Raw genomic sequence first — 144,179 nt, 5'->3', positions numbered from 1 at the left:
AGCATTGACATTATGACTCGACTTTCTGCTAAGGGCATCTGCAACAACATTCGCCTTTCCCTCGTGATACTGGATGTGGACATGGTAGTCTATGAGGAACTCTAGCCATCTATGTTGCCGCATATTCAAGTGATCTTGGGTGAAGATGTACTTCAGACTCTTATGGTCCGTGAAGATCTTACAAGAGACACCATAGAGGCAGTGTCTCCAAATCTTCAAGGCAAACACAATAACTGCAAGTTCCAAGTCGTGCGTAGGGTAATTGAACTCATGTGACTTCAGTTGTCTCAATGCATACGCGATCACCCTTCCATTCTGTTGCAAGACACATCCCAAACCATGCTTCGAGGCATCACTATATACTTCGAATCCATCTCTCCCATTAGGTAATACTAACACTGGTGCAGTGGTCAATCGCTCTTTGAGGGTTTGAAAAGCTGATTCAAAACTCTCGTTCCACTTAAACTTGCTCTGCTTCTTCATAAGGGTAGTCATGGGTCTGGCTATCTTCGAAAAGTCTTTAACAAACCTCCTATAATACCCAGCTAATCCCAAGAAACTACGAACATCAGTCACATTCTTAGGTGTAGGCCATTCACTAACCGCTTTAATCTTCGCAGGATCCACAGATACACCCTTCTTCGAAATGTAATGCCTTAAAAATGCAACTTTCTCCAACCAAAACTCACACTTAGAAAACTTAGCATACAGCTTGTTCTTCCTAAGAGTTTCAAGGGTAGTTCTCAAGTGCTGAGCGTGTTCTTCTTCATTCCTCGAATACACCAATATGTCATCAATGAACACAACTACAAATTTATCCAAGTACTCATGAAACACCCGGTTCATCAAGTCCATGAATATGGAAGGTGCATTGGTTAACCCAAAAGGCATGACTGTAAACTCGTAATGCCCATAACGAGTCCTAAAGGCTGTCTTTGGGATGTCTTTGTCTGCAACTTTCAACTGATGGTACCCCGACCTCAAATCGATCTTTGAAAACACACTTGCCCCTTTCAGCTGATCAAACAAGTCATCTATCCTAGGTAAAGGGTATTTATTCTTCACAGTCACATTATTCAACTCTCTGTAATCAATACATAGCCTCAAACTCCCATCCTTCTTTTTCACAAATAAGACAGGTGCTCCCCAAGGTGATGCACTAGGCCTAATGAACCCCTTGTCCAACAACTCCTGCAATTGAGCCTTCAGCTCGCTCATCTCGGCTGGTGCCATTCTATAAGGTGCTTTCGAGATAGGTGCAGCTCCTGGAACTAAGTCAATGGTAAACTCAACTTCTCTCTTGGGTGGCATTCCTGAGATCTCTTCTGGAAAGACATCTAAGAACTTATTTACAATGGGTACATCCTCCATCCGCCTACTCTCACTCATATTCAAATCTTGAACACAACAAAAGTACAACGGACACCCCTTAATCACTAGCTTCTTGAACTTCAACGCAGAAATAATCCCAAAACCCTTAGGCTTCCCTAAATGTCTATAAGACACCGTCTTCCCCAAAGGATCACTCAGGTGCACCCTCTGTATCTCACAGTCTATCTTGGCCTTGTATAAACTTAGCCAATCCATCCCCAGAATGACATCTAAATCCCCCAAATTAAACTCAATAAGATTCGATGGAAAGATAGCTTCCCCTATTTTCAAAGGCAAGCCTTTGAATATTTTATTACAATGAACAAGTTCGCCCGTAGGCTGACTAACTGACACATCAACATGACTCGATTTAGTTAAGTTTAACTTGCGCACAACAGAAGTAGAAATTAAAGAGTAAGCTGCTCTAGAGTCAAACAAAGTGTTGACAGAGACAGAATGAATAGAAAAAGTACCAGTGACTACATCCGAGGACCTCTCAGCTTCTCCCTTGCTCATCACAGACAAGCGCCCGGGAGTGTTGCTTCTTCCTTGGTAACCATTGTTGTTTCCTGAGTTGTTGTTGCCGTTACCAGATCTGTTGTTGTTGTTGTTGTTGTTTTTACTATTACCACACTTCCCATTCTAACCGTTTCCCTTATTCCCCTGGTTGTTGTAATTATTAGGCCTCTGTTGGGTATTCCCACCATTTCCCTGTTGTTTCTGTTTGGATTAACACTCATATTCCCTGTGCCCCTTTTTGTTGCAGAACCGGCAAGTCACCAAATTCCCATCACAGTCTCTCCCAGGGTGGTTTCTCCTACACCTCTTACAATGGTAGCTCCTCTCTCCATTGTTAGCATTAGAAGAATTGCTAACATTTTGGTTACCTCTATCAAACGAGTTCCCATTCCTAGGCTCTTAAAGTTACTCTAGTTCTCAGATTTCCTAAAGTCTTTCCTTTTCTCCCCAGCCTTAGCACTCTCACCCGTATCCTTAGAGTTCAGATGGTACAGGTGTGCAACCCTCTCGTATACCTTATCTAGGGTCTTAAAAACCTTCCTAGCTAGATCTCTCTGTAACTGCTTGGTTAACCCCTGCTCAAACCTCTGAGCCTTTAGTTCCTCAGTCGGCACAACTTCAGGAGCAAACCTAGTAAGGGTCATGAACTTATTATAATACTCAGAGATTGACATTTCTCCCATTTCCAGGCTTATAACTCCTAAGCCTTCTGTTTCTTCAGAAATGGAGGGTAAAACTTGTCCTTCAAGGAGGTCTTAAACACTTCCCATCCAAAGTTGGGTTTGGCTCTAATGATCACAACATTGTCCCTCCACCATATATCGGCCTCCTCCTTAAGGTACATAGCGGCCTGGTCCACTTTCATACCCTTAGGACAGTTGAGGGCCACGAACAGTTTGTCGAACTCTCGAATCCATTTTTCTAGGAAGGTAGGGTCAGCACCTCCCTCAAAAACTGGTGGCCTAACTTGGGCCAGCTTCTTAAACATCTCTGCTTGAGGGTCGACTTGGTCTCCCCGGTTTTGGTTCAGATTTTCAGCCAACAAACGAATAGCATCAACTAAGGCAGCGTTTTCAGCCATTCTAGTTCTACGCCTGAAAGAGAATAAATATGCACTCCATTTTAAATGAAATTCAAATATTATTCACACATATTCATTCAATCACAATATTACATTTTGCCACATAAATTGGTTCAAAAGGGTACCTTAGGTTTACACCCTCATGTCCCAAGCAAAATCATATAATACAAGCACGATTCATACGCAGGATTAAATAAAGTTAAGAAAACAATTCCCACCCCGCGTCACTCTTACTAAACTTAATCATAGACAAAGAAATTATCCCAATATTATACGTTCATGAAAATTTAACTTGTTCTCACCTACGAATAAAAGTAAAATGGAGCTCTTAAAATAAAATAACAACTCTTATTATAACTTAAATAAAGGTATTTATCCCAAATAATAAATCTGTAGCTCTGGCTACTTATTAAAACTCAATAATCTAAATCAAACTATAATGAGGTTCTAATAACCATTATTAATGGAAAATGCTTTATTCATACTAACTCCATCCTAACAAATATAATCCTCAAGGAATCACATTGCAGTTTTTATCTTTCTTCTCACTATAAGTATTAACATCAAAATCAGGATCATTTTCATCATCTGAGTCCTCAATAATTATTGCCTTGTAAAGCGGGTTCGGGTTTCTAGTAGCTCTCCTCCCAGCATTTGGATCCAAGTGGTGGTTGTAGCCATTCAAGATCATCTTCATTTGGAAATTCAATAAGAGTATACTTGTGGAAAATTCTATTATAGGTTTTTATCTTATGCTTTTTATTCTTTGTTGTCTTAAACTCATATAAGCTCTGGTAATCTTCCTCATCAGGTTGAGATATTGCTGGTGTAAGAATCCTTTCCATAGTTTCCAGAGTACCTTCACTTTGAGTATTATTCTCGTCCTCAGACACGACTATGGGGTCGCTCATAGTATCATTCTTGCTCTCAGGCGTGACTACTGAGTCGTTCATCTCCTTTCTACGTCAACCCAACGCAACGAGCACTCAAAAAGCATAGCACAAGCACATCACAAAAATAAATCAATTAGAATACCAATTACAACATGTTAAATAATATTAAAAATAAACACTTTATGTGATAATTAAATGGAAAGAAATGTATGAAATATGCATGCATTCCCTTCTTAAGTCTACGCAAAGCTCACCAAGTAGACAAAACAAACTTCGAAATTATTTTAAATAAAACGGTTTAAAACATACTTAGTTTCAAAAAAAAATATTTTAGCCTTTGAATTCAAAATCTTCACCCTTAATTAGGCGCCTAAGACATACTAAGCTAATTGGCTTTAGTGGTAGTTAAATCTAACCTAAGCTCCCAGATACCACTTTGTAACACCCTAATAATTCTCTCTTTAAACCTGTGAGTACCCTGAACAATATTCAAGAGAAATACTGGCGTGGTACCGCCACGTGTTCAAACGTTAAGGCTATATCAGAAATTAGCAGCGGAAAAACTAAATCAGTTATAAATAAGTTTCAAAACCAACAAACAAAACCAAACTAAGTCTTACAACTTGGAACCATTAAGGCCCTTATTCAAAATTCAAACCAATAGAAGTAGTATAAAAATGAAATCGAGTTTAAGTAACTTCAAAAGTAAATAGCAACTAAAATGAGAAAAGCAACCAACACTCCATTCAAGATTCCACCACCTATATACGAATGCTGCATGTGTAAGAACCTGTGGTTAATCTGCTCCCCAATATTACAAGTGTAAAAATTGGATCGTCACAGGGTCATTGAAAAGCGAAGGCCATGACCAAAGAAAGACACACAAAGCACGCAATCAGCAAAGCTGAGTACATACAAGCTGCGAAACGTAATAAGAAATCCCTAGCATGCTACTAATAATCAATCATCACACATTATTAAATTGTAGACTCAACACACGACTCAACTATCAGTTTACTAAGACTTCACCATTTAAAAGCAGTTAACTCATCATTTTTATTCATTGGATTAAGCAATAGACAAGGTTGTCCAACCTATGCTCCATTTGGAATATCAATAAAAGAAAAACCCCATGCCTCCTTTCGGAAACATCAATAAAACATCCAACGACCACGGGCGCGACTCCGTGACCGTAGCTAGTATGAAATCTCATCTAACTCCTAGTTTTTTAAAAGTATTTGAAATAAGAGACTCGTAGATCAGCCGACCTCAAGAAAAGTGCACGGCTAATACCCCGTGTACCCCAACCCCTGATTGTCATTACTCCAGATGTGCACAAATCCAGAGTTTTATTGCTAATCCATCTTGCACTTTACGTGATTTACAAGTTTAGACTTGGTGATGACTCATTTGCAAAACAATACAATCAATCCAATATCAATTCAATCAAGTAAAGCAAGCTTCCAATTTCAATTCTTGATTTATTAGTGACAAGTAATATTTATTGTTTATTCCTTTAACTACCTCGGTGTATAAACACCTTGAGTGCATAAAGCACCCCACAATCTTAACCTCGTCATATAAGACTTAAATTTCCTCCTTTACTCATTTTATCTCCATGATCATGAACGAGTAATAAATGAATCATCTCACCAAATCACATACCTTTGCCTCTAAGCATAAACAATACTTGCAATATAGAATAGTGCACAACATACGAAAATCAAAATGTATAACCAAACAATTTAGCCCAGTCTTCTCTATACATGATACTAAGTTCTCGATCCGTCCCTAAACATGCATTTAAAAGCAAGGTTTCGTAACTTGTACGTACCTTGTGTAAACGATTCGGTTGGCCACTTAGGAACTAGAAGTCGCCTTCTACAAAGTCCTCTCCTAAACCAAACAACAAGAATTAAATCAACACCCAAGAAAATAAATTTACAGCAATACCAAACTACTTTAAAACCTCTTAAACCATCAAAATAAAGCTTTTAAATTGTTCCCATCAGTCAAATTTAATAATATAACTTTCCAACTATAAGTTTATATGCTAAAATCATGAAAATATAGCGTTTAATACAAAATTACAGCAACTTTAAAGTCAGTGAATAATCTGAAATTTTGGTTTAAACATATAAAATAACCCCATAAACATAATTACTTGAAATAATCATTATTTAGTAAGTTAGTAGTGTTAAAAACCTAAAAATATACCAATTCAATGCAATTAGAGGCTTCAAAATAAAAAGTATAAAATCTGAAAATTTATTCTTGAGGTTATAATTTAAAGTTCAAAGCTTTTAATCATAAAATACCCACAATAATTATTTTATAAGATTAGAAGCATAAAAATAGTAAATTAACACAACTTGTTCATAAAAAATTGAAACTATAATAATCTGAAATTTTATACATAATCAAAATAATTATACTTTAATGTAATTTAAACATAATATGATTAGATAACTTGGTTAACACGTTTTCAAGCCCTAAAACATGAAAAATCAATACTTTAACCCTTATTTTCTCAATTATACTAATATGAAATTTTGTATTATAATTAAACATATTAAACTTCATAAATTTATAGTCTTTTATAACCCATGTATAATATCAACCCATAATAATAATAATTTAGAATCAAAATTAACTAAGATTGAAACTTTAAACCAATTTAATTAAATAAAAAGAAGTAAAGAAAAGGGAGGAAGGAAGAGGTGCGAAATGCAGGCTCGTGGTGGTGGCCGGAGGTCGGCGGCGCGGCTGGGCAGCAGCGAAGGAAGTTTGAAGTTTTTTTTTTCTTCTGAATGTCGTGAAAGAGGAGAAGAGGAATAGAGGGTTTTCCCTTCTTTTTTTTTTTAACGTGAAAGAGAGGAAGGATAATGCGAGGGTTTTATTTGGGTTTTAGTTCTCTAATTTCATTAGGAGTAGGATTTGTGTAATTTGGGCTTGAGTTGGAATCAAACGTTGGGCCACTAAGTTAAGTGAGACTTATAAACTAAATTAAAACTTAGTAGTTTTAGCATACTAATAATGAAAATATTGTTACTCTTTCATCAAAATAATTCATACTATAAAATTAAAATAAAAATATCTGTATAAATAATAAATTAATATAATTTAATTAGGTTGAAAATATGGGAGATTACAGTGATCACCCTTAACTACACTTACACGGGCGGTAATACTATATTTAGTCAAAGACAATGTTACTTATGTTAGTAATCTTAATATGGTAACTAGTTATTGGCTCAGGGATGTCCCAGATCATTTTAAATTATAAAGTTTGATCAACATTAAATTTAGAAGGTTAATATTTAACTATATTTATAAGTGAATGAGTGAATTTTTGATGAATATAAGTGTGCATAAGATGACATGTATAATTCAAGTGGCGCCAAATTATCTTGAGGTAAGGAGTGACATATGTTTGTTGTTCCTTTGAGTTTTAATAATATTATAAATGTTGCCGACCTTACCGTAATTTAGAAAAATTCAACAAAAGGCAATAAAGCCAATAATACCGACCCCAACCTTACCCAACAATAAGACAAAATATTAAACCTCTTGAGTGGTTACAAACTAACAAATTTATAATTGGAAAATTTGTTAATTACTACCTTAAAAATGGGTCTTTGGGAATTACTACCCCTAAAAAAGAAAAGGTGTTAATTACTACCCCTAAAATTGATTAATTCTAGCAACTACTACCTTTTTCACTAGTCAACCTACTTAATTTCTTAATGACATTGTTATTCATCTAAATTGTAATTAATAGCTTTTAAACCTTAATTAATAGTTAAATCCTTGCACCACCTACCCACCACCTCTGGCAACCCCCTTACATCCCCCAATAGCTCCCCCACCATGAAATTCGCCCCCATCTTGGTCACCCACCACAAAACTCACCCCCACCCGTTCCCCCACCGCAAAAACTGTAACACCCTAAAAATTTCTTTCGTTTAAAATACCTGTTTTGCACTTTTTAAAACTCAAAATAGGAAAATCTAAGACATTACCGCCACCGTGAAAACGGCTGTAGACACCCATTTGTGTCTCCCCAAAACCAAACCCAGTGATGAATACCTTTTGCGTCGAATGATAATCGAATAAAGTGAAAGTGTGAAAGGTCAGGTGTTGCGGTTAGTTTTTGGCGACTCCACTGGGGAGGATTTTTATTTTAATTCCTAAAAGTTATTTTGGCAATGATTTAGAATGAGCAGATGAGACTCGAAAAGTTCTAAGTATTTCACGTGCGTAATTTTGATTAGCATTATTGTCATATGTATAAAAAAGGTCCTCATTGGATAGACCATCCGAAATGAGTCAAAAACATTGGATTTTTACACGTAGGAAACTTGAGAAATATCTTTCACAACTAGAATTGAAATAATACTGCGAAATCTGGAAAATTCTAAGAACGTAGATACCTGCTGAGGCATGTAGGAACTAGCGTCTAGAAAATAGGGCTTGTCGCCTGTAAAGTGCTTCTGTCGCCTGGCGACAGTTCTGTCGCTTGGCGACAGGGGTACTTTTGCGGCGACAGTCCCTGTAGTCTGGCGCCAAGTTCTTCCAATACCGAGCCAGAACTCTGCCTTCTTGTTTTGACCATTTCTAGCACTGTTGGCTCGATTCTACTTCCTGATTGAGTGTTTCTCTCTTTTTTGAAACCCATATGTGTTCTACATATGGACATAACCCTCTGGGGATTCACGCTCCATCTACCCAATCGAACGCTCCTGGCAACGACGGGTACATCCGAGTTTGTGAATTCACCAAACCGTGGAAACAAGTATTTAACTTGCGGGGTCCCATCCATACGCGCCAACCCTTCCAAAGGTAATGCTTCCGCGCGGTGCATCCGGACTCATAACCATGGACCGTCTTTGACTAACCCATATCCTAGAACTTTAGAGAACTAGAGCCATGGTTAGGTTGCAAACTCATTGCATCATATTGTGACTATTTGAACTATTTGTGCATTCTTTCCTTGTGCATACCCTGTATGTGCTAACCGTTTGTTTAACTTGTGTTTAAGTCTAAATAAACTAATTAATGAATAAAAAGGACTTTGTCTAACTAATTAATTAATTAATTTGACTAATTAAAGACTAATAAAGTAATCAATCTAACTTCGTACGACTGTAGGCATGTCCCCTTAGAGTAAACTTACTGGAAACAGTCCCAGATTAATATTCCAGCAATGGCGCAGAAGTTTGGGCTGTGGCGCCGCAGTTTACTGTTTGTTGCCTGGCGACAAATTTGTCGTTTGGAGACAAGCTTCAAACTGTGGCGACAGTTCTGTTGTTCCGGCGACAGTCCAGATTCTTACTCGAGTCATCACGACGAGTCTAATTAAACAGTTTGCTAATCAGTTCGATTATTTTATTAATAAACAGTACCTTTGTTAAGTCCTTAATTCAGTCTAGTCACATAGTCTAGCCGCATGGTCTTACAAAAGAGCCTTAACATGTCACATACACTCACTAGTGTTAGCACACACTTTATATAGTCACCATGACCATGTCTTAGGTTCATCCATGAGTCGGTTTTTTCCGTCATTTGAGTTGGGGGTACATTCTATTCCTAATTTTTTCATATCTCTCCATCTACATCATCTTTCCATTCTCTACATGCTTTCCCCATCTCACAATATTCATTCTTCCTACCTTCTTCCATGCATTGCATATTGAATAGAGTTGAGTCAAATAATCAACAACGAATATCCCTTAATTTCCCTTTCCACAGTACTTGGTCAAGGAGAGAAGGATGATTAATCAAAGACAACACCTTTATTCAAGTTCAACTTTTTGATAAGCCAATCGGCCGAAAAAGGAAAGCTAAGAAGATAATGGCAAGTTAGGAAGAAGTCAACTAACTCGAGGGACAAGTGGCTAACATGGCTGAAATGTTGAAGAATCTGACTCTCCAAATCAATGACCCTGTGAGACAACAACAAATGGAGCTCATGCAAGAAAGTTTGAGCAGATTATCTAATGACTATAGATTCCAGGGCATTAGCTCACAAGGGGTCTCGGTGGACAAGGATCTTCTTCTGCAGAAGTTCAATGCCAACGACATCCCGAAATTCAAGGCAATGGATAACCCAGCCTTTGAAACTGTAATGAATATTAAGGGAATAGATAAGAAAGTTTTTCATTCTGTGTTTTCTCTGTCTTTAGAAACCGTTTGTCAGCAATGGTACTTTTCTCTTGATAAAGAGAAAACCTCTACTTGGGATGCTATTGTAAACGCTTTCATTGATAGATATAAATGTAACATTCAAGTCGAAACCAGTTATAGACAACTTGAGATGCTAAGACAAAAAGAGAATGAAGGCTTTACTTCTTTCTTTAATAAGTGGAGGGAAACTTCCGCTAAGATGATTGAGGTGCCCTCCGAAAAAGAATCTGTGAGGATGTTTATCAAGAACCTCCAAGAGAAGTAATCAAAACATTTAAAGTATCAACATAATTTGAATACTTTCAAGGTCGTCTATGATATCGGTATTGAAATCGAAGTGACCTCGCAAAGCAAAAAGCTACTAACAATAGTAACCACAGTGGCTGGAAAGGAAAGAAGAACGACAATCCTTCTTCTTCTGGAAACGCCCACTCAAGTAACAATGTTAGCACCTTTGACAATAACGGTGTCTTAGCTATGGATAATCAAGGATATAAAAAGAAACCCAGGAGAGAGTTCACACCCATTGGAATGACCTACGATGTTGCTTTCGATCGTCTCTACGATCGAGGATTAATCAAACCCATTGGCCCTACCGAGGATCCAACGCCAGAAAAGCGATCTTCAAGATGGGATCCCAATTCCTATTGCAAGTACCATCAAGGAAATGGTCATACCACCGATGAATGCTACAGGTTTCAAAATCTCATTCAAGATCTCATAGAAGCAAACAAGATCCCATTGCCTCTAGCTAGCAAGAAGACTGGGTGATGTTGAAGCAAACGACACAAGACAAAAGGCGAACGTCAACGACAAGATTTCATGACCTCTTTTTCTATTTCTTTTTCATTTCCCCAATAAGTCTGGCATAGGCACCTTTCTTAGATTTACTTTGTAGATTTTTTCTATTTCCCTTTTAATAAAATGAGCATTTATTTTCTTGCATATGATCATTGCATCACATTTAAAAAAAATAAAAAAAAAATTGTCGAACTGAGCACAAGGTATACCAATGATTTGAGGCACCCCTTGTAGCCACATCATATCACCTTTCACCCTTTAAATATGCAATCCTTTTTTGATAAACCACTTTGAGCCTCGTCTAATGATAGACCTTTCATTTTTCAACCCATATCTACCTAACCTTGGGATGGGATGGTGTGCAACTTATGCAATTTTCAATTTCATAAAAATACTTGAGTGACTTCAAAAGATTAAAATGGCAAAATAGAAACAATAAAAGTGTACAAAAGGGCAAGTGTTCCAATGTCTTTGACATGAACATGTCTTTGATATGAACACGTGTCATATTGCGTTTCTTATCGAGTGTTCGATACCGTGCCTGAGAAACATGAATGCCAAGTGAGTGATAGACCACATGATCGGGATTCCCCACACTTATAAAAATAAATAAAAAATGCAAAAACAAAAAAAAGAAAAAAAGAGTTAAAACACTCAAGCATAAAAATACAAAAATTCAAAAGCAAGGTTGCACACCTTGGGGGCTTACCTAGGGTGTTGAGCCTTTATCCCTTTCTTCTTCAAACCTTTAGCCTAACCACTTTACAACCCTTAAAAGACCTTTTTGAGGTATACACACTTGTGCGAGGTTCGGCTAGAGCTACGTTTGGCCTGATTCCTAACGGATACGTAGGAAACTTCACATTGGGGTGCGGCCGTAATAAAAATGCATTCACATTTACGTTCATAATTGATCATATTTAGGAATTTCCAATGCTCATCCTTTTCCACTTAGACCTAGACTTGGGGGCTTGATACTCACATCATTAGCTTACCTAGCTTAAGAGACACCATCATTTGACTCTTTTCAATATATTTTTCCACACACTTAGCCCTTGCGGCCTAACTTTAGTGTCACTTTCACACACTACACAGATACATGACCAAATAGTCATTCCCTTAGGAACCATTTGTCATGAAATCTTAACACAACATTGGAGCATATTTTGTCATAACAAAATCACTCATCACTCATCATTGCATCACAAAGTATGAAGTACTTAGCCTCTGCGCCTAAGTTACCTAAATACTTTCATTATCGAGTCAACCAGGATAGTCTAAGATGTTACAATCCTTGTACTGTGAGAGACAACGTTAACGGAATAAGCTCATTCAACATGCACCTTCAAAAAAAAAAACTTCGCTTCTTTCTTTTTTTCGCGTCTTTCTTTTTCGGGAGAAAGTCAGTACCCTCCACAAAAATGATGGAAATTTTTGCTTTTTTTTGCATTTTCGAGTCGCACGATCACATTACAATGCACACACGAGTCATGTACACATTGAGGCATGTCGTGTTATCACATCGAGTTAAGTCTACGCACACGAGTCGATTTGAGTACATCAAGTTACACGTCGAGTCAAGCAACACTAAGTCTTAAGTCAACCCTAATTACATGAGCAAAGTCCTATAGTCAAAAATATAAATGCAGGTACATTTCAGTGAGCAAGAACATTCTCGGATTTTTTCGAAAAACCGCGAATGAAAACCTGACTCCAGCGTCAGACGACAAGGCTTTCGCCTGGCGACAGAAGAAAAGCGCGGCGCCAGAGTCTTTTAGCAGGCGCCAGTGCGGCGACGCAATGCATGGACCCATGTTAAATTATGCAGACATACAGCAATTTCGGGTTCCTTGGTACGCTAGTTAGCCCCTATAAGCAAATTGACATGATTAGTAGTCGGCTCGATTACAATCGCTTTAAGTGATTGACCTGACGACAATCGTCTCACTTAGCTTAAGCGCCTAAGCATTGGCTCATTACAAGAACCAAGGCATCAGTTCAAAAGCGAGCACTTATACGACAATTTTTCCAAGATTGGATTGTCATACACATAGTTCCCTATGGCAAAATTTCCCAAAGAATTGTCGTAGGTCTCTACTCATCATAAATTTCGGCAAAGGTTCCTCAACGTGGATTGTCATTCATTTCATTTTCCCAAAGTGGATTGTCGGTTAACTCTTTTTTTTTGCAAATGTTCCAAGACGCGATTTGTTAATAGTGGCAATATTTTCCTAAAAGGATTGTCGCATAACGTTGGCAAATTTCCAAGGTGGATTGCTTTTAAGAGTTATATTCCAAGATGTGGATTGTCGATCGTAGAAAAGTTCTTATGATAGATTATTACGAAGCATTGGCAACTTTTCCCAAAATTGGATTTTGGCAAATTTTCCGAGATACGGATTGTCGCTTCATCGTAGCAACATTTCCAAGGATGGATTGTTAAGTGGCATTGACAACTTTCCCTAAATCGGATTGTCATACATCATACAAGAGTCGTGTTGACAACTGTTCCTGAAGAAAACAGGATTGTCATCACCCAAAGCATCAACAGCAAAATTCAAGCAGATCGACAGGCGTTGATCTTCGATAATTTTCTTCGGAATATTATCACGACAACTGAAGATGATTTTAAGCGGAGTTATCTTGGATCGTGTTCCCTAAGATGTGGAAGATGGTCACAAAGCGGAAGAGGATCGTTTCAAGCGAAACAATCTTCGATAGTGTTCCCTGGCTTGCGGAAGATTATCACAGCGAAAATTGGAGGCAGTTACAAGCGTAGTAGTCTTCAGGCGGGATGGAGTTCTCTAGCTTGTGGAAGGTTGTCAAAACAAAACACAACAAATCGGTTATCTTCAGAGACGTGTGCTCGACGGTGCAAGATACGCGTTTCTTAACTCTTTTATCTGTTTTAACTAACGCTAGTTTGTAGGTATCGGTGTTACAAGAATGATTTGGGATCGCAGAACGTTCTGAATCATTCTCCGTCCCTATCGCTACTTTGACTTTCGTTTTCGAAACATGCGTTTCTCCAAACTCAGTCAAAGTGGGGGCTTCTGTAGACACCCATTTGTGTCTCCCCAAAACCAAACCCAGTGATGAATACCTTTTGCGTTGAATGATAATCGAATAAAGTGAAAGTGTGAAAGGTCAGGTGTTGCGGTTAGTTTTAAAAATTCTTTCTTTCTGTTTTCGAAAAAACAACTCTATTTTATGAAAATAGTCAATCCAGTTTACTTTGGTCCACAACAAGGGTCCAATAATAGTGTAATTGGATGGGGCTTGCAAAGAGCTTTCCAACGATATATTATAAGCCCAATTCCTATGAATAATGAGGAAGTTATGGCCAAAATACTAAAATGGGCCCGGTTTGATCTTTACATGCGGCCCGATGATCTAGGGGAGGGCCCAATGTTAATTATTATTCCTAAATTATTAGAATTAATTGTAGTTTTCTAGAATTCTCTATAAGGTTCTTTTAAGTTCTAATAAAATTAGAATTAATAATTATATTTTGATGAGTTTTACTTGGAATAAAATATTATTTTATGAAAAATACGATTTCAGTTTTTATACGGACTTTACAAGTCAATTTTGGTTGATAAATGGACTCCGTGTTTGAAAACGCGTAGGAATCCAGGCTGTCGCCAAACGACAGGCCTGTCGCCACGCGACAGATCTTGTCGCCAAGCGACAAGTTTGGTTTTGCGGCGACAGCGTGGAGTTTTGATCCTTATCAAATTCTACCTATTTCCGGACTATTTTCTTATAAATAGGGTCCTGAACCTCCGTTTTCATTCAACAATCATCAATTCTCATCATCAATCATTCTATTCTCTAAATTCTCTCTAGCTTTTCAAAAACACAATTCCGCATACACAAGATCTAGAAACACCTAGCCAAGTTCGAAGTTGCCTTCGCCCTAGACGTGAAAGGTTATAATTTCTGAGGGTTTGGTCCCTAATCTCTATTTCAATTATTTGATTTGATTGTTTGATTTTATATTTTCCTTGAAGTTACTAACGCGTGTATTTTGTTATTAGAAAGAGGTACGAGGCATCAAAGTATGTAGTCTTATTGCTCTATTCTTGTAGAAAGCATGTTTCAATTTGTTTAATTCCTAGTATCATGTTAGGATGTTAATATTGCTTTCTAGTATCATGTTTAGGGTGCCTTTTACTCTTTTCTAATATCATGTTAGTATCATGCTAGGGCTAAAGCTTTGATTTTTATTGTTTAGTGACATGCTAGGGTTTGTTATTAATCTTGTTAGTATCATGCCTAGGATCTTGCTATTATTATGCTTTAGCGTTGATATGATTATTTTAATTATAATTGTTATTATTATGATTTTAGTTATTATGATTATTATGTTTCTTGATGCTTATTTATTGTTATTGTTTGATCACGTCTTTTATGCATGTTTAAAGGGAGTTGGTACTTGTAATCACGCTTAATAAGATAATTAATAATCTTGTTTAGGGCTAATATGATTATAATTCAAGTGATCGCCAATAATAGTTTTATTTGTGCATTAAATTCAACCAACGTAGATAAACAGGTTTAGGGTTAATCTGTTGATTGCATGTTAGTTAGAAAGCGCACATGAATACGAGAAGAATGAAGTAGAGGCCTATTTTTAGGGCAGGTTCAATCTCTTTTAGGTTGAATTTGTACCTTCATCCCCGAACCCTATTTGGTTCAAGACCTTTTGGAGTTGACGATCTCCTGGATCGTTAAGGGGTGTAATCTTCACCTTGTGAACGGTTTACAAGTTCCTAAAACTTGTTGGCGACTCTTTTGCTCTAGCTTCCTTCCCTTTGGACGCCACCATGCTTAAGTGTATGATCACAGTGGGGCTCAAGTTTGGGGTAATGCTTGAAATACTCCCTACAACGGCTAAGGCAACTATTAAAGACACACAGCGGAAGACTATCTTTAAAAATATTTAAAAACCATTCAACTAAAATTCAACCAAACGAAAGTAAAGTCAAACCAAAGTAAAACGAATTCAACCTACAACTTGGAACCATTTTAGGCCTTTAACAAAACCGAACCAACTAAAAACCTTTGCGTTAGTCTCACATGCATAATATAATAAAATAATTAAAGCAATAAACACATCATAAACTTATGGAAACTAGCATGATTCGCTCTTCACTCATGCCCATCATGAATATGCTTCATCACCTGAAAAGCTTCTCTTTACTTGTTTCCACTACTCTCCATTAGAAATGGGTCATCATAGGGCCAAAGTAAAGACAAGGCCAAACAAACATACTAACACACAATCACCAATGCTGAATACATAAGCGTAATTAAACACACTAACATGACATCACCTATCAACACACAACTTACATCGTTGCACCTGCTTATAAGCATACAACATACAACATAACTCTCAATTAAAATAACTAATTGATCCTTTTAGCATTGATTACGGATCGAACGGGTTTCCCCCTAACCTACCCCAATAAAGGGGTACTAACACGGGAGCTAACTGTGCCAGTATAAAATAACCACTCGTAAGTGGCGGAATTCCTACGCATAATAATAAAAGGAAAATACAGCATCATGTACTCCCAATAGAAGTTATGGTCAAATATAAAGTCGCATAACTCCCCCCATATGTTCATACTCAATGTATTTACGTTCCAAGAGTTTTGGTGCGTAATCTCTTTCACTTTACGTTATTTACATATTATTAAACTTAGTGATGACTCTCAAACCATAACACAATCAAACATTATAATTATCCAAACAATTAAATATTCCAATTTAATTCTTGAATAATTAGTGACCACATAATATTTAATGTTGAACCCTTTTTAAATCTACCTCGGTGTCAAAGACACCTTAAACGCATAATGCACCAAAATTCCTATCCCTCGGTGTTAGAAACACCGTAAGTGTACTAAGGCACCAATACATAATTTATTCCTCGTGTACATATACACTTAAATAGCTCTTTCCTCATGCTTATAGCATTAATAAAAATTATATGAACCATAACAAAATTCCTTTTTAATATTCCAAACCAAATTAAACATTTAGTTTAATTAAACATGCTCTCTATCATACCAATAATAAAAGTGTGGTTCATATTCAATATGCCAAAATAATTATTTCCACTCAATAATCCATCACAAACAATCCATGCTTCATAATTCAATCACCAACATCAACCAAATAATAAATTCCAATCAAAATCTATCATGATACTATTTGGAATCAATTATTCAAAGCCTAGCATGTTCTTACAACACCAAATAAATACCAAGTATGCGAACGTACCTCAAATTGTCTTTTCAACTAGCCAAAATGCTAGAATTTACTCAACTTAAAGTCTCTTACAATACCAAATACATAAACTTAATTAATCCCTTGATTTCACAAATTTCCAGCAACTTTTAAACATCTTAAAACCTCTCTAACAAGCTGAAATTTTGGTTTAAAACCTTTAAAACTCTTTCTTTAAGTGGGTAATTAAAACCACAAAGTAAAAACATAAATATAGTGCTTATATAAAAATTCCAGCACACCTTTTTAAGGTCTAAACCCCTCAAATAAATCTGAAAATTATATTAAAACCAAATAAAACCTTCTCTATTTATGGGCAATCAACCCCTTTTTATTAAAACACAAAAGTAGCACTTTATAATAAAATTCCAGCAATTTATTCTTAATGAAAACTCATTAAATCTCCATAAAGATACAATCTTTAAGCTTTATTAACACTTCCAATCAATGGGTATATAAAACCCCCAAATTAATTTTAAGTTAGAACCCTAAAAATCAACACTTTAATAATTAAAACCCTAACTTTTAATACTTTATAAAATCTGAAAATAAAACACTTTATAATCTAAAATTTACAATCTTTAATCATTAAAACACAATTATAAAATATATTAATCATATTTAAACAATTAAAATCAATACCCAAAATATAAAGTATAGGAATAATAATTAAAACAAGATAAAAGAGGAGAGAGAGAGAACCACCGAGGGGTGGTGGCCGACCGGCTGGCCGACGGTGTTCTGGTGGGCAGAAGGTGGCGTGAGGTGGCTGCACATGCGTGAGGTGGGATTTGTTTCCCAAATTCCTCACGTAGCAAGAAACAAACAAAAAAAAAAGAAATAAAGGAAAAAGAAAAAGAAAAGAAAAGAAAACTTACATTGTACAAATCTGATTTTTAGCCTCTTTGTGTGGGAAAATTTTGGGATTTTGAGAGGTATTTATAGAGTAGAGAATAGGGTTTAAGTTTGGGCTCAATAAATAAGTGTGCTTGGATTATAAAACATTTGACCCACAAGGGTTCAAATAAAGGGTTGGACTTATTTAAATGAAATGGGTTATTCCAATAAGAGTATGTAGGATTAGTTTACATACGATATTTTAAATGAGCCCAAATAATTAATAAACATTTATCCCAAAATATAATTTACTTTTATAAAACTTTATAATTAAAATACTTTAGCCTTTTAAAATATTTAATTAAATTACTTGAACCCTTAAAAATATATTCTATAAATACTTAAATACTTTATAAAAATACATAAAAAATACGAAGTATTACAAAAACCCACCACAATTTCTGCACCTCCCCTTTTCCCAATCCTTAAAACCCATCCGCACCCCTTTCCCCAACCCCGATTACCACCCCTCTCATCCCCAAGCCCCTCGAAAACAACCCAGCCAAGTGATAGGGCTGTGTTTTATTGCGGGGAAGGAGAGATGGATGGGTTTCGTGGTGGGGGAAGAGGAGGAGGTGGGAATTGCATCGGGGAAATGGGAGGGAGGTGTAAATCGTGCTGGGGGAACGGGAAGGGGTGGAATGGTGGATTTTATGGTGGGGGAACGAGAGGAGTGGGTTTCACAGTGGGGGGGTTGTCGGAGGTGGTAAGGGGAGTCGCCGGAGGTTGTGTAATGGTAGTTGGGAGCTGGTGCAATGGTTTATATAATTAATTAAAGTTTAAAATGTACTAATTATAGCTTAGACGAATAATGATGTTATTAAGAGATTAAGTAGATTGATTAAGGAAAAAGGTAGTAGTTTTTAGAATTAATCAGTTTTAGTGGTGATAATTAACAACTTTTAGGGGTAGTGATTCACACAGGCCCCTTTTGAAATAGTTTTTTTTTACATATTTTCCTTTACAATTCTTAAAAAAAATAAATAAATAAATAATTAAAAATAAATAAATAATCACAAATTTACAATGTTTCTCTAATAATTGAGTTAGTTGAGTTTTTTATTTATTTTTTAAAAAAGAAAAGTTTAGGAGGAGTAATTTTGAAAAGTGAAATTTATCACCACCCCTTTTCACTTTATATATACAAGCTAAAAGATGCACACAATGCGTGCGTGTGCAATATAAGTAATCTATCAAGCTCGATTTTTTTTTTCACAATATTATCTCCTTAATTCTAATTAAAAATATATTAGTGGGTTTAAAAATTATTGATAAAATATAATTAAAAAAAAATATTACTTAAAAAATATGATGATGATGTTAGGTAAGCTAAATATAAAATTTAACTTTCCTAAAAAAAAAATTTAAAATGAAAAGATAGCAGTTTTTTTTTTTTTTTAGAGGATGGTAGTTCTTTTATATTTTTTTTTTCTAAAAAAAGAAAAGGCTATAAGGGGTAATTTGGAAAAGTGAAATTTATCACCGAAAACCCCCCTTTCACTTTAAAAATACAAGCTACGAGACATACGCTACGCGTGTACACTATAGGAAATTTATTATTTTACTCATAATATTGTTATTGTGCATTTTTTCGAAAATCAATACTTACATAAACTTTAAATTTAAGAACGAAAAAAAATTGTCAATAGGATATCTACTCCACTTCGTGTACCTCAATTAATTTAAAAAATATTGTTGATCGTTAAATTTTTATATAAAAGATTGAAAACTGTAGAGTAAACATCTACAGTAATAGTACGTATATAAATTAGATAGATGTATAATTTTTCCTTTTATTTTTTTTAATAAATTTTAAGGTTTTTTTTTCTTTGTAACGTAGATTTTTTTTAGGGAACTATATTGGTATTAATTTTCCTTTTTTTTTAATAAAATCATGATATAGTTATCTTTCAACAAAGTTTAACGTGGTTTTTTTTTTAATAAAAATAAAAAGTAAATGTGGTTTGTGGTTTGTTACATTTTATTTTATTTTATTTTATTTTATTTTTATGAAAAGTAGATAATTTTTGTTTGTTTTTAGTGATAATAATTGTGGTTTGTGGGTAGTTAGTTTTTAGTTTTGTTTTTTTTTTTATTTGAAAGAATAGATTTTTTTTTTTTGGAGCAGTTATGAATGAATTTTTTTCATTTTTTAAACAAAAAAATAAAAATTTAATTAATGAATAAGTAATTTTTGTAAATTGAGAATGGCATTTTGAGAAAAGACAAATTTCTTGTCAAAAAAAGAGAAAAGACAAATTTATCACCCAAAAGACCCTTTCTCTTTATATAGTAGTATAGATAGGATTAGATTATGTTATCATGTGACTATTACCACCAAAAACAAAAAACAAACCTTGTGAAAAAAAATACTTCTTCATGGAGAGTGAGGGGGGCAGGGGAACAAAGCAGAAGAAGATAAAGGCCAAGGCAAAGAGTGTGAAGACGAACAATGACAGTGACAGTGACATGGATCTATGGTTAACCTTTCTTGTCCGATCTTTTTTTTTCTTTTTTAATGTTTATTTGTTGAATTAATATTGCTAATTTTTTTTTGTTGTTATTTTAATATAGGGATGAAATTGATCTTCCAGGGTATCAACTTCCTGTCCAACCCCGTTCTTGTTCTTCTCCATCTTCTGCAAGGTGAGTCCTTCAATTTTTGGATCCTAAACAAATCAAATATGCCGCATTCTTTTTCTGATTATAATTGTATCAACCATAATTCAATATATTGATTTGGTGAAATTATAATTGAGGGAATGTTTGGTGTCCAAGGGAAAATTTATACTGTATTCCTGAAGATCACCACCACTAGCAAGAACAATTGAGGGAATATATATCATTAAAATTGAGTCAGTCAGTAGTTTTTTTTTTTTTTTTTTTTATAACCAGTCGGTAGCTTTTACTTTAACCTTTTAACCTTATACACTAATTACGTGTTTTGTTTGATAAATCAAGAATAAAACCTTGACAAACTTAAGGAGTTAACGGGAAAGAGTTAATAGTATGCCTTCCTTAATAATCCGTAGTGTACAGTACAATTGTAGCTATTGTAATTAGTTTTTTTTCAGAAAGTATTGTAATTAGTTTTAATCTTGGCTCTATATTTTAAAGATGTATTAAAATCTAAAGTTTTATTTATCAAATAATATCTTTACCATAAATAATCTTTAAAATATTTTTACCTAATATATTCACATATATTTTTATTGGTTGTTAATTTTGGAGTCTTTGGTACTTTCAGATGGACACGCAAAGGCGCTTCTAATGCCCCTTTGTTGAAGCCACATCGTTCTTAGGAAACCAAAGTGTGAGTTTTTTCTTCTATCAATTTAATCTCTTATAATTTTATTACTTGTTATGTTACTATTACTTGCATAAATTTATTGTTTACTTGGCAAATAGTCCGATTATAATGATAGTTTTTAGTGATCAAAACATTTTCATGAGAGTAGAAATTAATACTCTTAAAAAATACTCTTATGTACCGCATTAGAAAATGGGAGGGTGTCTAGAATTTCAAACTACACTAAAAAAAATAAAAATAAAAATAAAAAAATAAATAATCAATGTACCTATTAACTTAAAATTCAAACTAAATTTAAGCTAATAATAGCACATTTAGTTAACAGATAAACATAGTAACAATGTGTTGTGTACTTTTGTAGTTGTGTTATTGTATATGAAGTATAAAGTAACCATTAAATTTTAACTAATTTAACCGCACAGTAGTACAGTACATTTAGCTAGCCTTAGCATTGAAGATGCATGTAACATGTTCAGGTAAGATGGTTCCATTTTCCAACATATGATTTTATTAAATTCCTTGCTTTTTATTTAATTCATTATTGATTTCATTAAATCTTTTTTTTTCTTTCCCAAACCAGTACTACAGGAACACCAACGGATGACAATAACTTTGTTAACTTATGTTTGGCATATTACAAAGAAAAGAAGGTATAGTCTCATTTATTTTATTGAAGAATTTTTTTTTTTTTTTTCTGAAACCATTTTATTGAAGTATTTTACTCTCTTATTTATTCCTCTATTTTATAGTGTACAGTATTGATTTATAACTAACTAATCTGTTGTAATTGGATTTCTTTTTCTTTTGCTCCAAATAATATTAGGGCGTTGATTATGAGTTAGTCCATCTTGTTGGACAAACCGTTATTAACAGATCAGTTGGTTGGGGTACTCATATCAACTTTTTTGCTCGGCCCAAGGGAACTAATTCCTCTCCAGAATTCTTTTTTGGTGATATAAAATATGCACCAAATGAAGTTTTACACTTTCGTAAACTAACTCCAGCGCCCTATAATTTTGGTATGTTATTCAAATAGTTTCGTTCTTTTAACTATTACGGTGGATCTTTCAAACCTTTTTCTAATATTTTTGTGTATTTTTTTATAGGCGAAACTCATCCTCCGGATGTTTTTATCTTTCAGTGTCCGCATGTTGAGTGCTTGCAATGTGATGCGTTTCTCAACTATTTCTACCATGACGACAGTGAAGAAGATATAATCGATATCTAAATATGTACCTGATTAATGTTGTACGTAGACTTATTATTATTGCTAGAATTAGGACGATTATCACTTAATTTGGCAATAAATACATGTTATGTATTGAATTGTAGGACAATTTTGCAATGATTAAATCTAGACCGTATATGTGTCACTATAAATTTTATGTCTTTGATTTAAGCTGAGTTAGAATAAAATTTTTTTATTTTTAAAAAAAAGTACTCCGTAGTAAAACTGTGGATTTCTCTATCTCTAAACCTAACAATTGCAATATTGATTCCCTTCCTCTCTAGACTCTCTAATCTTCGTAAATATACTCCAAATTTAGAACTTGTTGCCAAAATCCCGTCAATCGTCTCCTCTGCACCTTTTTATTTTATTTTTCTATTTTTTATTTTTTTTTATTTTTTTTTTTGTAATGTAATGCTACCATGTATATTTTTGATGCTATTTGAATATATAATTAATTTGATCCATCGAACTCTGATCCTAACGTTATATTTGTGTAAATTAATTCTCAATTTCCTATCAAAACCACCTATGAAATTTTTAAGGTTGTAAGTATTGGCAAGTCTATTCATCAATGGAGAAGCGGTTACGGAGTATATATCAATTGAGAATTAGTTTTATTTTTGTTCTTTTTAATGCTAAAGGCAGTTTTTATTTGATTAATTTTGCTTTGGAAACAAAATCATGGTCAAACAGATGAATTGATAAGATCTCCTCTTTTATGTAGCCATTGAATACTCTTCCTTAAATCGAAATGATAGGTCATAAAAAGTTAAGTATTCATCAAAATGGCTATTTATAAATTTTAATTTCAAAATTAGTTATACTATTAACAAAATATTGACTTGGAAGGAATTTTTTTTTTTTCTTCTTCAATGTCACCATGTGAACCGGTTTGGTTTGATTAATTATTTTTTTGTTGGTTTAATTTTTGGTTTATGCCAAATTTTGATAGAATAGGTTTTTCTTATTATATTTACACCCTGAAAATGAACCAAACGAGGAATTGTAATTGCAGTGTCTTTCTTAATTGCAAAATGTAATAACAATATTGCATTCCTTGAGGAAATAATTGGTATAGTGGTACCTCATGCAGCCAAAGGTCGAGGCTTCATGCATATAAGGGCAGTTTATAACTTGTTTGGCTTATAAAAAATGATTAGAAGAAAGGAAACAAAAGAGTGATTAAGGCCTTGTTTAGTTCATCACCTTATTTTTACTTGTTTCAGAAAAAAATAAGTTCAGATCAGATCAGAAAAAATAAGTTCAAATCAGAAAAAATAAGTTCACATCAGAAAAAATAAGTTCAAATCATTATCGTTTTATGTGCAGTTTTTCTATCGCTAAATATCTTTAATTTTGTAATGGAAAAAATTTATAAAAATCACATATTTGTTATGAAATATTTGTGGATATCCATTATCCACCTTGTATCATTCCGAAATATTCTAGATGTAGGGTTTATATTCTTACCAATTGAGCAAGCCGACTATGAAAACAAACAAAAGAAATCAATAGCACGTTACGTTTGTTTTGCTAAAATTGTACAATTACATAGTACAAAGATCTATCATTAAAGCGTAATTTCCGATATGATTACATGTTAGGTTCATTTATTTTATTGTTCTTGAATAAATTCCGAATGTAACTTTCTGTTTGATTTTAAATTTTTTCCAATAATTAAATTAGCTATGTTTGTGTCGAATTGGATGAATTTATGCTTTCATTAAGCTACTGGTTAATCTATATTGAGCAAATTATTTGCATGAAATAGTATAATTAATTAAACAAATTAAAGAAAATAGAATATTAATATTCGATTATTGATGAACGTTTTAAGCATCGAGGCATTAGTGCATCAACAATAATCCATTAGATGCTATAAAGTTGAATCATGAATTATTTGCAAGTTTCGTAGTAAATGTTTGAAGCAATTCAAGAAAGGTCATGAAGTTCTTTATAATTCTAATAGACTTTATGGAGTGTTCTATCTCGATGTTTCGTCAAGCTAAGATCCCCATTATTCAGCTATTATTGTGTGTTGTGTCAGTACTAATTTGTATAGTTAATATTATTAATTTGTTTGAATTGCTTTGATTAAATTCATATGCTTACATGGCTAATGATTTGCATAATTGTCCTATATGGGGAAGTATTGATCTGATTCTGTATTGCGACGCGGCATATATTATTGAATTCATTGTCTTTGATCAAATGATTATTATGTATGATTTATGAGATACATTATTAATATAATGAAACCATGATGTAAGCCTAAGCTAATAGGATGATTAGTGATTTACTCATCAGATTGCATATGTATTTGATACACTTATTTTGTTAGTTCTTAGCTGTGAGGTCACACTAGTAATATCTATGGGAATTTTACTCCTAATAAGTCTAAGAGCTATAATATATCATTGTGTGCTAAGATTGTACTTCCTCTGTTCTTTTTTTATTGCACCATAGGAGGTTGGCACAAGATTTTTGGTAGTGGAAAAAGGATGAGAGAGAAAGGTAAAAATATAAGATTGCTCATGTGATGGTATACATAAACTAAAAAATCATGTGTTGAAAATTAAGGGTATATTTGGTATTTGTAGTGTGAAAACAAGTATTTTTTTTCCTAATAGAAATAGTGCAATATTTGTGATACTTCCTTAAAAGGCAAGTGGTGTGCAATATTAAAAAAACGGAGGAAATATAAATTTTTCTATTTGGCTTGACTTATTATATCAAAGTATAAAATATATTTGTTTGATTTGATTGATGGATAGAATATACTGATGTTATAAAGAGATAATATTTTCATATATTCTCGTATATTTGATGAACTATCGTTTTGGTAGGATATCTTTTATTCGGAAACGAACAGCCTTGGTGAGCAAGGCTTTTGTTTTCTTCCAATCCTTGTATAATTATTGTGCCTGGTACATCGATATTCAATAAACTCATAACATTGTGCGTATTATTGTGCTTGTGTTTTACTTGACTCCAATAATTTCTTCTATAGTAGTTTCTTCATGACTTCATAGCATAAATTTATATTTTAGCAATTGTTTCATAGGATAAATTCCTTTGTAGCATAAATTCCTATTTTGAATTAATGGATAGTAAAACTTCTCAATTTTTGTTGTTGTTGTATGGTAATGAGTAATTGAATCAAACCAAAAAGGCTTGTTAAACTACGGCAACTTTCGTTGATTTATAACTAGAAGATCATAATTGAGGATATATGAGTTACTATTGCGAGACTAATTGTTACTTCGTATTATTTCTAACTATTTCTCCGTAGGAGTTTTTCTTTGTATAGCATTATACCTTGAGTGAATGAAGATGTAAATGAGGAATAATTACTTCCATACTAGTTAACATATGCTTTTGTTACATAATTATGACATATGCCAAGTTATATTATTATGTTATCTATTTCACCAAAAAAAAAAAAATATTATTATGTTATCTTGCCTTATTTTTAAGGCATGATTTATGATTATCATTGCTACCTTATTATAAAGTATTACTGTGAGATGTTTGATTTTATTCTTTTGATTGCATATAGAGTATTTATATTTGGTCATTGCCTCACATAATATCTAATCTTAATCATAATTTTAAGATATTTTATTTATCCAGATATCTGTATACCGAGATTTCCTATTGATTAGTATGTTACAAGTTCTAACAAACTAGTAAAGATAAGATTGACTTTATCAATTCGTAGCTCTATTAACCAAATATCTATATTTATTATGATTATCTATAATTTTTATTTATCTTTATTTGTTTTGTCGTGGAATTGCTTAATAGTTGATAACTTGATACTAGTCAGATGCATGTCTGTACAATTGTATTTTTAAACTATAAAATCAATGATTAGTTGCAAGCTAATCATATAATAACTAATATATAAAGCTAAACTTTTAGCCAGGTCACAAGGCAGTGACACTTGGCGTTCCAACTTTTTTCCAAGTGTCGCGCCACGTTGGATAGATTTAAATAGACTTAATAAGATAAAAAAAGTTAGTTTAGACTTCTATTTGGATAGAATATTAGGATAAAATTGTTAGTTTACAGTTTTATTTTCGATAAAATACCAATACTTCAGATGTACCAATTGAATTATAGTTTTATTAAAAAAAAATTAATAGATTATCATATAAATTTATTTTTTATATCATAATATTTTTTGGATCGAAGGTTGTGGTTCAAAGTGTAAAACATACATTTATAATAATACTAATCGGTTAAAATAACATACTTCACAATCTAATAGAATTTAATTACTATGTAGACCTGTCAATTAGAGTCGGGTCACGAGTCATCTCGGATTGGGTCACTTCAAGTTACGAGTCAAGAAATGTTCAACCCTTGCCCAAAGCTTTGGGTTTGAGTCAACCCAACTTGATTTAAACATTTATTTTATTTAATTTATTTTTTGCTAATTTTTTATTTTTTTAATGTATTAAATCGAACATTTTCACCAGAATTATTATTAGTCATTACATGTCTACTAGATAGCAAATCGTCACAAAAGCACTACCAATTCTTAACTAATTTTGTATCAATGATATATTTTAAAATTTGATATATAGATTAAAAGTTAATCTTAAAATTCAATAAAGAACCCGAGCATCGCACGGAGCACAAAACTAGTACTCTATAATTGCATAATCCTTTTCAATTTAAGACTTGAAGTTCCAAATTTTGTTCTTTTAATATATATGTTAAAATATCTCATGTACATGCATTAAAATTGACATTAACTTAGTAACCTTATAAGAGGGTACTATTATGATACATACACGATAGTATAAGTATTGTTTGATGTGTGATTGAATTTGATTATATAGCTATATACATGATGTTGAATTATAGGAATGATGAATAAATTGAAAGTGAAGTATTCATATGTAGCGACTTGAAGTTCCTTAAATTAATGAATTGAAGGGTCAGATATACCGTATACGTTTCCTGAATATTTTCACCAGTCACAGGACTAAAGTGATTTTATAAGCACAATGTCATAAGAGAATATACAAAAGATATTGTATAATATTCTATCTGCATACCGAGCTCAAGGTGAGAATTGATACTTCATATATTACTTTATTTACTTACCCCCAGAAGTGAATAGCAATTTGTGGGATTAATAGGATAACAAGTATGTTTGCATGATAATTTCTTGATTATATAAAAAGTTTTTAAGAATATCTATTTGAGCAAGAAATAGTGTTAACATAAATTAAAGAAATTAAGCATGACATTATGAGTTTCTTAGTTGAAAAATGTATTCATTATGCCCATAATTTAATTTTGAGAATTTTCAATTTAAAGATTCGTATAATTGGCCGAGCAAGAGTAATAATTTTGCTTTGTTTGAAACATGCATTGCTAAAAGAATTCACGGCTTAAAAGGACCAAGAGATATAAGATTGTTGGATTATTTTTATACCCCCATATGCAAGGATTAGGGGGAGATAGTGTTTATTCCATTGTTTTTATGTAATCCTTGCACATGAATAATTAAATATGTTGATGGTCAGTTTGGTACATACACTAGCCTAAATATCAATGATTTATTTCTTAATAGAGGTGGCCACATGATAATCAAATATTTAGAATGATACTGTAGGGAATATTTCAAGCCATTAACCCCAAGCTTGAACCCCACTGTGATCATACACTTAAGCATGGTGGCGTCCAAAGGGAAGGAAGCTAGAGCAAAAGAGTCGCCAACAAGTTTTAGGAACTTGTAAACCATTCACAAGGTGAAGATTACACCCCTTAACGATACAGGAGATCGTCAACTCCAAAAGGTCTTGAACCAAATAGGGTTCGGGGATGAAGGTACAAATCCAACCTAAAAGAGATTGAACCTGCCCTAAATAGGCCTCTACTTCATTCTTCTCGTATTCATGTGCGCTTTCTGACTAACATGCAAACAATAGGTTAACCCTAAACCTGTTTATCTATGTTGGTTGATTATTAATGCACAAATAAAACTATTGTTGGTGATCACTTGAATTATAATCATATTAGCCCTAAACAAGATTATTAATTATCTTATTAAGCGTGATTACAAGTACAAATTCCCTTTAGGCATGCATAAAAGGCGTGATAAGCAATAACAATAATAATCATCAAGCAACATAATAACAATCATAATTATAATCATAATCATAATAACAATCATAATAATCATAATTATCATAATCATGTTAAAGCATAATATTAATAGCAAGATCCTAGGCATGATACTAACAAGATTAATAATAAACCCTAGCATGTCACTAAACAAAAAAAAAAAATCAAAGCTTTAGCCCTAACATGATATTGATATGATATTAGAAAGCATAGGAAGCACCCTAAACATGATACTAGAAAGCAATAAAGACATCCTAACATGATACTAGGAATTAATAAATAACAAACATGCTTTCTACAAGAATAAAGCAATAAGATTACATACTTTGATGCCTCGTATCTCTTTCTAATAACAAAATACACGCGTTAGTAACTTCAAGGAAAATATAAAATCAAAACAATTAAATTAAATAATTAAAATAGATATTAGGGACCAAACCCTCAGAAATTATAAACCTTTCACGTCTAGGGCGAAGACAACTTCGAACTTGGCTAGGTGTGTCTAGTGCTAATGTATGAGGAATTGTGTTTGAGGGAAGGTTTAGAAAAAGAATAGAGAGAAGGAAAGCTTCTAGCTTTAGAGAGAGATGATGATTGATGATTGATTGTTGATGATAATTGATTGTAGATGAATAAAAACGGAGGTTCAGGACCCTATTTATAAGAAAACAGTCCGGAAATAAGTAGAATTTGATAAGGAATAAAACTCCACGCTGTCGCTGCAAAACCGACCTTGTCGCCAGGCGACAGGGTCTGTCGCGTGGCGACAGGCCTGTCATCTGGTGACAGCCTGGATTTCTACGCGCTTTCAAACACGGAGTCCACATCAAAATCGATTTGTAAAATCCGTATGAAAATCGAAATCGTATTTTTCATAAAATAATATTTTATTCCAAATAAAACTTTATCAAAATATAATTATTAATTCTAATTCTATTAGGATTAAAGAGAACCTTCTAGAGAATTCTAGAAGACTATAATCAATTCTAATAACTTTAGGAATAATAATTAATATTGGGCCCTCCCCTAGATCATTGGGCCGCATGTAAAGATCAAACCGAGCCCAGTTTAGTATTTTGGCCATAACTTCCTAATTATTCATCGGAATTGGGCTTATAATATATCGTTGGAAAGCTCTTTTCAAGACCCATCCAACTACACTATTATTGGACCCTTGTCGTGGACCAAACTAAACTGGATTGGCTGTTTTCATAAAATAGAGTTGTTTTCGAAAACAGAAAGAAAGAATTCAATAAAAACCTACCGCAACACTTGACCTTTCACACTTTCACCTCGTTCGATAATCATTCGACGCAAAAGGTATTCATCACTGGGTTTGGTTTTTGAGGAGACACATTTGGGTGTCTACAGATACCATCCTGAAGATGGATATGAATAAATGTCATTACCCATATACTAGCTATATATATATATATATATATATATATATATATATATATATATATATATATATATATATATATATATAAGTTGATGTCCTAGAAGGACAAGATCAGTGGCTATTGAAACTAGCACACCTGAAGTGTGGTAATCCAAAGGATTACAACGATAAGAATCCTTGGAAGAGGAAAAGAGTAATAATTGACAATGACAAATTTGAGAAAACGACACATTTTGATGGATCTCCTAAAGAGATCATTTCTAGTACATTAAAATGCGTTATGATTATATAAAGTACTCTAGAAGAGTATAAAATGTTGTCCAACAAGATTAGCATGTATCAATATTACAATCAATGCTCAGCGGAGTATGAGTATTAGTTAATTGTCTTGCCAGTTGTAGAAAGAAACACATTGGTGTACTTATATCACATCATACTCATGACCATGCATAAAGTATCTATAATAAGGTGATCACCAAATATTATAAAATTGACCATAATTTATATACTTACTAAAGGAAAAGTGATTGGATGTGATAATTAAAAAATGAGGCTATCCGGGGTTTAATAAATTCCCGTTATAGAAACCTGAAGTTTCATTTGATAATGTGTTGACACTCTCTCAATGTTAGGTATATGAATTGAATTGAATGGTAAGACAGAACATTGAGATTGATCTATAATAATTTGTATTGATGAACATTTCAAGAGTTAGTAGGTTTTGATTTCTAACATAAAAGAGTAATGGGTGACTAGAAGCTTACAAAACACACTATTTAAGTCTTTAAAGATCCAAAAGATCACCACCTAGTAGAATTACAAGCAAGTGATTTATGCTTGTATAACAATTCTTTTGATCGGGGATATTATATGTCAGCACATAAGAAATTGGAAAAGAAGGGAAAAACATACAACTGCACAACACATGTCTCCCCATTGATATTGTTTTCTAGAAGATATTATGAAAAAGGTAATAATAAATACACATGCAATGTAAAGTTAATGAAGAAATGATTCTTCATTGAAGTTGTTCTCCAGAAGAGATGAAACTTGTTTAATACAAATCTTCTGAAAAATAAATTTTGATTGTGATCCTTCTAATGAAGTGAATTTGTCTACTAAGTTGGTATATACACCCCTATAAATGAGATATTTTACCAACTTAGGGAGAGAAGAACGAATTGGCAAAAGTTGGAAAAATTAAATAAATAAATAATAATTATGACCCCTATAAATGGTAGTTTGAAAAGTTATATGCCAACTTTGTATATATATTATCAAGATATGTTGCACATTTATGATTTGATTTGTATTCTGTTATGACTCATGTTGCATAGCATTGAAAATACATTTTGGTCATATTAATTATGTGTATACATTGAGATAAAATCTTGTCAATTATACTTGAATCATTACACCTGAAGTGTAGGTTGTATGATCGGTTCCAAAATAAAGATATGTCTAATAGATATGATATTTGGCAAGATAGTGCAATTAACACTAATAGTGTAATAGTATATAAACACCATAGTGTATGAAATACCCTAAAAGTGGTATAAATATCTGAATTATTATAACAGATGGCTTATGATGTAAGAAAAATTATGATGGTACCAATGAAAAATGTATTCAGATATCATTGTCAAAATAGCATGCAAATAAAATTGTACCTTGATGATACCGGTATATGATGGAACCGATAAATAATGCATATGCGTGATAGAATGGACTCGTGAATAAGGGATCTGAAATATATGTCCATTTTGATGTCGACATAATGACAATCATGATAAGTTTATCACGGACCAGAAGTCCAATGAAATATGGATTTGTAAATCCACATTGTACAGTGTCTTGCATTATTTTGAGTCTTATGTATATGTTCATATGCATATGTGAGTCTAGGTTAATGTATTATTCATTGCATATATCGAAAGTTGTTAGATGCATTACTCTATGTATTTTTCGGTTTCTATATCTCATATTGTTGCATTAGCTTCTATACCATAATTGTGGTATATGTGAATGTTTGTTTAAAATAAAGTAAATAAAGTAAGACTTATTTGTAACTTTGATGGAAAATTACAAAGAAATATTTATATTCCAATGGGCTTATAGTTTGATGAAATTATTAAGGACGTCGATTTTATAGCATGTTATGAATCATGTAAGTAGAATTCCTGAAGAACTTATGTACGACGTATTTATATATCCAGCACTACAAATTTTATATTTTGAATATTGTAATAATATCAAACTTTTGGTATATGTGACTATATTATTGACATCTCAACCTGAAGTTTGAGCATATGAGAATTAGTGAGATCGAGAATTACTATTTGTACTTGCATGAGAATTTATCGTGTCATTTATGAAACTTCTAAAGAATATCAACGGGATATTTATGCGTGAGACTGTTTTCTTATGGTCCAGAAGAACCATGATCAATGTATATTATTATTATTACATACAAGATTGGAAAACAACATTAATAATATCATGTGTTACCATATAATTATTAAGGAATGCTTGATCAAATAATGATCATCAATTTCTATTATTCACAGCATCCAGAAGAAGGTATAAGTACAATGGTTAAGACAATTGTAAACAGAGATTTTGAATGAAATGTAGACATGCAAACACATGTATTATTATTATAGGTATGGTGATATGAAGACTCACTTGTTCGCGTGAAGATTTGAAGATTTGGGAGGATCGAAATTCAAGAAATGATATTATTCTGCGTGAGAAAACACTCAACTATATTGGATTCACTGCATTGGAAGATCTCAAGTTATGTATTGATTAGGGGGAGAAATTACGCGCTGCACTCTTTTTCCCTTAACCATGGTTTTGTCCCACATTGGTTTTTCCCGGTAAGGTTTTTAACGAGGCAGCATTTCGAGCGTATTACGAAGAATGTTGTACTTTTTTTCCTTCATTAGATTTTTATTCCATAGGGTTTTTCCTAATAAGGTTTTAATAAGGCACAATTTTCGATAATGGACATCCAAGAGGGAGTGTTATGAAATATTTGTGGATATCCATTATCCTCCTTGTATCATTCCGGAATATTCTAGATGTAGGGTTTATATTCTTATCCAACCAAACCCTAATTATATTGTATGTATATATGTATATATCATCTTATGGAATGAAGATAGACAGATTAATTCTCTCTCCATCTCTCATATTTTTCCTATTTTCATAATAATATTAATAAAATACACATTATTACGAATCTAACAAGACCCACTTGATATATTTTTTCCGTATAGATTATCGTATATTTAAAGTCAAAGTTTGGTCAAATCTAACATTCAGATCAGACCAGACCAGATCAGATTAGTTCAGACAAGCGAAAATAAGGTGAACCAAACAAGCCCTAAGTGTTACCTTTTCTCCCATGTTCATCAATGTGTTTCAATAAATTTCTTCTAGTAGTTGAGCTTGGAACAACCTCACTGACTTGTTTTCTAGTTTATTGGAAGCTATTAAGCTACTGTGTTTGTATATACTACTAACATATGATTAATATGCTGTATATTGTTAATGAATATGAATATTATTGAAGTGGTTAGTGTTTCGACAATTGGTAAGAGTGAATGTAATATCTAATGTAACAATAAACCAAGCTCATGCATAAAAGAGTGTCCAACAGTTTAGCAGCTTTAGCTAGTTAATTAGAGTGAATCATCATTAATCTTGTAACTATTTTGACCAATAATTAGAATGATATTACCTCAATAAAATCATATTACCAAAATTTTAGCCCCCTTAAAAAGTACTTAAGCTTGAAAGTCTCCGTAAGATTTTCTTAGCTAATTAACTAATTGGATGATTACATTGTAATTGATTTATCATTTTTAAAGGTTGAATTTTACTTTTATCTAATAAATTAAATCATATTAGATCAAATTCGATTTTATAAGACCTAATAAAATCACATATATAATCTAATAGGAAAATTTGCCAAAAATGTCCTTTTAAATGGGCTGCTTTGTGGTAAAGGTCATTTTTTTTAAAAAAAAAAAAAGGTGGCACCAAAGGTCTCTTTATCACATTTAGGTTGTGGCAAGAGTCCTTTAATTGAATTCCGGCTATTGTTTTTTTTTTCCGGCCAAAAGAAGTCACGTGAATTGTACGTGACTACGGGCCTATTTACATTTACTAAATTGAAATGAACTGAACTGATTGGAGCTGAACTGAACTGAACTAAACTGAGCTGAAATGAATATTTTATGAGAGAAGGAAATTAGAAATTGAATTGAACTGAACTGATTGGAGCTGAACTGAACTGAAATTAAGTTGAAGTGAACAGGCCCAACGTAAAATAGTTTTCCCCTCTTTTTCCCCCTAATTCGGCCAAAATCTTTATTTAAAATCTCCTTCCTGGGTTTTCATGGGTCTACAAAGTTCTTGCTTAGTATAAATATGCTTTTTTTAAGTGAGATTAGGACGTCATTCATTAATTAGCTTAATTCCATATTTTTGAGTTTAAGATTTTCTAGCAAATTGTTCTCTCAAGTTTATTACTCTTTGGTTTTATGCAATTCATTATATTTTCCCTTTATTTCGGTAATGATTTTCTTTCCTTTTATTTCTAGTAATTTTTTATTGCTTTGATTTAGCTATGTCTTCTTTAATTGCTTTGCTTAGTTTTTAGATTTAATAATGTGTGAGTAGTTTATATCTAGGGTTCTTGGGGATCCGTAAAATAATATATATGAAGGGATGATTTATTATTGTTGATTGTTAATGTTTTAGATTAATTCCTATTAATTAATTTAATGCTATGCAATTATATTAGGTCTAGTTTATTTGATTGTATGAGTTGTGCAATATTAATTTGAGATTTGATAGATGAGAATTGATGTTAAGACTTAGTTTCAATAGGCTGATTAATTTATAAATGGTTAAGTCAAGATTCGAGAGATGCAAATTAATACAGCTAGATTAATTTTGTGATTGTAATACGTAGTGAAAGCCCTTTATAATCTGGTTACTTTATACATTGATAATTGATTGTTGTCATTCATCTCGAAATATTATTTATTGGTGAATCTATGCCTTAGGCTTTATTTTATTGTTATTCTCTTAATTTTAATTGCTTAGCTTAGCTATATCCCTTAGATTAATTCATACTTGTTACTTGGTAATTTAGACTATAATAATTAATTAGGTGTAAAGAGCATTGTTTTCATGTGGATTCGACCCTACTTCCCTATTTGCTTTAGTTAAAGGAGTTAGGTAATTCTTTTAATTATGTGATATGACTGGATCATGTCAAATGTAACAATAGCCAAAATTAAGGTTAGTACCCCATTGATACTCTATCCATCTCGATTTTAGTAGCCAAAATCCTTACAATAATTTTTATGAAATATTTAATGAAGTTGTGACTTGCTTAACTAGTAAGTTCAATGTATTATATATATATATATATATATATATATATATATATATATATATATATATATATATATATATATATATATATATATATATATATATATATATATATATTGAGCAATGTAAACTTAATTAGTAAAGCGCCTTAAGCTTAATTTGATCATGCCTTTACCCAGCAGTGTATTGGGCTATTATAAAAATCTGAACATTCAACTTAGATAACCATCTAACAAGCCCACAACGCAAGCCCAAATAGCAACTACAGTTTCACGGGCATTAATACTATTTTCAGCAAACACAATGTTAGGCCCTGTTCTTTTGAGCTTCTGGGCAGAGCAGAGCAGATTTCAGCAGAGCAGAGCAAAGCAGAGCAGAGCAGAGCAGATTTCAGCAGAGCAGAGCAGATTGAAGCAGAGCAGAGCAGAGCAAAGCAGAGCCGAGCAGAGCAGAGCAGAACAGATTTCATTAATATTAATATTATTATTATTACTAATATTATTATAATTACTAATATTATTATTACTATTATTATTATTATTACTATTATTATTATTATTTTTACTATTATTATTATTATTATTATTACTACAATTATTATTATTACTACTGCTGCTGCTACTACTACTACTACTACTACTATTATAATCATTAAATTTTATTATTATATATTAATTATAATTAATAATATTTATATTATTAAATATTAATTATATTATTATTATTAATATTATTATTATCAAATATTAATTATGTTATTATTAATATTATTATTATTAAATATTAATTATATTATTATTAAATATTAATTATATTATTATTAATATTATTATTATTAAATATTAATTATTATTATTACTAAATATTAATATTTAATAATATTATTATTATTAAATATTATATATTATTATTATTAAATATTAATTATATATTATTATTAAATATTAATTATATATTATTATTATTATTAAATATTAATTATATATTATTATTATTAAATATTATTTATATATTATTATTATTAAATATTAATTATATATTATTATTATTAAATATTTATTATTATTATTAAATATTATTTATATATTATTATTATTAAATATTAATTATATATTATTATTATTAAATATTTATTATTATTATTAAATATTAATTATATATTATTATTATTAAATATTTATTATTATTATTAAATATTATTTATATATTATTATTATTAAATATACATTATTATTATAATAATTCAATATTAAGTATTAATTTTAAGCAGAGCAGAGCAGGGCAGAGCAGAGCAGAGCAGAGCAGATTGAAGCAGAGCAGAGCAGATTTCAGCAGAGCAGAGAAAAGCAGAGCAGATTTCAGCAGAGCAAAGCAGAGCAGAGCAGCTCTAAAGAACGGGGCCTTAGTAAGCTTAGTATTTTAATTAGACCTGGAAATCCTGACCCATACCTGATAACCCGACCCGAATGACCCGACTCATAACCCAAAATTAACCCGAAAACAGTGACCTGGAATTGACTTGAAACCCGAAATCAACCTGACCCGACCTATACCCGACCTGAAGTGGAATTGACCCAACTTTGACTCGAAACCCGAAGTTGACCTGACCCGAAGTAACCCGACTCGAAATTGACCCGATCTCGAAGCGACCTGATCTGAATTTAACTTGAATTAATTGACCCAAACAAACACGAAACCCGAATTGACCCAAACTAAATTACTTTGTACTTGAAATGACAGCAACCAATTTAAGCCAAATACTTGACCCGAGCATGCAAACCCAAATAGAAAATAACCGCAATTAGGTATGACAACGTATCAGATTTGGGTCGGATATGGCTAAGTCCGAATATGATCTGCTTAATATTCGAATCGTGGATTTGAGACTGAATTCGGATCCGAATCCAATTGACCCAATTATTATTTGTATAAAAAAATAAATCTAATAATAAAGCTTGACTCAAAGTATCGACCCGAAATGACCTGGCCTGATCTTAACTCGAAAATTGACCCAACCCGAATTGACCTGACCCAAAACGACCCAACCCAAAGCTGACCCGAGGTGTTGACCCAAAATGACTCGAACCGACCCGACCTAGATCCGACCCGAATATCTTTAATTCGAATTCGACTTGATATGAAATGACCAAACCCATATCTGACCCAAATAACCCATTTGCCAGGTCAGGTAATGTTACCGACCTTACTTAAAGTTAGAAATATTCAACAAAAGGCAGTAAAGCCAGTAAGCCAGCAATAAGACAAAATAAACCTCTTGAGTGGTTACAAACTTACTCCATTCATCTCATAATACTTAGGACATTGGAGGGAGTACGTAGTTTAATAAAAATGTAAGTGGGTCCTTTTAATATATTTGTTTATTATAGAAAAGATGATTTTTTTTTGTATTATTTTATTGCTAAAAAACTAAGTGGGGCTAGGTGTTAGGAAAGGGGGAGGGGAAACTTAAAATTTTTATTATTTCTTAAAAAGCAGTGGGCCCATAGAGTTTAAAGAAAAATAATTTTATAATAGTGATCTCTTTCCAAAATTGATAATGTGTTAAGTATTGTGGGACGGTAAAAAATAGAAAGTGTGTCAAGTATTATTGGACGGAGGGAGTACAAAATTACAATGTTTCCCTAATTGAGTTACTATTTTTTATTTAATTTTAAAACACCTAACTAGTGAGTAGCTCGGGCGTTGCCCCAGGTTGCTACTGTTGTAGATGTGTAATCGATAAATTTTGTTAAAGGCTTTTCAAAACTGAAATTTTAATTAAATTTGAGTTTTTATTTATTTTTTTATTTATTTTTTATTTTTTTTATAAATAAAATTAAACCTTGTGATTTTCATTTATATATTTTTTTGTACATATTAATAACATATGGAGTAGTTGATTATTGACTTAGATGGTCAAGTAGCTATCGTTCTTATAAGAGGTGGAAAAAAAAAAGGATTACGTGACACATCAACCTTTTTAGAAATGTTCTTTTAATAGATTAGTATAGATTGAGTTACTTGAGTTATTTACTACATCACAAAGTTTCATATGTGGCTGGCCACACTGTGCGGCCAACCACAATTTAAAAAAAAATCATTTTCTTCTCTTATCTCCCTTCTCTTTCTTTCTCCTCTTTTCTTCTTCTAAGTTGGGGTTACTTCTTTCTCTCTCTTCTCTCTCACTTCTCTTTCTCTCTCCTCTTTTCTTTTTCTCCAGATTTTGAATTTTTTGATTAAGAGATAATCGTTGATGAGAAGTTGAGTTCGAGTTTTCATGCTCGGAGTTCCTCGTTATTGTCGCCGGAAAACAATTTAAAGGTTTTTAAGGCTAAATTCGGTCATAAAAACTCTAGATCTAGAGTTTTGATGGTCAAATTTGGCCTTTTTAGCCATATTTGAAGTGAAATTCGAAGCCATTGTTAATTTTAAAGATATTTGTTTGATTTAATTTTTCTTTTTTTACAATTTGGTTATGGGTTCGGTTGGATCTATGTTTGTTTGTGGGTTCGATGTATGGTGGTGGTGGCATGGTGTATTGTGGGTGGGGCTAGTGGCGTATTGGGGGTGGTGGTGAGTCAAGGGTTACTAGGTCGGGGGTTATTTAAGGGGTTACTAGATGGGTGGGTTACTTAAGGGGTTACTAGATGGGTAGGTCGGGGGTTACTTAAGGGGTTACTAGATGGGTTACTTAAGTGAGGTTACTTGAAGGGGTTACTGAGGGATTACTTAAGTGGGGTTACTGGAGGGGTTATTTAAGTGCGGTTATTTAAGGGGTTACTTTAGGGATTACTGACGTGGCACCTTGCCGTACCGTTCGACTGGCCGTACCAAAAATGCTCTGTTACTACATTATATTTTTATTTTTAAAAAGGAAAGTTTAAGAGGAGTAATTTAGGAAAGTGAATTTTATCACCTTCCTTGTTCACTTTATATACTAGTATTAGATAATTTAGGAAACTTATTTACTACAAAGTAGTATTAGATTCTTTTATCATGTGACCATCATCAGTCTATTACCACCAAAAACAAAAAACAAACCTTGTGAAAAAAAAAATACTTCTTCATGGAGAGTTAGGGGAGCAGGGGAACAAAGCAGAAGAAGATGATGATGGTCAAGGCAAAGAGTGTGAAGATGAACAGTGACAGTGACATGGATCTACTGTTAACCTTTCTTGTCCAATTTATTTATTTATTTATTTATTATTTTTTTAATGTTTGTTTGTTGAATTAATATTGCTAATTTTTTTTTGTTGTTATTTTAATATAGGGATGAAATTGATCTTCCAGGGTATCAACTTCCTGTCCAACCCCGTTCTTGTTCTTCTCCATCTTCTGCAAGGTGAGTCCTTCAATTTTTGGATCATAACAAATCAAATTATGCCGCTTTTTTTTTTTTCTAAGTACTTTATATTGTATCAACCTTAATTCAATATATTGATTTGGCGAAATTAAAATTGAGGGAATATTTTGTGACCAAGGGTAAATTTATACTGTATTCCTTAAGATCACCACCACTAACAACAAGAACTGAGAGAATCTATCCATAAACACAAACTTTAAAAAACACCTGGTTATAAACTCACTGTAAATCGGTCCATATAGCATGTGTGGGTGTCTAAGTTGGGCTAATACGAGTGAGTAATAATACATCAGCTTATTTCTCCATATTATGAAAATATTTCCATTTTCCCTCTCCTTTCTTTCTCTCATAAGTCATATCCCTCCCAAAATTAAACTCATACTTCTCTTTCCTTATTTTCCCACTTTTAAAAACTCTCTTTTCTGATTTTTTTTTTTATCTCTCCTCTGATCTCCGATCCATTGCTGAACTATATAGCATTCTTTGTCTTCCATTTGCAATATCATCTTGATTTCCAACTTTAAATTTGTTGTTTCAATTTTTTGTGTTTTTCTAAAACCAAATTTGATATTTGTACTTTGTTCATTTTTTTTTTTCAATTAATATTTTTTTTTTCATATTTTTTAATTAGTTTCATTAATTTTTCAGTGTTTTACTCAAAAACAAACTATGAGTATTTTCTGATGAATTTTTTGAGCAATGAGTGGAGAGAGAAGATTTGAAGTCGGAAGAAGGTAAAGTGAGCTCTAACTCGAAGAAAGAGTTGTCGTCATCGTCGTCGCTTTGCTCGGTGAGATGGTCAGAAATGGTGAAATCGGCGATGGTTTCAGCGCTATCGGCGTCGCTAGCGGTGGTTCCAGCGGCGACTTTTGATTTGTTTGAGTGATTGTACTGTTTTTCATGACTATTGTTAATTTTGTGCTTATTTTTGTTGATTTTGATACTCTGTTTTGCATATGTAGCTTAATTACTTTTATGAATAAAAAGGGTTACTTTTGTGGAAAAAATATCACTTTTGTGAAAAAAAAAGATCACTTTTGTGGAAAAAAAGGGTTACTTTTGTAAAAAAAAAAAAAAAAAAAAAAAAGGGTCACTTTTGTGAAAATATGGGTCACTTTTGTAAAAGAAAAAGGGTCACTTTTCGCAAAATGTTTGATGTACAATAAAATTATTGTAAAATGGGGGCATGCAAAAGTTTTTGATCTATAATAAATATACTAAAATAACAACCGCCGACATCATCACTTTTTAAAATTGTACACATGTCAAGTCGTTAAAATTTTTCCCGCCTAAATCAATTGCTGACATCATATTTTTATTTATTTTTTTACCTTAAATTATTACAATATTTTTTTTAAAGACAATTATTATTATTATTATTATTATTATTATTATTATTATTATACTCCATATTTTATATTAAATTATGAATTTATGAGTGACTATCTGACTTCAAAATATAATTACTCTCGGTTAAAGAGTACTCCGTAATACATAATTTGCTTAAGTTTTTACTCTTCTTCAAAATTAATAAAATCTAAATATCATTACAAATGGCAATTAATGGTTATGTTTCTATAATTTATTTCATATGAGGGACATATATAAAATATATATTTATTTCAATAAATTTTTTTATGTCATGCATTGCACGGGACTTATCTAGTTCATTAATAAATTTGAGTCAGTCGGTAGCTTTTACTTTGAAAATACGTGTTTTGTGTAAAGGATAATGATATCATCAATATCATTATCCCATGATTAACTCCTTGATTTACACAATTAGGTTAATGTCAAAGATTTCCCTAACTATTGTCTAATGTACCTAGACATATACTCTAATGTATCTAGTCCTAAATTCCTAATGCTTACTTAGGTAGCTAAAATACTCTTGTATATTTTGTATATTCGCGAATATAATCTACCTTTTCAACATTCAAATTCTAAAAATATATCTTTAACATAAATAATCTTGAACATATTTTTTTACCTAATATATTCACTTTTTTTTAAGTGGATTGTAAAAATCGCCAACAAAAATGATCATCACCGCCAACATTTGGTGTGAATGGACAATCGTACCCTTACTACTTCTGTTTTGGGCATTTTTGTCCCTCAGGAGAGTTACAGCTCGAAGACTGGTCCAGTGCGGCCTGTACCTGCAAGACAAACGGAGACACCAGTTGGTAGGTGCTCCGCCTCCGACGATCAAGTTAGTAACTTGAAAGGAGAGAAAAAGGTGCGGAAATTTAGGTGGGGATCTGCTCGGGTTCCAAGCTCAGTTGTCTCTATCAAAGGGACAGTTTGTAATAAATGGTAGAACGTGCCCTCCAAAAGAGGGGAATCTCCCTATTTATAGGGTCCTTGGGAATTGTGCCCCTGATTAGGTCACAGAACCCTAATCAGTGGTGGGCTGCGCCGTTTTACGGCTTTCTCGGGATTTGGGCCTGAAGGCCGTCATCCTCCAAATATCTGGGATGACACGTGTCAAGAAGGGATAGGTCCACTTTGGACCACCCTGGGGCTGACACGTGTCACCCTCTGGTTGGTCCACATGGCGGGGTAAAATTACCCTAAACATTTGCCCCTCACAGATGTGACGTGGCACGCCACGTGGCATCTGTGACACGCGTCACTCTTTGATTGGTGGTAATTTTACCGCCAAAATTTTACTGTTCACCATCTGAGTAAATTACAGGAATACCCCTTAATTTACCCTCCTTATATAGCCGTTTACCCTCATTATTTTTGTACGTTTCACAAAAATTTTCAGAGAGAATCTTGAAAGAGAGAGCAGAAGTCATCCGTCTGAGTCAAGCGCAAGTTTTAATAAAACTCATTCTTCTCAACACAGGCGGACCCGTCTACCTTCAGATCTCAAATCTAAAGGTACCGTCTCTAACACTCTCAGCTCTTTTTCATTTTACCGCTTGTACATATTTCTTGCAATAAATGGATTCATCACCAACACACACGGCACAACCTAGGTTAGAATCCAACCGTTCACCAGGAACGGCTGAGTCTAGGACTGGTAGTGCCGTCTTAGGGTGTTGGGACCACCCTCATGCTTGGATTCCGACCATTTGCGCGTCTGTGCAGGACACAATGGCTCGGACTATGCAGACGGCACATGATCCGAATTATAGGAGCGAAGGCTCAGGCGGCCAAACGCCTGAGGGAGAGACGTCAGGCTCAGAACACCAGACGGCTCCGGAGAGATCCCCTCCGCGTGGCCCCCCAACTCCTCCAGACTCGTTTTTGGACGAGTGCGACCAAGGCGGTGAGGAGGCCGCCTCAACTTCTGTCTCTCAATCTGGGGAGGAGACGGGGAGCGGATTTACTGTCTCCTCTTCTGAGAGCAGTGATGATCTTCCCCCGCTTGAGAATAGCGAGGAAAAAGAGAGGAAGAAGTGGAATGAGAAGGACGATCCCTACAAGATCCACGTCTCCAACAAAGACAGGGACCTCATGGAAAGAGGCCTTGAAATTTTTTTTAAAGTGCACCCGTTAGGAGACGGGTACAAAATAAGGGTGCCTCCTGCAGACGGCACCATTTCTTGGGAAGACACTGAACGAAACGCCAACGGCTACTTCGGCTGTTACGAGGCGGCGTTCAAGGCTGGTCTGCGCTTCCCCCTTCACCAGGCGGTGAAGGCAATCTTGAGAGGCTACGGCCTCGGAATCTGGCAACTTACCCCCAATTCTTGGGCAAACATTCTGGGGTATGTTGCCGCCTGTGAGTTCCAAGGAATTCACCCCGGCTGGGAAGCTTTTGCTAAGATGCACTATCTTAGCCGCAGCCCAGGAGGGTACAGAGCGTGGTATACTTTGACCACGTTTCCTCAATATATGATGACCTTGGATAAGGTCTCCAAATTTGATGGCTGGAAGCACAGGTTCTACCTGCTGACGGCCCCAACCAGGCGGGAGAATTGCGAGCACCGCCAATACAATAAAAAGCCCGACCTTCTGGGTCGGAAATGCTGTTTGCCCCGGATCCCGGATGAGGACTTCGATAAAATAATTGAGGCTGACTTCTTCGGCCTCACAGACGCCACACTGTCAACCGGGGAGACAATAAAAGTCCCCAGAAACTGGATCCCTAAGAGCGCCTGGCTCATGGACGAATGCTTCCTAGCCGCCTGCGGGCTAGGGCACATGTTCACCAGACGTATCCGCCTGAATCAATATCCGTCTGTAGTACTTTTGTATCGGAATCGTTTTTAATGATGTACTAACCAATTCCTTTTTGTTTTTTGCAGAATAAGCGTTGAACATGTTGCCAGACGAGAAGACTCCCAGGCGGTCCTCTGCTCAAATTCGCAGAGACCTGGCCGAGGCTCAGGCGTGGGAACTCAGGGCCAAGGTAAACGTCTGACTCTTTTCTTGAGTTTGCTTTCAAAGTTTGCTTTCTTCGACTGCTAACATTAACTTGTTTATTTTCTTAGGGGGGAGAGGTGGATAAGACGTTTGAGAAAAAACTCAAACGGGCAAGGGAGGAGACCACTGCCTCTAACCCCAGCAAGTCCTCGAAAAAGGCAGCCTCCACCGCAACTCCCAACGCCCCAGGCGGGAAGACTCAGATGCGGATAGGGGGAAGAACGGAGAAGGTGAGTGGCTCCCTAGGCCTCGACCTGGCCAACCCCCTACCTGCAACCGGGGAGTTCACCGCACCTGCCAGCGGCTCTCGTCTGGCCGGCTCTGCAGGTAAGAACCCTTTTGAATCCCCGCCTGAGCTGGGGTGGCCATTGCGAGTGAAATCACATTCCCAGCAGACGTCATCCTCAGACGGTCGGAACCAGATTGGTGCTGCTTTAGTTTCACACTCTGACGCTGATTGTGGTGCAGATCAATCACCTCGCTGGCCAGACGTCCAGAAGCGCGCCAAGGCCATGCTGGAGGCTGTGAGCAAGCGGGATAAGGATGTTATCCCAGGGATTGAGACGTTCAATCTTGAACGTATCTTGTCCCTTCTGGCTGAGGTAAGACACTTGAATAATTTTGAATCATTTTTTCTCCAAGTTTTTCTCCTCCTGCAGTTTTAACCCTGTTTGCTTTTGCAGGCTCTTCTGCGGGTAGACGGGCTCAAGCGTCCTTACACCCGCAAGTGGGATGAGGTAAGACGGGCCAAGCAGTCCACCTCAGACGCCAATAATGTTGCTTTATACTCGTGTATCATTGACGATCTTGAAACTAAAGCAACCCAAATGACACAGTCGGCCAAGATCCAAGAGCTGGAGGCGGACTTGCGGGCGGCCAAGCAGAAGGCGACGGATGCAGAGACGGCCCAGAAACAGGTGGAGGAGGACCTCCCCAAGCTCAGGGAGGACCTCCAGAAGGCTCAGGAGGACCTTGAGAAGCTTCAGGGTGTCTCGAAAGAGAACACTGATCTGAAGGGCAAGGTTGCCAAGCTGGAGAAGGAGGCGGCCAAAGCTCAGGATAACTTCCGAGCGACTCTGCAGGCGGATCAAAACCGCCATGTAGCTGAGATGGCCGCCGACAGCGAGGCCATGATGAAGATCGCCTGGGCTGCCTTGTATCCAAACAAGGATTATGGCGTCTGGGCTCTGGCTTACAAATATGCTTAAGAGGTGATATACCTGAGAGAGAAGGGTGCGCCAGAGCCTGAGTCTTTCCTCGCCTGGGAAAACACTGAGCACCCCGAGCCTGAAGCCCCCGAGACTGAAGAAGAAGGGGAGAAGGGCCAGGAGGGACCGTCTGCGGGGCAATGAATTCAGCGGCTGTGTGCCAATTTCTTTCTTTTTTTTTATTTATCTGTGGCAGTATGCCACCAAACTTGCTTTTCCGGCCTGTGTGCCGAGTATATTTGTATCTTTACCGGCTGTAGGGCCGTGTTGTCAAACAATTTCCTTTACCCGGACGGGGTCCGGTTAACATTTAATCCATCACAGCCGTTTGGCTGGGTGGAAATTCAATGAATGCACCGACTGAGTCGGTTTTTATTACTTTGCGCTTGTGTTTGCACTTTAATTTCATTTCAATTTTTTGCCTTTTCAATATTTTCCTAACTTATCAAAAGCATGCGGCGATCTCTGCCTAACTTATCAAAAGTATACGGCTGTCCTTGCCCCTGGACGGCTGTGTGGTTGGTTTCAAGTGGAGTTAGTTGATTGACTTGGGAACGTCTAATGCTGCATAGAGCATGATACGTTTGTAAGTCAATCAATCACAGTAGTGATTGCCCCAAACCAAGTGCACAGCCGTACATTAACAGGCGTTCCAGTCACTATCTAGACGGTGTTGACCGTCTAGGTAGAGATTGTATAGCCATTGCACAACTCTTTTGCCCCAAACGAAGATGTATGCAATTTAAAACGAAAAAATGCTAAGTAAGAACTTCAGTCGGTCGCCGACTGATGTCATTGGACATCCGGGTTCCGAAACTTGGTCGTTCCTTAGACTGTTCAGGTCAGACGGCTATGGATGGCTGATTCAGCCGTCCAATCGTGGCCGCTTGCATTGGTACGTAGAGTAAGCAGGTTGGCTTCTCTCTGCGACGATTGCACCCGGAGGGGTGTCGCCGGACGCCTTTGTCCATGTTGGGATAGGCGAATTTATGGGAAAAGCAGCCATCCGGCCATTGGCCTTCTAGTCTTGTTTGAGACCGGCTGTATAGCCACTAAGCGGTTTTGTGCTTAGCTTAATTATCTGGCCATTGGCCTCTCGTCAATCAGACGTTAATTCAATTTTCAAGTGACAAACTCAGAGAAATGAACAGGTGAAAACAAAAAGCAATTTCTCATTAATTTACTTCTTGTTCACAAACATTACAAATCTCAGAAGTAGTACTTTTTCAAATTGTCTACATTCCAAGTTCTAGGCAGGCGCCTGCCGTCTGGAGTTTCCAGACGGTAGGTGCCGTCTCTTACTTCTTTATAAATCCGGTAGGGGCCTTCCCAATTTTGAGTTAGCTTTCCAAGCTCATTGGCCCTACCAGTTGCCTCCATTTTCCATAACACTAGGTCGTCCACTTTCAAAGGACACTTGTGTAATTTCTTGTTGTAGGCTCTTGTCATTCTCAGACGGTAAATCTCATGACGCAAGGCGGCATTGCCCCTGCTTTCTGGGAGTGAGTCCAATGCCAGGCGCATTGCCTCCCAGTTTGCCTCTTCATCATAAAGCATGACTCTAAGAGTCGGCTCATAGTGTTCAATGGGCAAGACGGCTTCAGCACCGTAAACCATGAGAAATGGGGTTTCACCGGTTGCCCCCTTTGCTGTTGTCCGGATGGCCCATAGGACATGGATTAATTCCTCAGCCCATAAGCCACCGGCTCTTTCAATTTTCTTCTTAATGCCGTCTGAGATCAGTTTGTTGAAGGCTTCAACTTGGCCGTTTGCTTGGGGACGGCCGACTGATGCAAAACAACTTGAGATCCCTTGATCTCCCAACCAAGTTTTTAGTTGAGGCGTCTCAAACTGAGGACCATTATCAAACACCATGGACATAGGAACCCCATACCGGGTGATGACATTCTTCCAGATGAAAGAGATGACGTCTGATGTCTTGATATTCTTTACCGCCTCAGCCTCTACCCACTTGGTAAAGTAATCCACAGCCACCAAGATGTAACGCTTTCCGCCTGGGGCAGGCGTGTAAGGACCTAAGATGTCCATGCCCCATTTTGCAAACGGGATTGGGCTGTGGATGGCCGTCAGATCAGTAGCCGGACGGTGAATAAGTTTGCCAAATTTCTGGCACTGGTCACATTTCTTCACCAACTCCTTGGCGTCTGCCTCCAGAGTGGGCCAAAAGTAATGTCGTCTAGCTCTGACGGCTAGGGATCTACCGCCTATGTGGGAGGCGCAGAATCCTGAGTGCAAGTCTTCAAGAACTTCTTTCCCCTTTTCTGGGGTTACATACTTCAAAAGAGGCTTAAGAAACCCCGCCTTGAAGAGTTCTCCATTTCTCAACTCGAAGCTTGCGGGTCGCTTTTTCAGAACGGCTGCCTCCTGTGGCGAATCAGGAAGTGTACCGTCTGAGAGGTATGCCCGGATGCCATCCATCCAGGTAGAGCTTCGGTCCAAGACTCCAATGGGATCTTCATAGATGCTTCTTTTTTCAAGAACTTCCCAAAAGACTGACCGAGGCGTATCATGGCAGGCGGAAGATGCAAGTTTTGACAGTGCATCCGCCTGGTTGTTATCAGACCTGGGTACTTGATTCAAATGAAACTCCTCAAGAGACCCAGCCTCCTCTTTGACCGACTGAAGATATTTTATCATAGCCGGGTGAGTTGCCTCAAATTTTCCCTCATACTGGCTAACAACCAATTGTGAATCAGAGTAGGCGTCAATTTTTGTTGCCCCTGCCGCCTTACACATGCGGATTCCGGCTAGCAGGGCTTCATATACCGCCTCATTGTTTGAGGCCTGAAACTTGAACCGTAGTGCATATTCATATCTGTCCCCCTCAAGGGACTCGTAGATTACGCCTGCACCACAGCCGTTCTTTGTAGAGCTCCCGTCTACATACACTTTCCAAACCTGATCAAGATTATCCAGAGCCACCGGACGGGTCATTTCAACAATGAAGTCAGCAAACGCCTGACCTTTCACTGCCTTCCTTGGTTCGTAAGTGATTTCAAGACTTTGCATTTCAATAGCCCATTTCAACATTCTGCCGACTGACTCCAAAGTAGACATTGGCCGCTTGAGTGGCTGGTCGATGTGAATCACCACCGGATGAGCCAGAAAGTAAGGCTTAAATTTTTTGAATGCCATGTACAAAGCAAGGCCAAATTTTTCAACCATGGGGTACCAGAGTTCAGCATTTTTTAGAACATGTCTAATGAAGTAAACCGAGAGCTAAACACTGTCTCGCTCAGCAAGGAGAACGGCACTGAGAGCATGATCTGAGACGGCCAAATACATGAACAACGTCTCCCTAGGCAGAGGACTGACCAGCCTAGGCAGAGAATGCAAGTGCTCTTTTAGCTTCTGAAATGCCGTCTCAGCATCGTCTCCCCATTCAAACCTGGTCTTCTTCCTGATTGCTTGGAAGAAGTAAAGGCATTTGTCGTCTGACCGGCTGAGGAACCTTCCCAAGGCGGCTAGGCAACCAGTTAGTCTCTGAACTTCCTTGACAGAACGGGGTGACTTCATGTCAATTACCTCCTGTATCTTTTCGGGGTTAGCCTCTATCCCCCTCTGATCAATCAGGAATCCGAGAAACTTCCCAGACTCAACACCAAAGACACATTTCTTGGGGTTTAACATGACCTTATGCCGCCTGAGGGTGGTGAACGTTTCTCGGAGATCAGCCAGATGATCCATCTGTTGCTTGAATTTGACTATCATTTCATCGATGTACGCCTCCACATTCCTCCCAATTTGATTAATGAAGACCGTATTAATCATTCGTTGGAAGGTGGCAGGCGCATTCTTCAAGCCAAACGGCATCACAGTATAGCAAAATAACCCCAAATCAGTGGCGAAGGCCGTCTTCTCTTGATCTTTCTTCCAGAGGGGTATCTGATGGAAGCCAAAGTAGGCATCCATGAAGCTCATCAAGGCGTGACCGGCTGTTGAATCGACCAGACTGTCGATCTTTGGAAGCGGGTAACTGTCCTTTGGACACGCCTTGTTGAGGTCTGTGTAATCAACACACATGCGCCAGGTCCCATTCGGTTTCTTAACAAGGACCATATTGGCCACCCAGTCGGGGAAATTACAAGGCCGAATAAACCTGGCATCTAGCAGCTTTTTGACTTCGGCAGCTGCCGCCTGACTTCTTTCCTCGCCATGGTTTCTTTTCTTTTGCCGGAGGGGCTTCTTTTTAGGATCCACTTCAAAGGCAAAGATGTCTTTGAATTCTTTCAGCACAAGGTGCAAGCTTGCACCCAGAGTAGCATAAGCAACCGTACCGACCTTCACAGTACGCTCTGGACGGCTGTCGTCCAGAACGAGATCAATGTTTTCACCAGCCGGTTGGGGACGGAGCTCGTCTGATCGTTCCCCGGTCAGTGATTGCTATTTTTTCTCTTTCTTCACCTCCACCAGCAGAGGCGCTTTTCTTTTCTTACCAACTGCTGGTGGGGCAGGATTGGCATCCTTGACATCGTCAAGGTCTATTGGTTCCTTATCTTGGCCGTCTGAGGCCACAGTGTCTTTAACGGCTGAGAGGTAGCACTCCCGAGCCGTCTTCTGATCCCCGTTCAGGGAACCAACAGAGCCATCATCCCGCTCATACTTGATGAGCATGAGAGACGGGATGATTACCGCCTTGGATTCGTTGAGGGTTGGCCTACCAAGGATGATATTGTAGGCGGTCAACTCCTCAACGACCAAGAATCTGACGACAATATGTCGTCCCTGGCCTTTTTCTCCTAGCCGGATGGGCAAGTCAATTCTTCCGGCTGGGTAGACCATCCCACCCCCAAAACCAACCAAGGGGTGGGTGACCGGATGCATGCAGCTGACATTGTATTTCAGTTCTGCAGGCACCGGAGGCTGATAATGTCCGACGAGCTGCCGGTGTCAATAAGGATCCGTCCAACCAGCTGGTTGGCAACCTTACATTCAATGACGACCGGGTCGTCATGCGGACGGCGGATGCTGCCCCTGTCCTTCTCAGTTATGAGGACGTCTGGGAAGGTGGAACTGGCAGACGCCTGCTCATCATCATCATCCTTGTCCATCTTTCGAAGATGGCTCTTGGTGCCCCGGATGGTAGGGCCACCACATGAAAATCCGCCTGCTATAGTGTAGACTGGATCCTTGTCGGTATCCGAGCTACTAGTAGGCTGATGGGTAGTCTTGGGGGACTGACCCTTGTTTTTCTTCTTTGCCCCAGCTGGGGACTTAGAAATGTAGGACTTTAGAAGCCCTTTGTCAGCCAGACGGTCCAACGTCCGCTGTAGACTGAAGCAGTCGTTGGTGTCATGGCCAACCTCCTCATGGAACTGGCAAAATTTATTTTTGTTCCGCGACTGGACGGAACTCTTCATTGGATTCGGCTTCTCAATGGACAGCCGGTCCTTTACCTCTATGAGGATGGAGTTGCAGTCTTTGTTAAACTCGTACTTGGGGACGTACGGTTTAAACTCTCTCTTTTTCTTCTGGGACGGCTGGTCAGAATCACTAACCGCCTAGACTTCTTTTCTCTTTTTGCTCTCTTCTTTTTTGTTGGCCGGCTGAGTAGACCGGCTTTCTTTTTGTTTGTCAGACTTCTTTGAGTCTGACTGACTACTAGGCGTGCAGAGGTCGGTAGCTTGAATATAGCTCTCCGCCTCCCTCAGGGCCGCCTGTAGCGTAAATGCCCCCTTTCTGACAAGGTCGAACTTAAAAGCCGACCCGTCTCTCAGACCCTTGAAAAAGTCTGTAAAAGCTACCTCGTCAGACAGTCCCTGGATCTGAATTCTGACCAGGTTGAACCGCCTGACATATGAGCGTAGCCCTTCCTTCTTACCCTGCTTAATGGTGCTCAAATCAAGGCTCGTTTTCTTAGCAGGGATGTTCATTGAGAAGTTGGTGGCAAACAAGAAGGCTAGCTTCTTGAAGCAATCAATTGAGCCGGCTGGCAAGTTGCCAAACCACTGTTGGGCAATGCCCTTCAGTGTAGCCGGGAAACATCGACACCAGGTGGCATCGTCCCAACCCTGTAAGCACATGAGGTTGGTGTATGCCATCAGGTGGTCTTCTGGGTTGGTGGTACCATCATAGGTGTCCACCAACACATTCTTAACCTTGGACGGCTGAGCCGCCTCGGTTATATTCTTGGCAAACGCAGAGGGTTGTTCACCAAGCTTGAGCATCCGGAGCTGCCAGTCCAAAGGCTGGACGGGGGTGTATGCCGCCTGTCCTCCAAAAGGAGGAGGCTGCATGAACTGTAGGCCATATTGCCCATACTGCGCCTGAGGCGCATATGGGACAGACCCAATCATCAGCTGAGGTTCGGTATTGACGGTTTTGCCGCCTGTCCGACTCTCAAGTAAGGACTGTGAGTTCCTTACAGAAGTTTCTTTGAAGCTGTCTGGAAAGCTCGAAGTAGAGGCTGACTCAGACAACTGCTGGTTTCTCCTCCGCTCGATGATGTGTCGAGCGTCGGAGGCTGTTTTCTTGCTGGTCCCCGGCTGTTCATGCCGAGGCTGCCTCTGAGGACCAGTAGGCAGTAGAATTTTCGACCAGTCAAGTCTGGAGGCCATCCTCTCCTTCTCCCTTTCTTTGTCTTTGGGATGGGGAGTTGGACGCCTGTCCTTGACGGGCTTTTTCTTCCCAAGAGTGGGAGACTTCTTAGCCGGCGGACTCTTGCTAGAGCCTGCCTGGTTTTTGTTGATCATGGCCTTGATTTCACCTTTGAAAGAGGTCATGAATTTCATGAGCTCATCCCGGGTGACTGGGGCTTGACCTTTAGCCTTCTGGGTTTCCCCTTCTGGCCTTCCAGAGGGGCGCCTGCTTGGGCCCGCCTGATGAAGATTGCGCTCCAATTTATCTTTGGAACGCTTGTACTTAGACACGAAGGACCCATCCTTTGTGGTATAGGTCTCCACGTCATCATCATCTTCATCATCAGCTTCATTCTTAGTGACGACCTCAGGCGGAGGCCGAGGGAACGACTGAGGAATTCCAGAACCTCCCGGCTGAGGTGCCGGTTGAGGGTTTTCTTGGTTCTCCGGTTGTATAACTGGTTGTAAGTTTGTAAGATCAGGAATGGGTACAGACTCTCCAACCATCTTTGAGGTACTCTCCCCACAGACGGCGCCAAATGTTTTGGGTATTTTTGTCCCTCGGGAGAGTTACAGCTCGAAGACTAGTCCGGTGCGGCCTGTACCTGCAAGACAAACGGAGACACCAGTTGGTAGGTGCTCCGCCTCTGACGATCAAGTTAGTAACTTGAAAGGAGAGAAAAAGGTGCGGAAATTTAGGTGGGGATCTGCTCGGGTTCCAAGCTCAGTTGTCTCTATCAAAGGGACAGTTTGTAATAAATGGTAGAACGTGCCCTCCAAAAGAGGGGAATCTCCCTATTTATAGGGTCCTTGGGAATTGTGCCCCTAATTAGGTCACAGAACCCTAATCAGTGGTGGGATGCGCCGTTTTACGGCTTTCTCGGGATTTAGGCCTGAAGGCCGTCATCCTCCAAATATCTGGGATGACACGTGTCAAGCAGGGATAGGTCCACTTTGGACCACCCTAGGGCTGACACGGGTCACCCTCTGGTTGGTCCACATGGCGGGGTAAAATTACCCTAAACAACTTCACTATCCCTTCAACCTCCCCGCAACCCACAACCCCTTCCAACCGGCGACCCACAACCCCTTTTGACCGACGACCCACCACACCCCCCTCTATGACGACCAACCACCTTTCCTAGCCGGCAGGAAGGTGGTGATTTTTTTTATTTCAAGCAACCACGGTAACCGGAGCCCAAAACTGTTATCGTGCACGGTAACCGGTTTTGAGCTTCGGTTACCATGCACGGTAACCGGTTTTGGGCTCCGGTTACCGTGCACCTTAACCGATTCCATGGTAACCGGAGCCTAAAATCGGTTACCGTGCACAGTAACCGGTTTTGGGCTCCGGTTACCACGCACGGTAACCGGTTTTGGTCTCCGATTACCGTGGTTGCTTGAAATAAAAAAAAAACCACCATCTTCTCGCCAAAAAGGAAAGGTGGTGGGTCGCCGGTTTGGGTGGTAGTGGTGGTCATCGCCGGTCAGGTTGGTGGTAGTGGTGGTCGTCGCCGGTCAAAGTGGTGGTTGTGATAGTCGTCAATTAGGGTGGTGGTGTCAAGATGTTAGTGATTGGTGGCAAGAGCGAAGATAGTAATGAAGTACTAAGGGCATGGTTGTCCATTCACATTAAATATTGGCGGTTTTGATCATTTTAGATGGCGGTATTTAACACCCCTTTTTTGATGATTATATCTTATACCTCTAACAAATCTGAATAACGATTTTGGAGAATATTTAGTTAATCATCTTTGCTCTTTTCTTTTGATTTGATGATATACGAGTATGATTTTTATTGGTTGTTAATTTTTGGAGTCTTTGGTACTTTGACTTTCAGATTGACGCACAAAGGCGCTTCTAATGCCCCTTTACTGAAGCCACATCGTTCTAAAGAAGCCAAAGCGTGAGTTTTTCTTCTATCAATTTATCTCTTATAATTTTATTACTTTTTATGTTACTATTACTTGCATAATTTGATAATTGCATTGTTTACTTGTCAACAGTCCGATAATAATGATTTAAGTCATCAAAACATTTTCATGAGGGTAGAAATACTCGTAAGAACATACTCTATGTACCGCATTTGAAAATGAGTGTGTAGTACAGTACATTTTGCTAACCTTTGGGTCATATTTGAGTAACTCGTTTTGAAAGTAATTGTGATTGCGCTTTTTTTTTTTTTTTTGGAAAGAATATTGTGATTGCTTTATATCCTAGATAGTACTTGCTGTATTATATCTTGAACATTGAAGATGCATGTAACATGTTACACGTAAGATGGTTCCAACATATGATTTTATTTTGGGAAAAAAAAAAAAAAAAAACTCCCTTGCCTTTAATTTAATTCATTATTGATTTTCTTAAAGGACAGTTTTGCAATGACTACAATAATTTTGTAGCCATTGTAATCTTTTAATCTCAACCTTTAAAATTGGTATTAAATCTTAACCATTCATTGAGTTGACTAATTTTATTTAATTTTTTCTTTTTTTAATAATAAATAAAATTTACTGTAGTTTTTTTTCTTTAAACAAAATTAGAATTGATCGATTACTTTTAAGAAAAGCCTTAAAGTATTTTCAATTCCCCAATCCTTTCTTCCATTGATACATTTGATTCTGAATTTCGACTTAGTATGATGATGTATTTTGTATAACAATGGTGTTTGGTGATATTTTGTTTTGTAGGAAAGAAGATACTTTGGATAATGGTGTTGGCATGGGAGATAGTACGAATATTTTGGATAACATTTCTAATATTCATATTCTTAATGAAAATGCCAAGTTAACCATGTTAATTAGGCCTGTTCACGGATCGGATATCCGAACCTTCGGATATTAGATTTTGATATCCGATCCGAAAATTTCGGATATCCGATATCCGAAATCATTCGGATCGGATGTTTCGGATATCCATTATCCGATATTAATGAAAATTGTATAAATCTCATTAAATGTTTTGCTTTTTGTATCGTTAAGCATAGTAGTCTTTTAGAAGACTATTTAATTGGCATACATAATAAACTAATAAAGTCTATTTAATTTCCACAAATACAAAAACGTATAACAGTAGCAGCCTTCTTTGTTAGTTTGGCGATAAGACCAACAAGTTGGTGAGCAAACCCAACAATAGAGGAGACACATACACATATTAAAAATCAAAATTCCCAACAGATGAATCCTTATAATCTTTTAATTACCAGAGGAGAGTTGAATGGTGATTTGTTGAGCAACGAAGAACAAACCAACAAAATGGCGACTGAACGAAGAAGATCGAAAATTTAAAAAGAAAATTAGGCCCATGTATTCAGGGGTTGCAAAAGATCGAGGAATCGACTTTAGACCAACAAAGAGCAAAGATTACGAACCAAAATTAGACTCAGTTATCACCGAAAAAAACAGAGAGGTGGCTGAGTGACTGAGCGGCGGAGTTTGGAATATAGGGTTCCTTTTAGAGAGATGAGAAAGAGGCGGAAGTAGGTGAGAACTGAGAACTCACTAGGTTTGTTGGGCACTAAAAAATTATTTTATAATATTATTATAAAAATATTTTTGAAAATTTTATATGTACTGATGTATTGTCATATACATATCAGGCTTACAATTTCAGATATCAGTTCGGATATCTGAAAGAAATATCCGATATCCGATATCCGATAATATTCGGATATTTTTCGGATATCGGATATCCGAAAATTTGAAAATCAGTATTTGAATCCGTATCCGATATCCGTTTTTTCGGATCGGATATCCAAAAAATCGGATCAAATACGTACCGGATTTTCGGATTTTCGGATTCTCGGATAGTTTTGAACAGCCCTAATGTTAATAATCTACTTAAAAATTAATGGAGATTGTGAGATTTTCTGAGTAGATAAAAGAAAGTAATAAACTGCTTGTGTTGGCAACGAAAACAAGTTTTTTTTTTTTTTTGAGAAAAAAACAAAAGTTATCTTTTAAATAAAACAGTTAATTTTTTTTTCCCTTAAATTTTTTTATAGTCAAACAAATAAATGAACAAAATTTATCCTTAAAATTTTAATGGTTGAGATTCATTAAATCTTTTTTTTTTGTTCTTTTTTCCAAACCAGTAGTACAAGAACACCAACTGATGACAATAACTTTGTTGGCCTGTGTTTGGCATATTACAAAGAAAAGAAGGTATAATCTCTTTAGAAGTATTTTACTCTTATTTATTCCTCTATTTTATAGTGTACAATACTGGTTTATATGTTTATAACTAATTAATTTGTTTTAATTGTTTTTTTTTCTTTTTCGCTCCAAATAATTTTAGGGTGTTGATTATGAGTTAGTCCATATTGTTAGACAAACCGTAATTAAAAAATCAATTGGTTGGGGTACTCATATCAACTTTTTTGCTCGGCTCAAGAGAACTATTTCTCTAGAATTCTTTTTTGCTGATCTAAAACATGCACCAAATGAAGTTTTACACTGTTGTAAACTAACTCCAACGCCCTATAATTTTGGTATGTTATTCATAATTGTTTCTTGCTTTTACCTATACGGTGGGGTCTTTCAAACAGTCTTGCTAATTTTTTTGTGTTTCTATATATTTTAAGGTGAAACTCATCCTCCAAACGTTTTTATCATTCACTGTCCGCATGTTGAGTGTCTGCAATGTGATGCGTTTCTCAACTATTTCTACCACGACGACAGTGAAGAAGATGTAATCTATGTCTAAATATGTAACTAATTAATGTTGTAGACTTATTATTATTGCTAGGATTAAACCGATATGATTATCACTGAATTTGGCAATGAAAGCATATTATGTATTGAATTGTAATGATATATTATGAAAAGTTGTCGAAAAATATTTATTACTTGTTTGGGTTATAAAAAATGGTTGGATAAATTTCTTGAATCGTAATGATATTTATAACATATTATGTATTGAATCGTAATGATATGATTAAATCGATATGATTATCATTGAACCGATTATCAAGTTCTTGGAGATGCAATTCAATTATCTCTAAAAAATATTTATAACTTGTTTGGGTTATAATAAATTATTAGAAGAAACAAAAGAGTGATTAAGAATAATCTTTGAAATTCAAAAACAAAAAAATGTCCAGCATATGTTCGAAACGTTACAACAATAAGAATTTCCCATTCAAACTAAACCAATATAAGCATCACGAAAGTAAAGAAATGAATAGCTAAATAAATGCACAAGATACATTTGCATGACACAACAAATGACATAAAAGACAGAAAAGTAGTACCTTTCTCCCATGTTCATCAATGTGTCTTCAATTAATTTCCTTTTTTAGGTAAGCTTGGAACAACCTCACTGACTTAGTTTCTACGTAGTAGGGAAAAAAAAAATCAGTGTTCCTGCCAAGTACAAAATGTTAATTTCTCCATTTCAATAAAATCTGCCTATCATTCACTAATTTCTCCATCTTATGTTAATTTTTCCTTTTTTAACTCATGGAAATCCATTTGGAAAATTAGTGTTCCTGCCAAGTACAAAATGTTACTCTGGAATATCATGCATAAAATTCTGCCAGTAGCTGAAAAGTTGGTTGTTATCCTTCCTAATATTTCCCCTATATGTGCACGATGTAATCTTTACGGTGAATCTCATTTGCATTTATTTAGGGACTGTTTTTCATCTTCTATTCTTTGGAAGGATATATTTGCTAAAATCCATGTGCCAACTAATTTTAATTTTCAGAATTTTTTTGGCATGGATTGGATGGATTGGCTAAAGTTTAATCTTGCTTTTGATAGTCATTGGAGGATGAATTTTACTATCGCTCTTTGGCACATTTAGAAACATAGGAATATTGCTGTTTTTGATCTTAAAATGTTCAACTCAAGAGTGGTTTTTAGTAGATTCATCATAGACTATCAGTGTACTAACCACATTTTGCAGGGTAAAGCTATAGTTTCTGATATGCCAAGCAGCTCAAGGACCTTGAAGACTTGGAGCCCACCCCCTCAAGGATGGGTAAAAATCAACACAGATGGCGCTTGGATTTCAATCAATGTGGCTGCAGGTGGTGGAGTTGTAAGGAAGGATGATGGCACTTGGATCATGGGATTTTTAAGCAAGTATAATGCCGTAACTGCTTTTGCTTCTGAGTTGCTGGCGGTTAGGGAAGGTTTAGCCATGGTAAAGAGGCTGCAGATGAAGGAAGTAGAGCTGGAAGTCGATGCTCTGTCTTTAAGGATCATGCTCAAGTCTGCTGGAAACAACATTCACCATGAGCTTACTGCTGTAATTAAGGATATTGAGGAAACCATCAAGTACTTTGATGTTTTTGATATTACGCATATCAAGAGGGATCAAAATGCAGTAGCACATGAGCTTGCAGTCATTGGGCTAGAAATGAGTATTGGTTACACTCTTCACATGGTGTGCCCTGAGAAAGTTAGACCCATCTATGAGGAGGAGCAGGCTGCAATTGATGCTGCTGCTGCTGCTGCAACTGTGCATGAGGATTAGCCCCTCAGGTTTCAAGCTTTGTATAAAAACTAAGTTGTTTAGCTGTCTATATGTTTATGTTGCTGCTTTTCGGAGGTGCACTGTACAAACTCTAGGTAGAATGATCTCTAATTTTGTTAATGTTGTTTTGAGATCATACGCTTTAGCTATTAAGCAGGCCTCTAATTTTGCTTGCGGAATGAGGCTGCTTGTTTATGTTGTAAACGTTTTTAAGTAATTAATAATATCGTCTTTTACGTGTTAAAAAAAAAAAGTTTCTACGTAGTAGTTTATTGGAAGCTATTAAGCTACTGTGTGTGTACTAACATATGATTAATATGCTACTTAATGTTAATGAATATGAAATTATGAATAATGAAGTGGTTAGTGTTTCGACAACTAGTAAGAGACTAAGAGTGAATGTAATATCTAATTAGCTTTTTGGCTAGTGTAATGCATGGGTTGTTTATTGGTATACAATATAAATTTTTATTTTATAACATGTTTTTATTGGAAAATGAATAGTTTATACAGAAGACGAAGGGGAGAAAATTAAATGTAATTATAGAAGATATTAAAAGTCGAGAGAAAGTGAATCAAACAACATTCATACATGTAGAAAAAGAAAGGTTAAATGAGGTGACATATGGCATTGGTGAAAAATAAAATTTACATGTGGCATGATGGGGATGATGGTTTTTGTTTTTAAATACTAAGGGTATGTTCGGCGCTAGCTTTTGAGTAGCTTTTAGTGGTTTGACCAAATCAACCACTACTTAACAAAAACTGTGAGTGTTTGGCAAATTAGTGGTTAGGATAACTTTTAGTGGTGGCTGGAGGTAGCTTTTATGAAAAGTTAGAAATATTAGCTTTTGAAAGTAGAGGTAGCTTTTAAGGTACCTGTTGAAAATTTAATCTATAATTTTAAAAATAAAATATTTATTTTTATATGCATGTAACAGCTAGTCAACCGCTACTTTACCGAACACTCATACCTAAATTATCTATATTTACTGCTAACAACTTGTTGATAGCTAACAGTTACCTACACAGCTAACAACTACCTTCACAATTAACACTACCTTCACAGCTATATTTTGCCGAACACGCCCTAAATATAGATAGATATAGATCGATGTAACAATATAAACCAAGCTCATGCATGAAAGAATATCCAACAGTTTAGCTATTTAGTGTGATAGAAATCATCATTAATCTTGTAACTAATAGACCAATTAGAATGACATGACCGGAATAAAACCATATTACCAAAATTTTAGGCCCCTAAAAAAAAGGAGGTTACTAAATGCCACAATACAATTACTTAGGGCGCGGTATTAAATGACTCATCTACCCTTATAAATTCCATGTTTGACATCATTCAATTTTTCTCACCAATCATACTCCTTCCACCATCACCACCACCACCCTAAGGTCGTCGGAATCACCATCACCCTAAACACCACCACCAACACCACCCTAAGGTTGCCGGAATTATCCAATTTTCTCACTATCTATCACACCAAATCAACCACTTATCATACCAAATCAACCGGAAAAAGGAAGAGGCTGACGACAATGGAATCGCAGCGTGGGAAGGGGGTTCGTTTGCCGGGAAACGTGGGGAAAACGCCGGCCAATTCGTCGGTAAGTTTTTATTTTTATTTTCGCATAGTCGCATATAGCGTGCAACTACGCCACGGTATAGTCGCATATAGCATGCGACTATACCATGGCATAGTCGCACGCTATATGCGACCACACCGTGGTATAGTCGCATATAACATGCGACCGGGTACAACAAAAATTGAAAAAAAAGTCTGACATATACCTAACTCGACGGCGTCGACGGTTCGTCGTCCCCACCAAGTGCCTCCGATATGAACGTCGACCGTCGTCGACTCATTTTATATGTTGTGGGTGGTGGACCATTCAAGGTGGAGTCGTGGTGTATGATGGTCAAGGTGGAGTCGTGGTGGACCAGTCAAGGTGGAGTTGTGGTGGACCGGTCAAGGTGGAGTCGTGGTGGTAGACCAGTCAAAGGTGAGTGGTGGTATGGGTGGTGGAGCTAATGGTCAAGGTGAAGCTAAGACAAAGTTAGTAGTCAATAATGATTGGATTGTTATGTAATTTTCAAAATTATAAGGGGCATGAAAGTCTTTTAATACTATAGCTTGAGTAATTTCATTGTGGCAAATAGCAATTCACAAAAAAAAAACTCCCTTTCGTCCCTAAATATAGTTCTCATTTATTTTCACATTTTCCAAGACGTGTTTTAAAACGTCTATCTCTATTTTCATATGCGTAAAAATTATAAAAATTTAATATTAATAAAATATACTATGTGACGAATTCAACAAGATTTCACATGAATATGTAATCTTGTATAAATTAATGGGAATTTATGGTCAAAGTTTTCAAAGTTTGACCCAAGTAAATCAAATGGGAACTATATTTAGTTTGCAAGTATTTCAAAAAGCCAACCACAATTATCATTCCTTCAAGCAACAGCAACTAGTGTTAGTTGAAGTTAATGAGCAAAACAATATATAATCAAAGTCTTAAGGCCATTTATTTCACCCTTCATATTACTAGTCCCATCATACCCTTGTCATCTTATCATAGATGGACTCAATGAATGTTCCGATTTTTAAGAGATGAAGCGGTAGTATCACCAGCATGCACAATGCCTAAAAATCTCCCCATTACCTTTCTACTATCTCTATCAACAAAGCGCAAAACAAGTGTTAATTACTCTTTTTGGGACACATCACTTGATTCATTGGCCAATATATCCTTGGGATCTCATTCTCATAAACATGAATTGTCGAAGATCGGGTTATTTTGTTGTCTTGGACTTTTTTGAATTAAGTGAAGTATTCGACATATATCCTAATTAGATTGAAAAATATGAATCAATAATAATTAAATTACATAATAGTACATACAAAACTATGAAACAATTTAACACGCTTGACAAACTAACAACCCTAACATTGGGATTTAAATAATCAACAATAAAATAATTGGGATTGAACAATTAAGTTATTATAACAATTAAAAATTCAGAATTAAACGATTAAAATTTGGTATTCAAATAATTATCAATTATAAAATTGAGATTTAAACAATTAAAAGTTAGAAACTACATTTAGAGTAATAATTCGCATAGTGCCTGTGCGATCATGGTTTATAAATCAACTTATTAATTTTAGAAAAAAGCATTATTAATCTCGTAGGGAAAAAAAACTAACATACTTCAATTAGTAATAAAGAGCTCATTTTCACTAACAAATTAATTATGTCATTTGTATTTAATTAATTTATTTTATTCCCTTTTTTTATAGTGTTATTCTTTTAATTTAAAAATAAACGAATTATACTCCACATAACTATGTAAGTGAAATAGACTAAGGGCATGTTCACATTTACTGAGTTGAGCTGAACAGAACTGAACTGATTGGAGCGGAACTGAACTCAACTGATAGGAGCTGAGCTGAGCTGAACTAAACTGAACCGAATAGAGCTGAAATGAATATTTTATGAGAGAAGGAAATTAGGAGCTCAACTGAACTAAACTAAACTAAACTGGTTGGAGCTGAACTGTACTGATTGGAGCTGAACTGAACTGAAATTAAGCTGAAGTGAACAGACCCTAAATCATTTCCGCTTATGGCCGATTTTAGAATTTATTTTTAAAAATGCTAAAATTTTAATAATATTATGGAAAACTCGAAAAAAGTGTAGGAAAAACGAACTCTACTTTAGCGACTTTTTTTTTTGTTTGTTAAGTACAAAAAAGCTCATATAATTAATGTTTTCAAAGGATATTAAGAATAATTTTAACCATTATCTAAGATTTTATGCATAAATTTAAGGAAAAAATTGGTCTAGTGCAAGACCGATTTTTATGGGGTTTTGGACCGCACCGGACCAAAGACCAGAAAAATAAAATTTTAGACACCAGAGCATTTACCGGAGCATATGGCATGAGATGGGCTATGAGAGAAATATATTTTTTATGATTAGTAAATGTCAGAATACATTTAAGGGATGGACTATAAAAGAAAACCATTTAAAAAAATATCCTAAATTTTACAGTTACACGAGCTTAAATAATTTTCATTGTATTTATATATCTATCCTTTAAATCATACATAAGAGTAAAATAAATCTCATTGTATTTATATCAATTAAATTATACATACTTGTAAAATATGTGCATAATATTAATATTCGTATTACTAATTAAATTATAGAACGTTGTATTATACTTATAAAAAATGAAAAATCATATGCAAAATTACAAACACCAACTTTTAAAACACCAAGTTTCAAAATTATATCATCAAATAAAAGTTCCCAAATAAACTAATATATAGTCTAACATAAGGAATTATTTAATTTAAGAAAATTTAACTACCATGGAGGAGTTACCTATTTAAATTTATGGAGCAGTTATTTTTAAGGTTAGCTTTTACGTAAATTTTAAATTTTAATTTTTTATAATAAATTAATTTGAAATGGTAAAATAGTCTCAAAATTTTCCAATCAAAAACACCTCTTCTCTTTAACAAATTTTCATATGTGGCTAGCCACACCGTGTGGCGGGATTACTTATTCAAGGGTTAATCGGTCGGTTAGAGGTTAATTGGTCAGTTAGGGGTTACTCGATTGGTTATGGGTTACTCGACCAGGGTTTACTCGGTCGATCAGATTATCAGAGGTTACCTGGTGTGTTAGTTAGCCACACACAAAAGTTGTTGTATTAAATATTAATAAAATCCAACCTTTAAAAATGTTAAATCAATTACATATCATCCAGTTAGTTATTTAACAAAAAAAAAATCTTACTGAGATTTTCAAGCTTAAGTATGTACTCCATCTGCATTGGCGGAGGGAGGGGGGATAATAGGGGACAATTGTCCCCCTTAAAAAAAATAAAAATAAAAAAAAAAACAGGTTTTATTATATATTAAAAAAATCAAAATGCAAAAGTAAAAGAAACGACAAAAGCAACTAAAACTATGTAATATATAAAGAGAAGCAACGCTTTTTGGTTCAGTATGCCAACCAACTCAACAAAAATAATGAAATTTAACGCTCATAATGGAGTCTGGCACTCACGTGCAATTTCAAGTAACCCCTAATTTTAAGTAACCTATAATTTCAAGTGTCCCCTAGTTTCAAGTAATCCTACTTTTAAGTAACCCCTAATTTCAAGTAATCCATAATTTCAAGAGGTAACCCCTAATTTCAAGTAACTCCTAATTTCAAGTAATCCATAATTTCAAGTGGTAACCCCTAATTTCAAGTAATCCATAATTTCAAGTGGTAACCCCTAATTTCAAGTAACCCATATTATAGGAAACCCCCTAATTTTAAGTAACCCATTTAAAAACATATTCAAAACATAGAAAAAAACAAGTAACCCATGTTATAAGTAACCCCTATATTCAAGTAACCCCAACTCCAACTCTTCAAACCAACCAAATGACAAAGAAACATGAATCATCTTCATCTTCTTCTTCTTCTTCTTCCTCAATGGATTTCTTTCGAAGCTACTCCAATGACGCCAAAAAAGACGACGACGAATAGCCTCAACCCCACCAAACTAACCTAGAAAACCAACAAAATGATAAAGAAATGCGACAATTTGGTCTCCAAACTCGAAATTAGCTAGGGTTAGGGTTTGGAATTGAGAAGGAAGATTTGGAGGAGAGAGAAGGGGTTGCAGAGGAAAAGAAAAGACGATGAAGAAGAACGTGAAGAGTGAGAGAATGATGATGATTGGGGAAGATGAAGAAGAAGAGTGAAGATGTTTGTTGCCGTTGTTGGAAGGTGGGAGAGAGAAAAGCAAGAGAAAGGGGAATATAGTGAGGAGTGAGAAATGGGAAAACAAATACCCCCTCCGTGTTTTAATAAGTGTTACAGTTTGACTTGATGATTAACTTACTAATATATAAAAACAAATGTTATTGTATAATACATTGTTGGATTTGTTATAAAGTATAATTTCATAATATCAATTTTAATTATAATTTTTATTAACATATGATTAGATAAATTAATGGTCAAAGTCATGTCTCGACATGCGTATTTGGTCAAACTGTGTAACACTTATTAAAAAACAGAGGGAGTAAATAAATAAATAGTGGCTGTGGCCAGCCACATATAAAAATTTTCCTTCTTAGAAAGACCAAGGCTTTGAAAAACCAAGGCTTTATCATTGTTAAAAATCGAGGCTCCCACCAAAACAAGTGTATAGCTAAAACAATTTTGATAATTTGATATGGGAGATACTAAATGCAGGATAACTTAGTTTTTAGGAAAATTTGACATTTGCTACCAACGAAAGCACCTTACTTCACATTTACTACCGGTTTAATTTTTTATTTTATTTTACTACCACCCAAAACCCAAAGTTATAGATATCGCTACCACTTAACGGAATCTGTTAGGATTCCGTTAAGTGGGACCCATTATTTCATTAAATAATAATTTAATTTATTAAAAAAAAATAAAAATAAAAACTTTTTTAAAAAAATTCTCAGCCACCCCCCTCCCCGTCAGCCACCATCCCCCTCCATGGGCTGGCTTTCGTCGTTCGTGCCGACGCCTAAACGGTCCCCCGACGCCGGCGAACTCCACCACCACCATTTCCCAAAGTCCATGCTGCCCGAAACCACCCTAAAAGTGTGAATTCGAAACCCTTAAGCCCGTTGGTGTTGGTTTTTGGGTGGGGGAAGGGGAGGAGAGTCGATTCAGGTTGGGGAAAGGGGAAATAGGCCGTTTCCGGTCGGGGGAAAGGGGTCATTTTGGGGAAAGGGGAAATAAGAAGCAGAATAACTCGCAATGCTACCGAGAAAAAGATGATTGCACTGTAATTCCCTTAAGCGAAAACCCTAGAAAACAAGCTGATAAACCCCTTCTACATCAAATTTCAGGCTATCTAATGGTATTAAATTCAATTGGGTATCCAAAAATCGGGTTTCTGCTGTCGAAAAATCGGGTCTTTGGCCGGAATTTGAGGTGGGCGGGTCCAATTCGGGGCAGAAATCTGAAGTGGGTGGGTCCAATTCTGGGGTGGTTGAAGGTGGGCAATGGTTGGATGAGAGAGAAATTGAGGTAGAAGAGAGAAATTGCGGAGTTGATGAAGAGAAGAATGAAGGGTGTGAGTTGAGTAAGGAAGGTAATGGTGTTGAAGATGTTGTTAGAAGATTGGAAGAGTTGCAATTTGAGACTGAAGAAGTGGAATTATCTGAAGAGCAGATTAGAAATAATGATCAAGCTCCAAAATGGTAAGAGGTTGGTCATGGTGGTTTTGGGGCAGCGTTGATGGGGGAAATGGATGGGTGAGGTCGTCGGCGTCAGAGGATCGTTTACGCGCCGGCGTTGATGAGGAAACGGAGGTTGGACGGTGGCAATGAGGGTGGTTGAAGATGGAGTGGTGGCTGGAAGGTGGCAGGGAGGTGGTTGGACGGTGGTTGGGCCCCACTAATGGAAATGGTAACAGCACAAGGCTAAAGGTAGTGATATCTATAGCTTTGGGTTTTGGGTGGTAGTAAAATAAAATAAAAAATTAAACCGGTAGTAAATGTGAAGCAAGGTGCTTTCGCCGGTAGCAAATGTTAAATTTTCCTAGTTTCTAATACAAGTAAATTTTATATTTTCAATTTTACCCTTGTTTTAATCTACCATCTTTCCACCTCATACCTATTTAATCACCCCTAACCTTTTACTTGTAAACATATCTCAAAGTCTTCAACCATTATGTTCGAACTTTGTAAGGTATGATGGACAATCATGAACGTCATTTTGACGATTTTCTAAGATACTCATTTTAAAATGACTATTGGACAAATCAACTTATATAAAATATTTTTAGAGGCCTTTATTTTCGAGACCCTGATTTAATTTTTGCAAAAAAAAATTTGATACCTTAATCTTACTACGGGTTATGATTTTCGAGACCTTCAGTTTAATACCGGCTATGATTTTCGGGACCTTCAGTTTACTACCAGATTGAATTTCTAGGGCCCTTTACTACCTATCGGTTTTTAATTCGAGGCCCTTTATTTTTTACCGATTGAATTTCAACTTCATTGTATTGCATGACAATAAAATGAAATCTATATTTTATACTTAGTATTTAAAAACTCAAACCAGGAAAGACACATGTCTCTATTTTAGCACTTTCCTATCTTCTTTTCCAATCCAATGTGGCACATGATTTTAATTTTTTATTTTATTTTTATTTTTTATTACATCATCTTTCTTAACTCAATTTAACCTTTTCTTTTCTCTCTATAATTTTAGTCCCTCTTTTTTTTTTTTTTGTAAGTCTCATTTTGAATTAAAGTCCCAAATGTTTAATTTCTTTAATTATATTTTCGGTTACACATTACACCTATAATGATTTATTAATATTTCTCCCCTCATAGGCTAGTTCATGTTCAAAACTTCCAACCTTAAAAATCCAAAGCACAAGAAAGATACACATAGTTTTTGGGATTAAATACACAAAGAGAGATTGGATAATAGGAGATGGAAAAAGGATTATTAATAATGAGGTATGGAATTAGGGCCTGTTCTGATTGATTGAACTGAACTTATTAGAACTGAACAAAATATTTTATAAGAGAAGAAAATTAGGAGCTAAACTGAACTGAAGTTATTAGAGTTAAATTGAAATGAACTAAACTGAACTGAACTAAACATAATCGTATTAGAATAGGCCCTTAAGTTGGGTTATAAAAAATTAAAAAGGGTAGTATAGTTGACTATACCGTATTTAAGTGTCATATGCATTAATCGTATTAGAATAGGCCCTTAAGTTGGGTTATAAAAAATTAAAAAGGGTAGTATAGTTGACTATACCGTATTTAAGTGTCATATGCATTAATTTGTTTGCATTTTGATTTCTCACTCTTGTGTCTTGTCTTCGGGCTTTGCTGCTCACCACCACATTTTCTCCGGCGAAATTGACGTACCCTCTTGCTCATCTTCGCCCTCCTTTCTTCAATCTTGCTACACAAATTTTCTCATTTTCAACTATCCGGTATTTCAATGCACCTAATTTCATCATTTTTCCATTTATTTACTTCTAATTACTCCCCTAATTTGATTATATGTGTAATTGATGGTATTCCCCTGAATTCATTGCAATTAGATGTTTTGTTCTTTTCTGGGCAATTCTTCCTGTAAACCCTAATTCTCATTTATCTTATTTACCCTATATTTTTTTCTGGAATATTCTCAAATTGATGCTGATTTCCACCTTTTTATTTTGATTTCTGGTAATTTTGAAAAATTTCAATCATCTGGGTAATATTAGTCTGCCTTTGTGTTGGTTTTCTTCTTGTTTACAGAAGTTTCTTGCAGTATAATGACAACCATTCGTAAATTCTGTTGCAATGATCTTCTTCGCTTTGCTTCCGTAAATTTGGATCATCTAACTGAAACTGTAAGTATCTTTGCTGTCTGCTGTTATATTTTCAATTTCAATTTCATTCTCGGCTTATTCAGCACACCTAATTCTGTGGCACTGACAAATGGTATTCATTTATGTGGCGAATTCGCGATTTTGAGCAGTTCAACATGTCATTTTACATGACCTACTTGGCGAGATGGCCGGATTATTTCCATGTTGCTGAAGGCCCTGGCAATCGAATTATGGGTTACAGTATGTTTTCCATCTATTCCTCTCCTATAGATGCATTGGTTTGTACTTCTTGATGTTTATGATTGCGTGTACTTTGATCACCGTTTGCCATTCTCTCGTGGCCATTTTATAATGACATACTTGGTTGGTCATTGATGGCTTTTTTATGGAAATCACAATCAGTTTTAGGCTGGTTTTCCTTGGATCCTCTTAGAATGCTTCTTGAAAAAGAGAACAAAAATCGAGTACTTATGATTCTTGCATATGTGTTCTCTTCTATGGTTATAAGATTTATAACATTTCTCTTCTCCCTTCTTGGATTTTGAGTATGAATATGACAAACTAATTGATTAGTAAAGGCCTTATATGAATATTATTTGTCGGCTGGTTTACTAGTTAGTAGTTTTGTAGTATTAGTTGTTTTTTTTTATATGTTTGGAAAAATTAGATGCTTGTAAGATATTTGGGAAAAATAGTTGTTCACACTGTTAATATGTGAATATGACCACTTTGTTCAATTTTTGCTTGAAAGGAGACCAGAAAATCTACTATACTAAGCTTTTAACTTATGAAAGGGCTCTTATTTTCTTTTAAAAAAATTAATCAGCATTAATAAGCTTAAAGCCAGAAATCAACAGAACTAATTAGTTATAAGCCATTTTTGCAAACAAGGCCATAACAGACACCCAAAATTATACTAAATCAAGCATGAGTGTGAATGAAAGAAAAAATAATAATTGCTTCTTTTTAATATAACAGTCACGGATGTCTAAATAAGCTGTTATATTTCCTGAAATGTAAATTGGTCTGTCTTGGATTCTATACAATGCTCACCTGATGAATAATGAAGAAAGGGAAGAAGAGACACAAACTATAACTATAATAGAAGGTTTTAGAAATACTTTTGTCAAAACATGTGAAAATCTGAATAGTGATCTGGGGCAATGTGACAATTACTTCAACATGGAGTGAGCAGTCAATGTAGTTAGGTTGTTTCTCTTTAATCTCATGCATTTCATCATTTTTTGGTTCTGCGTAGTACGAGGATTGACATGTGGTGGGTGCCAGCACTATAATTGACTTAAAATGATTGCACATAGTTAATAATTTGTCTGGTTTGTTTTATTAATGTGCCAAAGTCCATCCTGATAATGGAAATCTTACGACATGTCATCTTGAAACTAAAAAGTTGCATTATCCATACTCTAGAAAGAAGCTCTATGATACTTATTATATTTCACTGGTTAAATTATTCCTGATACTATTAGCTGTAAGATGGTGAATATACTTATGGACTTGCAATACTTGTGCTGCTTGCCTCCATGGATGGTTTGGCATCTGTAATTAATTGTTTGTAAGTGAATAATTATACCCTCTTATGCTGTAATGTTTTTTTTTTTTTTTTAATTATTAATTTTGTTTGTAACTTTCTTTTGCCTAATTGCTGTAGTTATGGGAAAAGTTGAAGGCCAGGGTGAGTCTTGGCATGGTCATGTTACTGCAGTGAGTGTTGCACCTGAGTATCGCCGACAACAGTTAGCTAAGAAGTTGATGAATTTACTGGAAGACATCAGTGACAAAATGTAAGTATCTTGCTCTTTAATAGACTATCTAAGTATTAACTTCTGGAAAGCCATCAAAATCCTGCATGGAGGCGTTACCATAAGGGAATGTTCTTTTTCTTGAGCCACTCTTTACATGGAATGTGCTTTATGGATATTGGATTGATTATAGTTTAGTGCTTTAGTCCTCTGAAAAAAAAAAAAAAAAATCTTTTTAATATTTTGTCTTGTTGGAAGTATCCATATTACATAGAGACCATTTGGATCAGTTGGATGAATTCATGTGAGTTCAGTGTTTCTAAAATACATATTTTGCTTTCTTTGCAATGGCCATATATTTGGCAATGTGGTGAGTAAACCAAATGAAAGATGCCACACTTAAAATTTAACACCTGATGGAGTAGTGGATGGGATACATGGAATTTTAGTCTTCGTATACATGAGTTGATGAGTCATGTTTTAATCTTATTGTTATTATCTCATTGCGTATAATTTAATAATGTTTTGTTTCTGCACCTTGATTCTTGAAGTATACTGAAACAATCTTTTAGTGCATATTTTCTCGGTTTTTCTTCTTAATGGAAGGGGTGTTTTAAACATAAGAGGCTAAGAGCACAATCTTGTAATAAACCTTCAAAAATGTGCAAGTGAAAGGTAATGAAATTTGATTTGAGACTATAATACTGTACACAGTTAAGCACATGAGCCCAGAGTTATAATCATGAATTGCAAATAAGCTGAGCTAACTCGATTGTTGGGCTGTTAGAGTTTGCTTTCTTTAAGCATTGTGGCTTTTTGCTAAACTGAGTTTTCCTCAGTTGAGCATAATACACTTCTTGTTCTACTGAACCATAATTTGTTTGAAGCTCAAGCATAGCAAGCAATTCATAGACTTAGTTTGCCTTTATGGTTTTGTTATAGTTTGCGGGTATTTGTGTGTTCTGTTCCATGGTGGTGTTGGCTCTTTTTTTTTTTTTTTTTTTCCTTCCTTTCAAGCAGATGTATAGAACTGTTAAAACTAGTCAGATATTGCTCAGATTTTCTCCTATTGACAAGATTTGTTTTGCTTTTCAGTGATAAGGCTTACTTTGTTGACCTTTTTGTTCGGGCATCAAATGTACCAGCTATAAAGATGTATGAAAAAGTAAGTATCCTTGACTTCATTATGCACTTGTTTAGTTCTGGTTTCTGTTTCAAGATTGAAATGCTTTACATGGAGCTTTTGTACAATTTCATGCATCTCTCTGTTGTACTAGACATGAATTAGTTCTACTGGCCCTCTTTCTACAGCTTAACATTTGCATTGATGTGATGCCTCAACCTAATCCGTCATATGGCTTATTTCTTGTGTTGTTTAATGTTTTTATAAAAGGCATGTGGCCAGGATATATCCTTAGTTATGAAAAAAAGAATATTATTTCTATAATAGACTAGTATACTTCAGAGGTGTATAGAGTGTCACCAACCTATCAATTTATAACCTTTTTTTGTCTCAATATTTAAAGCTTAGGAAAAGAAAGGGTCAGTCTTGTCGAACTCATGTGAGGCAGTGAATTAACCACCAAACGCTTTTTTTTAAATAAGCTAAGCTCAATTGTTGAAGAGTTTTTGATACTAAGGTATGAATATTAACTGCTGTAAGACTAAAAAGGGTAAACTCAATGATAGATAGGCCTAAGGCAAGGGCTACACCGCTCAACTTGATCATGAAATCGCAAACAAACATAAGGATATAAGCATTTTTAGTATGAATTAGGCCCAAGTACCCCACTACTCTGTTAACTAGAAGAAATAGCAATCATGATCTACACCATTTTTTCGTGTGACAAGTCATATTTCAAGTGGCAAAACCATATGCTTGATGACATTAACGATTCCATGGTCTAGATTTTCTAATTTTTTTGGTCTATCAGTCAAATAAGTATAAGGGAGCTTACAACTCAACATCATTAGCTGATCCTTGGTTGGGGAGACCACCTTTTTTTAATCCATGGATATAGAAAATAATGACTAAAATTAAGTTCCTATAGCTGTGATGCTCAGACTCAGCCCACCACCCCTCCGTACTGGTGCCGAGACGACATGGTCTGGATGGACACAAAATCCGGGTCAGACCCTCAGAAAAGAGAGTGGACTCATCAGTTATGAACCCTAGATCTTTAATTGAGGGTTGTATTTACCAAAACTAGAGCTGGTTTGGTCTTCTCTGGTCATTTATTCAGTTTTAAATTATGAGTTAAAAGAGAAGATCTGAATGCTAATCTGTGGGAAACATGGCTATGCCGTAGTTTCCTGTTAGATAACTGATGATAAGCGTGCCTGAGTCGAAGCATTTTTGAAGAGGTGTAGTATGCATGTTGTAGGCATACTGGCTGTGCCTTATGCCTGTAGTTTGTGCCTAGGCTCTAATACCCCTATTGCCTCAGTGGGCCTTGACTCCTTGAGCTTTTAAAACATTATTCACAAGCTTCTGGTACATTCTAGAAGATGGTTTCTTGGAACTTTGACTAATTACCTATGGTAGTGGCTTGCTTTTTTGCATTGTGATGGTGAGACGGATTTGAGAATTCTATGAAAACTTATGCAACCTGAACAAGATTATTCCTTTCCCTTGCTTGAATTTGTCGGTTGTTTAAAGTGTCATTCTATTAGTAAGATACAAGTTAGATTTACTATTAAACATTTTTCAATGGTAAATTAAACTTGATTAGAGTAGAGCACAACAAACTCAATTTCCATGCTCCAAAATGGTTAGAATACTTTTGACCTGCAGAATGAGTTTAACGAGTCTTTAGTTAGATAGATTCAAATTCTTTCAACTATTCTTTCTGTGTGAAGAAATGAATGACAAGTATGGAAGAGGATAAGAGGGGGAATCAATCAAAGCCTTAACCCACATGTGGGGTCAGTTGCATGAATCAAAAGTGATTATTCCGTGTAGTCATCGACAAAAATCTTCCTCCTCTATCCCTTCTGATCCAATGCCTCATCTTCATGCAAATCCATATACTTCACATCCTTCCTAATTCCTTCCAACCAAGTCATTTTCGGTCTCCCTCTCCCTCGTTTAACCCCTCCATGGTCCCACTCTTCCACTCTTCCAACCGGAATAATAGATTTTATGCTATGAATACATCATCTTTTTGGGTAGAGAAAAGGAGTGATAGGTGTAAAGCCACCAGAGACTCACAGAGTAATAGGTGTAAAGCCACCAGATACTCACAGAGTAAACACAATCTACTCTGTACTACATACCTTGTATATAGCAGTCCACTTCAGCTTTCCCTCTATTTTCATTCGTTTTAAATTATTCATTGTTGAATAGAAAAATCCTTGCCCCCTTTGTTATTCTTCATAAAGGTCTTGTGGGCTATCATCTGCCTAGCTGATGCTAATAGTCACACTGCCTAGCCTTATGCTTGGACGGAAATAGTTGTTAGACCCAGAATCTCCTGAAATCAACTTTAAAATTTGCCAGAGGCAAGAAGCACGAAACCATAGAGGTTTTGTTTGAACTCATGTAAATGATGTGAGCCTTTCCTTAGTGTTAGATCTTTGAAGGCCTGGTTGAAGTTATCAGCCTTATTTTTCATCGGTCAAGTGACTTTTTTGTATGCATATGAGTTTTGAAAAGAACAGTGGTGCTCTCTTGGTTTTAAAACCTCATCCATGCTGGGGAGTATCTAACCCTTTTGTCCCTTTACAAAAATATATTAAGCGAAAGAAAATAATATGCCAACAAAAAGATAAGTGCATCAGATATGCTAATGAACTATGAGATGGAGATTAGAAAAATGGATTAGTAGTCATCTTGAGGCTAGTAACCATTCCCCCACTTTTTCCTTTTTTCTCTTTCAATTTTTGAAATGAAAAGTATGTGCATTCTGTATAAATGGTTACATTTGATTATGCTTAATATAATACTGATTGTCCATGTGTCTCAGCTTGGATATGTGGTGTATAGACGAGTTCTACGCTATTATTCTGGTGAAGAAGATGGATTAGGTAATTTCCTTTACTGTTTAATTATGAATCTCTATGAAAGAGCATTTGCATAACTTTGTTTAGCTTTTACAACATTATCTAACACATATTTTTCTTGGTAATTTATTTTCAGATATGAGGAAAGCATTATCGAGGGATGTTGACAAAAAATCCGTTATCCCTCTTAAAAGACCAATAACGCCTGATGAATTAGAGTATGACTAGTGTTTCTTGTCTTTTCAAGTAAACTTGTTTGGTTCAATATTTTAGTTTACAATAGAGGCATGTGATTGATGCGAGTCACGTGCTTTAAGGATATGAGATTTCAATCTGAATGTAATTGTGAGTTTTTTTCCTCGGATGTTTCATTGGCCAACTGTATGTCCTTTGTATCCAATTCGACCTAGTGTTATTATGGAGTGTTATTTATGTAGAAGTAGAACCTCCATTTTTACTCGTATTATGCAATTGACACATTTTCAATACGGAGTACATTTCAATTAGTGAGAGAACCGTATATTGGTATTCCTTTTGTCTATGTCTTGTGTGATAACTAATGGAATATTTGTGGCCACAATGGTGTGGAGAGGGTTGGTAGTTAGATTAAGCGTTGCAAGTGGCAAGATCTAGATGTTGATTTGACTCGTTTAGTTACTCGAATTTGGTTTTGCCTTGCAAGAGATGCAATGATGGAGTGGTTGATGCCCTATCTACCCACCTGCTGCCCCTAGATATCTCCATAACTCACTAAGTAGCCACGCATGATGCACCAAACGACAAGCCCCTCGGCATCCTAATTTGACGCTTAACTTGTGTTGATAGGATACACCAAGGCCATAACTGCGAAAACTCGCCTCTTAGTGTTGCACCACTTAGCCAAGCACATCCCTTAGTGATGGTGTTGCACCACACTTAACCAAACATGTTTCTTAATTAGTGCTAACATTGCACCGCACTTTGCCAAGCATGATCCTTGTACCTAGCCTCCAAGGTTACACAGCTTGACTTTACTTTTAGATGTTTAGCTAAGAAGGTCAACTTGACTTTTTTTCTTGGCTCGGGTTCCACTGCAACTTTCAGATGTTTAGCTTAGAGCATCCCCATCAATGAGGAGAATTTTGCTCATGAGCAAAAATGGTGAGCAAAATTGCAATAATAGCTTCCCCATCAATGAGCAAATGGAAAAATGCTCATGAGCATAATTGATTTTGCTCATCCTATGAGCAAAAATGAAGGTGAATAGTAAAATGGTGGGGCCCAGCAACTCTACAAACTGCCGTTTTTTTTTTCTTTTGACACCCTCAAAACGACGCGTTTTGGGTTTGCCTTGTGAAGAGCAATCCCCAAAACGACGCGTTTTGAAGGGAGGAAAGCAAAAAAAAAGTTAAGTACAGTTGCTGACAGGGGCGCGTCAGTCCAGCCAATGGGAAGCTGACACGCGTCCCTGTCAGCTTGTTCTTCCAATCAGCAATTGTTACCGTTTTGCAACGGTAATTAATTTTAAACGGTAATTTGGCCGTTTAATAATAAAAAAAATAAATAAAATTCATCAACGGTTATAATTTTTTTTTTCTCTACAAATAGAGATCTATTTTGACATATTTTGGTATAATTTCAAAAATCACAAAAACACTCCATATTACTCTTAATCCCATTTCTAGTGAGATTTATTTTATATTTTCTAATATAAAGTTAAGAAAGGTTTTTTTTTTTTTTTTGGTTTATTATTTTTAATTAATATTTTTAGTACTCTAATATTTTTAAAAACGGTATTAATGATATTTTAAGAAGCAATATTTTGTTTTACTTTAAAAAATCCAAAAAACTCTTTATTATTTTTACTCCCAAGTCTAGTTAGAATAATTTTTCATTTTCTAATATAAAGTTCAAAATGGTTCTTATTTTATACTTTAACTACTTTTTTCCTCAAAAAAAAAAAAATATAGTTAATTACTTTTTGTAGTACTCAAATAATTTTTAAAACGTTATTAACGTTATTTTTATTTTAATTTCGGTGCGCCTCTTAAGTATTTATTATTGTTTTTAATTTATTATACAATTTAATGGATCCAAACAACCCTAATTACAATCAACTTGCTCAACATTTTTCTGATTTAGGTGATGATTTCATCACTAGTCCAAATTTTCAATTATTCCTAGAAAGATTAGGAAACCCTTCTTCTCAAAATTCCGTTCATCAACCAACACCTCCACAAATTCCTAATAATGAAAACACTTATTTTGAGCAACAAACTCCTTCCGTTACCGAAGGGAGCAACTCTGAGTACGATGTCAGCCAAGAAGAAGCTGTTCCGGAGACACCACAGTACCCTCCACCACCTCCAAGGATTCCGGCCAATCAACCACTTGCCAAAGGGAGTCGCATTTGGTCGGTTGCTGAGGATGAAGCTCTAATTGGGTTCTACCTAGAACTAAGTGATGATGCGCTTCGTGGTACGAGTCAAAAGGCATCCGAACTATGGCGAAAAGTTCATGCAGCTTACTATAAACTACAAGCTGAGAAACCGCATATTCTCCCGCCAAGACCTATGAAGAGTTTGGAGACACATTGGAGAAGAATGGCAACTGATTTGCTATAGTGGATTAATTGCTATGAGGAGGCGGGCAAACTCCCTGAAAGCGGAAGTGGTTACAACGAAGCCGATCGAATTAAAAACGCTTCCAAGTTGTTTTATATCTCCTCTAATCCACAACATAATTTTGCATTTCCACATGGAGTGGAAATGGTTAATAAAGATCCGAAGTGGAGGACTAAACTAAGATGGGGTCTGTCAAAGGAGGAAAGAAAGGGTTGCGGTGCCGATGATGAGGAAGATAACAGTGGAAGTGGGAAAAGGTCTAGGGCGGAGAGTGAGAATGAAATCAGTACTAATGGATTTATGTTCGGAGGATTACCACGACCAGATGGTGTCAAAAAAACGAAGGCTAAGCGTAAGGGCAAAGCAGTTGCTTCCGAAAGTGCAATATTGAGCATTAGTGAACTGATAAAGGCGTGTACTGAGGTTAGAGGAAGGGAGGCGAATTTACAACAACAACGGTTGGAACTTGATAGAGAAAAGGAAAAGAGGAAGCAAAAACAAGTTGATTTAGCAGAGAAGAAGATGAATCTTGATATGCTTCAATCACTTTTAGCAAGGACAACACCACTCACTCCAGCTGAAGAGGCCCACAAGGACGAGTTACTTCAATTAGTCTACGGTAGAAAATGATTGTATTTCTTTAATGAGTTTATTTTTAATTAGTTGTATTCTGTGGTTAGATTTGTTTAATTAGTTTATCTTTAATTAGCTTATCTTTATTTTGTTCAAATTTAATTAGTTTATTTTTAAGTAGTTGTATTCTGAGGTTAGATGTCTTTAATTAGTTTATCATTATTTTGTTAAATTTTAATTAGTTTATTTTTAATTAGTTGTATTCTGAGTTTAGATTTGTTTAATTATTTTATCTTTAATTAGTTTATCTTTATTTTGTTCAATTTTAATTAGTAGTATTCTGAGGTTAGATTTCTTTAGTTAGTTAATCTTTAATTAGTTTATTTTTTATTAGTTGTATTCATGTCCCTTGTCTTATTAGACATTAAGTAGTCATATGTCTTTCATGTCAGTTGTCTTTTTGTATTTTGAATAGTCAAGATTCTTTTCTGTCTTACTATCTTTAATCACTCATGGAATTGTCAATCATGTTTCATCACTCATGGAATTGTCAATCATGTTTCATCACTCATGGAATTGTCATTCATATTTTTGACCTCTCATTGAGTGTTCATGCTTATAAATAATAGTGATACCATCTACGCAAAACACATTATAATCCAACTCCTCAAAAATATCCAAACACCCGTAAGTAACAAGCAAACACAATGTTTTCCATTAGCTCAACCTCCAGCTCGTCTGATTCTGATCAATACGTAGAATTTGATCATTTAGTTGACGAATTTGTCACAACCCATCTACCAACTTTGTTGTATAACAACCAAACACAACCCCAACCCGTATCCGATGTTGAATGTGTTCCAGAGCGTAGAGGGGATACAGATAGAAGAGATAGGGAAAAGGGGCATGTTCAATTATTTAATGATTACTTTGCGAGTAATCCAATTTATAGCGACAAACAATTTCGGCGTAGATTTCGAATGCAACGACCTTTGTTTTGTAGGATTATGAACAAGGTGGTCGAGGGGGATCAATTCTTCCAGCAGCGTAGGAATGCAGCTGGAAGGCTTGGGTTATCACCGTTGCAGAAATGCACCGCTGCAATTAGAATGTTGGCGTACGGTACCTGTCCAGATGCTGTGGATGAGTATCTGCGCATTGGCGAAACTACCTCCAGATTGGCTTTGCAACATTTTTGTCAAGGGGTTATTACACATTTTGAAGCTGAATATCTCAGAAGTCCCACCGACGAAGATTTAAGGAGAATCTTGCATCAAAATGAAATGCGAGGTTTTCCCGGTATGATAGGTAGCATTGACTGCATGCATTGGGAGTGGAAGAATTGTTCTATGGCTTGGAAAGCGCAATACGCAGGCCGTAATAAAAATGCAACCCTCATTCTGGAGGCCGTTGCAGATCAATATTTATGGATTTAGCATGCATTCTTTGGAATCCCGGGATCTTGTAATGATCTTAATGTCCTTTACCGTTCTCCAGTCTTTGATGATGTTCTTCATGGTCGGGCACCTCCAATTCATTTTACCGTGAACGACCATGAATGCAAGTTGGGCTATTACTTAGCAGATGGCATTTACCCAAAATAATGGACTACTTTTATTCAAGGTATAACACTTCCACAACATCAAAAGGATAAATTATTTGCTGATAAACAAGCTGCAGCTCGGAAGGACGTTGAACGGGCTTTTGGGGTTTTACAGGCTAGGTTTGCCATTCTACGACAACCCTCCCTTGCGTTTAACGAAGACATATTGTGTGACATAATGAAAGCTTGTATCATTATGCACAACATGATTGTCGAAGATGAACGACACAACTATACTCGGGCCGAAGTTTTAAGAAGGTACTATGAACAAGATCGCCCGCAAAATACAAGACCCACTATAAGTGCTACAGTTAACAACAACGAGCCTTTTGAATTCAATGTTGGCCGACCGCCAAACGTTGATTTCGACACGTACGTCCAGAGAAGAATGTCACTACGTGATAGAGACACTCATGTTCAATTAAAAGCGGATTTAGTGGAACACATTTGGCAAAAATATGGTTCTATTAATGAGTAAAAAAAATAAATTTGTCGTAAGATTACAATTTAATAGAGTCTTATGTAATCGTACGTTAAAAATCTAGGTTCGTTATTGGTTCGTTAAAAATGTAGTCGTACGCCAATAAAATTTTATGTTGTATTAAATTTATAATTAATTAGCGATTAAAATTTCAATATTATGAATTAATATTTAATAATTGTATTAAATTAAATAATAGTATAATTGTAATTAGTAGCCCTAAAAATTCATTTAACCAAAACATAATAAATAATAATAGGGTGATGTGTAAGAGAGAGAAATATTGGTGGGGTATGTGAAAAAGTAGGAGAGAGATTGATGAACATTTTCTTTTTGCTCACTAGTGGGATAAAATTTGCTCACAAAAAATGCTCATGAGCAAATTTAGTTGGGAAGAGAGAGAAAGTGGGTAGAGAGAGAATGAGGAGAATTTTTTTTGCTCACTGGTGGGGATGCTCTTAGTTTTCTCTTTTTGTAATTTATAGGGATAACATTAAACCCAAATTACTTGATTCTAAATTTCTAAGCTTTTTTTTATTTTTTATTTTTTATTTTTTTATTTTTATTTATTTTTATTTTTATTTTTTTTATAACTCCAAATTTTTAGTTTAAGCTTTGGGCTTTAAAATATTCTCTACTTTTTTTGACAAGAAAAAAGATTTCATCATTAATGAAAGATAGCCAAACGACACTTACAAACAAATCTTAGGACATCTAAAATTCCAATACAAGTACAAATCACCTTAAAACTAGTTACATTGCAGATTTGATCAACGATTGCCTTAATTAAAATCTTCATCCGAAGCAATACAATTTGTGAGTTAGCTCTAATTCGGCTTGAGACCCACGGATGAATAGTTGTTTGGGTGAAAAAACTCATATGACCTTCCAGATATTTAAGATTGTGAAACCCTAAATCTTCAATTTTTGACAGAAGAACAAGCGAAGAAATTAAATCTAATAGGATAAACACATCATATAGATGGGATCCATATATTAAAAGCAATTAAAATATTCTCTATTTAATTTCATTGTTCAAGCATTAGATTTTGCCCATTTTGGATTTTTGCAATTAAGTTTTAGTTTTTATCTTAATATTTGATATTAACTAGTATTTAGCTCGTGCAATGCACATGCACGCAGTATTTTATTTGTGATTTTTTATTTTTATTATTATTTTTTTTTTAATATTGAAGGTTTGTCCAAGTACATATTGGGAGTTTTGGGACTATTGTTTATCAATTATTCATTTATTCCCAAGTTTTTTTAGAGATGTGAAAATCTATATATAAAATGTAATTGTAAATTTTAGAGAGATTCAATCTTAAATTGATACAACTTATCACAAGTAAGGAGAAATTAGTTTAATTAATTGAAAGCAACTTGTGAATTAGTTTCATGTTTGCTAGACAATGATGCATAAAGAATGGGGTGTTAACTAAATAACTCCCAACTCCTTTAATGCCACTCTTTGGTTATCTCCCATGATGAATTGCTCTTCTTCTTGCCTTGGAGAACATCTAGTAACTCTCAACTTTGTAATTGTCCTTTCAATTTCCGGATCGAAAGGCAATAGAGAATGAACACAAGATCTACGCATACAATCTCAAAGAAAAAATGTAGCCTAAAAGAAAGAAAATCTTTTTGTATTTTCAAGTAAGATAGCATAGACTCAATCAACTGTAGCAAATAACCATGCCAATCCCCGGCAATGGCACCATTTTGACAGGAGGGAAATCCTAGGTCGTTGAGTTCTAAAACTCCCCCCGATCAAACTAAATTTATAACCAAACCTAACCCTAGTATAGGGGTAAGTCTGAGTCGAACCCAAGGGAATGAGGTATAAAGTTGAGCTATTTCAAAGTCTAGGTAAACGGTTTGGTCTAAACAAACTAATCAACGCTACTAATTGAATATGAAGAACGATATCAAGGATACTAGGGAATTAGAATCCACATGCATTCGCGACAATCATGCTAATTGGATAAAAAATCAATCAATCGAATAATGCAAGGGAAGGTAACAAATGCAATCAAAATCACTTGTAAAGCTATTTCCTAGGGTCAAACTAGTGGTCTCTACAAGTGACTACCAAAGGAAAATCACAAGACAAGTTCAATCAATAAGAGTAGCTTCCAAATCAATGTGTCGTATCAATAAAAACTACAATGCAATCTAGCTTGATAGTTAAGGTTGATCACTCCTCAAGACATCAAACACATGCGCAAATTATACCAACCAATTTAATCATAATATCAATCAATCAAAATCCCCCAATTAGCTATGAATTATCACTTATACATGCTTCACCACATCCCTAGCAAGCAATCTACTCACTAAATATTGCAAAATTGAATAGCAAAACTAAACTAATCACCAATTTCATCATCAACATTGTATTCAAATTATATTCAAACTATCAAAAATCAAATCAAACAATCAACTAGAAATTCAACCAAATATCAAGAATCAAACACTAAAATTGCATTAAAGAGTAAAGAATTCTTACAAAACTTTGATCAAAATCAAAGAGGAAGAAGATTAGAAGTAGCAATCATCAAAATCACCAAGTTTCTCTCTCTAGAATCTAAGAACAAAAGTTTCCCCAATTTGAGCTTCTCTCTCTAAAAATCCAATCTAAACAAATTCTAGTCTAATTCCCCCTTAAAAAGGAAGAAAAACTATGTATATTAAAACTAACAAAGGAGAAGTTAGTTAGACATCCAAAAAGAACTTACTTCTTTCTCTTGGTGCGTTCAACTATAGGCTCTATGCATCCTTATTATCCCGAGATCGTTGAACCCCCTACACATATCAGTTTCAAAACGCCTTGACAGTGGGTTCAACATCTCAAATTAATGAGTGCACCATAATGAACCCACCAAGCACAAATTTCCTTCATATTGAAGTTTTATTTTTCCTAACTTACCCCTTTGATTACCTTACCCATATGACTCGAAATTCAAGAAAATCGAGCATACTCTCATCATCAAACACGAAACTCCTTCTCATTATTCTCATGCTCGCTTAAAGGGTCCGATTCCCATGAAAACAACCTATAAATCCAAACACAAAACAAGTGAAAGAAAGAAAAGAAAATAAAGGAAAAATAAGAAAGATAAAATCAAAAGAAAAAGGTTAGAAAACCGGGTTGCCTCCCGGGAAGCGCTTGCTTAAGGTCCTAAGCTCGACCCTTCCTCCAAATCACGGAGGGTCAAAGAAAACCACTTTCTCCAAAGCCGTTGAGGGATCAAACTTCATGCCATTCTTTGGCAATTCCACTTTCTTTTTAGATGCATTCTCTTGTTTTGAAAACTCCGACTCAGACTCAAGCTTGCTTTGTTTCAACTTCATTTTCTTCTTCATGAAAGGTCTCTTTTTCTTCTTCGTCTTCTTACTCCTTGTAGTGGACGGTTTCGCACCATCAACACATTTGGAGTCATCTTCAACCTCCCTTGGGTAGAGCTCAAACCATGAAGGTATATCAATTACATCCTCATCCACAAGTTTTGAGGGCTCCATGTTGTCTTCACTAACCGTCTTGCTTTCAACACTTATAGGAACATCATCACAAGCTTCAAGAACATCGTTAGTAGAAGACACAAACATGCACACATTGTCATTAGAACGAGGTGAATTGATACACACATAATTCCTTTCACAAAAGACAAAGACTCATGCATTGACTTTAACTCAAAACTTGCCTTGTTATTACCAACACGCAATGTAATAAGGACACCTTTTACATCAATCAAAGCACCCGAAGTAGCTAAGAATGGTCTCCCTAGGATAATAGGTATATCGTCATCTTCTGCAATTTCAAGCACAATAAAGTCAACGGGAATTGTAAACTCACCTATCTTGAGGGGGACGTCCTCAACTCTTCCCTTAGGAAACTTTATAGAACGGTCGGTCAATTGTAAGGTCATGTTGGTTGGAAGGAGTTCACCTAGCTTAAGCTTCTTAAAAACGGAATAAGGCATTATGCTAACACTAGCACCGAGATCACAAAAAGCATTTTGAAACATTTTTCCATTAATCTTGCAAGGGATTGAAAAATTGCTTGGATCTTTCATCTTTTTGGGTAAATCATTGTGGATAAAAGCACTACAACACTCCCCAACTTTTACCGAATCAACCTCATTACACTCTCTTTTGCCACTCAAAATTTCCTTAAGGAACTTAGAATATCTTGGCATTTGTGTCAAAGCTTTGGTAAAAGGGATAGAAAGATGGACTTCCTTAAACATATCAAGAAATCTACCAAATTGCTCATCAATCTTGTTTCTCAAAAACTTTTGAGGGTATGGAAGTTTGGGTTTAATCACATCCTCATGCAATTTTTCTTCAATTTTCTCTTCCTCTTTGGCATCTTGACTCTCCTTTCATGACACATCAAGCTCTTTCTTCTCACATGAATCACTCACCTTCTCACCCTCCTTACTCTTCCTAGAAACACTCTCTTCAAGCACTTTACTACTCCTAGTGGTGATAGAATACACCAGTTTCTTAGGATCAACTTATTGAGAAGGTAAAGAAGTAGGGCTAGCACTCTCCTTTAAGGTGTTTGCTAATTGGGTGATTTGTGTTTCAAGCATTTTGTTGTGTTTCATCATCTCATTGAACTTCTTGTCACTCACCGACATGTAAGTGTTCAAAATCTTGGTTTGGTTCTCAATGATTTCTTCCAAAATAGTCCTAGAAGATGAAGGTTGGGCATAGGAATTGTCACCATTGCCTTAAGTTCTTGGAGCAAATCCGGGTGGGGGTCCCCTTTGATTGTTGTATTGAAAATTACCCCGATTTTGGTTGCTCCAATTACCCCGGCCTTGATTTTTGCAATTGTTTTGGTGATGGTTACCATAGCCTTGATTTTGGCTTTGGTTTCCATACCCTTGACCTTAAATTTGATTATTATAGCCTTGATTGTTATAGTTGCCTCAAAAATTTTGATTTCCTTGGTTTTTATAACCTCCATTTTGGTCATAATTATCAAAGTTCCCTTGTTGGTGAGAAATTCGATTCCCAAAATTCCTTTGTCCATCAAATCTTTGCCCATTGTTATTGTTTGAAACAAAGTTCACTTGTTCAAATTCATTGCTATCAACATCATCACAATTATCAAAAGCATGTGGACAATTAGAAGCGTCATGGTCATAAGATCCACATATATCACGAAACAAACAACCACTCGGCATATTGTTTGAAGTAGAAGGAGGAGTTGAGTTAGAAGATGTACCTCTCCCCTTATTGTGGGAGGGAAGAATTGGTGCTTGTGATGAGCACTCTAAGCTTTGCTTTGATCGAGGTTATCTCATTTCCCAAGTTTAAAATTTGCGAGGACAAATTGTTGATGGTATTGAGATGGTCAATTGAATAAACCGTAGAACCACTCTAGCTTGTCGGCTCTCTCTCACCCTCTTGTTAATCCATGTAGTGTCTCACTACATCCTCAATTATGTCCACTACCTCCTCTTCCGTCGTTCATGATAGGGCCTTCGGCATCGACATCTAAGCGAGATTTTCCTTGAGGGCTTAGACCTCCATAGAAGATCTGGATGATTTGATAGGTGGGAATCCCATGATCTGGGCACTCTCTTTGATACTCCTTGTACCTTTCCCATGCCTCATATAAGATCTCATTCCCCTTTTGCTTGAAGCTTTGAACGAGTGTCCTTGCTTCGGCCGTCTTCTTTTGTGGGTAGTTACGAGATAGAAACTCCTTAGTCACTTCATCCCATGTCCTCAAAGAGTTTGGCTTCACCTCTTTGTCAAACACGTCTAATAAAAGAAAAAGGGAAAAGTTTAAGCCGAATGAACTCTTGAGTAACCCCATTCACCTTGATGGTATTGCAATACTTCTCAAACTCCTTAAGATGGTTGAGGACTCTCATGCTTGGCTCCACTAAATTGACGCCTCTCTATCAATGTAATTATCGCCAGTTTAATCTCAAAGTCATTTGCCGGTGTCGTGGGAGGAGCAATTCCGCTTTCAAACCTATAGGCTCCCGGAGTTCCCAACTCCTTCAATACTACTCTCGGATTAGCACCCATGCTTTCTCGTTCTTCTTCTTCTTGATGGTCTTCCTCTCTTGAAGGACTTGAGCTTAAAGAATGATTAGTAACCCTTATCTTTGTTATGGTCCTCTTAATTTCTGGATCAAATGGCACTAAAATTCGATCTCATGCCCTACGCATACAAATCTCAAAGGAAAAAATGTAGCCTAAAAGAAGAAAAATCTTTTTGTATTTTTCAAATAAAATGGAATAGACTCAATCAAATATAGCAAATAACCATGCCATTCCCCAGCAACGGCACCATTTTGACGGGAGGAAATCCCAGGTCGTTGAGTTCTAAAACTCCCCCCTGATCAAACCAAATTTATAACCAAACCTAACCCTAGTATAGGGGTAAGTCCGGGTCGAACCCAAGAGAATGGAGGTATATGCTATGGTCTCTAGTTAAGCTATCCCGAAGTCTTAAGCAAACAGTTTGGTCTAAAGCAAGCAAATTAACACAACAAATGATAACAATAGAAATCAATATCAAGGTACTAGGAATTTAGGATCCACATGCATTCACGATAAACATGTTAATTTGATAGGAAGTTGATCAATCGAATAATGCGAGGGAAAAATGGTATTTGCAATCAAAATCACTTGCAAAGCTATTTCCTAGGGTCAAACTAGTGGTCTCTACGAATGACTACCAAAGGAAAATCGAAAGACAAGTTTAATTTATAATAGTAGCTTCCAAATCAATGAGTTGTATCAATGAAAACTACAATGCAATCTAGCTTGATGATAATCAAGGTTAGCTACTCCTCAACAAATCAAACACATGCACAAATTCCATCAACCAATTTAATCACAAAATCAAATCAATCAAAATCCCCAAATTAGCAATAGTTTATCATTCATACATGCTTCACCACATCCCTAGCAAAGGATCTACTCAATACACATTGTATAATTGAAAAGCATAACTAAACTAATCATCAATTTCATCAACAATATTGTAATCAAAATATCAATAATTAAATCAAACAATCTATAAAAATTCAACAATATATCAAAGATCAAACACTAAAATTTCATTAAAGAGAAAGGAATTTGATCAATATCAAAGAGAATGAAGATAAAAATGGAGCAATCATCAATTACCAAGTTTCTCTCAAAGAGAATGAAGATCAAAATGGAGCAATCATCAATTACCAAGTTTCTCTCTTTAAAATCTAAGAACAAAGTTTCCCCAAAGTCTTAAGCTTCTCTCTCTAAAAATCTATTCTAAATAAAAAAACTTCTCAATTCTAGTACAATTCTTGTCCAATTTAGTTTGGTCCATAATACGGGTACAATAATAGTGTAGTTGGATAGGGTTTGAAAAGAGCTTTCCAACGATAATGAGCCCAACTCCGATGAATAGTGAGGAAGTTATGGTCAAAATACTAAATTAGGCTCAAAATGATCAAGTGGAGGACCCATTAATTATTATTCCTAAAGTTATTAGGAATTACATACTTTAATTCTCTAGAGAAATCTAGAAGATTATTTTAAATTCTAATGGAGTTAGGATTAGTAATTAAACTTCTATATTGTTTAGAAAAGATAAAGAATTTAATTTGGAATAAAACAAGTGTTTTAAAAGATAAAGATGATTTTAATTAAGATAATTACGGAGTCTAATTACCTAATTATATTGGAAAAAGGACTCCATACAGGATTTTAATCCTGATCGCGCAATCGCGCTGCGGAGAATCTATCGCGACGAGATAGGCCTGTCGCATTGCAATAGGGTCTGTCGCGTCGCGATAGGGTCTGTTTTACTTCGAGTTGAATTCTGACTCTTTTCTAAACGTTCTAGATGTTTTCTCTATAAATAGGGTCTTTTTCCTCCGTTTTAATCACCAACAATCATCAATAATCATCTAATTCTTTCTCTTTTTAAGCTAAAGCTTATTCTTTCCTTCTCTCTCTTGATTTCTAAGCCTAGCCTTTTCAAAATACAATACCGCATTCACGAGTCTTATACGCACATAGCCAAGCTCGAAGTTGCCTTTGCCCTAGATGTGAAAGAAAGAGATATGAGGCAACAAAGTAAGTTGTTTTATTGCTCTATATCTTTATAAAGCATGTTTATATTATTTTAATTCCTAATATTATGTTAGGATGTTATTTATTGATTTCAAGTATCATGTTTAGGTTGCTTTCTATTTCTTCTATCATGTTAGTATCATGTTAGGGCTAAAGCTTTGATCTTTATTGTTTAGTAACATGCTAGGATTTGTTATATTATTAATCTTGTTAGTATCATGCCTAGGATCTTGCTAATAATATTATTATGCTTTGATGGGAATATTATTATTATGATGTTTTGTTGTATTAATAATTTATATGTTGCTTGATATTATTGTTATTGCTTGATCACGCCCTCTCTTGCAGGATTAAAGGGAATTTGTACTTGAAATCACGCTTAATAAGATAATTAATAATTTTATTTAGACTAATGTGATTTTAATTCAAGTGATCGCCAATAATAGTTTTGTTTGTGCATTAATATTCAACAAACATAGATTAAACAGGTTTAAGGTTGATATATTGATTGTATGTTAGTCAGAAATCGCACATGAATATGAGAAGAATAAAGTAGAGGCCTATTTTTAGGGCAGGTTCAATCTCTTTTAGGTTGGATTTGTACATTTATCCCCGAATATCTAGTCATGGTTCAGGACAACTATGGAGTTAGCGATCTCATGGATCGTGAAGGGGTGTAACCTTCATCCTGTGAACGGTTTACAAATTCCTAAAACTTGTTGGCGACTCTTTTACTCTAGCTTCCTTCCCTTTGGACGCCACCATGCTTAAGTGTATGATCACAATGGGGCTCAAGTGTAGGATGATTGAATTATTCCCTATAGTTTTTTGGCGACTCCATTGGGGAGGATTTCTATTTTAATTCCTAAAATTTATTTTGGCAATAATTTAGAATGAGAGGATGTGACTCGAAAAGTTCTAAGTATTTATTTGTGTAATTTTGATTGACATTATTGGCATAAGCATAAAAAGGTCCGCATTGGATAGACCATCCGTAATGTGTCAAAAACATAGGATTTTTACATGTAAGAAATTTGGAAAATATCTTTTATAACTAGAATTAAGAAAACGCTGTGAAAACTGAAAAATTCTAAGAAAACAGAGAGCTGCTGAGGCATGTAGGAACTGGTGCTGAGAAAACAGTGCCCATCGCAGTGCGATGGCTCTGTCGCAATGCGATAGCAATATCGCGGCGCGATAAGGCTATCGTCTCGCAATGGTCCCTGTTGTCTCGCGCCAAGTTCTTCCAATACCGAGCCAGAAATCTGCGTTCTTGCTTTGACCGGTTCTAGTACTGTTTGCTCGATTTTACTTCCTGATTGAGTTTTTCCCTCTTTTCTGAACCCATATGTGTTCTACATATGGCCATAACCCTATGGGAATTCACACTCCATCTACCCAATCGAACGCTCATTGCAACGAAGGGTACATCCGAGTTTGTGAATTCACCAAACCATGGAAACAAGTTTAACTTGTGGGGTCCCATCCATACACTCCAACCCTTACAAAGGTAAGGCTTCCGGGTGATGCATCTGGACTCATAAGCATGGACCCTCTTTGATTAACCCTTATCCTTGAACTTTAGAGAACTAGAGTCATGGTTAGGTTGCAAACTCATTGCATCATATTGTGCTTACTTGACTATTTGTGCATTCTCGCTTGTGCGTAATCTATATGTGTTTACACTAACCATTTATTTGACTTGTGTATAATTCTAAATAAACTAATTAATGACTATAAAGGACTTTGCTTAACTAATTAATTAATATGGTTAATTAAAGCCTAATAATTTGACTAAACCTGACTTAGTACGACTATAGGCTTGTCTTTTAAGGTAGAACACTGGAAATAGGCCTAGACCGACGTTTCAATAATGACGCAAAGGTTTGACCTTGGCGCGACACGCAAGTGTCCATCGCGACGCGATAACATTATCGCGCCGCGATGGCCCTGGCGTATCGCGACAATTCTGTTGCTTCGGCGATGGTTTAGTTTTCAGCCTGAGTCCTCACGCCGAGTCAAATAATCAGTTTATTAATGACTAAAGCTTTATTTAGTCCTTAATTATGTCTAGGAACATAGTTCCATGGTCTTACACAAGTATCAAGACATGCCACTTTCACTCACTTTTTAAACACACACTTTGTATGTGTGTTTCACCATTACCATGTCTTAGGTTCATGCATGAGTCGCTCTTTGTGTCATTTGAGTTGGGGGTCCACTCTATTCCTATATTCTTCCTAAAACATCTCTCCATCTATATCATCTTTCTACTCTCCACATGATTTTACCATACATGTCATTCCCCTCATTCTTCCATGATCTTTTCCCATCCATTGCATGTTGAACCGAGTTAGAGTCAAATAACTAACAATAAGTATCTATAACCTCCCTTTCCATAGCACTTGGTCAAGGAGAGAAGGGCGCTTAATCAAGGACAACACCTTTGTTTAAGTTCTACTCTTCGATAAGCCCATCAGACACAGGAAAAAGTTCGAACTAATGGCTACCCAACAAGAAGTTGATGAGTTGAAACAAAACATGACTAACTTGACCGAGATGTTCAAAACTCTCGCTCTTCAAGTCAATCATCCTAGTAAACAATGACAGCTTGAGCGCATAGAAAAGAGCCTTAGCAATATTTCAAACGATTATAAGTATTAAGGAATTAGCTCACAAGGGGTCTTAGTGGACAAGGAATTTCTTCCGCAGAAGTTCAATGCTAATGACATCCCTGAGTTCAAGCCTACCGACAATCCTTACTTTCATTTAAGAGCTTTCGAAACTATAATGAATATCAAGGGGATTAATAGGAAAGCTTTCCATTCGCTGTTTTCGCTATCTCTAGAAACCGTTTGTCAACAATGGTTCTTTTCCCTAGACAAAGAGAAGATCTCTTCTTGGGACTCTATAACAACGCTTTCATTGATAGATATAAGTGCAACATTCAAGTTGAAACTGACCATAGGGAACTTGAGATGCTAAAGTAAAAGAAAAACGAAGGATTCACTTCCTTCTTCAACAGGTGGAGGGAAACTTCCGCTAAGATGGTAGATGTTCCTACCGAAAAAGAGTCTGTAAGGATGTTCATTAAGAATCTCCAAGACAAATACCAAAAGCACTTGAAATATCAATGCAATTTAACTACCTTCAAAGCTGTTTACAATGTAGGCATTGATATTGAAGACGACCTTTTGAAAGTTGATAACGCGAAAGGAAAGAAGAACGACCATCCTTTCTGTTCCACTCTCATTAATGAAGTACATGCTACAAACACCTCTAAACAACGAATCCAAAGGTCGAAAAGAGTGTTCACTCTACGTGGTATGAATTACGAGACAGCCTTTGAAAAGCTACACCACAAAGGACTAGTCATGCCCATAAGACCCATCAAAGACCCATTTCCAGAAGCCAGGCCACCTAAGTAGAATCCTAATAAACACTGCAAATACCACCAGGGAAGGGGTCACGACACTGAGGAGTGTTGGAAATTCAAAGAAGCTATTCAAGACCTGGTCGATGACAATAAAACTTTCGAAGTTCTAGCCATCGCAGAAGATCAAATATCCTTCAATCCTTCGCTCCTTATCACACCTGTAGGTGAGCCCATGATCGAGGCAGTCTATATAACCTCTATCGATGAAGTGACCATGATTGAGGAGGATGAAGGAATTTTCTTAGGTGATACCAAGGAAAACTCGTCAAGTCTAAAAGAAGACGTTCGAAAGTTGCAAGACATCATTGCCATGTTCTTGAGTATAGTAGAAAGCCTAGAAAATCAGATGTCAGTCATCGAACAACGCTATCATTACCAGGACCCTAAGGATGAAAAGGACAAGTTTCTTCCTTCTTCTTCTTCCCATCAAGGATTTAATGAAGAACTCAATGCTCCTAAGCCACAGGTAAAATGGACCATTGAAGAATACACACCAATAGGAATGACATAGATTAAAGCTTTTGACTACCTTCACGATCAAGGTCTCATTCATCCCATTGGTCCAAGTCAAGAACCACCACCTGAGAAACGGTCTCCTAATTGGGATCCAAAATCCTATTGCAAATATCATAGAGGCCATGGTCACATTACCGAAACATGCTTTGCCCTCAAAGATCACATTCAGGATCTTGTTGACGATTCAAGTTACCTTCATGTGTTCCCCGAGCAATTAGAAGGCCAAGAATAGTAACAATAATAACAGTGGCTGGAAAAGAAAGAAGACCGACAATCCTTCTCCTTACAAAACTACCCACTCAAACAATGTTAGCGCCTTTAACTTGAATGAGGTCCTTGCCATGAACAATCGAGGGCAAAAGAAGTCATTTAGGAGAAACTTCACACCTATTGGCATAAGTTATGACACAAAATTCGATCGTCTTCATGCTAAAGGTCTCATAACTCATATTGGACCATTTGGAGATCCACTAATCGAAAAGAGGATGGCTAGCTGGAATCCCAATGCACACTGCAATTACCATTAAGGTAGGGGTCATACTACTAAGGGTTGTTGGAAGCTAAAAGAAGTCATCCAATATTTGATTGATAATAACAAGCTTTCCATACCTCTATCTAGCAAGAAGACCAAGTAATGAAGCGCAAAGACACAAGGCGGGCTACAACGACAAAATTTCGTGACCTCTTTTTCTTTTTTTATTCCTCCTTTCCCAATAAGTCTAGCATAGGCACCTTTTATTTTCCTTAGATTTCATTTTGTAGGATTTTCCTTTTTGATTTTTTTCATAAAATGAGCATTTCTTTTCTTGTATATGATCATTGCATTAAAAAAAAACGTCGAGCTAAGCACAAGGTATACTAATGATTCGAGGCACCCCTTATAGTCGTATCATATCATCTTCACCCTTCAAATATATAATCCTTTCTTGATGAGCCACTTTGAGCCTTGTCTAACGATTAACCTTTCTTTTTTCAACCCTCATCTACCTAACCTTGGGATGGGATGGTGTGCAACTTATGCAATTGCCAAATGTAAAAGCTTGAGTGATTTTACAAAAATTTCAAAAGTTCAAAAGTAAAAAATAGTGTGCAAAAGGGCAAGTGTTCCAATGTCTTTGATATGAACATGTCTTTGATATGACCACGTCTCAGATTGCGTCTCTTATCGAGTGCTCGGTATCATGCCTGAGAAACATGAATGCCAAGTGAGTGATAGACCGCATGATCGGGATTGCCCACACTTATCAAAATAAAAAATGCAAAAGCAAAAACGAGAGAGCAAAATATAAACAAAAAAGAGTTTAAAAGTGAGGAAACCTTAAGCATACAAATACAAAGATTCAAAAGCAAGGTTGCACACCTTAGAGGCTTATCTAGGGTCTTGAGCCTTTATCCTCTTCTTATTCTTCAACCTTTATCCTAACCACGTTATAACCCATTAAAAGACCTATTTGAGGTATACACACACTTGTGCAAGGTTCGGCTAGAGCTACATTCGGCCTGATTCCTAACGGATACGTAGGCAACCTTACATTAGGGTGTGGCCGTAATAATCATGCATTCATTCACATACATATTCACGCATAATCATATCAAGGGATCTCCAATGGTCATCCCTATCCACTTAGAGCTAGACTTGGGGGCTTGATCCCTACATCATTACCTTACCCAGCCTAGGAGTCACCACTATTTGACTCTTTTCAAAATATTTTTCCATACACTTAGCCTTTGCGGCCTAACTTTAGTGTCACTTTCACACACATCACGGATACATGACCAAATAATCCTTCCTTTAGGAACCCTTTGTCATGAAATCTTAACACAACAATGAAGCACGCCTTGTCATATCAAGATCACTCATTATCATAATCATCATTGCATCACAAAGTATGAAGGTCTTAGCCTCCGTGCCTAAATACTTTCACCATCGAGTCAACAATTAAGATAGCCTAGGATGTTACAATCCTTGCACCATGAGATATAACATCAGCACATACATTTGACTAAGCTCATTCAACATGCACACTCAAACACTTCACTTCTTCTTTTTCGCGTCTTTCTTTCTCGGGAGAAAGTCGGTACCCTCCACAAAAATGACGGAAATTTTTTGCTTTTCTGCATTTTGAGTCAAGCACGTTACAAAACAATGCACACACGAGTCATGTACGTCGTGTCATATCACATCGAGTTGAATCTACACACGTGTCAAAACACACACTACTACAAATTCCTTATAAATCCGACACTTTTATTCCGACAATTTTAAAAGTGTCACCACTACATTTTATTTCCCTGTAATCTCGACACTTTTTTCAACACTATAAATGGTCACAAATTAATGCCGCCTTTAATTCACAATATATGACGCGGGTTCTTATTTTTTTTTTGTTTACGCGGTGAAAACTGTAAAGGCGGTTTATTGAAAAATTGAAAACAAAAAAAAAAGTTTGATAGTTGAGAAAAAACCATAAAACTCAGCAAAACCCTTTAACCCTAGCTACGCACTAAAGAAACAACTATAATCTACTGGTTTCATCAAAATTTAGCTATCACATGCACAAGGACCTGAAAGATCGAGAGCGCCATCATCGTCTTCAATCAAGAGGTAGGATTTGTTTTAATTTCAATTTCTATAAACCCCCTAATTAATCTGCAATTAGGTTTTTAACTTTGTGCATTCAATCAATTAATTTAACCTTTAATTTACTCGATTTCATATCTCACTTGAGAATTATTAGTAGATTATAATTTTGAATTACATTCTCAATTGTTTTTAAAGGCCGTGATTGTGTATTTTTTGTGTTAAATTTTCAATTGGGTTTTTTTAATTTTTTTGGCATTAATAAAGGGGAAGAGCGTGATGGTTCAATCTGAACTTTTATTGTTAAAGTACCAATTCACCTTGCATGTATGCAAAGATTGTATCTTTAACATTATAATCATTATAAATTGAATTTCCTTACATAGATCTTAACATCAAAGATAATTGTGTAAAAAAGAGTAAAATACTCAATTGATTAATCTTTTGTCTTTAATTAGACATAATAATCTTCTGATTGTAACTTAAATTATGTATGTATTTAGATGCAGTAGGATTAAATTACTTTTTTTTCTTTGTAATGGGTAGGGGTGCTAATTGAGTTGAGCAGCTCGCAAGCAACTCGTACTCGACTCGGTCACGCTCGGTCAAAACTCGACTCGAGTTAGCTCGACTCGAATTCGACTCGACTCGAGATGTTAACGAGCACGAGTTGAGCAAGCTCTAACTCGACTCGATAAGCTCGTGAGCAACTCGATAATATAATATTAATACTTCCTCCGTTTTTTTATTATTGCACCATATGGGTTGGGTACAAATTTTTTGGTAGTGGAAAAAAGTGAGAGAGAAAGATAAAAATACAAAATTGCCCATGTGACATATTGATAAACTAAAAAGTAAGTGTGAAAAAGTAAGGGTATGTTTGGTATTTGTAGTGTGAACACAAATAATTTTTTTCCTAAAGAGGAAATGGTGTAATATTTGTAAAACTTCCTAAAAAGGTAAGTGGTGCAATAATAAAAGAACGGAGGAAGTATAGAATTTACAAACAAAGTTACTATCTTTAAACAAATTTGACACTTATTAAGCCTTAATTTATATCATAAAAAAAGAAAGAGTAAATTTTTAATAAAATCTATATATAATAAGGAAAGCAATATAAATTGAACAAAAAATAAATAAAGGCATATAATAATAGAAGGACCAAAATTTTAACGAGCAGATTGTGAGCTACTCGACTCGACTCGAAACTTTAACGAGCACGAGTCGAGCAGGTTTTATTTGCTCGAAACTTTAGCGAGCACGAGTTGAGCACATGTAAAAAGTTTTCGAGTTAAGTCGAGCAACCCCCATCTTGTAATCGACTCGCTCGATAAGCACCCCTAGTAATGGGTATTAAGAAAGACTGCAAATAATAGTAGCCAAATAAAAATATACCACATAAGGTAGGACTAATTTGCTTTATGACAAATAGACAACCTATAATTTGAACGAAACAGAGGAATTATGCACTTTGATAATATAGGTTGATGGTTAGGAAACATGAATCAAGAACTTGTTTTGTATAATCTAGCCAAGTATAAAATTATACAGAACAACAAACTCTTTATAGTTGTGTTGCACTGTAATACAGATTTATTTTACGCGTGTTGATTCAATACGGGGAGAAAGTTCAGAAGGATTCTTACTGCAGCTGTGTAGAGACTGTACAACTTCCTAGTTCCTAATTTGGTATGTGTTATTTGTAACTTATTTACAATGCCAATATTTTATTTATCACATTATAGTAGAAATAAAAATTTTGTTGAGGACATCATATATAAAATTAAGCCTTAAAATTGCAAGTCTAGTAGTATTCTCAGTGTTGCTGTTTTGATTTTTGTGTCGGAAAAATGATATGGCTTATTTTACTTCAATTATGCATGATTTCCTTAATTTTATAAATTTTTTTTGTGCACAAATTCTAATAGATTTTTATGTTTAGTTCAATGTCATTAGTTTTGTTTGATAAGTTGATGATAATGGTTAGTCCAAGTTATTTATTATTTTATTAATTGTGAAAGTTTAGTTCATTCCTTAGCTTGTATATGTATTGTTGTTAGTGGTTGCTTGTTAAGAAGATTTGATGTTACCACTGTAATACTCTCTTTTTTTTATTTATTTTTTTTTATTTATTTATTTTTTTTTTTATGTGCTTAAGTCCAATATTTGTTGGTATTACTTGTTAATAATATAGTAGCTAAGTTAGATATCTACGCTTTAATGTTATTTATTTTTTTTTATTTACTTTAATTTTTTTCTATGTAAGGATAATCTTATTTGGAAAACATGGATATGGATACAAGTTGGATTGAATTGCCAAACAACCATCCAACTTATCGTGTCGGAACTATTAAATTTATTGAGTTAGCTAATGAAGGGCTTGTAGAAGGAAAATCTCTATGCCCTTGTAAGAAATGTAGGGTTAAAAAATGGTTGGCAATACATGAAATAGAAGAGCATATTTTGTTTAAAGGTTTTGACAAGGAGTATAAGAAATGGATTTTTCATGGTAAAGGAGGTGCTCTTGAGCGCATGTTAAGTGATCAGCGTAGGTTGGCTGGTGATCTTACTAGAAGTACTAGTCAGGGGCTCAAATTGAGCAACATGGGGTTGTAGGTCAAGATGATATGAGCGGCTTGTTAGGAGATGCTTTTGGTGTAATATTCCCTATGTGAATGAACCTATGCAGCATGATGGATCAATTGATCAAAGGTTAGAAGATCAAATTGAGCCTAACTCTTCTGACCATTCCTCAATTCAAGAACCCACCCTATCCCGACACAAGTAATGAATGACAAAGAAAAGGATAAATTCAACAGATTATTAGAAGCTTCAAATAAGGATTTATATGCTGGATGCAGGACATTCTCTAAACTTTCTTTTCTTTTGCGTATGTTTCACATAAAGTGTATGCATCATTTGTCTGCTAAATCCTTTACAATGATTCTTGAACTTCTAATTGAAGCATTTCCTCAAATTATGGAGTTTCCATCATCCTATTATGAATCCAAGAAAATGATTAATGACTGGGTCTTGGATATGAAAAAATTGATGCTTGCCCGAATAATTGCATTCTTTATCGAGGTGAATTTTCGGACAAGGATGAATGTCCTGTATGCCATGCTTCGAGATGGAAGACAACAAAGTCTAAAGAAGGCAATACTAGTGGCAGGGAAGGTAATGATACGAAAAAAATGAACCTGTAAAGGTATTTAGATATTTCCCTTTAATCCCGAGGTTGAAAAGACTTTTCATGTCATCTAAGACAGCAGAAGATATGATATGGCATGACAAGGATCGCGATAAAAAGGAAAGGATACTAAGGCATCCTGCAGATGGTTCAGCATGGAAAGACTTTGATGATAAATATCGGGATTTTTCTTCTGATCCTCGAAGCATAAGGTTGGGACTTGCTAGTGATGGGTTTAATCCTTATCGTCTAATGAATACCACATATAGTACATGGCCAGTTGTATTGATGATTTACAATCTTCCTCCATGGCTATGTATGAAACGTTCCTCAATTATCCTTTCCTCAATTATTCCTGGGAAATCAAGTCCAGGAATTGACATTGATGTCTTTTTGCAACCATTAGTGGATGATTTGAAATTATTATGGGAAGGAGTAGATGCTTTTGATGCTTACAAAAAACAAAATTTTAAGTTACGTGCTACTTTGATGTGGACAATCAACGATTTTCCAGCATATGCAATGTTATCAGGGTGGAGCACAAAAGGCTATCATGCATGCCCATCATGTGCTATGGACACTTGTACAGAGAAGCTAGCTGGTAAGATATGTTACAAAGGATATCGCAAGTGGTTGCCCATTGATCACCCATATTGTTCTCGAGCCCATTTGTTTGATGGGAAACAAGAGTATGGTGTTGCTCCAACCCGTCAATCAGGCACTGAAGTTCGAATTCAACAACAAGGGGTTGCATATACATATGGAACAAGGACTGAAAAATCCAAGAAAAAGAGAGCAAGACAAGAGGATGATGATGGTGATGATGATGATGAAGGTGATGGTGCTTTGTGGACTAAAAAGAGCAAATTTTTTGATTTGCCTTATTGGAAGCATAACACTCTACGACATAATTTAGATGTGATGCACATTGAAAAAAATGTGTGTGATAATTTTTTGTCCACCTTACTAGATATAGATAAGAAAAGCAGGGATAATGACAAAGTTAGAAAGGCTATGAAAGAGGTTGGAATTAAGCCACACCTTTGGATTCAAACTAATCCTAATGGGCAATCAGTTATGCCTCCTGCTTCTTACTCCATGTCTGAAGATGACAAAGAACGATTCTTGAGAGTATTCGAGAAACTAAGTGTTTCAGATGGATATTGTTCTAATCTCTCTCGATGTGTGAACATGAAACAAAAGAAACTTCAGAATTTAAAGAGCCATGACAACCATGTTATTATGCAAGATCTTTTACCAGTAGCTCTACGAGCATCAAGAGCTACAGAAATTGCTGATTTGGTGTCAGACTTATCATCTTTTTTCAAAATTGTGTGCTTTACAACTCTTGATGTGAATGTGTTAGATAAGATACAAACCAAAATTGTTTTAACTCTTTATAAGATGGAGATAGATTTTGTGCCAACTTTTTTTACAATCATGGTTTATTTAGTCATTCATTTGGTAGAGGAGGCCAAGCTTGGTGGACCAGTTCATTATAGGTGGATGTATCCCATTGAAAGGTTAGAGATTTAAACCTATATATTTTAATTATCCATTACTTATATATAATCATAGTTCTCATGCTTAGATTATATTCAGTAGGTATTTGGCCCATCTGAAATCATTTGTTAGTAACAAAGCTCGACCAGAAGGGTCAATTGCAGAAGGCTATCGTTTAGAAGAGACCATTAACTTCTGTTCTAGATACTTGGAAGAACTTAATAGGCTAAAGAGAAATGATGATCATATTCTCGACACAAGTGCATACTTATTTAATTCTGGTGGTCGAGTCATTGGAGCGAAGAAAAATGCTCGTTTAGATGCTAAAAGTTTAGAGCAAGCACATCGCTATATTCTTCTTCATTGTGACGAGATGGCAGAATTTAGTGAGTAAGTATTAAGATAAATATCTTAATATCTTTTTCTTTCTATAGTGTGACTACTATAAAATTATTATTTTGATATTTTACATTGAGTTCTTACGGGCAAAGCGACGAGAGAATCGATTTAGAGGAGTACGTGGTGACTCAAGAATAGAGTATGATTGGATCATTAAAGAATTCTCTGATTGGCTCAAAGGCCAGGTTGTATATATTTACAAATTAAAGTATATGGTTTACATTAGAAACATTGATTATCTAATATAATACTTACTTTACTAGTTACTTTGTCATTATAGGTACATAACATAGATTGTAGCACTGAGCAAGGGAAGCTAAAGAAAGCTTTGGCTAGTGGTTTATACGACCGTGTTATTGCGTATAAGGGCTTTGCAATCAATGGTTACAAGTTCCTTACAGTAAACCATGAACGATATCGCAAGACACTAAATTCGGGAGTTATGGTTGAGACAGATGGCCAATTTTATTATGGAAAAGTCACTAACATATATGAATTGAGTTATAATGGGACTTATAGAGTTGTGGTGTTTCACTGTGGCTGGGCAGATATTAGTAAGGGCTTAAAAAAGTATGGAAATGGTGCTACTTCAGTGAACTTCTCTAAGTTGATGCATAATGGACGAATGTTGCAAGATGATCCTTTTATCTTCTCATCTCAGGAAAAACAAGTTTTTTTTGTTGAAGATGAGATTCAAAAGGGGTGGTTACATGTCATAGAATCTAAGCCTAGGGACTTGTTTGACTTTGGAGATGAATAATCAATATGTTAGCATTACATTCTTGATCTTTTGTTCTTGTGTAATGTACCTTTCAGTTGAATTTTCTTTAAAATCATGGTTATTATGTCTGGTTGGCTTGTTTATGTTTCTATTATATGGAACATAATATATTTCTATATGATTGTACCTTTAAGTTAATTTTTTTTTTTTAATCAAGGTTTTTTTTTTTTTTTTTTTTTTTTTTTTTTTTTTTTTTTTTGTGTCTAATTTTCTTATTTTCTTTTATATGGAAAATAATATCTTGTTATTTGTATAAACAGTTGAGATATGTTTCGAAGCAAAAGAACCAGAAACACTTCTACTCCTATTTTGGATCATCAATCACATCATCACTTGGAAGCAGATGAAACTACTAATCTTACTTCCAATGGGTCAAGTCAACAAGCTCCCAATAACTACAGTGAATCACAAATGAATTCTGGTGACAATTCTTCTCATAATGTGGATAATGAAGAGCATGAAAATGGTGAAGGTTCTAGGAGGAATGCAAAAAGAATGAGACGCTCCATTCCAGTCAATGCCAACTCTACTACTAATGAAGAAGCACGCGATTGGAGTGATGATATTAATTTCGATGAAAGGGAGGATGTTCGTGCAATAGGTAAATGAATTTACATGAGTTTTTGTTGTTGGTGTTGTTATACTAGTGTTTTTGCTGCTGGGCTGTTAGTTGTGTATCTTTTTTTTTTTTTTTTTATTGTTAGAATGATGTTTCTGGTGCTAAATCAGGTTGTTTTTGTCACTATAATGTTGTTGCTGCTATATTGTTGATAACATTGTATCTGGTGCCGTTGTAATTTTGTTGTAGCTTCACAAAATTATTCTATTTTATATATATTCCATTTTTTTTCAGATTCTGAAGGAAATGTGCAATTATGGAGTGGGTCTATACAGCCAAATGATGTATGGTTTCTTGAAAATGGTGTTAGATTTGAGGTTACATTCAACAGATACTACCAACCAATTTGAAAGGATGGATCAGTTCTTGAGAAGTTTATATCAAATATTGCAAAGAAAGATGATATTTGTTCTATCAGAGTGGTAAATTGGCGAAAGGTGATGCAACAATACTAGGCGACATTGTTAAATTAATTCGTGTAAGTGCTCTTATATATAATTTAAGTTTATCTATGTTTAGGATATTTTTCTATTTCAAATTTTTACACAATTCATTTTTTATGAATCTTGATCAGGGAAAATTTATCATCCCTGATAGTAAGATCTATAATGATGCAATGATTAAGCATGTGGGTAAGCATCGTAGGCAGTGGAAGTTTGATCTAAAAGCTAGATATTTCAATCCCATTGTACAAACCAGAACAGAAATTGAGAATGACAACGCACCAGGGATTGTTCGAGAGAATTGGATTGAGTTAGTCGACTATTGGTATTCAGACAAAAGCAAGGTACGCTTATTCTTTATTTCATTCTTTCATTTATTAATTTATTTTCTCCCTTTTGTCAAGTAGCATGAATGGGTTTTGATTTAACAAAATAAAGCTATGTTTGTTATGATAATGTCAGAAATATGCTGAAATTGGAAGAGAAGCTCGTGCTTCTTTGGGTCATCTTCACACAAACGGTGCTACAAGCTTTGCTAATTCAAGATATGAATTTGTATGATACATATGCTTAAATCTGTTATATGTGATCTTAAAAACAATAATTGAAAATTATATATAATATGGTAGGAGATCGAGCATGGAAGGGAGCCCGGTTCTTTTGAGTTTTTTGATAAAACTCACAAACCAAAGGATGGATCTTATCCAAACAACACAAACACTGCAGAATTCATTGTATTCCTTCGTAACATATTTTATTCTACACCTTTAATTATCTAACGTCATTACTAGTATATATATTTTTTTAAACAAATGCTTTCATGCAGAATACAGCAAAATCCAAGATAGAGTCAACTGTTACAAATTCATCATCATCAATGCCTCAAGTAGAGATAGAGAATGAAATCTTCAATGAATTGATGTATGACAAGGATAAAACCAACCAGAGACCGATAGGTTATGGATTTGGTGTGAAGCGAAATGATGTGTTTGGAGTACATGCATTATTGCGGAAAAGAGGGGTCACGATTGATAATGGAAACAATGGAGACCAAAATCTGAAAGTTGAGTTTGCAATGTATAAGAAGCATACCACAGACCTCCCTATGAGATTGACAACTCAAATGACTGATGTTTTAGGTGTCGTGCAAAGTGGTAATATCTCAAATGAAATGTTAGATGCGACTTGCTCAGCATTACGCTCAATAAGTGCTCAGGTCAGTGAATTTCTTGTTATTGATTTTATATAATTCATTCTTTTACATGATCAAGACCAATCAATATTTGGCTATGCTGCTCTCTTCCATCCCCCCTTCCTTGGACCTAGCAGACCAATTGTTCCTAGCCCTCCCATACTCTGTTTATATCACACGAATCGAAGACATTTTTTCAAGCTTTCCCCATCTCCTCTTTTACAGGTTATAAGTTGACATTTAGGGACTGTTCTTTTTTAGTCTTTCATGTTAAGTCAGTGGTTATTCACATGCTTTGTTCCACTTTATTATAGTATTCAATAGAAATTTTTTTTAACACCTTTGGTGGCTGCTACAAAAGTAATTTATATATATATGGAAGTTTGTCTTTTTTTTTTGTTTATTTATAATTATTATTTGCGTTAATTTTTTTTTAGAATGGCAGGGCTTCAAATGAAGATATTGGCGATGAGGAAGACTCTGATGATTGAACTTGGCTAACATGGAAAATACTAGCACATATTTTGTTCATCTAATTGTTCTCGTTGGCTATTGTTATAAATAGATAGAGATGAAGCAAAATTAGTTTTTGTATAGACTTTTATTAAATCTCAATTACGTATGTTTGACTTTTGGATATAATGGTACTTTTGATGACTTTTGGATATAATGGTACTTTTGATAATTTTATAATATTATTATTCTATATTATATTCTTAATATATTTTTATGCAAAATGCATGTGACATAATTATTATCAGTTATTAATTTTATTACAAGGTGATGATCTCTCAACATATAGCTCTTGACTAGACATGCAAAGGAAACTTTCCGACAGTTCAAAATGTCATAAAACTTAGCGTCATATGTCTGGAAGCAAATTATCGACACTTTAAAGTGACAAAAATATAAGGAGGGAAATATATTTGGAATATTCCTCCAAAATTTATCGACACTTAAAAGTGTCGCTATGTTGATTCCCGATTCTTTAATGCGTAGGTATCGCCGATACATTAAAGTGTCGGTATTATTGACAAATTAAAGCGTCGGAAAATCTCGACAGGTGAAATTCCGATAATTTAGTTAAGCGTCGGTGGTAAATTTTTTGACGCTTTTATGTGTCGAAAAAACACGGAAAAAGTGTGGTAAAAGCAAGGGTTTTGTAGTAGTGACATTGAGTCAACCTCAAGTCAGTCAATCACATTGAGTCAACCTCAAGTCAAAGCAATCACAATGTCAAGCACACCAAGCCTTAGGTCAACCCTAAGAAAAACACCAGCAAAGTCTTTTGGCAATATTTGATTTTACAGGATACAGCCAATCATTGAAGCTCATGTTCGCAGCCAACCGAATGATCTCAACAAACAATCAAAGCTCTTGTGTTCAGAGACGCGTAGACATTCCAATCAAGCTCTTTTGCTCAGAGATGCGTGGGCATATCATTCAAAGCTCTTTGTTCAGAGACGCGTGGACATTTCAATAAAAACTCTTTGCTCAAAGACGCGTGGCATCCTATCAAAGCTCTTTGTTTAGAGACGCGTGTACATCTCCCTTAAGCTCCATTGTTCGGAGACAAGTGAACATCCCTCATCAAACACTAGTAAAAAAAATGCTATTTGTAACGCCCTATTAGTAACTGACATAAACAATGCTAGTTACAATAATAGTATTAGTAACTGACATAGATAGTGCGGGTTACAAATACATTAGTATTAATAACTGGCATAATCAAGGCCAGTTACAAATAGTAGGTCAATGGTAAGCTAATTAACTACATAGTAAGGAGCATAAAAAAGGCAGTTACAAATAATAAGTCAGACTTTATTGACCTTATTAATGGTAATGGGCTTTATCAAGGTTAGTTACTAAATGCTCTTGGTTTTTTTTTTTTTTTAATTTTGAGAAAGTACTTGTATTCTTCTGTCTTCCCACCGTATCAAACATTCAAACTTAGCCCATTTTTTCACACACACCCTTAATTTTTCTCTCTCCACTGACATTCCTTTGAAGCCCCTCCAGGACTCCAAATCTCTGTTATCAAAGAATATCATCAAGGTACACTCTCAATCTCTACTTAATTTGTTTTTTTAATGATTAAGCGATTATCTGCAAAAAAAAAAAAAAAAACTAAAAAGATGAAATTCTAGGGTTTATGCTTTTGTTTGTTAATATAGTTTAATGGAAGTACAGGGGTTTTATTACTTGAATTGCTAGTTTCAAAGTTGGGTATCATATTTATTCGGGATTTAACTTTTGAGCAGTTGGGTGGTTAGATCAAGTTTCAAACACAAAAGAGCAGGTTGCCGTTGGGGAGGTTGTCAACGGGTGGGTGCCATGGTGGGCTAATTCCTGTGAGAAGTCGAATAAGGTATGGTTAAATGTATATCTCTTGTGATTATTGATTGATATTATTGAAGATTCTCAATTTCAATTAATTGTGGTGCAAATTCCTCTATTTGTTTAAATATAGCTAGTGAATTAGCACTCAATAGAAGATGCGCATGAATGAATTTGTTGTGAATGAGGACCTAATGCTAGTAGAATATATAACACCACCAAGAAAAAAAGGAAGGGGGGTTGGAAGGGTTAGATCAGTAGATGGTGGTGGTGAACTAAGGGGTTTCATGTTAGAATTTGACAATTGCTCAAGATTTTATTTAACTTATTACTAGTAAAAGTAAAAGTTTTGCCAATTTGTTATGAGCGCACTACAAGCATATATGCTTGATTGATTTGCTATCCTTACTTTTCAAATGAAGTAAGCTAAGTAAGACTACTTATCTTGAAGTAGAGATGAATAAAACTAAGAAATCAAATTTATGTTTGTGATCCTTGTACAAGATTTTATTTCTGATTATATTGGCTGATATGTAAACGCAAATGGTGGTGCAAGATTTTTGTAATGAAAGTTATCATATCAAGCCTGCCAAAGTCTTATTTATATAGATCAAGAGTAGGCCTTTCTCTGTATATCATTTAGCTGATGAAATCTGATACTACGTACTATGGAATCACTTATAAATATCACGTCTCAATTGATATAAATGACTAAATACTTCGTAATATACTTATAAAAAGTTTACTCTGAAGTTTTATCTAAAGGAGGATGGGGTTACTGGGATATCTCTCATGGCTCTCCGCTCTCCTAATGATTTTCTGTAGAGAAAAGTTTGCTTTGATATAAAATATCTCTGTGAACCGGTACAAATAATGATAAATTGAAGGGTCTAGAAATTTTTATTTGTAATATTATAAAGGAAATTCCCGGATATTGATTGTCCGCCCCTGAGTATCCATTTCTTTTCATAAATGTATAGCTCCTTTTTACATAGAAGCTCCTTTTTCTCTACATATGCTTTGTATTTGCGCCTTTTTTTTTTTTTGTTTTTCAATCAGTCTCCTTGAGTATTAATATTAAAAATTATGGAATTATATAATAATTAAAAACTCTTGATGATATAAAGTTATATCACTACATCAATTTTCGGTTAACTTTCTTATTAGATCGATTTAGGGAAGCTAGCTACTCCCCTATGTCAGTATTCATATCATAAGAATTGTTTGACAACCTTAATCTTAGCATTATGGGAATTAGATATATACTACTTGATAGGTATATAACTGTCACTTTATTTACTAAGTCTAAGAAAGATGTGAAACTTGCTAAAATCACCACGGGAATTTTTAATTATGCTTTAGGCTAATTACAAAAATGATCATTTGACACGGTGCTTAAGGCTAATGGGAAAAAGAGTTATCACATAATCATTTAGTAATTTTGATAATTTTTTTTTTTGTTGGTAATGTTGCATATTTTACTATTGTGAACCAATTTTATTTTGCCCCTTTATTATCTGGTATAGTATTATCTAGTGAGATTCTACGTGGTCAATTGGTTTGTAGTAAAAGCTAAGAAGTATTCCTTTGCTAGTTTAGCAATTGACTAGACAAATTGGTTAGATACTATTCTTAATATTTATGTTTTTTGTAAATGGGATTGTTGATGCTAATTTCAGGTTACTTTAAGTTGATGTATTATACTACCTCCGTTTCACAAATAATAATCCTTAATTAGTTGTAAATAATAAAAAACGGTAGTAGTAATTATGTCAATCTTTAACTGGCTATATCGTTGAAGGTATGCATAGACAAATAGTGGTGGTTGAAAGCCAATGAGAATTTTCAGCAATTTAAGTCGAATAACTTGATATTCTTAGTTTATGTTTGTATTTGTGTCAGAAAAAAAACCATGCTCGATGCAAACTTGATAATGAATGGTTGCAGTGTGATAAATGCAGGAAGTGGAGAATAAATAATTCATGATGTGAATCTACCTAAAGAGTTAAATTTCCTATAATGATTTCTTTGTTTAATAAAAAATGTGCAGAGTAACAGAGTTTCTAATTAGTTGCCTTTCTAGTCTTCCATGAGAACAGTAAGATGACATGTCCTTTATAACCTCATTTTGTTTATAGTAACAATTTTGTTAAACTGCTAAGAAAACTCTTTCTTATAGGATAACTTGTCCTATATGGTTGAAATTTGGTGGTTTCATGGGATACTTTGTGGAGGTTAGTCCCATCATTTTTTTTTTTTTTTTTTTTTTTTTTTTTTTTTTTTTTTTTATGGATAGACCCTATCATATGGAGCATCAACTTGTATAGTTTTATGTTGCATTTTTCTTATTTTAATAATTTTATCTTATTGAGGTGAATATTCTTGGGGTTAGGCTTTCAAATTCCTTATCATTATAGCTCTTGGTAGAACTTATTATGTGTGGTCTTTGTTGGATGCATCTGTGGAGTTCTCTCCCTCCCATCCAACTTGATTATTAATTTCATTTTATAGTTCCCTGCATTGGCCTTGTAATGTTCTAAAGATTTAAAAAGTTAAGAAATCAATTTGTTTTTATTGTTGGAACTTTTTAAGATTTTCCATGAGCTACGATTCATGAGATTCTTTGATATTGGTCTATGAGGAAACAGGTGGTGGATTTTGGATATAGGAATCAATAATATTTCAAGCTTATTCTACAAGCACCTTCAAAAAGGTGAGCGAGCTTATGAGAGGATGATTTTTACTAGACATTCTATATATTTTGTTTAGTTTATAATTTATTGTACATATCTTATCACTCTATTCTTTTATGTTCTTTACAGCTGAAAATAATTTGAAGCAGACAGAGACAAAATCGTCAAAATTTGAAGGTTGACTATTGTATCATTTAACTAACTAGCTTTTTTAGTCGTAGAGTATCATTTATTATGAATTGTGAGCAACATGTTTGTAATTTACAAGTACATCAATTCAGTAGTATTATTGTAGAGTTGATGATGTATGTGTAGATGTCGCTTAAATTTGGCCTTATATTGGTTAGATTGATAATTGTGTTTTTTATAAAATTTATGGTCTTCACATTAAAAAAAACTGCTTCCATTTTATTTATTTAATTTTTTTAAACAAAAAACACTATTCGTAACTGGCGTTAGGTTATGCCAGTTACAAATAATACTCTATTTGTAACAGGTGTAATTTAATGCCACTTACAAATAGTATGCTTTCTAACTTGGAAAATAGACTATTTGTAACTAGTGTTAGGTTAAGCCAGTTATGAATAGTACATTACTAGTAACTAACATTAGCCAGTTACAAATAATTTTCACTAGTTGTAACGGTGGCAATAGCAACCAACAATGCCAGTTACTAATAGTCAATTTCGCCAGTTACAAATAGCAGTTTTTCTACTAGTGAAAAGCTCTTTTGTTCAGAGTCGCGTGGACATATCATCAAGCTCTTTTGTTCAGAGACGCGTGGACATATAATTCGAAGCTCCGTTGTTCAGAGACGAGTGAGCATCAACAGCAGCGAGGTATCGCCACAACAACAAAACCGAGGATCGTTACAAGTAGAATGGTCTTCGACAATGTCCCCTGGCTTGAGGAAGATCGTTACAAAATGCAGCACTAAAAATCGGTTACCCCAGAGACATGTACTCGACGATGCAAGATACGCGTTTCTTAATTCTTTTATCTGTTTTAAACTAACGCTAGTTTGTAGGTATCGGCGTTACAAGAATGATTTAGGATCGCAGAACGTTCTGAATCATTCACTGTCCCTATCGCGCGCTACTTTGACTTTTGTTTTCGAAACTTATGTTTCTCCAAACTCAGTCAAAGTGGGGGCTTCTATAGACACCTGATTGTGTCTCCCCAAAAACCAAACCCAGTGATGAATATCTTTCGCGTCATTTGATTATCGAGCGAGGTGAAATGTGAAAGAGTCTCATGATGCATCTGTTTTTAAAAAAATATTTCTTTCTGTTTTCGAAAATATATCTTTTCATACCTTATTTATGGAAAATATCTTGTCCAATTTAGTTTGGTCCATAATACGGGTCCAATAACAGTGTAGTTGGATAGGGTTTGAAAAGAGCTTTCCAACGATGTATTATGAGCCCAATTCCGATGAATAGTGAGGAAGTTATGGTCAAAATACTAAATTGGGCTCAAAATGATCAAGTGGAGGGCCCATTAATTATTATTCCTAAATTTATTAGGAATTACTTTAATTCTCTAGAGAAATCTAGAAGGTTATTTTAAATTCTAATGGAGTTATGAAGAATAATTAAACTTTTATATTATTTAGAAAATATAAAGAATTTAATTTGGAATAAAACAAGTGTTTTAAAAGATAAAGATGATTTTAGTTAAGATAATTATGGAGTCTAATTACCTAATTATATTGGGAAAAGGACTCCGTACGGGATTTTAATCCTGATCGCGCAATCGCGCTGCGGAGAATCTATCGCGACGAGATAGGCCTGTCGCATCGCAATAGGGTCTATCGCGTCGCGATAGGGTCTGTTTTACTTCGAGTTGAATTCTGACTCTTTTCTAAACGTTCTAGATGTTTTCTCTATAAACAGGGTCTTTTTCCTCCGTTTTAATCACCAACAATAACCAACAATCATCAACAATCATCTAATTCTTTCTCTTTTTAAGCTAAAGCTTATTCTTTCCTTCCCTCTCTTGATTTCTAAGCCTAGCCTTTTCAAAATACAATACCGCATTAACGAGTCTTAGACGCACATAGCCAAGCTCGAAGTTGCCTTTGCCCTAGACGTGAAAGAAAGAGATACGAGGCAACAAAGTAAGTTGTTTTATTGCTCTATATCTTTATAAAGCATGTTTATATTATTTTAATTCCTAATATTATGTTAGGATGTTATTTATTGATTTCAAGTATCATGTTTAAGTTGCTTTCTATTTCTTCTATCATGTTAGTATCATGTTAGGGCTAAAGCTATGATCTTTATTGTTTAGTAACATGCTAGGATTTGTTATATTATTAATCTTGTTAGTATCATGCCTAGGATCTTGCTAATAATATTATTATGCTTTGATGGAAATATTATTATTATGATGATGATTTGTTGTATTAATAATTTATATGTTGCTTGATATTATTGTTATTGCTTGATCACGCCCTCTCTTGCAGGATTAAAGGGAATTTGTACTTAAAATCACGCTTCATAAGATAATTAATGATTTTATTTAGGCTAATGTGACTTTAATTCAAGTGATCACCAATAATAGTTTTGTTTGTGCATTAATATTCAACCAACATAGATTAAACAGGTTTAAGGTTAATATATTGATTGTATGTGAGTCAGAAAGCGCACATGAATATGAGAAGAATAAAGTAGAGGCCTATTTTTAGGGCAGGTTCAATCTCTTTTAGGTTGGATTTGGACCTTCATCCCTGAATATCCAGTCATGGTTCCATACCACTATGGAGTTAGCGATCTCATGGATCGTGAAGGGGTGTAACCTTCACCCTGTGAATGGTTTACAAGTTCCTAAAACTTGTTGGCGACTCTTTTGCTCTAGCTTCCTTCCCTTTGGACGCCACCATACTTAAGTGTATGATCACAGTGGGGCTTAAGTGTGGGATGCTTGAAATATTCCCTACACACCCCTTAGCACTTGAGCTTAAAAGGGAGAGACCGACTTGCATCTTAAGCCTTACAAATCCTGAGAAAAAGCCATTGAGCTCCTTAGACATCACCAATCTCCTGAAATCAAAGAAAAGCAAACAAATAAAAGAGAAAAGGCAAAATAAACTAAGAAATGCAAGAAAACGGGAAAGCAACTAAGGAAAACACAAACTAGAGAAATAACAAGTAAAACTAAAGAAAAAGAGATAAAATAGCTATAAAAGCGATTAAAATTCATCCTAAAAAGGCTAAATGAGTGCCATAAATGACACTCATCAAATTCCCCTAAGCTAATTTTTTGCTTGTCCTCGAGAAAAACAAAAGCAAGTAGGAGTATGATGAAAACTTATTCAAACAAGAAAAAGGAAAAAATGGATAAGAATGTACACTAAAACTCACTTTTGTAGGAATCACGGTTGTTTTTCGCTTTAACAAGCCCTTTAAACCCCAAAGTCGCCAATGAGGACGAGTGAGGTCTCATAAGGGTATCCAAAGAGTTTAACCCATCACTCTTAAAGGTAAAATTGAGGCAAATCATTAAAAAGAAAGTAAAATAAAAAAGGAAAAGGGTAAAACAATAGCTTTTGAAATGGACTTTTACAAGTGATCAAATACAAATGAATAAACAACTTTCTATACAATAAGGGTATGCACGTTCCAAAATATCCAAGGTTGATTGAAACATAAAACATGCTAAGCATAGAGAACTAATGAAACACAATTCACCTTTATCTCAAACAATCTTACCATGTTCTCCCAACTAGTTTCAAATCCACCTCTAGTGAGTATCTCAATGATTCCTCGAAGAAACCGGAAAAGAAGAGATTTTAGGGCTACTCGACATCTTGACTATGCATACCGCTCCATAGACTTGACTCACATCTCCCTCCACCGACTTGTGACTCAACTTAAATTTGGTACGTATTAATAACATAGCTTTGTAAATAACTAATTTCAGGTAAATTATTTATTTGTAAATAATTTCATGTAATTTGTAAATAATTTTATATAACTTTATATATATATATATATATATATATATATATATATATATATATATATATATATAAGTATTTCCTAAAAGTTTACCTTTTGTGTCAATAGTGCACACGCGACGCGAACACATACTCAAATCTGCAAAAAATCAAGGTGTATTCATATTATTCAATGGGCTCTTATAAAATATTTGGATTTCAAATTGAATCCTAAAAAAAGTAGTGACAAAAAATACACAAGGTAATTAAGAAGTAATCATCGAAATTTTTACCAAGATGGATGGTAAGTAAGCTATCCACCACACGTATAGCCAAAATCCAAAAGGAATGAATAATTAGCTTATTAAATGAGTGTTAACAACAAAATTACTTCCGTCGTTTTTTTTTATTTGCATCACTTTGGATTGCACAAAGTTTTCGGAGAGTAATATTATATTGTGAGTGGATGAATAAATTACTATTGTAAAAGTAAGATGAAGACCATGAAAGAGAAAGTATGTGAGAGAGGATACATATTTTTATTATTTTAGTGGGAACTATGGAAGAGAGAGAAATGATAAAATAAGTTGAGTGATGTTAAAAGTAAGAGATAAAAATGATAAAATATATTATAAAGTTACCAAATATAGAAGTGATGTATTTAAAAAAAAACACCCCAAAAAGAAAAGTGATGCAAATAAAAAAAACAGAGGGAGTATTACTTTCTAAAACAAATAATTACTATAAAAAACAAGACATTGAGAAATAAATTATTACCTCATGGTGGTCAAGGCATACAAAGTGCTCTCCATCGTAAAAGGTGAAGAGCGAATGCCGTACACGTGCTGGACGTCAAAAAAGGGCACAACAAGGCTCACAATCAGTGTATACCTATAACAAATATAAAATATATGTTACTATCAAATTAATTATTGATACCAGTAAAATCCCATTGAAATAAGGAACTACAGTTTCGTCTATACATACATTAAATCATTTGAAGATGCAGCTTGAATGATAGATATGTAAGAGGAATTTATTAAGCACATTCTAAAGGAGTCAAAGTTTAAAAAGGGTGTTTAGAAAAAACTTATTTAGTAAGGCATATGAAAGGAACAAAGCCAGATTACTTCTCAAAAGAAATAATCAATCTAAAGGTATGTATTATTTTTAAGGAACTTGTTTCTCGTATAACTAAACATTAAGGTAATTGTATATTAGTTGTTCTTATTGTTCATATGGGATTAGAGCTGTACCACATGATGTCTTGCATGCCTTTTATATGACTTTTTATAATAGACGTCTATGTGTAACATACTCTAGGATATAATGCTATCCAAATTTCTTCTTGAAAATTTAGACTTAAAAATAATTGTTTATTTTTGTTTTCAAGATGAACTAACTTATTAGTTGTGCACTTGTGCTTAATTATATTGATAATAATTATGAGTCATTGTACATTGGTGTTTGCTAATTTTTTGATGAAAATGTATTTATAAGCATTAGTCACTTACAATGGAACTTGAGGTAGAATTAAAATAATGTTCACATTGGAGTTAGGGTCATAAAGAAATAGAACTAGAACTTCAAAGAACTCTTGTGTATGCCATCCTAATCACCTAGTGTTTTAAAGTTACATCCTTACATAGCAAAGACTATGTAAGGTATGAGTTCCTATTCACATTATGTCATTATATATGAGTTAAATTAATAAAATTTTAGTATGAATGCAATATGTAAAATTATGAATTGATTATCTTATATGAGTTTTCCTTGGCTTGTTATATTCTTGTAAATTGCTTAATGGAACAAGATTTCATGACTCATAACATGAGTATAAAGTATTATTCCCTCAAGTAATGTCAAGTTGGGGTTCCTATGCATGTTAAACTTGAAGTAAAGTATATGTGCACTTAATGTTAATGTGTCACACTTAATTCTTGTGTTAAAAGACATACTCAATTGCTTAAGAGTATTAGAGGTCTCATGATAGAACTATAGGTTTTGTCAAACACAAAGTTACTAAGTTTTCAAAGGAACAATGGAAGAAACTTTGAGGAACAAGACATATGTAAGTTCCCAGACCATTTGTACCTTACTTGCTTAAAATTACAGAGGGAACTAACCTATCTTTTGCCAACTTTCAAGCATCCACGCCATATATTTTCGAATTCAATATTATTCTATAATTCTAAGTTGTTTGTCCGTGTTGCACTTTAATTGTTTCATATTTCCAAAAAATCGAAGATTCTTACTCACCCAATTTACTCTTTCCATTCATACTCTCTTACTTCTTATTCTTATTTTCCTTGTGCTTTAAGTTATAATTCTTCTCCTTTTGTGGTTAGATGCAAGGTCGTCCCAATTTTTAAGAAGGTCTTGTGCAATTGATAAAAAAATAGGCCCTTTCTTTAATGAAATGTATAATCCTTCTGTTTTTTTTTAATTAATGTTCCGCTTGATTTTCACGAAGGTTTAGAACAAAGAGATAAATGTATGAAATTGATATTCAAGCAAAACATGCTGAAAACAAAAAAAGAAATTATAAAAGTATTGATATCCAAGTATTAAAAGGTTATTGTAGAAAAGAGAAAAAAAATGAAAATATTTTTAAAAAATAAAATTGAGTCAGGAGACCAGAGAAAAAAGTATTAAAATATTGTTACAATCTTCCAAAATAGGAATGCTTATTTAAAAAAAAAAAGGACAACAATAATATATATATATATATATATATATATATATATATATATATATATATATATATATATATATATATATATATAAACCTAAAATTGAAAAAATAAATCAATGGGAATTGAACCATGCATCAACTTGAGCAAACTTCTTCACATTTAGTCATTTACCGCTGACTGAGACACGACAATTAGTCAATTATACTAGATTTAGGTTACAACAATTTGTATATATTGTATTAATTTGAGGCCCCAAGAAATATTTGGTCCCTGAGCGGTTGTGCAGGCCGTATCGGCTAAGGGTCGGGCCTGGTTAATTGAAACATGAAGTATGGTGAACACATGTTGAGGTGGAAGTTGAAGAAATACAAGAAGTAAGTGTTTAAAAACGAAAAAGAATGGTAAGGAACTCAGGGAGAGTGTGGTAGGAACCAAGCAATCAAGATGGTTCATATTTGGTAGTGGAACACAAGTTATGAGTAAGGGCCTGTTCATATTTACTGAACTGAGCTGAACTGAACTGAACTGATTGGAGCTGAACTGAACTGAACTGAACTGATTGGAACTGAACTGAACTGAACTGAACTAAATTAAGCTGAAATGAATATTTTATGTGAGAGGGAAATTAAGAGCTGAACTGAACTGAACTGAACTGAACTGATTGAAACTGAACTGAACTGAACTGAACTGATTGGAGCTAAACTGAACTGAAATTAAGTAAATATGAACAGGCCCTAAGTATTATTTTTTTATGTAAATGTATTGTTCTAGTTTAGTAAGCAAAATCATTTCAATGACACCCTTGTTTTTAAAAAAAGAAGGTGATCAAATATATCATTTCTTATATATATATATATGGAGAATATTAGATGTTTTGTTGTCTTGTACTTGTATTATAAAATAGACTTGATTTTTTGTTTTTTTGTTTTTTTTTTTTTTTGTTTTTTTTATCTTGTTTTTTTGGAAGACTATTACTAACTCCTTTTGATTTGTAAAACTTACGGGAAGCCTAGAAATTTTTTTGTCTTACTTTTGCTAAAAGACTATGGTGTTATTTGGTTGGTTTAACATAGAAGCTATATTAGAAGGAACAACAAGAAACGTTCAAAGAACTTGACTATGAAGATGAATTTATTTAAGTTCCAGTGAGCAGTATGTTCCTCAAAGAAAGTTGTAAAGAGAAGTTGGTTATTAAATACAAATATGAATATGTGTGGTGAGTATGAGGTGAAGAAAAAATGTAGAGAACCTCTTATCAAAAAGTCTAAACGAAGAGCACAATTTCTACTTCATGTTCACTCTACTCATTTTGTTCCATATGCTTCTTTACATATCTTTTGAGATTGTGTTTTCATTATCCTATTTATGCAATCCATTCCTGAATTTAAAATCAATTCTTTGCTTGCTTTTTAGTTACTTATTTGTCAAGTTCCATCACTGGTTTTGAAGTTGGGTCTTTGAATTGTGAGTTGAAAATTAGTATAAAACCCGTATCCTTGTTTGAAAAGTGAGCACCTCAAGACTTTTAAGAACAACAAATGTTTAACCATTCAATGTTTAATTATATTATTTGGTGGTAAGTGTGACATATTATTATTGTTAATATTAGAAAATTTTGATAATCGTCGCCTACTATGGTTCACATTTTAGTAACTATCACCAACAATTTTTTTTATTTTTTTATTTTACCACCAACAATTTTTCAAAACATTAAGTTTTAGATTAGGCGGGAAAATTTTTATTATAAATTTACTACAAGGAAAATTGTAATGTCAACATTTTTTGTTTTAGATATAGTTATTAGATATATAGATATAGATTCATGAACATGATTAACCTTTTTTGTAAATAAACCGATTCATATGAACCCTCTTTACTGATACTATAGGTTAACCAAAATCATTTAAGACATTATTAGATTATGATTCGACTCATGTAGCCATACCCACTATAACCGAGTTAAACCTAACTTGATCTATTTCAAATTTTCAACTGGAACCAAGTATTATTCATCCACCTTGATTAAATCTCGACCAATTATGACTGACTTAATATGACTCAGAACCCAAATTAATCTGGCTCAATTCATTTTTAACCAACTTGTTTCTAATATGACTCACCCTGATCACAATCCGAATTATAGCTGAATGATTGGACCTGATTTAAAACACAATAAATAAACGAATCGAATTGACCCACTAATTTTCATAACCAACCTAAACTCATCCACCAACAAAATCTATCCAACTTGTTCTCTAACCGAAGTAGTTCAACCTAACCCGAAGTCGATAAAAATGTCAAGTTATTCCATATAACATTTTATTTTTCAAGCTTATGGAGGCATATATTCAACCATTAACACATCTAATTATGGTTGTGTAAATATAACTAGGGGTGAGCGAACCGGGTACTCAGCCAAAATTTTAGGACTCAGACCTGAAATTGGTTGGGACCGGGTCTTAAAATTTGGAACTGGTTCAACGCGGTCCTAAAATTTTGGACTTGGAATTGGAACCACCGGATACCGGTTTTGATTCCGGGTACCCACTTATGTATATAATTGTTAAATATAATATAAATTATAATACGTAGTATTGATTTTAGTCTATTTTTATTTTTAGCGTTTAACACTTGTATTTATATATGCATTAAGTTATTTTATTTATGTTTTGTATTAATAATATTTTTTTTAATATAACTAATTAGATACATCTAACATAATATTATTTTTGAAAACTTATTAAATGTAATATATACTGGGTAACCGGGTACCTAATTGGTTCCGGATCCAAAAAATCGAGAATTGAAATTGGAAACGGTTGCAACCGGTTCCTTAATTTATTACTGGAATTGGAACCATCGGTTCCAATTCCGATTTCGGACCCGCCGATTTCTAACCGATTCCGGTTCTAATTTCAAGTACCCGGAAGTTCACCCCTTATAACGTGCACAATTCTGTTAATGTAATGATGTAAGGTCTATTCTCTTCAGCTTAATTTGAGTTCAGTTTAACTCCAATCAGTTCAGTTCAGTTCCTTATTTCCTTCTCTCATAAAATATTCATTTCAGCTCTATTCATTTCAGTTCCTTATTTCCTTCTCGCATAAAATATTCATTTCAGCTCTATTCAGTTCAGTAAAGCTCCAATAAGTTCTGTTTAGTTCTATTCAACTTAATTCAGTAGGCATGTAGTATAATGTCTAATTCAAAGGTTGTGTTTGGTAAACATGAGCAAAATTAGCTTATTTGACCAATATTAGCTTATTGACTATTAAATAAGCTAATTCAAGATGTTTAGTGGGAAGGTTATTTGAAGAACTTATTCCACTAAATAAGCTCTTTTTGAAATAGGAGCTTTTTCAATTAGATTATTCATTAATTATTGTGAAATGACACTTATACCCTCATTTAATTAAAAATCATACTTAAACTACCTACCCCACAATTAGTTTATTGGTCATTTCATATACTCAATCACTTTTAAGCTATCAGGTATTTACCAAACACTTTTAAGCAATCAGCTAATAAAATAAGATAGTCAAATCAGTTAACGCAATCAGCGAGTCAAAATCAGCTACCATAATCAGATTCATCTTCAGCTTTTAGCTTTTAGCTATTCACCGAACGCGGCCAAAGTCAAAGTCATAATCAAAGGGTAGAATGTAAAAAATGTTAATTCCTAGACGATAGCGTAGAATCTGAATTTCCACCGTCTCCACAAACAAATTACCCTCACATGGCGGTGAAAAAGACGATGATCAATCTGCTATCAACAACTCTACCAACATTCCTGGACTATGCTCGAATTCGAACAAATTCTTGAACATCAACGTCTTAAATGGACCCCATTTCTTTTAGCTACGCCTGTAAATTTGTCAATTTTTAGGTAAAAGTTGTAACCCTTTTCATTGTTCGTATTACTTTGTCTGCCTTTTATTGTTCTTTGTTCTTTCTTCTTTATACTATTAGTTGCGTAAGAATTTGTCTTGAAATTCATATTATAGTTGATTGGATTGCTCTTTTAATTAGTGGGTATTAACTGGAACTCTGAATTATTGATAATTAGTTTATAATTTGAGCAATTTAGTGGGCCATTAATGAATTTTTTATGCTCACTGACATTGCTTCATGATGGTTTTCTCCAAGTTCTTTATTGCCTTTTATTTACTGGCGTGGGAAGGAACCCAATTTTTTAAACCCGCTTGTTATTTGATTAATGTAAGCAATCAACTATGAGGTGCATATGTAGTGTTACTTGATTTGATGGTACGCTTTGGTACACGAAACCGATATCGGGTTCAATTCGCTATCTAGTTTAGTTAAACTCATTCGAAAGTGTAACATTGAACTATTGTTTGTGGGATGATTAGTGAACCTAAGGGAATATTTGAATCTTAAAAATGGAGAATTGAGCTGTTCTTCTCATGGTAGAATTGGGTGTAGTAAATTTAGGTGTTGTTCTCCTCACTTTATTTTCAATTATTTGAGGCTTATTGGAGAGATTGTTATATACACCCGGGTATAGCGTACACCCATGGGTATGTTGTATCCATTTTGATAATTGTTTTTCATTTAATCATCAAATGATGATGAACAAAAACTAACCTTGGGTTATTTAGGTGTACGGTACACCCTATTAGGAGTAAGTTTTGTTAAGGATTAATAAGTTTAAATAAGATAATGTAATGGTTAATAAGATCCAATAATAGAAGATAAATAAAGACTTGTTAAATGCAATGCAATGCGAGGGCTAATAAGTTTTAGTAAGGTCTTATAAGGTCTATAGGGTCCAATAAGATAATAATAAATATAAGGGCTAATAAGTTAAGTTAAGATAAGATACTTTGGGCTACTAAGCCCGGATAGGATAATATAAGTGAAATTCAGGTAAACAACACAACTCCTCATGTCTTAGAATAATTGAACATTTGATATATTTTTTTTCACTATACTATATCAATTATTCCGTGACGGAGGGAGTATTTTAGTATAGCTCGAAAATGTTATGTTTGGATATAAAGTGCCAATGATAGGTCATTATGGCAAGGAAAAGAGCTAGTCATACCAATTGCTTCTTTTTTCTCAAGCTAACTTTTGGGTGTTCTCTTCACTTGAATTCTACTTGTTCAAACATATTAGACATAAACTTAAAGCATTTGAACTTATTGGCCTGTCTCCAAACTTGTTATAGTTGACTATTGAAATAGATAGCCCTTAATGATCCTGAACTTATTTATATCAATTACAAACTTATTGCCTATGAACTTACCTTATATGAACTCATATTATTTTTGTGTGAACTCATTAGCCCAAAATTATCTGAATTGAACTTGATTTAGATTATTAAGTAGAGGATATGTTAGTCAGGCATATGGGTTTGTCCATTGTAGTCCTAATCTGGAATAAGTTACCATCAATTGTGCTGAATTTGGAAACACTACAGCCATTGAGTATTTCTCGGCTTAAACAAAAAACATTGGTGTGAGGAGAATATGTAACTAGATGTGAGGTTATAGTTTAGAGGCCTCCAACTTTTATTGAAATTATTTTGAATGCAGATAAGACTTTTTCATTTAGAAATTTTGTTTGAAAATATTTTGAATGCAGATAAGACTTTTTCATATAACCTGCATTTTATGTTCTTTCGGAAGAATGATGCACGTCATCCTGCTGGATTTAGGATTCTCGGTGAAGTGAGGTGCTCATTCCTTTGAGGAATTTTGATTGTTATTGTAAATGTTATAACAATAAGACATGAAAAAATTATTTATTGTATGATTCATCGTAGTAGCATATAAGTATTAAATACAATACTTATTATTACTTACCTTGTTTTTTTAGTTGACACGTAATTTTTTTTTTAGGAAGTTTATTTTTAGTTGGCATGTTTTTTGTTTTTTTTTTTTTTTTTTTTTTTTTTTTTTTTTTTTTTTTTTGGTAAGTTTTATACCTTACATTTATTAGTGTATCCCACTTGATTAATTATTCTCTCTTATTCTCTCTCCTCTCCTTAATTGAACGCGTCAACTAAATAGAAACGGAGGAAGTATTTTTTACCTTTTTTTAAGTAAAGCTTAAAAGGGTAGTCTGCTTCAAGGTTCTCTAGTGATAATAATTGTTCTTGAGCTACTCAAGCGTGTCTTAGTTTTGCTATCTATCAAGTTCAGCAATCAGAACCGCACCCTTTTTGTAAATATTTTTTTTACTATTATTATTTTTAATGTTCTTGAGGACTGATCATTCCTTGTGAGTTAATTGACTTTAAGTATAAGGATAAAGAAATCCAGGGATATTTTTATATTAACAAGCCAGAGGAGCACTTTTTTTTTTTGGTTTAATGTTTATGTATAAGCTTAATGGTCTTGACTCTTGAGGTCTGATCATTCCTTGTGAATCAATTGACTTTAAGATCAGAAATCTTGGAATATTCTGAATAATTAAAAAGCCAAAGGCATACAGGATGTTAACTATGAGCCTGAATTAGGTAAGAGGTGAAGAAGTTTATACGAAGTACATAACATCTAATTTTAATTTGTTTAATGTAATATTTTGCCTACCTAAGATTGTGGTAATGAGAATTACATTAATCTGTATAACAGTTAAATTGGTTGAATATGAAAGCTGTGCATCACATGAGTGTCATTAGCTGCGCAAGGCATTTCATTAATTACTTTTTGGAATAGGAGGTAGTTAAAGTATCGCCTTTCCTGTAAAACTTGGGTTTCTGGTCTTTCTACGAGGCTCTTATACAGATATACTTGCTTGCAGCCTTGTAAACTTAGTTTTATTCCTATGTCTGGTGGGGAATGAATTCTCTTTCACTTACCGAGCTGCTAGGTTGAGGTTCTATCTGACTTCTTGTTATCCATGTAAACTTTTTATCTTATCATGCAATTCACGTATATTATTCCTACTCCCTGATATATAGAGCAATTTTATCATTTTCCCTACTCAACTTGGAATCTTGTTTCACCATAAAATATTATATTGAACTTTTGAAGAGTATATATGATTCCTACTCCCTGATATATAGAGTGTATGTGATTCCTTTTCACTGATATGTAGAGCAATTTAAAAGAATTTCCTTGTATTTTGGCGATAAGTACGTGATATATAAAATGGTAGCTATTATGTGGAGAAATTACAGCTGGATACGTGGCGAGGTAATTTTCTGTCCTGAGGTAGTTTACTAGCATAATTATGGAAATAGGCTGTGAGTATGTGAATCTGAGCTTCAGTTCTCTAACTGTCTACATTCTCTACAATAAGCGTATTCTATAAACTATCAGAGAATATCCTGTAACCTTCTGGGACAGAATAGGGGATGGTTTCCAAGTTTATTGCTAATTCAGATCAGCTCTTGTGCTCTGGGACATTGACAAGGCTTATGAATTTTTTATTATAGAAACAACTGCTTGCCATAGACAGTGACTTGCAGGATTTAACATATTGTATTTATTTACATGTAGGATTTTATGTATTTTGATATTTTATCCATTAACTTGCAGGATAGGGACTGTATTTTATAAGATCAGTGTCTAAAATTGGAGCTTCTTCAAATTATATCGTCATGAAAGACACTCGTGAGGTATGAGCTATATATTAATTGAATATTCATATGTAACATTGTATCATTATAATAAAAGGAAATACTTAATGCATCTCTGTCCTATAAATCTATAATAATGAAAACTTGTAAATGCTTCACCAAAAAAAAATGTCTAATGTATTTTTCTGGATTCCTGGATATAAATTATGTATCAAAACCATCAATCCTCTTAGTGTGATGATGACAGTCATGAAAATTTGTACTGGGATCCCACTTGTGTTAATTATATTTATTGGCAAATGATTTAGGGCCTGTTCTGATTGACTAAACTGAGCTGAACTGAACTAAACTGAACTTATTAGAGCTGAGCTGTACTGAACTGAATATTTTATGAGAGAAGGATATTAAGAACTGAACTGAAAATAAGCCGAAGAGAACAAGCCCTTAGCTCGAAAATTTGTGGTTTATTGATTAAAAGTTTTCAGAATCAACTCTATCAAAGACCGTACAGCATCTATGCCTTAAGTCCCAATGTTTATAGTTGCCCAACGCACCAACCTACTACTATTTTGCTTTCTTGAGAGTGCATGCATCTCAGGATTCAGATCTGAATTAGAAGCCTTCTTTCATTCTCTCTCTCTCTCTCTCTCTCTCTCTTTCTCTCCCCCCCCCCCCCCCCCCCCCCCCCCCCCTCTCTTTTTTAATAGACTTCTTATCTGCTATATATCATTAGTAATTAGGTGATACATGAGTTTATAGTTCATGTATCTTTCTTTTTTTTTCTCCAGTGTTTCTTTGCAGTCATGTAATTCTTTTTTTCATGAAATTACTCCTAGCTAATGGTTCTGTTAAACTTGATGTCAACTGTCAGCCATGAGTTAATAGTTGAGTATAAAAAAGTTTGAACTACATTGACAGTTGAGAAATAATTAGTAATGTGATATTCTTAGTTCCAAAAATAATATAGTTAACTTGTTGTAATTGCTTTGCTTGGACTGTTCTAAATACAATTTTCCTTGTTCACTGAGATGAATAAATTGATAATAGTTAGGCATAGTCTATATTTATCATGTACAGGAATTTCTAAACGGTTCCTTGGTTGACAGTCTTGACATGCATATTTTTCTGCATTTCAATCGAGTTTTCTGGACTCTAGAAAAGCCTTCTTCTTTGGTTCACATGATGAAACATACTCAAGGAAAGTAGCAAAATCTGTGTCCTTGTAACGCCTTGGATTATTTTTGTTAATAAGTTTGGGTGAAGGTTGAATAACACGCTCGAAAGGAAGACTGTGAAGAGATGCTACAGTTACACGTGTTTTCTCTTGATTCACTAGTACTCTGTGTAGCACACTCCTATACTTTCCATTGCTAAATATCTGTAGCAAAATAAAATCAAAATCTGCATTTAGTTTACTGTAACATAACTGTTCCAACTTCCAACAATGCAAGTAAACATTTATTTGTTTGTTTTAATGGAATTGATGGAAGAATCTACCTCTAGATGATCACCGATATTTACAACAAAAGCATTTGGGATCGGATCAACTGTCAACCATTTTTCTTCAAACTGTATTTGTAAACCCTTGACTTCATCCTGGAGAAGAAGGGTTAGGAAGCCATAGTCTGAATGTGGTGGCATCCCCAGTGTGAGTTCAGGTTCTGGGCACGGTGGATAGCAATTTGCCACCATCATCTGGCTACCCTCTTGAAATTCTTGCAAAACTTCATTTTGTTCTGCTATATTCATTTCTGCATTCCACAGTCCAAGGCTCTCTAGGATGGCCCTCATTAGCATCATAAACAGGTTTCTAGTTTGCATTGAGTAAGCAGCTGCCTGATCCCTATAGAAGAATTTAAAAAAGTAATTAGGATTTTTTATTTTTATTTTTATTTTAAAATTCTTGGAGGGCAATTTAAGACCACTAATTCTACTTGTTTATTCTCAAAAAGGAAAGGCAGCCACAAAATCTATCCTCTGCTGGCTGTCCTACTGCTTAAACGAATCATTGCATTGTAAAATAATCATCAAGTGGGTAGGGTTGCATAAAAATATTAATTGTATGTTATCTCTGTTACTACCTCAGGTCTTCTGGTGAAGAGGGCCAGAGTGAAAAGACATCTGGTACGGGGTGGCAAACAAGCTTCAGAAAGTCTCTCCAACAGTAGTTTCCGTCTTTGTTCTGATTAAAGCTTGTTCCATATCGGACTGGTGCTTTCATATCTGTGGACATGTACTTGCGTCGTTCCTCGAATGGAAGCTCAAAAAATCTTTTGCATACATCAGTCATACTGCTAATAGCATCTGTGGGAATGCCATGATTTACTACCTGCAGCAACATGTTAAATGGTAAGTTTTATGCTTAAATATTTATGATTAGCTTCAGATCTTAGCATGAAAGCAATTGTGGGAATGGTGCATTGTGGTGCTTAAGGGTTGCAGCTGACCAACCTGAAAGAAACCATATCGTTCACAAGCATTAGTAAGGGATTTGAGCACTTGAGACCGGTTAGGTCCTTGTAGTTCAGCAAAGTCTATGACTGGAAGTTTGATGTTTGTTTCCTGAATATGTGATTCTTTTCTCATGTTTGGACGGTCTGGGATGGGAAAGATGTACTTGTTTGGAACTTTCTTGATTCCATTCTCATGGAGATGCCTCACACCTTTCTGGTATTGGTTTTCTGATTGGCTGTCTCTCATCTTCTTTTCTAATTGTAGCGAGATTGCCGGAGACATTAGTTTGAACAGATTCCTGTGACATGCATAAATAAAAGGTCAATTATATAAACATGTACGGGATAGCAGATGAGAGAAGGGGAGGATAAAGTCAACGCTGTATTAAGTACTACCCGTACCTTTCTTTTATGGATGAATGAACACAATGAAGGAAAGTTTACAAGTAATTTGTTTGAGATTTATGATAATGCAGCACTCAATTTATAGAAGTGGCTTAGGAAGGCTACGTCAAAACCACAGTTGCAAGTTTTTGAAAACCAGCACTTTGGAAAACCAGCTTTGGTATATATTTTTATTAGCAAGGGGGTGGGGGCACCAAGTCCAGAAAAACTATCACTGGATTATTTAATTCAAGCAAAGCAATCTTTCCTATATAGTATGACCGTTGACCAAAGTTTGGGTCAAAGAACGAGTTCGTGGGGTCCTATGCTTTCTCCATCTTTGTACTACCAAATATTGTCAAGGCTTAATTTATTATTCCCCTTGATGTAGTTCTCACTTGAATATTTTATGAGTCATGCAACTGGCTGACTTTTGGCATAATTTTTTTTTTTTTTTTTTAATATAAATTAAAATAGGGTCTATTTCTTATGTAGGCTGTCTATTGTGTTGAAGTCCTAATCATGTCATCAAACTCTTTTAATTCAGTGTATCTTCCCGGATGCTCAAGCTAAAAAACTGATGCTTAATAATTGCTCAAGTTGTGATGTTTTATGCTGGACAGCAAAGTAAAGAACAGTAGTTATGGACAAATTACAACTTTCCATGCATTTAAATTGGTATATCATTGTTGGCGTGTGGGTTTGGTGCTAATACTGCTAACACTAAGTCCAATGACCGAGGTAGGAGTTCTACTGCAGAAGTTTAGAGTAGTAAATTCTGAGAATATTAAAACCTATCCATTTGAACCCCTATTTGTAATTTATTTACTTCTTGACATATCCTTTATATCATAAGTTACCTAGTCATACTTTGAAGCATGCTTGTCATATGACTGGTTTTGTTGGGTGATAGTAAATTTTCCACAACTGCATTGCAGGCAATATTCATCAGAATTTATCAGCACTCAGCAACTGGGGTTTTCCATCCTGCAGCGTGGATAGAGAAAGTATGTAGTTAGTAGAATCTTTCCCCTAACCTGTATTCAATTACAATATATATGGCCATGCATCAATCAACTGAGTTTATCATGAATTTTGTTTGACAATGTCAGAATATTTGGGGTTCTTTGCAACTTGCACTTGTATTGACTTCTGCCTATTAAATCAGTTGACTGGTATTGTTGGTGTTATGTTTATAACATCCTGCATATTAAGTTTATGACCATATTGAGGAAACCAATTAACCAATACTCTTGTTACTAATTAAACTATATGTGGTGACTGGTGACTCTAGAGAATTTAATTATCTTTTAGCTATTGCAAAAGGCATTTACAGATTTAGGTGGCATTACATAGCTGATTGGCTAGGAAGAGACAAAACCAAAAAAAAAAAAAAAAAAAATGATGATAAATGTTGGGAAGATAAGGAGTGGCTCTAAAAAAGTGCAATAATGAGATTTGGCTAAGGTTGCAATGTGGCTCTAATATCATTATGTGGGACAAGAATTTGAAAGTACTATTCTTTGTCCTATGGCAGACACTGGTCCATTTTGCTTTCAAATTTTGGTGCACCTTTTTGTTTTTTTTTTGGGTTCTGCTGGATTGATCTATTCAATGTTTCTAGTATTTACTTTCTATATGATTGTGAAAATCTTGATATTGGGTGCTTCTGCCAGTTGTTGTATGCGAAAGGGGATATATAAAGGTGCATTGTTGATAAAATAAGTGATTCCTTATTCTCTATCAGTTGGCTTGATCCGTTGTATAAGTTGTGAAACTTACATAGGGTAACTTGAAGTTGAGAAAATAAATTACTCCCTCCGTCCCCAAATGATAGTCCCTTATGGGCAAATTTTAGTCTTAAAATGTTCACCCCATTTGTTTTTTCCAACAACCATTAATATTAAATTTTTACCAAAATTCCCTCCAATTTGCAACAATATTTGTGCAAATTTAAATTTCCCATGTAAATTTTGTTTTTCCATATAATTTTATTACTTTCTCTCTCTACTTTTTTGCATACTCAATGTCAATTTACTTTTTCAATGTACTTTTACTATTATTATTTTTGTTTATTAATTTCCGTGAAAAATGCTCATAAGGGACTATCAAAAGGGGACGGAGGGAGTAGTTGTTTATCTTTGCTATAATGAAAATTTTCAAATGCTATTAATGTTATTTTTCTAATTTTCACTCGCTTTTATTTTTTTCCTTTTATAACAACCTTTTATTCTTTTTTTTTTTAAAAAAAAAAAAATTATCATCTCTTAACCCACCTTAAGGACTATTATTTTGAAGAATTTCTTACTTGTATCTCTCTCCTCCTAAAAGTGAAAGCAACCATAAGTTTCGTATTTTCTATCGGAGTTGAGAACTCAAGAAGGTGGAGTAATTACTCTGTTTTTTAATTGTTCATATTATTATAAAAAACTAGGGCGCTTCACAACATCATGACCTTTATGATCATTAGTTGTTAATATCAATTTTATGTAATGGAGATTTACCTTTTATCTTTTTTGTTAGAGGTAAAGATTGTGATTTCCTATGTGATTTTGCAAGAACATTCTTGGTCCAGTTTCCATGGTAATGCTTACTCGTTCTCAAGATCTCTCTCTCTTTCTAATAATTTATTTCCATCCCCCCTCCCCAATTCCCTCTTTTGAGGTGGTATTAAGTGAAAATGAAAAATTAGGAAAAAAACACATATTTAGGGATTAAGTTGTTTTATACAACAGATAATAGAAAGGAATTAATCTTATTTCAAAATTAGATAGTATTTCTTTTTATATCACCTGTTTTATGAGTCATTACAATAACTAACACACAATTAGCTTTTGATTTTTAGAAGGCACCGATAATATAACCTTAAGGTATGGATATTCTTGTATGACCCTTGTATTTGGAAGTTTGGTTGAATTATCATATTGGATCATGGAGGCATATGGCTGGAGTCTGACAGATTGCAAAAAAATTTATATCTTGATCACCCACTCTCCCCCTCATCTCCTTTCTTGTGGATACTCCATTCTTATTGTCATTTTCTATATATTAAGCCTCTTTTATTATCATTTTCTGATAAAGGAAAGAAAATTTCCCCTGTGCCCAACTACAATGTCAATAATAGCCATATAGGGATAATTTTTGATGGTTATAAAAAAAGGCTTGGCATTGATATTTATCTTAATACTTTTCTTACCAAACTAATATTAGTGATTATTGGAATTTGAAGATTGTTCGAAATAGTGTATTGACAGGCAAGTGCTTTGGTTTTTGCCTTTGTGGAGATGATCTGTGAACTATCTTTTCATTTTATCTCAGAGTCTTAATTTCGACACAACATGGGTTTGACTCTTCGATACCTAATACTCCCTCCGTCCCATAATATGGTTCCCATTTTCCTATTTTGGAGAACCAAAATGTTGTTCTTGTTTCTATTTTTGGATAGTATGTAAAGACCATTATATCCCCACTTTTTTAAACTTTATTCATTATACTTTCTAATTTACCCTTGAATTTTGCACATGCCTTGTACTTTTTTTTCCATTTTCGCTCTCTAACTTTAGTCTATGATTGTTCTATTCACTTTTATTAATGTACTCTATCCACTCTCTCCTTCTATTTCTTAAATACCGTGAAAAAATACAAACAGGAACTATATTTTGGGACGGAGGGAGTAAAGAATTTTGACAATTTTTACACAAATTTTTTTAAAAAAGATTAACTATTATTTCTTTCTCTTTTTGAATATGAATAATACCAAACTGGCTGACTGCTACCAACTCCTACAGTGCTACCTCAGTGCCTCTAAATAGGCTTCTGCCTATGGAAGCACCGTATACATGGAGCTTTGTGCGTACAATTGGACCACTAGGGGCCTTTTTTCTAAAAAGAGCGTGTGATTTGATTGATAGTTATGAAAATTTTAATCATCTACATTGTCATTTTCTTTGTTGTGTTAAATGTTCATGTGTTGATTCTGCTCTTAGTATTATGCAAGTATGTGATTGCAAGTGGTAGGAAGTTTCTACAAAGTTAGTCTATCTAAAGTGAGGAATCAACACTTCCTTTTAAAAAGTACTCTTGGTCTGGTATTAACAATCTCATTGTCCCAACCCTTCATGATTTAGAAACCGCCATAATTTCACCAAAACACCCTTTATAATAGTTTTCTTCTTTCTAAACTCTTTCATTGCATTTTAATTATGGCTATTTTTCCTTATAATCTGTTTTTGTTTTAAGGGAATGTGACACCTTTTACTGAAAATTTTACAGAGTAGATGTGATATTATTTTCGGACGGAGGGAATAATATGAAAAAATATAATCAATGTCATAATTAGTCACGTTTAGTGGGTCCTGGCGGGATATTAAACATCGGCTTATCTGGTGCATCACAGCTGTTGGCCTAAAAAGTTAATTTAGGCTGATGGTGATATGGTTTTTTTATTATTTATTTATTTCTATTTATTTTTTATTTTATAATAGTGCATGGCATCATGTCCAGTGACAGTCCAAGAGTTTTGGTAGATTCAAGTACTATTTAATTGGCCTTTCCTACGTGGATAAAGTGATGCTCTTTCTTCGTGGTTGTCCTTAATGTACGTTTTACAACCAGGAGCTCCTGACTTGGTTTTTGATTCTATTTCTAATAATTAAGATGCTCTACAGCATCTAATTTGTTTATGTTCTTTGTTTTTGGTAGTTTCCTTGTAAGGTAAGTACCCTTTTCTCTGGTTAGTGTGCCTTTAAAATAATAGTTTGAGACACAAGTGACATTTGACTCTTTTGAAGGTATGTGAACTTTTGAAGCTAAGGGTATAAGCTGGACCTAAGCTAACACTTGGGTTTGATTATAATTATAGAACTATCTGATTTGGACACATGGTTTAGTGACTCTTTGTTTCCCATCCTCACGCTTGCTTTTCCGGTGATCTTTCTCTGACAACCTTTATGTTCACTGGTTCATGGTTGAGGCCAGAATGGTGCTGTACAAATGTAGCTATTACTTCACTTTTGTCATTTATGAATTGAAAACCACTCTAATCCTTTGCTAAGTCCTTCCTTGTTTGCCTTGCTGTACTTAGTCAAACATGTGTTCTGACACCTTAACTGACTTGGAAACTTGGAATTTGTCTTTGAAGCAAATGGAACTAATTGGAAAGTTAAACGAGTCCTTGTTGGAAAGTTTCAAGTTTCAACAAAGTCCTATGCTTCAACAAGTTTTTACTAATCAGTCTTTTCATAGTGTTTTAATGTTCTGTTTTTTTTATTTTATTTTGCATTTTTTTTTTATCTTGTTTATTTTGTGGAAAATTCTGTTATTTGAAATTGTTTTTTTTTTTTTTTCCCTTTTGCCTTATTGTTTACCTGCTTTTTGGCCCTTATTCAAACTTATCTATATATCAACCTATAGAACTTTTTATTTTTAATTATTTTGGTAGGAAAGTTTTAATTCTCAAATGTGGCCATCTTAGCCTTGTACGCTGCAGAAATATAATACCCCTGTGAGTCCTTGCTAGCTCATTTCCATTTATCTTAACTTATATTTATGTTTAATGTACAGTATCTCTATGTTTCATAGTCTGTTTCGCTCTCAATAAAATTTGAAATTGAGTTACAATAGTTTATGAAGATGAATGGTTTAGTTAACATTTATGGTCTCATGCTAGTGCTTGTTACCTGTGAACATGTGATGCCCATGTCTTTTTGCACAATACACATTGATTAGAAGTTGAAATTGCAAGACTTCTGTAATTGAAGATCTGGCATGTCTTATAAACAACTTATCTATATATGATTTTTGATATGATTTAGAATAAATAGAGCTATGCTAACGCTCCCAACTTAGGAAACCAACTCGTTTGATTGGTGGTAATAAATCAAGTTGATAAATGTCACTTTCTAACTTGTAAAAAAGTTACATGTCATTGTTAATGGTAATGCAAAAGCAAGTGTTTTTCTTTATAAACATCATTACCGCTTAATACCACCCTCTTCTTTACTGGTATATGATGGTAGTGAAAATTACAGAAAAATAGATATTTGACGAGTACAAGCATTATTGTAAACATTAACGTGTGATTTTGCTTATGGAAACAGCTCCAAATTTTCTGGAGCATAAACTGCTACAACTACAGAGAAGAGGGGGGGGGGGGGGGGGGTGGGGTGGGGGGGAAGGCATGATTCTACGAGTGACTTGACACCTTCAAATGTTCAATGAAGGAAGACTTTCCAGAACACTTCCTGGAAATGTTGCTTCAAGAATCAAGATGCACAAAAGTTATTTGATAGAAAAAGTCCGTCTATTAAGTCAATCAAACCAGCTCTAAAAAGTCAATCCTTACTGCTAGCAGCGACAGCTTCATTGAAGGCTGTAGTTATCAGCTCATCTGAAAGTCTTAATAGAAAAGCTCGTGTTTTAATTACTTTGTCCTTTTATCCACATTAGGTGCATTATTTTCTGCCACATCACTACCGGGTATTTTATTCAGAGCTACATTATTTTTCATTTATTTTTAATAAACCTTTTTTGTCCACATGCAATTGCGTGGTTTTTTATGAGTTGGAAAGTTCATTTTCCTTTTTTCTTATTTTTAAAAATATATTTATTTATTTTTCATTTTTTTATATCCATTATCATGTTTTGTGTGTAAATGTATTTTACATAATTGTTTTGTTCACAAATAATTGTCATTTTACTCTTTGACCTTTAAATACGCATATTAATCAATTTAATTTTCCCTATGTTAATACGCAAAAATTAGATATACTAATTCATGCAAGCTCAGTTAAAAGTTGTAACCAAATATATATATATATATATATATATATATATATATATATATATATATATATATATATATATATATATATATATATATATATATATATAGTTTAATATGACAACTAAATGTCGAGAGAGATATTCTTTTGCCACTTTTTAATAGGTCTGTCATTTAAAAATATGTTAATCTGAATATCCTTTTTAAACAGTTGGGTTGGACTTCTAGCTTTCAAACAAAAATAAGCAATGAGAGTAATGACTTATCAGTATGTCCATTTCCTTCAGTAGGAAATAATACTCCTATTGCTGAGTGTGTATGCTTGTCCTTTTGTTAAGCTGCCATACCCAATGCCCTTGATATTATTATTATTTATTTGCATGGGACTTCTGACTTTTTAAAATTTCAGTACTTTAAGGAGATTAATGTATTTGTATCAGCCGTTTACTTTCTGTTTTATTAATGTTTGGTATACAGGCGTTTACTTTCTGTTTTATTAATGTTTGGTATACAGGCGTTTACTTTCTGTTTTAATAATTTTTGGGATACAGGCGTTTACTTTGTTTATACATAAGCATTGTATATTATTAATTAAAATGTCAATGGTACCGTATGTCTTAGTTTACCTATTCAATAATTGTTGTATTATAGAATTATGCTTACAGGTGATGAAGCTACTTTGGTTCTAGGTTGCATTTGGCCAAATTTAGCTAATGAATAATTGGCACGTGGCACAACTAAGTCCTGTTTTTGATAGGTGGGAGCTTTACTTGCAAGAAGAAATTTGGTGCTGAATAGGAATACATTAGAAGACTGGGAATTATATGTCAATGCTGAGAGAGAGGTTAGAGGTAGCATCATTATGTTTATATTTATTTTTGCCATTATGAGGCTGCATTTTCTTGCTTGGCCATTAAATTATTGCTTAATTGTGTCTGTTTTATTAAACAGTATACGGATGAATCCACCCTATCTTATTTTATTTATAAGTTTCACCTAATTTTTGGTACATGGAATGGGTTTGGGATCAAAAGATACGTAGTCTTGACAAATTAGTCCAAAAATGTCCCATTGTCCCAATTTATACATTTTTGGTTGATCAGATCATAGTTTGATGGTGGGAATTAGTGTATTATGGGATACTGTATTTGTTTTGATGCCTTGGGGGTTCTTAAATCGTGCTTGTTGTTTTTTTATGTATGTTGAATCTTAGGCACAGTTAGATTGGATTTTGAAGGTTGTATGAGAAATTGAGAATAGTGTGGTGAGGTGTGAGCAATCTGAGCATCTTACTGAGAGTCAACTAATCATCTTTGTTTGGTTATTGACAATCAATAGTTTTGACACCTTATTCAATTATAAAAACTATCATTAACACTTAAAGTGAGCAAGAATGCTATCATTTGGTCTGGCTCTAGTGTTAATTCAACATTCATTTCTGTAAGTTGCCTTAATGTGTGCAACTTGATGTCTTGCTCGACGCTCAACTAAAAATGTGACTTTTGTTTGTTAGAGACATTCAAGGTTTTAGATCTTCTAACTATTGAAACTATTAGTTGACCACAGTAAAAAGTTGAGTGTCTTGTATTAACATTTATCCTTGCACTGAACACCATGGTTGATCAGAATGGAGGTAAGTTAGGTGTTCCTCTTGCCTAGTTAGAACTTATAGTTAAGCCCCTGCCCTAACCACCACCATATACCCGTGAAGACATGTGAACTCTTATGATATACTCGAACTCAGGTCTTATTTTTAGGACACCAAACAGAGATTTTGTGCGTATCAGAGCTATGGTGTTTGAGATAAAAGCCTCTAATTTGGGCAAAATCTGTGTCGACAACACTTAGTTTGCACTTTCAACACCAATTATATAGACTTCGCCACACTCTCTGATTGCCAAAATTTCTGACTATGTCACATGCCCTTAAAGTTTTCTTTCTCTCTCCTTTCCTCGCAGCTCAAAATGCATTGTAATTTTTTTTGTTGATATCTACTTTTACTTGTCTTTGAGAAGAGGAGGGGGTAAACTTTACGTGATGTTAATGCAATTGAGGGGAGAATTTGTCAGAAAATCAGGCCTTGCTCTCAATATCCTCTATTACCAAGATTGGATCAACTTAAAATTTTGGTTTTTGAGGATTCTTAAATGTAACCTCAATATCTGTCTGATTTGACTTCATGTTATTCTCTCCGGTTTTATTAGAAAAATATGGGATAGATCCATTCACCTTTTTATCTAGCTAGGCCCTATGAAAGTTGTGCATTCTTTATGTTTAAGATAAATACCTATATGAACACAAAAATAAATAAAATTCAGCCTGTTTTTAAGGGGAGCTATACTTTGGCATGTTTGTTCCTCCTACGGGCTATGGGGACCTTTGCAGCTTGATGGGTTGCACCACTCAACTGTGACAATGTGCTCTTAACTGGTTTTATGACGTAGGAAAACTCATTCTTTAATCATCATATTTTTTAGCTAATTATATTCGTTTCTATTTCTCAATTCTCCTTTACAGTCTAAGGACATGTTACTTTGAGACTATGACTGAATTTTAGCAGCTACTGTGTTATATATTCCTTTTGAGGTATTGCACAAGCTTTGGATCCTTGCTTATAGATACCTTTGATATGCTTCTACCCATTAATTTTCCCTTTATGTGGTGTTTATATAGTTAGCTTAGTTGATTCCATGGTTCTACTGGCAAATATACTGTATGTTAGCTAGTATCTGTCTCCCATATGTTCTAACTACATAAGGAGTTTGTAGGGTGAGATGATTTGAGTCATTGTGTTCTGCAGCCATGTTGTGTTTTGATGGGTTGACAGTTGATTGTGAGAGCTTCGATTGAGCTAGTTTTAAATTATTAGGAACAGAACCTTATAAATCATATGAATTCTAGATCCAAGCCCAGCACTGCTTACAATAAAATCTAGAATCTTCAAGATTTTGAATCAATGTTCTGTTCCTGTGCCATTTACACATATTTCCATGATCATATTTGTCATCTAGTGGCAGAGCCGCTTGTAACGCTTTGACCATTGTATATTATGAAAGCTTCAGCATTACTGCAATCAGTAGATTACTCTTTCTTAAAAATATCAAGTATTTATGTTAAAAATAGGCTTGGGCCGCACCTGTCACCAAGAGAGAGAGAAAGAGTCCACTTTACATGTCCTAGGAGGTTCCATCCCAAAACCATATTGCAATAGGAGTAGCAGCCCCTTAGCTCTATAAAGTGTTTAACTCTCATATTTTTATCAATGTGGATTGTAGAGTGTGGGACACTTACTTGTGTTGTTTAGAAAGGCTACAATTCAGTAATTCATGCTCCCCAACTTTGGAATACCTATAGTACTGTGCAATTTTTTTTTTTTTTTTTTTTTTTTTTCCCGTTGTGTAGATGATGAAAATCAGTCTTCGGTTACTTTATAGTACATGTGTACTGCTAGTTTCTTTCAGTACTAGTTTTATTCAGTTAGCATGTGTTCCTGTTTCATACATCAACATTACCTCAATATGCTTATAGAGAGGCTCTGGTCTATGGCAAGGACCCTGTGATGAGTGAGAGACTCTTTTAATTGATCTCATGTAGGTAGCTTACCCTGCCACAGGGTAGATGGGTCAGGCGTACGCTATGATGAGTGAGCAACTCCTTTAGTTGATCTTTAACTTAAGATGCAGATTACGTCTGCAACTTTGCAGTAAGAAAGAAGTGCTAACTCTTTAATTCATTTTTGCTTAGTCCAATATAATCTGAAGCCAAGCAATATTGGATGAGAGTTCTAGAAATTAATTAGTATGTTCAGAACTGTAATTTCTTTAATAAATCAATTGCTAGAACTCTCGTCCAATTTTTAAGTAATTGTATCCATACATTCTAGGCATTGGCCATAATTGTTGTTGTATATGTTGATGATCAACCATGCAATTCATTTCTATCTTCGGCATTCTGCAGGTAGTGGCAAATATTGCAGTGGACAAACTGTGAAGTTCACAAGCTAATGACATTAAGGTATGTTTTGCAATGACGAATTGAAATTAAATTTATTTTTGTAGGCAGTTACAGAAACATGGAGGTGAACAGAGGAGAAAACTTATTAAATTAAATTTGAAGAATTGCCTTAAGAAAGCTGTTCACTGGACTAATGTGATAACTTCATTTACATAAATACAAATTATATAGGCAACTAGACTTACAATGCTATGTGGTATCTTTTCAAAGTAGTCTTCTTATGTGTATACGATCCATCGTAAATCAATTTGGTGCTGCCAAAAGTGGATCAATTGGTTCACTATCTTTACCTGATAATAATGATCGTATTATCCAGTAAAAGATGCCTGCAGCAAAGAAACTGAAGAACCAAGCATTGTTGTATATTGTGATGAATAAATTTGGGACTGAACTCAGAATTCCGAGTTTTTGCAACAAACCAGGCATCACTGGCACAATTCCTACAGTCAAAGCCATCAATGCTGCCAAATTATAACCCCCTGTATAATAGTAGGATCCATCCTTTTTTAATGTGTATAAATCATTAATATTAAGCTTCATTTTCTGAATGATATAGTAATCTGCCAATATTATTCCCCCTATTGGCCCCATTAGTGCCGAGTAACCTACAAGCCAGGTATACACAAAACTTTCACTTGATTTTAGTAATCTCCATGGTTGAAAGGCAATGCCTAGCAATGCTGTTAATAGAGCTCCTTTCCAAAATGTAAACTTTGATGGGCTGAGATTAACCAGTGCATTTGCAGGGGCAACTACATTAGCAGCAATATTGGTGGTGATGGTGGCGAGGCTGATTCCGACTATTGCCAAAATAATTGTGGTGAACCCCCCAATCTCTCCGAGGAGCTGGATGGGGTTTGAGATCACACGGCTGAAGATCACTTTGGTTGAAGAGGTCACGGCTAGCCCAACAAATGTGAATGCACCCATGAAGATAGGCAAGCCAGCTTGACCTATGATCTGATCCTTTTGGGATTTGGCATACCTTGTAAAATCAGGGATGTTGAGTGCTAGAGTTGCCCAGAAGCTAATGTTTGCCGTAAGAGAAGGGAAGAAGAGTGCCCAGAACTGGGAACTCGAAAGATTGGAAGTTAGAGTCAGCATGTGGCCAAATCCACCAGCATTAACATATGCCCAGATCAGTAGGCAGGATGTTAAAACAATCAAGATTGGAGCTGAATATTTTTCGAGCACTCGAATGCCTTCCATTCCTTTCCAAACTATAGACAATTGAGCCAACCAAAATACCATGAAACAAGAGAATTCGAGTGGAGAAGTTCCTAACCAAGGTAAAACATTTGCCAAGGAAGAGTGCTTAATTGAATGTGGCAATAACAGGAAAATTGCCTCTCCCCCAATCCATGTCTCAATACCATACCATCCACACCCAACTAATGCCCGTAGCAGTGCCGGGACATGGGCACCTCTGATTCCAAATGACGATCTTGCTAACACCGGGAATGAGATACCATACCGTGCCCCGGGCTCCCCGGTGAGTATTAGTGGGACAAGCAATACAAGGTTAGCCGCCATCACGGTGGCTATCCCTTGCCACCATGCCATCCCAAGGTCAGCAAGACTACCAGCAAGGTAATATGATGGTACACCAACAACCAGCCCAATCCAAAGACTGGCCATTTCCCACCCAGAAAAAGTCCGTTGACTTGGAGTTGTTGGCTTAAGATCATCATTGATAAGTGCAGGATCAGCCTCATTTTCATCTAAATGAGTACTTCGTATCGGTTCCATTGATGCCATCGGACGAATTGAGGAAGCCGAACATCTTCCGTAGAAGGCGCTTGAGGAGCTCGTCTTATGGATGGTCAATCTTGTAGTTAAGATAGATGGGATGATGCAAGATTTTGTGGGTTTTGTAGTGTAGGGATGGTATTGCAGGCTGAGATACTTGGACATCATAGTGATGATTTAGCCAAAACAAAAAAAGGGGGTTTGAAAAATGGGTAATTGAGTTTAATGGTGGCCTTGTTTGAATCTTGGGATAAGACTGAAAATGGTTAGTTTTGTATGTATTATCACATTCATGTATTTGGAAGCTACTAAGGTTGATTTATGATTAAGATTGCCTATTCTTAATTAGTTAGTGGTTAACTGGCAAATGATTCTTCAACCAGTGGCATCTGTAAGCTAGAATAGAATCTTAGGGGCTGATTTGTAATTGTTGTTTGTTACCTGTTTTAATGAGTGGAAACGAAACGTGTTGAGTGAGCCTATTGAAAAAAAAATAAAAAACTTGTTTTGGTTTTACACACCCTAAAGCATGATATGGCCCACAAGTAGTATTGTTGTTGTTGATGATGTGGTTTCGGTTAGAAAGGGTTGGGCTCAGACGGTTCATTTTGCAAGTGAACTGATTTTGAAATTTGGCTAGTCTATTTGGTTTGGCTATATTTTGCATTTCAAATTGAGTCAGGTTATAATCGGTATGGGTTGTAATCAGGTTGAGTTATCTGGTATTCTGGTTTTGGTTCAAATGGGATTAGTTGAGTTAAAACGGAGATGGGATTGAGTCAAGTCAGAATTAGGATGGGTCATATAGTTTTGATTGAAACGGGTCAAATTAGAATCGGTTCAAGTTCAAGTCAGGATATAATTGGATTATACCTTAAATGATTTTGATTAAATTCTAGTGATAGCAATGCTAATGAGGCAATTTCAGGGAACGGTAATGCAGATAGGTCTTGATATTATGCTTAAGCTAGGTTGTAGTTGATATACGAATAGAGGACACTACAATTGCACTAACACACAAATATAGAACAACATAGAATAAAGACTATTAGGGGCAAAGATCCACTTTAAACAACTAATAAGCTAATGATAATACATTTGATTACCAGTCATGCAAAGAATGAATTAAAATGAGAATTAATTACACTGAAGAGCAATCTCTCAAATTCCTAGCCTACATCCCTCTATGACTAGGTGTATAAAAGAAACTAAACCAAAATGCAATCAAATATATCAATATAAATTTAGGAAAATTTGACTTTTATTACCACTAAAAAGCATCACTTTGATTTTTACTAGCCATCTAAATTTTTATTTTATTTTACTACCACCACACACACACACACACACCAAAAACAAAAACAAAAAAAAAAAAAAAAAAAAAAATTTGCTACCACTTAATGGTTTTTGTTAGTGGTTAGTCTTTAAAAAAAATTCCTCGTTTTACGTGTCAAAAAATGTTTCATTAAGTTTTATGGGGGTCATTGTACCCCTTAAGAATCAAATTGAGCTCGGAATTGCAAAAAAGATAACGTAAGACCTTGACCGTTTCAATCAAAACTAAAATTAGACTTTTAATACCATTAAAAATTTGATTAATCTCTCGTGATAACAAACTTAATTGCAAAATGAACATATTACCATCGTTTTACATCGGGATTGCGCATATTACATGTCGTTGAAAAGCTCTCGAGATAAGCTTTTATCTCCAATTAATTCCAAATTGTTTTGTGGATAAAAATATATAGCTGTATGAAGGTTTTTTTTTTTTTTTTTTTTTTTTTTTTTTTTTTGGCAAATTTAGTGCACATTTCTTCATTACTTGTCCAATTATCTTGTATATTTCTTCAATTTTGCGCAATAAACTTCATAAAATGTTTCAAAGTAGGTAATAAAGTTTAATCTAATGCAAGAAACAATCAGAATATATAAGGAAAACCAAAATCGAGCGACAATGATACTTCGCACGCAAATATGACAAACGTAATAAATAGGTTATTAAATTAAGTAAAAAGATATCAACGCTATGAAAAATTAAATAAAAACTCCTAATAAATAGTGACATAAATGACACTTATCAATAAGCTTAATCAAAACTTATTCATTTAGCAATTCAATTGAACAAAGTTGAACAAATATTTAAGGCTCGTTTACCAAGAAAGATTTATTTAAACAATTTCGTGTTGGACTCATTAGTGGTTTGCAAACATCTTGTTTATGATTCATTTATAGTTCGTTTATAATTTGTTTTTTTTTTAAATTGAATTATATGTTTATTTTTTAAAGAAAACAATATGTATATTTGGTATTGGTAAAATTAGATTTACTCTGTATTTGGGTTTCCTCGAGTTGAAACTATTTTGGGTTGCAAATGAGTAGAGTTAAAACTTAAAAGAGTAATGTGTTTTAATTGGTTTGGGTATAAATTAAAAGATTCACAAACTATTGGGTGTGGTAGTCCGCAGCCAATAGTTTGTGCGGCAACCCTTTCCCCTTCAAACACATTACCCATTCATTTCAATTCTCAAAGAAAATTGGGATTTTAGAGCTCACAATTCACAAAACAAAGATCATTATTTACTTGAATCAGGCAACCAAATCGAAGATTGAATCGAAAAACTTTCAAAACGAAGATGACGAAGTGCGATTTGCGATGGATGGTGGACGAAGATGACGATGGGTGATTGCGATTTCAATTCGATTGGGCTTGATTTCAGTTCTCTTAGGCTGCGATTTTAGGTGGTGCGATTTCAGTTTGCTTGGGTTCAGCTGGTGTTGCGCTGGTTGGTGGGTGCGGTGGGTTCGGTGGACGATGGGATCGGTTGGGTGGGGTGGGGTAGCGTGAGGATTGGTAAGTGGGGTTTTGGTGAACCTGCCATTGAAGGGGAGGAGAGAGAAAGTGGTGAAGGAAATGATGAGGATTGGTGAGATGGTGAACCTGCCATTGAAAGGGAGGAGAGAGAAGGTTATTTGTTTGGTGGGGTATTTTTGTGTTTGGAGAATGTGAGGATTGGTGATTTTTGTTTGTTTTTTGTTGTTGTTAATAAGCATATTAGCCAAGAGGAGAGAGAAGAAAATAAAAATATATTGTCTGTTGTTAATCATATAAGCCAACAAATGAAGCATATTAGCTATTAAAATGAACATATTGTAGACACCTACTTTTAGCCTCTTGTCCTGACAGGAAGTGCGATGACGTTACAAAAATCCGTTCTTCATGCTAGATCAAAGTTGAAGTGTTTATGGACTATGAAATGCATTATGAAGTTAAAACCCATATTTGAGACCAAGTTATCTTAGAGCCTTGTCCGATTACTAATTAGGTCTAAAACATGCTCATACATGTTTAAACTTAATTAATAACGGACCCAAATGCGTCAAATGCAATGATTGGATCTAATGGATCTTACATTGTTAAAAACCGAGACAATCAGATAAACCCACCATCAAATTTCTATGAAAGGCCAATACAGAAGGATATCCCTTTCAAAGAGCTTTCCAACGGTATATTATAATCCCAATTCCGAGTTAAAACGAAGAAGTTATGATCAAAACATTAAACCGGGCCCTAAAACCGACACCCTTGCACTCCAACGGCCAAATATTTTGATCCATAATATATTTTAACCTAATTATAATGGAATAGGAAAGTAGACATTCAGAGATTTCCAATGATATCTCACACACCTTAATCCGACTTTGCAATCAAAAGTTATAGAAGTTTTAAAAACGCGTTTTCGTATAAGGAAAACTACACCGAGCGCAACTCAGTGAGTTGCGCACGCCTGGCGCGCGCAAGTCATTGAGATGCGTGCGGCACCCAGCGTGACTTAGAAAGTTACGCGCGCCACCTGACGGCGCGGCTCTAAAACCCTATAGATTCCTACGCTTATAAATAGGGGTCTTCGTTCAACCCTAAGGGGGACGAAAAAAATCAGAATTCTAACCTTAGTATTCTCAAAACCCTAATCTCTTAAGTTCTCTTACTATCATACTACTTTTCTTCTCTCTTCCCAAATACTTTCCAAACCTAATTGAATCCCTTGAAATCCTTGGAGGTACGAAGAAGAAAGAAAGTCCATAAACGCATTAAACAGAGATTTAATATAAAAGAAGAACAGTTAGTTTCCTGAGCACTTAAATAAATCACTTTTCTTTTATTGTTTAAATAACTTTAATTGAATAAATAGTGTTGTTTGATCACTTTAAACAAACTTTTAATTAATTTAATTCACATAGTATTCTTGTGTTAATCAAGACTAGAATCTGAATAATTAATTGATTGTTTTATCACCCAAGTTAAGACAAACATTGTTTATTTCTTGTTCTTTTCACAAATTTGAATAACAAAAGAATAACGACTTTTGCAATGTAATTCCTACGTGATTAATGCTTGTAAATAAAATCAACTAACTTAGTTTTTAGGAGCCACGTTGCATATATTGTTTGGTGATAAAATTGTGAAAAAGGAAGAGCTAATAGAGGCCCACTAGGGCTAGAATAGCGATTCCTCCCTAAAAGGAACATTATTTTAGTACCCTCGCTCCCGAACTCATTTATGGTACACGTAGACCAATTTGGGCATGGGGTAAAATTATGATTCATGCTAAATATCCCTTGAACTCTATTTAGGAGAAAGGCATGAACGAGATTTATGAGTTTTCCTAAAACTCATTGGCGACTCCTTACTAGTTTCTTACAAAAAAAGCATGATAATAGGATCAACTCTAATTCAAAGGTCTCCCAAACAGTCAGGAATTCAAATCCTAAAACACCCTAACAAGTGTAAAGTCCTAGGCTTTTAAAGGGCCATGGGCATATAAGGAGAAGGATCCCCTACGATGGGCACACCCTCCTTACAGGGGCGACTCCACTGGGGACTTAGAGGTTACAAGATTAGTTCATAGTTATGCTCCAAGGTTTCCAACACTAGGTTACCTATGGGTTATAACGATGGCTAACATGGATAATCTCTAGTTAGAGAGCGAGACTTGAACGCATAATGTCTTCCGTTTTTCACAACAGTAAAAGCCAAACAATCGACATTGTATCATGCATAATCATAGCACATTTTAACCATTAGGGATTGGCTCATTGACTAGGGGTCGCCAACACTAGGATTCTATCCCGAAATTAATAACAATCATCCCACCCATATCGCCAACAAAATGTTGGGAGAACTATGTCATGGGTCAACACGTTGAGTGATTGATTCGTGCATCGTTTCTTAAGATATGGTACCTTTGGACACCCAAGCCTTGACCTTAGAATGACACTGTATGCTTCGACGATTTCTTTTATGTGCTTATGTGACTATGTGGGTATGTGTTAAATTATATGCTTCGTGTCTAATCTAATTAATTCCAACTTGTTACCTAGAGATATTAAAAAATTTGTAAAAACATTGTAGTTCGAAAAAAAAAAAACCTTTTATCGTTCTTTTTGCGTTTTTTTTTTTAAAAAAAAAAATAGTCGATCCTATCAGGTGGCGCACGCAACTATCAAAGTTGTGCACACCCTCCAAGCACAAGTCCAGAAGTTGCGCGCGGCTCTTCCGCGCAACTCTGTGACTTGCGCGCACCCACTGTGACTTGCGCGCACCCACTGTTCAATCTTAACTTTGACTCGTTACGAGCAATGTTATGCGGAGAAAACGATATTACCGCTTCAAGGTTAACCGTTACGTAGGTGCTAAAAATATCTCTTTGACTAACAACGTTGTTTAACTTAGTTACTTTTACTTTGATCGCCTTTTTCAAAAAATCCAAAACCATGTTTTTTATCGTTGTTTTTGCATATTCGTAAAAAAAAATAAATAAATAAAAATAAAAATAAAAAACTTTTATCGTTCTTTCTGCGTTTTCGTAAAAAAAAAAAAAAAATCCAACCTACCAGGTGGCGCGCGCAACTACCAAAGTTGCGTGCAGCTCTTCCGCGCAACTTTGTGACTTGCGGGCGCCCACTGTTCAATGTTGACTTGACTCGTTACAAGCAATGTTATACGGAGAAAACGATATTACCGCTTCAAGGTTAATCGTTAAGTAGGTACTAAAAATATCTCTTTGGCTAACAACGTTGTTTAACTTAGTTACTTTTACTTTTATCGCCTTTTTCAAAAAATCCAAAAACATGTTTTTTATCGTTCTTTTTGCGTATTCGTAAAAAAAAAAGAAAAAAAAATGCATGTGGCAGATGCTACTCTTGTAGTTGCACTTTCCACCTTAGCGTAAGATGGAAAATTGCACGCAATGCTATTTTCGATTATGATGATTTGTTTACGTACTTTATAATCGAACTAATGACATTACTCCTTATAGGGTTCGTCATTAGAAGTTCGCAACCTTAATAGGACGTCATCAATATTCCCATTCTTAAACGTGCCTATTTTCGTGTTAATCATTTTTTTTAGTTGTAATTGATCAACCTTGATTTAAGAGTATAATTTATTTACCTCTTCTATGGTTTAAAAAGAAAATCCTAAGAACCTTACTTGGGATGATTGCCTTTCACGAAAAAAAAGAGAAATAGAACGAAAAAAAATTTATAATAAAAAAAAGATCGTTCTTAAAAAAAAAAGTGTGTGATACAAAAATTATTATTCTCAAAAAAAAAAAAAAAAAAGAGAGAGAGAAAATAGTGAATGATAAAACCGAGAAAATGATTTCTTGGATTTTACATTCGAAGGCCATCATTCTTTTTAAGCAAATAGTAATATATTATCCTTTAAAGATGAGCAATATGAGAATCATAATAATAAAAAAAAAACGATAAAGATCTCTATTGTAATCTAAATGATCAACAAATACCATATTTCTAGTATATTGATCATTTTAAGGAATGTAGTAAGGCTGACTAATATTTGTAAAAATTTGATGTGCATGTCAATCCAACTTTCCCTTTCTTTCTCTTCTCCCTTTTTTTTTTCGAAAACAATTCACTTTAAGTAAAATCCTTAGATGATTACCTTGTTGAAGTAAACACAAATCATGACATACCATTAATGATTGTTCATGAATTTTTTTGACATTCTTCATCAACAAACTTGCTTAAAGTGAATTCGTATTACAAGGATTAAAAAAAAAAGAAATAAAAACAATCATTTTGAATTTTGATCGTTGTTTGAATTCTTGTTAGAAAAAGGTTTAAGTGAATTCGCTCAATTTCTTATGATACACATTACTAGATCGCCTTCCACATTCGCATACTAGTCCAATCATGGGTGACAAAGCAGCATTGGAGAAACTTAGAAAGGAACTCCAAAACCTAAAGGCCCTACGAGAAGAAGAAGCCCAAATGAAAGCTCATAAAAAAGCAAAAAAGGCTAAAATAAAAGCAGAAAAAGAAAAAGAAAACATTCTGCAAGAAAAAGCAAGAGCCGAAAGAGTAGAGACCTTGGAGAAACTTGTCCTTCGAGCTAGCTCAGGGAATAAGTACTTCAATTATGAGCTTGCACCACAACCTAGTGGCAAGACTCTCACAGAAAAGTTCTTGACTACAGATTTACCAACCTTTAAGGTCACAGACAATCCTAAGACTCACTTAATGAGCTTTATTGGAATTATGGCATTGAAAGGGGTTGAGCATAGCTTATATGCATGTACTTTTCCTCTTTCATTGGACCCAACTGCTAGATCATGGTTTTATAACCTCGATGCAAAACAAATTTCCACTTGGAGTGACGTTATAAAAGCGTTGTTAGCCCAATATGGAGACAACATCGAGCTCACAACTACCTTGCGCGATCTTGAATTGCTTAAGCAAGAGGAAGAAGAATGCTTTATTGACTTATTTTCCGAGTGGCGATCA

The 144,179-nt window shown here is 34.9% G+C and overlaps 6 protein-coding genes, 3 long non-coding RNA genes and 1 pseudogene across 10 annotated transcripts; 8 read left to right on the top strand and 2 right to left on the bottom strand.

Annotated features, from left to right (window-relative positions):
- Positions 1-19,961: 19,961 nt before the first annotated feature.
- On the top strand, positions 19,962-23,344 carry LOC145572415 (uncharacterized). The gene is made up of 6 exons (XR_014096833.1): positions 19,962-20,528; positions 20,623-20,694; positions 21,296-21,361; positions 21,939-22,008; positions 22,182-22,377; positions 22,465-23,344. It is a non-coding gene; the product is annotated as an uncharacterized LOC145572415 (long non-coding RNA).
- A 44,117-nt stretch (positions 23,345-67,461) lies between these two features.
- Positions 67,462-74,119, top strand: LOC145572414 (N-terminal acetyltransferase B complex catalytic subunit NAA20). Its single transcript, XM_081631387.1, has 7 exons — positions 67,462-67,617; positions 67,928-68,022; positions 68,151-68,241; positions 69,671-69,803; positions 70,857-70,926; positions 73,727-73,787; positions 73,900-74,119. Exons 2-7 carry the CDS (start codon positions 67,945-67,947, stop codon positions 73,989-73,991), a joined length of 525 nt encoding a protein of 174 aa, XP_081487513.1. The 5' UTR covers positions 67,462-67,617; positions 67,928-67,944; the 3' UTR covers positions 73,992-74,119.
- A 3,527-nt stretch (positions 74,120-77,646) lies between these two features.
- On the top strand, positions 77,647-78,375 carry LOC145571193 (uncharacterized). Its single transcript, XM_081630265.1, has one exon. It carries the CDS (start codon positions 77,647-77,649, stop codon positions 78,373-78,375), a length of 729 nt encoding a protein of 242 aa, XP_081486391.1.
- An 18,062-nt stretch (positions 78,376-96,437) lies between these two features.
- On the top strand, positions 96,438-99,502 carry LOC145571192 (uncharacterized). Its single transcript, XM_081630264.1, has 5 exons — positions 96,438-96,827; positions 96,916-98,363; positions 98,446-98,719; positions 98,778-98,927; positions 99,023-99,502. Exons 1-5 carry the CDS (start codon positions 96,438-96,440, stop codon positions 99,500-99,502), a joined length of 2,742 nt encoding a protein of 913 aa, XP_081486390.1.
- A 288-nt stretch (positions 99,503-99,790) lies between these two features.
- On the top strand, positions 99,791-100,593 carry LOC145571191 (uncharacterized). The gene is made up of 2 exons (XM_081630263.1): positions 99,791-100,124; positions 100,377-100,593. Exons 1-2 carry the CDS (start codon positions 99,791-99,793, stop codon positions 100,490-100,492), a joined length of 450 nt encoding a protein of 149 aa, XP_081486389.1. The 3' UTR covers positions 100,493-100,593.
- Positions 100,594-100,758: 165 nt separating this feature from the next.
- Positions 100,759-102,492, top strand: LOC145572413 (uncharacterized). 2 transcript variants are annotated; one of them, XR_014096832.1, is made up of 4 exons: positions 100,759-101,140; positions 101,215-101,319; positions 101,412-101,801; positions 102,223-102,492. XR_014096832.1 is itself a non-coding variant. In XM_081631386.1 (4 exons), the coding sequence occupies exons 3-4, from the start codon at positions 101,463-101,465 to the stop codon at positions 102,266-102,268; spliced, it is 393 nt and encodes a 130-aa protein (XP_081487512.1). In that variant the 5' UTR covers positions 100,759-101,140; positions 101,215-101,319; positions 101,412-101,462; the 3' UTR covers positions 102,269-102,492. The 2 variants fall into 2 exon arrangements, 1 of the variants encoding a protein (XP_081487512.1); XM_081631386.1 differs by having other exon boundaries at positions 102,215-102,492.
- A 1,222-nt stretch (positions 102,493-103,714) lies between these two features.
- LOC145572412 (uncharacterized) lies at positions 103,715-107,153 on the top strand. Its single transcript, XR_014096831.1, has 4 exons — positions 103,715-103,832; positions 104,039-104,145; positions 106,763-106,827; positions 106,937-107,153. It is a non-coding gene; the product is annotated as an uncharacterized LOC145572412 (long non-coding RNA).
- Positions 107,154-120,942: 13,789 nt separating this feature from the next.
- On the top strand, positions 120,943-125,043 carry LOC145572411 (uncharacterized). Its single transcript, XR_014096830.1, has 3 exons — positions 120,943-121,031; positions 123,079-123,341; positions 124,768-125,043. It is a non-coding gene; the product is annotated as an uncharacterized LOC145572411 (long non-coding RNA).
- LOC145572410 (putative 2-oxoglutarate-dependent dioxygenase SLC1) lies at positions 121,936-124,159 on the bottom strand. The gene is made up of 5 exons (XM_081631385.1): positions 123,848-124,159; positions 123,444-123,744; positions 123,074-123,321; positions 122,490-122,835; positions 121,936-122,370 (listed from the first exon to the last, which is right to left on the bottom strand). The coding sequence occupies exons 2-5, from the start codon at positions 123,726-123,728 to the stop codon at positions 122,125-122,127; spliced, it is 1,125 nt and encodes a 374-aa protein (XP_081487511.1). The 5' UTR covers positions 123,729-123,744; positions 123,848-124,159; the 3' UTR covers positions 121,936-122,124.
- Positions 125,044-134,634: 9,591 nt separating the features above from the next.
- On the bottom strand, positions 134,635-136,563 carry LOC145572409 (purine-uracil permease NCS1 pseudogene; annotated as a pseudogene).
- Positions 136,564-144,179: the final 7,616 nt, after the last annotated feature.

This window comes from Chenopodium album, chromosome 12, assembly GCF_948465745.1.
Source record: "Chenopodium album chromosome 12, dcCheAlbu1.1, whole genome shotgun sequence".
Lineage (NCBI taxonomy): Eukaryota > Viridiplantae > Streptophyta > Magnoliopsida > Caryophyllales > Amaranthaceae > Chenopodium > Chenopodium album.
This window is presented reverse-complemented; position numbering and strand designations above follow the sequence as displayed.

What these genes read in the sequence shown, in the direction of transcription:
- LOC145571191 (XM_081630263.1), top strand. Translation starts at nt 99,791, where the DNA reads ATGTTTCGAAGCAAAAGAACCAGAAACACTTCTACTCCTATTTTGGAT. An exon ending in GGAGGATGTTCGTGCAATAG is followed by an intron (nt 100,125 to 100,376) that starts GTAAATGAATTT and finishes ATTTTTTTTCAG; the next exon opens with ATTCTGAAGGAAATGTGCAA.
- LOC145572414 (XM_081631387.1), top strand. Translation starts at nt 67,945, where the DNA reads ATGACAACCATTCGTAAATTCTGTTGCAATGATCTTCTTCGCTTTGCT. An exon ending in CAATCGAATTATGGGTTACA is followed by an intron (nt 68,242 to 69,670) that starts GTATGTTTTCCA and finishes TAATTGCTGTAG; the next exon opens with TTATGGGAAAAGTTGAAGGC. An exon ending in CTATAAAGATGTATGAAAAA is followed by an intron (nt 70,927 to 73,726) that starts GTAAGTATCCTT and finishes CATGTGTCTCAG; the next exon opens with CTTGGATATGTGGTGTATAG.
- LOC145571193 (XM_081630265.1), top strand. Translation starts at nt 77,647, where the DNA reads ATGTTTTCCATTAGCTCAACCTCCAGCTCGTCTGATTCTGATCAATAC.
- LOC145572413 (XM_081631386.1), top strand. Translation starts at nt 101,463, where the DNA reads ATGCCTCAAGTAGAGATAGAGAATGAAATCTTCAATGAATTGATGTAT. An exon ending in TACGCTCAATAAGTGCTCAG is followed by an intron (nt 101,802 to 102,214) that starts GTCAGTGAATTT and finishes ATTTTTTTTTAG; the next exon opens with AATGGCAGGGCTTCAAATGA.
- LOC145571192 (XM_081630264.1), top strand. Translation starts at nt 96,438, where the DNA reads ATGAATGACAAAGAAAAGGATAAATTCAACAGATTATTAGAAGCTTCA. An exon ending in CAATACTAGTGGCAGGGAAG is followed by an intron (nt 96,828 to 96,915) that starts GTAATGATACGA and finishes ATGTCATCTAAG; the next exon opens with ACAGCAGAAGATATGATATG. An exon ending in TGGATGTATCCCATTGAAAG is followed by an intron (nt 98,364 to 98,445) that starts GTTAGAGATTTA and finishes TATATTCAGTAG; the next exon opens with GTATTTGGCCCATCTGAAAT.
- LOC145572410 (XM_081631385.1), bottom strand. Translation starts at nt 123,728, where the DNA reads ATGTCTCCGGCAATCTCGCTACAATTAGAAAAGAAGATGAGAGACAGC. An exon ending in AACGATATGGTTTCTTTCAG is followed by an intron (nt 123,322 to 123,443) that starts GTTGGTCAGCTG and finishes ATGTTGCTGCAG; the next exon opens with GTAGTAAATCATGGCATTCC. An exon ending in TCTTCACCAGAAGACCTGAG is followed by an intron (nt 122,836 to 123,073) that starts GTAGTAACAGAG and finishes ATTCTTCTATAG; the next exon opens with GGATCAGGCAGCTGCTTACT.